This window comes from Phascolarctos cinereus, unplaced genomic scaffold (assembly GCF_003287225.1).
Source record: "Phascolarctos cinereus isolate Bilbo 61053 unplaced genomic scaffold, phaCin_HiC Scaffold_1;HRSCAF=81, whole genome shotgun sequence".
Taxonomy (NCBI): domain Eukaryota; kingdom Metazoa; phylum Chordata; class Mammalia; order Diprotodontia; family Phascolarctidae; genus Phascolarctos; species Phascolarctos cinereus.
The window spans coordinates 231,054,964-231,186,246 of NW_027555514.1; the positions used below are offsets into that span (position 1 = coordinate 231,054,964).

Genomic DNA, 131,283 nt, shown 5'->3' on the forward strand with positions numbered 1-131,283 from the left:
CCTGTTATCTCTTTCATTTGCATGAGTTTCCTTGAGCATAGGGTGTTTGTCTCCGCTTTTCTCTGTGTATGGGTTTCTTTTAACCAAGAAATCAATCAACAAGTGTAGTTAGATCTATTTTGGCCTTGTTTTGAAAACGTGAATTTGTTCCAAGGAGATGTATATATAACAGAACAATCTAAGCATAACAGTCATAATTTCCATTTGAGATTTGAGATTTCCTCCAGGGATACAGGAGGACAATGAGCTACATCCTATTTTCACAAGCAACTTAAGGTCTTTCTTAAAGTGCCACATTTATTCTATAGCTTCTTGTACAATAAGAGCCATGAGCAGAGGAGGGCTACTCTGCACTCATATAGCCTGCTACCTTCCATCAAGGCTATAAGTCATCAACTTTGCCAGCCAGGACCCAGTGAAAACCATGGTACTGGCCCAAGAAGTCTGAGGCCAGGGTCACCACCACTCTATGTATTGCATAAGTATTCAATGGGTATAAAACTCTGCTACTTTTTTTAGTTTGGTTCCTGTCTTTTTTTTTTAATGTGGCACTAATGTAGTCTTTGAATGGTATCTCCTTAACTTCATTTTCCCCATAAGCATTGTGATTTTTATTCCTCAATAGCTCAGTACTTTTGAGGAGCATATTATAGCAACTGTCCATATTTATTAAGTACCTACTGTGTGCCGAAGATGGTGCTAAGTATCCTCAAAGATACAAGTACAAAGATTGAAACAATCTTTACTTATAATGAGTTTAGATTCTAGCAGGGAAGACAAGTATGGGGGGGGGAGAGAGAGAGAGGAGAGAGCACGCGCGCAAGCATTGTGAAAGCTCAATAAATACATCTTTTTCTTTCATTCATTCATTTTTGCTGACAGGGTTTTGTGTTTTGTTTTCTCTGGGGGGGTTTTTTGTGTTTTTTTTCTTGTTTTTGCCCTTTCTTCAAAAGGGATCATTGTTGAATTTGAGTTTGTATGTCTCATTATAATCATAGTCTAAGTTTGAGCCCACTATTCTCATGTTTGATGTGTATATTTGTAGGAGAGTGAGCCCCACATTATGAAATGTTTTGTACTATTCATTCTGACTATAGTGTGTTAGATTAGTGCTTACTGTGTGCCAGATACTGTGCAAAGCTCTGGGAACATGAAAACGAAGAAAAAGCAAAAAAAAAAAAAGATCTCTGCCCTCAAAGAGTTTATATTCTGATAGAGAAGACAACTCATAAAATGGAGCTGACAAGTGGGAGTTGAGCGAACTTACCTCAAGCAGGCAAAGTTGAGACATACTCTGAGGAATGATGGGCTGAGCTAGGTTTGGAGTAAGTATGGCTATCATGGGTGCCTCCTCAAATGGAGGTTTTGGAGATAAGCTAATCAATCAGAGAAGATTGTAGAGACTGAGGTGTTGCTATCATGAGAAGACAACCAGGTGAAGGTCAAGAAGTTGTTTTTGCCAAGTGCTACCTATGTACTGACTGCTAATGGGAAGCATTCTTATGGGGGCTCATGAGCTATATTATTAGAAGTGCACCTTTATAGAGTCACTCATATAATGCAAAATGGCAATTCCCCTCTGGAGTGCTACTCCCCACATTTTCAATAGTGCTAACAAGTTCACTCCCTAGAGGGAGGCTGCTACCTGCTACTTCAGATTTGTCATGTTTATAATAATAAAATAATAATAAATAAATAATAGCAAAATATAATAAGGGTGTGATGAATGAGTGTGATGTATAAACAAAAGCCACAGTAATTTTAAAAATCAGTAAGATAAGCTAAGGTTAATAAAATAAGCTTTTGGGAACTGAGATTCTAGCAGCTGCATTATAGCTGAAGACCAGCAGATGGTAGCAGAGATCAGCTTGTTCATTCATTTGTTAAATAAACGTTTATTAAATAATCATCTAAGTAAAGGGCAGTGTTAGGATACAAAGACAAAGAGAAAATCCTTATTGTCAAGGTGCTTCCATTGCATTTGGTGGAAGCAACATGGATACCGAGAAGTAAAAATAAAATATGTACAAAGTGTGGAAGCATATTAAAAAACCTCCTTTTTAGTTTCTTTAGAAATATTAAGAAATATTTTCTCCAGCTTAAAACTCTTACCAGACTTTTCCCTTTAGAGAAGTACATAGAAAAAAAAGCTAAGACTTTTCTTAGAAAAATGGATTAATGGATATAACCCAACTTAACTCTAGACTAGATGAGATTATTTCTTCCCCTCTGCCAGAAGTGATTTGGATTGCTACAAACCTGAGGGCTGGGCAGTGGTGTCCTTTTATGAATCCAACATTGTAATGGAAAGGAACTCCTTTTAATCCTAAAGAGGAGAAATCTAGGAAGGAACTGAGTGGTGATTATTCTGGAAAGTTAACCCAAAATTTTAATATATTGTACACTTTTCCTTTTTTAATATTCCTGTAAGTATTACCTGAAAGCCTCTTGGGGCAGAAAGTCAGGTGAGAGAACATGGGAAACCTTTCGAATGTGGATCTTTCCTTCCAAGCCAGTAATGGCTTGGATACAGGTTAACATTAAATAAAATTGTTTCTGGCAAACTCTAGCCTAAATCGCATAGTACAGTATTGGTATTTTTTTTTCTTGACAAAGTAAATAAGAAGCAGTTTTTTGGGGAGAGGGCACTATAAAGATGTAGGACATGCACATGAGCTTAAGGCTTGAAGAAAGGTAGGAGTTTGTGTGGTGGAGGCGAAGAAGCAATTCATTCCAAGAAGAGGGGAGAGTTTGTAGGAGGACACAGAGACAGGAGGTAGAAGTTCATATTTAGGGAAGAGAGAAGTAAGCTAGCTTCTCTAGAACATAGAGTACATGAAGGAAAGTTATGAGTAACAGGCAAAAACTTTAAATACAAAACAGAAGGGTTTGTATTTTATCCCAAAGTGGGTGGGGAAGCCATTGATCTTGAAGCTGCAGGGTTAGACCTGTTCTCTAAGAATTTCAATTTGCCAACAGATAGATATCTTCCATATTCAAATATCTCATAGACCTTTGTCTACATCTCTCCTTTTCATTTATCTTTCTTTTGAATATATGTCATAGTTGTGTCTTATCATCTTCAACCCATCCCACCATATTGGATTGTAAGCTCCTTGAGAGCAGGGTCTATGGTATATCTATTCTTGTATTCCCAGCATACTTAGTACAGGATGGAACAGGCACCACTCATTGTTGGGACCATTTCCCTAGGCTAAGTCTGCAATGTCTAAGAAACAGACTTAGTGTAAAGAGACTGGGAAAGTAGGTGAATGATTTTCTCAGCCAAGTTCACTTCCCTCATTGTCCCTTTTCTTTTGAAGTTAGTGTATCCAAAGTGAGGTGAGAAAAGGAGTTCTTGACTAAGCCAGCTAAGGGGAAAAGCTGGAGAAAGAATAAACATTCCTGCATTCCAAAAGTGGGAGCCATTAAGAGAAGTCATTCATCTATACAGACAAATGTGTCTGAGGACATCATCTACTGGCCACAAGTTGGGACTTGTCTGGGATATACATGCTTACATAATACATAATACATACATATATATACATACACACAAGGGTGGATAGGGTGTTCAGGGAGGACTAACACCAATGATTTGAAAACTTGCTGAACCCTTTTCAGGGCTGCTTATCCACCTTTGGTGGTTACCTGTCACTCAACCCTCACCTGTAGCCCCAGGAAGCTATAGCATGACCAGTGGCTACACCCTAGTAAAACCATCTCAGTAGATGGAGGTAACTGACAGGTCTCAAACCCAGTGGTGAGGTAGGGGGATGTCTACCCAAAGTATGTGAAGATTTCCCCCACTGGAATGGGTGGAAAGAACAATTTGTTTCAATGGTCATAGAGGCAGTTAAAGCAGGAACTGTGGAGTGCTTAGAGCTTGGTTAGACATCCAAAACACCAAGGTCGTCCACTATATCCAAGGCCAATGACAGGCTTCTTGACTTACAACTTTGATGACTCTGGAAGAGAGTGAGGCTGATGACTTTGTGTAACTCTGCCTCACTTAAATCCAATTCACAAGAAAGTCAAGACATCACCCTCATGACATCCTTCGTTATCTTCCAAAATGAAAGACAAACAAGAACAACATACATACATGTGTGTGCACACACATACATACCTATATATATGGAGAGATATATGGAGAGAGATATAGATACAGATATAATTTTTTCTGCTTTGGAAATTTAGATTCAATTTTAATTCCTTTTCTGCTTCCACTTAAATACAATTTCCTGCATGCATTACTGTTACAAAATTTTGAGAGCAGGGACTATTTTTACCTTTGTTTGTATCACCAGCACTTAGCAAGGTACCTGGCACATAGTAAACCAATAAATGCTTGCTGACTTGACTAAATGAATGAATGAAAAGCATTTATTAAGCTTTTATTGTGTGCCAGGTACACAGTTAAGGATGATTCGTTTTTTTTTCTTTAAAGTTGAATTTAACCCCACATTGACTACTTTTGAGGAAAACTAATGAATTTTAAATTTTTTAACTTTAATTTTGCATTTGTTAGATTTTATAATATTAATAACTAGCATTTTTATTGTTTTGAGGGCTTTACTTCCTTGTTTGATTGGTTACTAAATGGCCATTTGATGATTAGTGTGATGTTTGAAAAGTTTGAGAGACATAATTTATGGGTAATTTAATAATTCTATTAATAAGGCTAGCATGTTATTAATAAAAGAGGTCAGTGGTACACTGGAATGCCAAAGACCCCTGATGGTGGTGGGCTTACAGTTTATATGTACTTGGAAGAGCAGGTGCTTTTAAGGATGGCACTCAACTCTGATTGGTTAACAATTAATGAGAGAATGAATATTATAATGAGAGGTGGGTTATATTCCAATGAGGGTCTTGAGATACATAACTTGGATGGCTCAAGTCTTGGTCAAAGAGACTTAGCAATTTCCATATCACCTGTCTGACAAAAGAGAGAATCTACATTTTCCCAGGTCTGTCTGAGTAAACACAATGAGTAAGAATCCACCTATTAGCCTAAACTTAGAATTTCTTTTACTGTCTTTAATTAGAGCTTTAGCCTGGGTAAGTCTTTGAGAAAGATTTGCTACACTGATTGATTTCTGGATGAGGAAGTAGAAAAGGGGAAAAACCTTAGTCCTAATTCAATAATTAATTATTAATGCAAGAGAGAAATAATCACTTCTTTCATTTGTCAAATATTGAAAGTATGGATCAATATTGTGAAAATATGAGTGTCCTACTTGGAAAGTATTTCCACCTCTAGAATGATATTTGGTCACTTGCTCAGGAACAGAAATATAAAGCAGAAAAGATATCCAACATTGCCATGCAGCTTGGGTGAGGAGAAATACCTTCACCCATCCTCCCATTTCCTCCGCAGCATGTGAAGTCTAGAGAAAGATAGATACATTTGCCACCATAGGAGAATCAAAGAAAGAGAGCACCAAGGATAGAGTACATTTTAAAGATTTACTGACTCATTAGTTCTTCATGCTCAGTGGCCAATAAGGGAATACTTTCATCATCTCAAAGCAGCGAGATTATCGGGTCACACATGGTCAGCAAGAAGCAATCAGGGAGTTTATCATCCACAAAGCATGGCCTGAATGAGGAATCATGCCCTGTTCTAGCCTCCGTTATGGATAGATTAGATAAATATCCATTTTCCTAGGAATCTGGAGCACAGCACCTCTCACAAATTCCGAGTGGGTCTCTATCCCCAGTATCAGTTTGGGTCAAAGTGAATTTGCAGGCTGATATACTTCCCCACCTGGAGGCAGGTAGTACATTTCCAACTCTAGACAGCTGGAATTTTATAAGCCCCTCTAAGGGTAGAAACTTAAAAGAACACATCGATTTCCACTCAATTTTTTTTTCCCTTTGGCCTTTTGGAATCCCCCTAGCAATAGCTGGACGGGATTATTTAAATCACTGCTTCTTAGACCATAGAGGGCTTCCTGCTGCTTCCCACTTGTGCCCTGAATTGGCCATCCTTGCTTCACTTGTTTTATCAAATCGATCTCTGATTGCTCCAGCAATGTAGATCACAACCCACCCTTGTCTGTACATCCCATGAGACATTTGTCCTTGTTCCTCCCAGGGAGTTTACCCATCTTGTTGTAGGCCTTCCTTGCTTTCCTCTGACATTTGCTGGATGCCAGCGGAACACTTTGGCCATCCCTTATGCCATGTGATCAGCCCATTTTCCCTTCCTTCCACACAATTCTCTGATAATTAGTCTCTTACGTCTGTTCCTTAGGGTTCTTCACTGGTTATATGTCACAGCCTGCACAAACCCACTGACTGTCTCTCCACTGCCCTCTGTGTGAGGCTCATTCTTAATTCTTTAGAGACAATTATATGTCTCTCTGCCATATTTCAATGCTGGTAGAATGTTTGCTTTTTTAAAAAATGGTCCTTTGCTTTCATTTTAGCAGCTCTCAGCTAGGACCAGTAAAGCTTTGTCATTTCTGGAAGGCAGTTCAGTTCACTAATCTCATTCTGTTCCACTCTGGGCCCACCTTATTGTGCATGTGATCATCTGACTGAATATAAATAGTGATGGTTGTGGTTATGTTTGTCCTTCGTTCTCAAAGAGGACCATGATATCAGGGAGATGATAACATAACTTGTAATTGCATTTGATTTAAGTGAGGGAGGGCTGTGCAAAGTCACCAGCTTCACTTTGTCCTCCAGAGCCATCTAGGTCCAGGATGCAGTGGGAGACCTTGGCCTTTTAAAGCTAAGGTCTTTTCAAGTACTTACTTTGAGGCAAAACCCATTCAGTGAATAGACCTCTTTAAGAAGTGAGTCAAGGGATGACCCCTTTAATTAAAAAAAAAAAACTGGGAGGGGAAGACCCTCAAGGTTGCTGGCCAAAAGAGAAACAGTTACTATTTATGGACAGGCTCTGTAACATATCCTGCCAATGCATATCAAATTCTGGTCAAGAGATATCATTTATGCACTTCATCATTCCAGTGTGGATGGACAAGTCAGACTCCTAAGACGGCTTATAGATAGATGTCTTCCAGGAGGCTTGGCAATGTTCTAGGGCTTTTTGTAATTATATAATGTCATTTGCAGATAGGAGCATCTGAAGAACCCACTTCACTGTCCACAGGGAATCCCTGTTATATCTGGATCCTGTACGGGACCTACTTCCTACATTTCCCTCTTTTGTGCCTTGCTTGGTGTATCCAATAGGGTTCTAAAGTTTTCAAGCTGCTTTTACTTCCATTTTTTCATCTCCTCCTCACAAAGGCATATGTGAAACAGAGGGTACAGGTGTTGTTATCTCCATGTTACAGATGAAATGGAGACTCAGAGAGGTTAAATTATTTGGCCAAAGTCACAAAGCTAGTTGCTAGCATATCTGGTATTAGAATCCACATTGTCTTGAATTCTTTCCACAACATCATCTACAGTATGCATTTTGCTGTGCTAAATCAATCAATATTAAAGCCTGCTGCTATTAAATGTCATGAAAAATAGATTCAAAGACAAAAACAGGAGTTCCTGCATTCAAATACTTGTATTGAATAACAACAACACCAATGAACCCTGTGGGGCTAAAGCACTAGCCAGCTCCTTCACAAAACTGGCCCCTCTCATCTCAACCCATGGATGCAGATTGAAGGACACGGGATCCTTTCTCCTCTCTCTCTCTCTCTCTCTCTCTCTCTCTCTCTCTATCTATCTATATATATATCTTTCTCCATCTGTCCCGCCCCCGTCTTTTTCTCTTTGTTCTCCCCTCCCTCTTCCTCTCCCTCTCCTTGCATTGGCTCTTTCTACCCCAACTGAGAGACTTGGGAGAAAATTATCTAGAGCAGGGGTAGGGAATCTGCCACCTCGAGGCCACATGTGGCCCTCTAGGTCCTCAAGTGTGGCCTCAAGATTGCAGGCTCCCCACTCCTGATAGAGCTTAGGATTTCATGTCTCCCTAAAAGAAGGAGTAGAAAAACAGTAAAGGTGCAATGCATTTTTTTCACACACAAAAGAAATGCTAAGCACAGAAGACTCCTAAGTGTGCATTAACAGAAAATCTTAAACAAGCAGCAGTGATTTATGACTGCTTTCCTGGGAGGTTCAGACTTAAACATTAGAAGATCATGTATTTTGTGGGACTACTGAATCAGCATTTCACATTTCACCTCAGTTCTGAACTATCCAGACAGTTCTTTCCAGGACTGTGTCTTCTAATAAGCTGAGATGGGTTGGGCCCATCCTCTTGGCCAGTTGTTGTCCTCTCTGATGTGGAAACTCTGCCTGCTTCCAGTCATCTCTGACTGAGAGACTGTTAAAGGGAGACTGAAACCTGTTAAAGACCTTAGCTTGCAAAAGCCAGGCTTTGCCATCAAATCCAGGGACATCTGCAGTCATCCAGATCTATATCTGGCCACTGGATCCAGATGGCTCCGGGGAAGAAAGTGAGGCTGGTGACTTTGCACAGCCTTCTCTCACTTAAATCCAATTCACTTGCATGTCGTGGCATCACCTCCCTGATATCATAGTCCTCTTTGAGAGCAAAGGACAAACAGTAACAGCAATGACTGAGAGACCCAGGAATTCCGGTCCCTCAGAATCACGAGACCTTCAAGACCTCAGGATCATCATTCAGTCACCTATGTGGTGTGGGGGGGGGAGTAGAAAAGGTAGCCAGCAGTTCAAGACCCATGCTTAGCTCATCTCCCCTCAGCCTATGAGATGCCACAAACAGCAGTGTGCTGGTAGATGTTTAACAGCCAGCTCTCTGTGGGGAAAGATGTCTGCAAGACACACTTTTAAATTTAATCTCTATCATAAATATTTTCTCCATCTCTTAAGTCTAAAAAACTCAAGTCAGGCCCCAGTTCATCCTCTTTGCAAATTTCTAAGGTATAAATGCTCACACTGAAATTTTAAGTTGTTTCTCCCAGCTCCAGCACACCCCTGCTCATGGCCGTCATGCTACTGGAATGTGGGAAGAGGCACTTTCTTCCCTCTCAGGAAGTTTAGTGAGAGACAGTTTCTTGCCACATAAATAGAAGTAAACAAAAGGCAAAGTTACAGTCTTTAAGGACCAAGAACATTTCTGGTCAGTGCCCAACAGAGGGATGTCGTCATCTCAAAGTGCAAGTCCTTCATGACTCATCCAAAAGGGTCCCCAGCAGTTCCTGGGGCATTCAGCACATACTCTGTGCAGTGCTTCTTTAACTGTGGGAATAGACCCCATGTGGTGTAAAAGGTTTCTGAATGCTCAATGACCAAAAGTTAATTAAAAATCAATCGTGTAATGAACCTGAGGTGTTTCTGGCAGTGTTTGGCCATGTTGCATCGTGCAACTTCACTGCAGCCTTGGTTCTGAACACAAAGCATGTGCACTTTGTACTGTGCATGTCTTCAGGCCATGCAATGCCAGCTAATGCTGCCAGAATTGGAAAAAGTTAAAGAAGTTCTGCTCTATGGAAAGAAAGAAAGAAAGAAAGAAAGAAAGAAAGAAAGAAAGAAAAAGAAAGAAAGAAAGAAAGAAAGAAAGAAAGAAAGAAAGAAAGAAAGAAAGAAAAAAAGAAAGAAAGGAAAAAAGAGAAAGAAAGAAAGGAAGAAAGGAAGAAAGGAAGAAAGGAAGAAAGGAAGAAAGGAAGAAAGAAAGAGGAAGGAGGGAGGGAAGGAAGGGAGGAAGGAAGGAAGAAAGGAAGGAAAAAAGGAAGGAACTGCTTTCCTGGGAGATTTACGTGTGAGGAACAATAAGTGAGAAAGTATGGCTAGACCAGAGAGTGGAAGGAAGTATTATGTAGTAAGTTTGGAAAAATAAGTTGGATCCAGATTGCAAAGATTTTTAATATCAAATGGAAGACCTTCTATTTGATCCTAAAGACAACAAGGATTCACAGGACAGCTAGGTGGCTCAATGGATAGAGTCCTGGGATTGGAATCACAGAAAGACTCATCTTCCTGAGTTCAAATCTGAACTCAGACACTTACTAGCTGTGTGACCCTGGGCAAGTCACTTAATCCCATTTGCCTTAATTTCCTCATCTGTTGCTTGCTTGCTTGCTTGCTTGCTGCTGCTGCTGCTGCTGCTGTTTGTCCTTTGTTCTTGAAGAGGATCGTAACATCAGGGAAGTGATGCCATGAAACGCAAGTGAACTGGATTGAAATGAGAGAGGGTTGTGCAAAGTCACCAGACTCACTGTCTCCTCCAGAGCCATCTGGGTCCAGTGGCCAGATATAGATCAGGACAACTGGAGATAGCCCAGGATGCAGTGGGAGACCTTGGCCTTTTCAAGCTAAGATCTTTAATGGGTCTCAGTTTGACTGAGGCAGCCCTCAGTCAGACCAAACCCTAATTGATCACTGTTTGGGCCCTGATTGGCTCAGAATGAAAGTAAATAACAATTGTTTCTGTTTTGGCCAGAAACTCTGAGGGTCTCCCCATCCCAGATCTATTTTTTTTAAGAGGCCATTCTTTGCCTCATTTTTTAAAATTAAATCCTAATCACTGAATGATCACTGCCTCAGTCAAACTGAGACCCATTAAAGACCTTAGCCTGAAAAAGCCAAGGTCCTCCACTGCATCCTGGGCCATCTCCAGTTGTCCTGATCCATGTCTGGCCACTAGACCCAGATGGCTCTGGAGGAGAAAGTGAGGCTGGTGACTTTGCATAGCCCTCCCTCACTTCAATCCAATTCACTTGCATGTCATGGCATCACCTTCCTAATGTCATGGTCCTCTCTGAGAATAAAGGACAAACAGCTACCTCTGTAAGTAGAGAAGGAGCTGCCCACTAGGGACCAAACTTCCAGTTGAGCAACACAACTAACTTTCTTTCTCTCATTCTTTCTTTCTTTCTTTTCTTTCTTTCTTTCTTTCTTTTTCTTTCTCTTTCTTTCTTTCCCTTTTTTTCTTCTCTTTCCACATGGGGTATCACTCCCTTATCTGCTGGTGCTCTACCCAAATGTAAATTTTTAATTTTTAATCTCTGAAACTTTTTTTTGGTCCTCATCTGTACAGTGAGCTGGAGGAGGAAATGGCAAACCACTCCAGTAATTTTACCAAGAAAACTCCAAATGGGATCATTAAGTGTCAGACATGGAAACAACTGAATAACAAACAGTAGGGATTCACTAGAATTTTTTTAGCAGAAAAGTAACATGGTCATATGCTGATAGAGGAGACAAAAGCAATCCAATAGATGGTCCCAGAGTAGAGAATCAAAGACTGTTTCCAGCCTCTATAATTGAGAAAATGAAATAGTGAATTAGGGATGATCGTGTCTAATTAAAGACATGTTGAGCTTGAAGCAGAGGCAGTACAAGTGAATGGAGATGGAGATTTGTTACTAGAGTTGGGGGGAGATGTCAGGATTCAAATATTTTGTTGTTTATCCTTCATTCTTGAAGAGGACATGTTGAGGTCTAGGGGTGCTAGGAACCATATGTTGAGGTCTAGGGGTGGTAGGAACCCCAAAATTCAAGGGCAACAGCCATGGGTTCTGCCTTGAAAGAACTCGATCCATGCCTTCTTTCAGTCAGAGACAGGGTTTATTAAAACACTGGTTGAGGTGGGTGAGATTTTAAGAATCTGAGCATTGCTTGTATTGACAATCAGGCCAGCACTTTAATGGAGGCAAGATGTGCCTTTTATACAGAAGACTGTGGGAAGATCTGGATGTGATCTAAGAGGGCCAAGTAGTCTGGGGTGACTGGAAGGTAACAGAAGGGGGTCTAGATGGAATTAAGGAGTGGAAGTCTGGGGTGGGGCCACCATGAAAGGGCAGTTGAAAGGATTATTAACTGGGAAGGGCTGGGTGCCCCAGGCAAATGCCAGGGACCAGGGCCATGTGGGAAAGTTTAGGGCCTTTTAGGGGTCTATCATTAGTGCCCCATCAGACCATGACAACAGGAAGGTGATGCCATGGCTTGCAAGTCAATCCAAGAATTGGATTTAAGTGAGAGAGGACTGTGCAGAGTCACCAACCTCCTCCCCAGGATTGAAATATGAATTTAGTAATCATCCAAGGAGAGGTAATAGTTAAAACCATGAAAGTAGATGAAATTCTCCTAGGGAAATGAGTATAAGGAGAAGAAAATAGAGATCCTAAAATGAAGTCTTGGAGAGTGCCTACAGTTAGGGGGCTACATGAAGAAGATCCAGCACAGGAAACAGAAGATGGGTGGTCGAAGAGGTAGGAAAAAAGAAACAAAATATTGCATTATTACAGAGGTCAAGACAGAGGAGAATTTCAGGGGAAAAGAGGTAGTCAGTGGTGTCAAATGTTACAGTAAAGAGACTGAGCACTGGAAACAGCCCATCAGGTTTTGCAATTCGATCATTTCCTCAATTAAAAAAAAAACAACTTTTTTTTTCCTCACAGGGTTTTTGTTGTTGTTCTCTACTATGTAGGATCCAAGGTCAAATTAACAAGAATTATTAAGTGCCTACTATGTGCTAAGTGCTGGTGATTTTTAAAAAAGCAAAGAATTTATCATCTAATGGAGGAGACAACAGATAAACAACTATGTCAAACAAGAAATGTGTAGGATAAACTGGAGATAATCTCAAAAAGAAGGCACTAGCATTAAGGAGGATGGAGAAAAGCTTCTTGCAAAATTGTGATTCTAGTTGAGATCTAAAGGAAGTCAGGGAAGCCAGGAGAAGAAGGGGATATAAGGAAAGAGGGAATTCTGGGCAGAGGGAGAATGCAAGTGAAAATGCACGGAATCAGGGATGGGGCATCTGGTGAGAAAAAAGTAGGGAGGTCAGTTTCAGGAGGGGGGGTGAAGCAAGAAGGAAGAGAGGCAGGGAAGGAGGAAGTGGGGAGAGGTGAAGGAAGGGAGGGAGAAAGGAGAGAGGAGAGAAGGAAAGATAGAAGGAGGGAGAAAGAGAGAGGGAGAGGAAAAAACAGAGAGGGAAACAGAGAGAGAGAGAAAGGGAGGGAGAGGAAGGAAAGAGAGAGAGAGAGAGAGGTTGTGGGGGGATAGATTCAGGATTGTTTTAAGAGCACAGAACAACAGCAATATGCAGTTTCTTATCCCTTCCCAAGAAGAAAAACCCAACATACCAGGAAACTACCACACATATATAACTATTTACTACATAATTGTCAACAGTTGTGTATACAGTACGCTTATGCTGTGAAATGTGACAGGCCTACCTGCATTCCAAGGCCTGGCTGACCTTATTCACATCTTGAAGTAATGGTTTCTTTGGGGGGATTTGCCCACTTTGCAGGGGAAACAATTTCTAAATCCATGAGAAGAAGAAAGCTGAGTGGTTTTTTTTTTTAATTTAAAGATTTATGCTTATAGCTTGCCAAAAGGCAAAGAGCTCCTATAGAAAAAGAAAAGTAAGCATTTTTCAAACATTATTGAAACCAGAGCTCCTGCCAGAAAGAGTCAATAATAGGAACCAAGGGACAGTGACCAACATTTCCTGAAGCAAAACAGGTCCTTGACCCAGGAACTGTTGGCAAATAAAATGAGCTGCACTTTTCTGGTAAGAAATTTCTCCACCTCAGATTCAAATTTCTTAACAAGCACCATCACAAAGCTAGACTTCTTCTACGGGAAAGTAACTATATACTTTAAAAATTAAAATTTAAGTGTGTGTGTGTGTGTGTGTGTGTGTGTATATTTCTAAGTGGGTGCAGAAATAATCCTTCCCATGGATTTGGTGTTGAAGCCAAATTGTTTTCAAACAAGGTTTGAATTTTGAAATGTGTGTATATAAGTATATATCTATATCTACATGTGTGTGTATGGGCATACATACACACATAAATATACATACAATTGCTCATCTCATGCCATTTCCCTTCTCAGTCAGTCAATAAACATGTATTAAGTACCTACTATGTGCCAGGCACTGTGCTAAGAGCCTTGTAGCAAAGAAAAACCAATTTACTGACCAAACCAGTACATCAGTTCAGAGGATACAAAAGGGCAGTGTGGTTCAGTGGGCAAAATACTGTCTCTGTAGCCAAAGGACCGGGATTTACATCCCAGCTTGGCTATTTACTACCTTTGTGACCTTGGGCAAATTACTGCAATTTTCTTGGCTCAGTTTCTTTCTCAGTAAAATAAGTGGGCTGGATCAAAATGACCTCTATGCCTCCTTCTAGCTTTGTACCTATGAAGCTTTAATCTTAGGTCAGCTGCCTGTTAGTGTTATCATTTCCATTATTGTAGTCATTGTGTATAGTGTTCTGGGGTCTACTTTCTTCACTTTATTCTAGTTCATAAAAAGTCTTTCTATGCTTCTCTTAATTCCTCATGTTTTTCATTTCTTACTGCATTTGAATCCACCCTATTCTATGAGGCAATATGTACAACCATTCTCCAGTTGATGGGCATCCACTTTGCTTCTAGTTTTTGTTATTGTTTTTGCTACCACAGAAAAGGCTGCTATGAATATATCAAGGATTTTTCTCCATCTTTGATCTCCTTGGGATAAATACTCCTTAGTGGTATTGATGGGTCAAAGGGTATAAACATTTTAGTGACTTCCTTCCCCCCCTCCCCATATTTCTAGAAAGGTTGGACCAATTCACTGCTCTACCAACACTGTATTAATATATCTGTCTTCTCACTTCCCCTGCTAACATTGCTAATTTGTCCTTTGTTATCTCTGACATTTTGCTGAGATTGAGGTGAAATCTTAGAATAGTTTTCCTTATTGGTGATTTGGAGCATTTTTATATGGCTGTTAATCATCTGCATTTTTTTTTTGTTTTGGAAGCAATCAGGATTAAGTGACTTGCCCAAAGTCACACAGCTGGTAAGCATCTGGAGTCTGCATTTGAACTCAGGTCCTTCTGACTCCAGAGTAGGTACTTTATCCACTGCACCACTGAGCTGCCCCAGTCATCTGAATTTCTTCTAGAAAAATGCTCATATCAAATTGTTTGATCACTGATCTATATGAAAGACTCAGATTTTTGAGGAAGTGACAAAATAAGTAGGGAAGCATAATGTAAAGTTCCTGAATAATGCAGAGAATGAGAGGATTTTAAGATTGAGAGCTAAAAAGGACCCAACCGATTTCTGAATATCTTTTTTTGAATTTATTTTTTTGCCAGAAATCATTCCAAAAACAGGATTTAAACCCATCTCCTCGGAACTGAGGTAATTATAACTACGTGGGCCTTTGTAATTGCCTGAGGGCAGGGGGCTAGACCTGGTTAATATCTTGTGGTCCCTTCTAGCGCTGAGATCTGGTAAGATCTTCTAAGATCTATGATTTTTCATAAATTCAAAGGGCATACCCAACGCCATCTATCTGATGGCAGGTCAAATCTAATCAGTATTGCCCCACTCTCCAATTATTTTTTGGTCCGTTTTTAGCTAAGATCTTCCTGCTTTTTCCTTTCTCCCCCCCCAATACAAAATCACTAACTCAGAGGCTGGAGATGAATGAAAGACAGGGGAGGGATGGGAGGGAAGATTTGTTCCTTCCTCAGAAGTTCAGAGGCGGGGCGGGTTTCTTCAGCTGGGAATCTCTTCTTAAATGGAGTAATAATTCCATTTTGCGTCATGGAACGGACGCCTGTCCAACTTCTGGCCTTGGCAAAGGTACACTGCTCTTCCGACGGGAGTAATGGTGGCAGGGAGGATTTCCGCAGTTGTGAAAGAGTACGCCTAGGAAGAAGGGTGGAGGAAGCCCTTGCCTCCCCACCCCATTTCCCCTAGTGAACCAAGCACCAGCAGGCAGCGGTTAGTAGGGACTCGCAGGCACCAGGGAGCGATGGCTTGGGCGCCCGTGGACGGGAGGAGAAGGCGCTGGGAGCCCGCAGCCTTCCCCGAGAGCCTGCCTCTGTTTGATCTGCCCCCATCCTTCCTGGGCAACTTCTGCTCGATCCTGGACTCCTGCGATGGGGCGCTGGGCTGGCGGGGACTCGGTGAGTGCGGGCGCTGTCCCGCGAGTGGGCAGCTGGGGCCCGCGAGCGGAGGCGGCTAGAAGGCATTTGGGGGAGTAAGTGGCTTGCCCAGGGCTGAGATATTTCTCCAGCCTGCGCTATGAGCCTCAGAAGAGGGTGCAAGTGATGTGGAAGGGCCGTTTCATTTATACCAAAATCACATCCTTTTCTTTCTATTGAAAAAGTTTTTAAGGCACATCCCTTTATCTTGGGTCAGAATAACCTTGGGGTATCTCTGAGAACTAAGTAGGCCGAAGGCACACTTTTTAACTCTCTTGCCTTGCCCTACCCTATCAAAACAAACAAACAAAAAGTTAAGTGGCATTTTAAATCGGAAGCGACAATTTCCTCAAAATATTATTTTCATTTTTTCCCCCATTACCAGCAGTCTTATTTTTAAGAGGTTCACAGATAATTCTAACTTGCATTACTGTTCCCAAATTCCTTTATCCTTTAAAGTTTCCAATGCTATCTCACTCATACAAGCTAAGTTCCCTTTGGCAAGTTTAAAATGTTTAAACTTTATAATTGTCCATTTGTGTACATAATTTATATATGTATATATAATTATATATTTCATAGTGTGCTTTATAATTGTATATTTCTGCATACTTTATAATTGTAAGTATATAGGCTTTAACGTTTCTTAAATTTATTTTCCTTCAGCTACTAAATGCTTAACTCGCCTTGCTGTAGTGGACAGAGCACGGTCAGGGGACATAGGATCAAAATCCTACTCTGCTACTTATTACTTGTGTGACTGTGGTCAAATCATTGCAACTCTCTGGGCCTCACTTTCTCAATCTGGAAGATAAAGGGGTTGTGCTCCATCGCCTTTGGGTGTCTTCTACCTTGGAACCTGTGATCCCAGGATAGAATAAAGGTTTCAGTTCAAAGAAAGGCTCTTAACTTTTCCATCTTATTAATTCATCTTTTTATCCTTTGCTTTAAAGAAAATGTGAAAAGTTGAGTAATTATCTGAATGTGTAGATTCATGTGGGTAAGATAGGTCAAAAATCTTTTTTTTTCCTTAGTAGAATTTTTTTTGGCCACATAAATGTTTCTGCTTTGTGTAGACAGTCATTGTGTCCTCAGTTAATATAGTTTAAATGTATGTATAGATATGTGCATATATTTTAATTATCTGAGATAATATCTATTAAATTTATACATAGATGGGTATGAGTTGTGGTCGGAGAAGCTGCCTATTTGGTGAATAGGAGCATAAATTCTGGGTCCCCTAGTAAAAATCTCAGACCAAGATCTTTTGTTATTTACAAAGAAGACAGATTTTCAGTGAAAATGGGGACTTTCATTTCCTTTCCTGGTCTACCATCTCCTTCCTGTAGTGTACAGTGGCTTAGACAATATTTCTACCTAAGGATTTCAGTAGTAATACTTCAAAGGATCCGTGCTTTCATCTGTAGCTGGAACACCATTATAAATACAAGTTGAAGCCAGGCCTGTCCACACCTTAACAGTTGATCTTTGTGGATTGATGGGTCCAAAATTATTTTGTTTGTTATAGCCAAATTTCTGACTACAAGACTAGTTTTGAGGTAACAGACATCCTGGCCTGTATTCAAAACTTAGACTTCCCATGTTATAGCCTTCCAGAACCTGTGATCACCACGATGCTACCATGAGGTAGTGGAGTGGAACTTTTGTAGGGATCTACTTGAGCCAGCCTGTAGTGGCTCTTAAGAGCCAATAATAAAATTTTCAGCATGAACATTTATGTCTTAGAAGTCAGTACACCTACAAACCAGGGCTTGATTTATTCTTTTATTGATTGTCTAGTCTTAAGAAAATAATGGAGAAAATGTTAATAATGCAGATTAAACTTTAAAGTGTGTCATGCTTGTATTCCCATACCCACCTCCCACCCCTGCACCCCTGCTCTGGAGAGCCAGTTGTTAAATATTTACCAGCACAGCTTTGGATTTTGTGAAGCATAACTCTCAAAAATCACAAAGTTTGAGAGCTGCAAGGAATTGTAAAGCTTGTTCAACCTTTTGTCTGTCACTTTAAGGACAAACTGAAGACCTTAGAAGTAAAGTGTCTTGCCCACTTTAAAACTTAGGCTTCTTTATTCTTTGTCCTATGTTCTCTGCTCTACCACCACTCATTATTCTACCTTTCTTAGGTATAATCATCTTTTATCTTAATGAGTAGTTTAATATGTAGCACTTTTTCTGGAACTACCCTTCCATGTACTCTTGGATGTTGGGTGTCCAAGGGAGTCACTATTCTCAAGGTATTCTGTGGATCTTTACTTTTAAAACTATTGTTCATGAGCCCCCACCAGTGTAGTTACCTCTAATAGATAGCCAGTAGCTCAAAGCAAAAGCATTCACTGAGTTGGCATCAGAAGAGCAATACTGATAAAACATTCTTCTACAAGCCTGGGGTATGCTCTCCCACAAGTGCACATGGAGTCAGCACAAAGAGCAGAGACACATTTAAACTATGCTAATAAAGAGACACACAGAGAACACAAGTAGCCAAGGCGACTCGAGACTCTGGCACTGCAAGGTCCTAGGATCCTTTCTTTTCTTGTGGTATCCTCCCATTGCTTTCTTTGGACAGAGCAACTCTGCTGGGTAGTTTACTCAGCTGCAGCTCTACTTGCAGCTGCCAAGATTAATTCATTCTTGAATCCATGACGGGCTATCTTCTTTGCTACTGAAGGTGGAGGTGGGGAATCAGTTCTCAAGTGAATGAGGAGTGATTTTTTTTTCCTTCCTTGATTCTTTTCTTAGTGAGTTTGTTTTTATTTAATAAAAAAACCAAACAAACACTAAAGATACCCTCTAATTCTGTCCTCTACCTGCTGCCTCCTTGGCTTCATTTAAGTCCCAACTATGATTTCATCCTTTATAGGAAGCTTTTCCCAACCCCTCTTACTTCTAGTGGCTTTCCTTTCTTAATTATTTCTTGTTTATCCTGTATGTAGCTTATTCTTGTTTATACATACATACATACACACACATATATATATATGTATATATGTGTGTGCATATGTATGTATGTGTATATATGTATATATATGTGTGTGTGTATATATATATTTGTTTACTTGTCTTTGCTATTAGATTGTGAGCTCCTTGAAGGCTGTGTGTGGCCTCTTTTTGTATTCCCAGCATTTTGCAAAGTCCTTGGTGTGTAGTAGGCACTAAATAAATGTTTACTAACCAATTCCTTCAACTTGCCTGAGCAACTTCTTCACATTTCACTTATGATTTTAACATCTCTTTGTCTCTGTTACTTGCCCCTTCACATTCTGTGATTTCACCAAGTGGACTGGGGGATGGGGGAAGTCAAGTGATCAGTAATCCCCTATCCAACTTCCCCAGTACAATGTAGTTTCATCCAGTGATTCATTTCATACATATGAATTCATTCTCCTAATTTGGGCAATTGGAGCTCTGAGGAGAAATGCTTTCAAGTGTCTGAAGAGCAATTAGTCTTATTCTGCTTGGGCCCAAAAGGCATAGCAGAAGATCAATGGTAGAGGTTTCAAAGACGGAAGTTCAGGCTTAATGAGAAGGCAGTTTTCCTAACAAGTAGAGTTGTTCAAAAGTAGAATGAGTTGCCTAAGCATGTAGTTGTCTAAGCATTGGAGGTGTTCAAGCAATGATTGAATACCACTTGTCTGGTATGTCATAAGAAGCTATTTTTGTTCAGTTACAGTTTGTACCTCTGAGTATTCTTCCAAATCTGAGATTCTCTGATTCTATACTCTGCCCATCCCCATTCAATTTACAGCAGAGAAGTGATAGCCTATGGGAGTCTGGCTATACGATTTCTTTGGAACATAATGCCTTGAAATCATACCTCTAAAAGTTATAAGCACACCTGTGCTTTAGAAACAATGTTATCTAAAATAAAAACTACTAGAATTTTTATTAGCATCACCATTGGAGATCTAGCAAAACATGGATAACCATTTGTTTTAAATGTGGTAAAAGCATATTATTGTAGAGTTGGGTAGGATTAGGTAGCTTCTGAGGTCTTCTCTGCCTTTGAAATTGTGTAATTTTGTATAGATAGAGGAGATTGGAGATGATGCATTTTGAAGATAAGCTGAAGAACATTTCCTGCTAAGTAGCCTGATGAATGGAAGTTTTAGTGTAGATATCATAGTTAAGGGGCCCCCTGAACTTGTCTTCTTGAGTTGCCATATTTTCCAGATACACTGGACCCAGAGCATGCATGGTCAGTATCATATTGTAGAATTAGAGGTAAAAGAGGCCTTGGAGGTAAGTTAAGTTCAACACCCTTATTTTACAGATAAAGAAACTGAAGACCAGAGAAATCCAGTGATTTCTAAGTCACTAAAGTAGCAAGTGGTAGTAGAGGTGAGATTGGAACTTGGAGCCTCTCACCCCAAATCCGGTAGACTTGCCACTACACCCACCATATTGTTGTCTTCAAATTTTGGAAGCACCATCACATAAAAGAGGAACTAGGCTTGTTCTGCTTTGCGCCAGTGGAAAGAAATAGGTAGATTTCCTCTTAACATCATGAAAAAAATTTCTCACATAAAAAAAATGCTATGGGTTGGCTCAGGAGAATGTAAGTTCCTTATCTGTTATAGTCTAAAGTGTCCTATGTTTCTAGTTGAGATTTAGTTAACTCTCTGAGGGTTAGAGCATGATAGTCCAAAAAAAATCTCTCTGGCTTGGGGGAGGGTCTTCTCTGAGCAGCCTGACTCTTCTCTTTCCCTTTTCTGGAAACAAACATGCCTCATGTTGGAAATTCTGTGTTTTGTGTTTATATAGATAGAACCTTGACGAACATTTCCTAGAGTTTCCCTGCCTAGGATGTCAGGAATGAGAAACTAATAATGTGTTCCTGAGCAAGAACCAGTCCCCTTTTGATAAAACACAAGACCTTGCCTACCTCAGTGAATTTCCCTGACTTAGAGGCAAGAAATTGCCCAGGCACCCATATACATTGACTAAGAGAAGACATGAGAACATAGCAGAAACTGAGTATGCCAGTTCTGAGGGCAGCCTATCAGAGGACTGTTGCTGATTCCCTGCCTCCACATACTGACATCCTATATTCTAGCAACTTTTTTTTGTCAAGTGTCTGAGGCCAAATTTGAACTCAGGTCCTCCTGACTCCAGGGCCAGTGCTCTATCCACTGCGCCACTTAGCTGCCCCTAGTATGTTTCTTTCCATGTATTGTATAACAATTTGTATTTGATTTTTTTTCTTCAATACAAATAGAGTGATTGTGTTTTTATCAATACCATGAAACTGGGGCCTCAGACATTTATTAGCTGTGAGTCCCTAGACAAGTCATTTAACCTCAGTTTCCTATTCTGTAAAATGGGGCTAATAATAATAGGACCCACCTTGTAGGGTTGTTATGAGGATCAAATGCGATAATATTTGTAAATCACTTAGCATAGTGATGACTTGTAGAAAGCACTTAATCAGTGCTTGTCTCTACCACCACCCCTTAAGAATTTCTACTTCAGTTACCCATAAAGATAAAAAACAAAGAGTTTCCTTGAATATTTTGGCCTATATGTAAGGAAGGAAATCCCTGCCCACCAGATGATGTAGTTGATGTAGTCACCTAGCTTAGGAAGTAATCACAATGTATTAAGGAGATGTTAAGGAGTTTTCCTATAACCTACAATAATGAGTGAACAAGTATTTAAGCCACCTGAGAGGATTATAGAGCCTTGGCCGTTGTATAAAGGCAACTGATGGCACCCAGAAAATATCTTAGAGAATTAGCAAATACTTAGAGAATCAGTGATGTCCATTGGAGATTATATATATGTGTGTATGTATATATGTATGTATGTACATGTATGTGTGTATACATACACATGTACATGCACACATGTATTTGAATATATATAATATAAACTTATATATACATATATTCAGCATTTGGGGAGACTAGACTGGGATGTGCTTTGTGGAGAAGATACTTGAGACTTTATCTCCTCCCTACCTTTTCCAATTGATCATGTCATCTAAGCTCCTGGACTAGTAAGAGACAATGCCTCCAGCCAAGAGTAGAGACAGACATTCAAGAATAGACCCTCACATAGAGAGGCAGTGATCCAAGGGAAGAAGCAGATTTATGGAGCATGGTCCCTTGTGGCAGAGTGTGGCCAGCTATGGGCTCAAGAAAGAAGCCAACCCATGAACCCAAGAGAGATGTTCTACCCAAGAGGCTGTGTGAGTACTCAGTGAAGACAGAAAAGTATTTCCAGGATCTCTGAGAATAGCTTTGTGGTTTGTCCTTTGTTCTCAAAGAAGACCATGACATCAGGGAGATAATACCGTCACATGCAGGTGAATTGGATTTAAGTGAGGGAGAACTGGGCAAAGTCACCAGCCTCTCTTTCTCCTCCGGAGCCATCTGGATCCAATGGTCAGATATAGATCAGGACAACTGGAGATGGCTCCATAGAATGGCTAGTATTCTATAGGAATAGAAGTTGTAAGTTAACCTCTGTAGATATGTTTCCTACAAATGTACCTTACTGCTGTAGTACTTTAACTTTGAGCCCATTTTTTTCCATGGATGTTCTTGGTATTTGTGAGAGAGTAAGCCCCAGATTTATGGCAGAAATATGTATGTGTGTGTATATATACACATATACATATATATATATATATATACATACATATATACATCTACATATATACACATACACATATACATACACATATAATACACACACACATATATGTATACTACTGTTCTTATTTTTGCCTTTGCTAAGAGCTAATGAAGCCCACTCACTGATTGTAAATGGAAAACACATTAATGGGGGCTTAGAAGTTATGGTGTTAGAAGTACTTCCTTAAAGGATTACCTCTAGAATGCAATATAACAATATAGACCTACCCCTCAAGTGGGAGTGAAAGTTGTGAAAGTCTCTGAAAGGATGACACATTGTATACTTATGTATCATTTCAATAGAACAAAAATATCGTTACTTGGTTTTGTTGTTATTGATTGGTATAAGAAACGTAGCTGAGTTGTGATTTTGAATTTTTCTGCTTTTTCTGTAATTAAAAACTTTAATTTTAAGGGAAGATTCAATTGTTGGTTTTTTTGTTTTGTTTTTTCTCTTTGTATGCTTTGGAGGAAAAAAAAGAGAAATCATTAGCTTATCATAAGACAAACAGTAAAAATATTATCTTAACTTTGTAGGGAATTTTGCCTGGGGTTGTATGCAAAAACACACATACCAAATAAGGTTGTATTGCATTATTCTAAAAAACCCCTTGAGACATTTATTTGCATACATGGGCATGTGATTTATTGAACTTATGTCCCCAGTGGTTAACACTACCTAGGAAAGTATACAGTGTAAATATGATAGCTTTGATTTCCTTCCTGAATACTGAATGATTTTGAACCATTTGGGATCATTAGATGAAATATTTCTAAGCTAGTTCTAACTTCTAAGCTAGCTCAACACAGTTTGTTGAGAGGGGATAAATATCCTTGTATTTCTAGCAAAAACCTTCTCTTTCCAGGAAATGCTATGAATGTTATCTTTACCTCTTCCCTAACTTTGACTCCCACCCCCAAGAGAAGTGTTCAGTTTTCCCAGAAGGCATCCTGTCCTTAATTTGCCCTTTAAACATTATGACCTTCATAATTTATTTTTATTTGTTTTGTATTAAGAACATACCCAATCAATCATATGCAAGCCCAGGCTGAAACATTTGTAGAGAAAGTTATAAATGTCAAAGAACATACCCTCAGGGTTATCTTGGTCAAGAGGTTATAACATAAATCATTCTGTTGAATGGTTTATTCTCAGTATTGAAATACATTTTAAAAAATAACAATATGACATATTGGGGGGAAGCATATAGCTAAGAATCAGGAGACCTGGATTTTAGTTCTGAGTTTGCCTTTAACTTCTTTTGTGACTATGAATAACTTACTTAAACCGCCCTGTGCCTCAGCTTCCTTAACTGGAAAATGAGACAGTTGGACTAGATAGTCTCTAAGCCCATTTGAACTCCTTCATTCTGCGATGATTCTAAGTGAATTGGGCACTTTCAACATACTAATTATATCTCCTAGAGTCTTTTACCATTTGGGAATGAATTATTTCTGTGAATGACACAATAGACCTTAATTGTTATTTGAGGGGCAGCTAGGTGATATAATAGCTAGATTGCTGGCCTGAAGTCAGAAAGACTCATCTTCCTGAGTTCAAATCTGTCCTCAGACACTTCCTAGCTGCGTGACCTTGGACAGGTCACTTAACCCTATTTGCCTCAGTTCCTCATCTGTAAAATGAGCTGGAAAAGGAAATGGCAAACCACTCTAGTATCTTTGCCAAGAAAACCCCAAATAAGGTCACAAAAAGTCAGATACCACTGAAATGACTGAAGAATAACCATCATTAGGGAAAAGAGAAAACCTGTTAGAATATTGGAGGGTGAGCCATCAGAGAAAGGGAGCACAAAATCTCAGTTCTGGAGTGGTGCCTTTTAAATCGAACTTATTTCATGGAATCATAGATTTAGAAATGAAAGAGACCTTTGGGGTTATCTAACACCCCCCACCCCTTAAGGATATGAAGACCGGGAGAGATTAAGTGACTTGTCAATGTCCCACATGTCATAAACAGATGGCAGAGCCATGATTTTCTGGCTCCAATGCTGTTTGCACATTCTCTTCTTTAAAAGTAGTTCAACCCAGAGACTTTTGTGAATATTGTGCAACACACAATTTCACTTCTCAGTGAGAGAGTTAGTTAATACATGCAAGTGGTGCAGTAGAAAAAGCACTGGGTTTAATCAGAGGACCTAGGTTCAAATTCTGGCCCTGCCATTTACTATCTGGGTGACCTTGGGCAATTGACTTGACATCTCTCGGACCTCAGTTTCCTCATCTAAAAATGAGCTTGATTTGATGACTTCTGAGGTCCCTCCAGCTCTAAATCTATAAGCCCCATGACACATGCTAGGTTTGGGGATGTGTATATAGTTAATAAAAGAATCCCTATTTATAAGGAGCCAACATTCCATTAGAAGAGACAAGGACATTGGGGACAGCTAGGTGGTGCAGTGAAAATAGCACCGGCCCTGGAGTCAGGAGGACCTGAGTTCAAATCCAGCCTCAGACTTCCTAGCTGTGTGACCCTGGGCAAGTCACTTAACCTCAATTGCCTCACCAAAAAAAAAAAAAAGAAGAAACAAGGATATATAGAAGTATATACAGAACAAATATAGGGTACAAATGCAGAATGGTTAAATACATGGTAGTTTCAGAAGGAGGGCCTTAGCAGTTGAGGAGGTCAGGAAAGGCTTCACGTAGAAGATGGTACTTGAGCTGAATCACAAAGGAGGAGAGAGAATCAATGAGGCAGAGGTAAAGAGGAGCTTAGGTATCAATGATAGAGCAGGTGGCCTCTGAATGAGAAGACAGTAGGTCAAAGGGTCAGAATAGAATAGAGTTTGGAATACCTGCAGCAAAGGTAGTGATGTGGGGGTCAACATCCAGCTGATAGTGGACATCCTCCATGTGGTGGGAACCAGGCAGTGGGGCTATGCAGTTGGTTTGGGGAAAGGAAAAATCCACGACTCCCTTCAGTGGTGGCTAGTGGTGCTGGTCTATCTTCTGGCCACCTCTGGTAGGCTGGGATGGGGGCTAGGAATGACCCTAATGACCACTTTAGCAGCACTATTGGAGAGTAAACCAGTATCAATCAGTTTGCAGGTCCATTGACCTGTGTATATTGTGAAAGGTTCTACACATCACCAGAATTTTTCTGAAATAGAGCTTTCCTGATGCCATTCTTCTACTCAAAAACCTTTAATGGCTCCCTGTTGCTTATGGAATAAACCAAATTCATTAAACCAACATTCAAAGCTCTCCACATTCTGGCCTTACATTAAATTTCCTTTTTTTAATTTAAAATTTTGTTTTTCCTCAATTACAAGTAAAAACAATTTTTAATATTTTTAAAAATTTTTTGAGTACCAAATTCTTTCCCTTCCTCCCTTGCCACCCTCTGCCCCTCATTGAGAAGGCAAGCAATTTGACATAGGTTATAAATATGCAGTCATGCAAAACATTTCCATGTTGGTCACCTTACATTACATTTCTAATCCTATCTACTAAGATTAATTTATATGAATTCTTTTCTCTAAACAAATTTTCCTAATCCTTGGTCCCTTGAACACACCATGCTCATTGCTACCTTTCTTATTCACATCATATCCTCCCTTCTCACTCCAATCCCTCTTTCCTCCCATGGAATGTTAGCTTCTTCCCTTTCCATTGTTCCAGACTTCATCTTTTCTTCAAGACCAGCATGAAGGCTATTCTGCCTCTACTCTCTCTCTCTCTCTGTCTCTCTCTCTGTCTCTCTCTCTCTCTCTCTGTTTCTCTCTCTCTCTCTCTCTCTCTCTCAATTCATTCTAATTCATTCATTCAAGTGTGAGGGTTGATTGAGTCAATCATCTCATCCAAATTATAAAAACCTCCATTGAATCAGTCAATCAAAGGCAATTCAACAAAACAGAACAAGAAGCCTGTTTTGAGCAACTTGGTAATGCTCCATGAGGCTTTTATAAAAGTGGAAAGCTAGTTTAGAATTTGGATTCAAATTTCTGGTAGCTTAGTGGGTAGAAACTTCCAGCCAAGGCTTTGAAAAGAAATCACTTGGGGGAAGGGAAGGAGAAAACCTTCAGCCTCATCCCCAGCCCACCCTGGCCTTACTTGACCAGAGGAAGACCTTGGGATCTTTGGAAGACCAGAAGAATTGGATTTATTTTTTTTTAGGCAGATCTCTAAGACAGAAGCAGCTGGTGATAGTGTCTGCATTGGAAGCCAAGCACAACCTAGAAACACCAAGGAAAAGCAGTTTCAAAACTCTGCAAAGAGAGATGCCTAAAGATAACTTGATGAGAAAATAAGAGAAAAGGACTTCCAGCAACTAGGAGCTATGAATTCTTCTTTTGCCGTATTTCCTTTCTAACCTTGAGCCAGCTTTCCAATGGACTCTGTATGCCCTTATGGGAGGGTATGTTATAGACTTTTGGAGGGTGGTATGGAGGAAGTTTTGTTCTGTTGTTACTATCTACCTTACTAAACCCATTCCTAGAGGCTATCTGGGTGGCTAATTGATATTAAATCCTAATCCATTGAAATTAAGTCACAATCAGTTGGGGAAGCAGACCAGGGAGGGCTTATGAGCTATAGCATTAGAAAACCACTTCAAACTCCTCAGGGTCCCTGAGGGGATAAGTAGCCAGCTGCCCCCAGAGAGACAATCCTTTCAGTGCTAGGAGGGGATAAGAGAAAAATCTCAGAGCATGTGCTATACATTGTTCATACTACTGCCAGAATAAAATTCCCTATATGTCAATTGAGTCACCTCGCTCCTCTCCTCAAAAATCTTTAGTGGTTCCCCTTTGCCTTCTTACTGAGTACATTCAGACTCTTCTGCCTGGCTTTCAAGGCCTTCTGCAATCTTGTGCTGAGGTTTGTCTTTGCTTATTTGTGCTCTACCTTGAACAACTAACTCCCTGTACCCATAGTAAACTGAACTCTTCTGCTTCTGGACCTTTGTTCATATCATTCCCTGTGCCTAGAATGTTTCCTTCTTCCTTTTTTTTATGTTTTTATTTTTGTTTTTGGTGAGGCAATAGGGGTTAAGTGACTTGCCTAGGGTCACACAATCCTTCTTCTTGAAATCCTATCAATTCTTTAAATTTTACTCAACTATCATTGTCTCCCTGGCATGGGACTGTAATTGGCTAAGATTGCACAGGAAGCAAGAATGTACGGTTGCAACTCACTCTTCTAATGTCATGGTGTGCCTGGATAATCAGAAGCATGTACGTTCTGCCCCCTTCAGCTCTGTGTAAGCCAAAGGCAAATACCTCATTTGCTTCACCCTTTTGGGGGTTTATTGTATCTCCCATCCTTATCCTCCTGGTTAATAATAGCTTCCTCTGTGGCAGCTAAGTGGCACAGTGGATAGAACACTGGCCCTGGAGTCAGGAGGACCTGAGTTCAAATTCGGCCTGAGACACATAACACTCACAGCTGTGTGACTCGGGGCAAGTCACTTAACCCCTATTGCCCTCACCAAAAAAAAAAAAGCTTCCTCTTTGGACCTTGCATGTATAATATTGTGTTATTGTGTATATTTTAATTTAGTTTATTTTTATTATTTATTTAGGTTTGTTTATATATTTTACTTATTTTTATATTTATTTTTATTCTTAGTATATTTTGATTTAATTTAGTACTTTAATTATTTGTGTTTGCATATTTTCCTTCTCTTAAAATGTGTCATGAGCTCAGGGACTATGTCTTATCTAAATTTTATATCTCCCCTAGTGCCTAACATGATGCTCTTCAAAAAGTGGACATTTTATAAATATTCGTTGAATGAATAGACTTTGTAATTCAAATTTACTCTAAATCAAAATATGGAGTCTGCCTTGCTTTCATTGATATTTTAATATATGGCCCAAGAAATCTAGATATTGTTGAATATGTGTATGTGCCACATAGTGAAGCCCTCATCTGTCCATTGACTGGAGATGGTGGACACAAATTTAGCATTTTGTTTCAGAAGATACATGCTGTTCAAGTCTTTAACCTTGTCTTCTCTAACATAGCCTTTATTAGATGAAGACACTGAGACTGTTAAGGTTTGGTGTCTTGTTCACACTTCTGCTATAACATCTGGAACAGAGCTGCATTAAGCTTCTTAGTGTATGTATGTGTATGTGTATATTTATCTATGTATATATATATATGTATATATATATAATATACATATATAGATACTGTTTGCCTCAGTTTCCTCATCTGCAAAATGAGCTAGAGAAGGAAGTGGTAAACCGCTCTAGTATCTTTGCCAAGAAAACCCCAAATGGGGTCATGAAAGAGTCTGAACAACAAATATATATACTATACTATATTCACATATATGTACCATACTATACTATACTATACTATACTATACTATACTATACTATACTATACTATACTGTACTATATTATACACGCATATACTATATTATGCACATACACATATACTATACTATACCAATAAATATATATTATACACATATATATATACTGTACTATACTATATACAAACATATATGTTGTATTATACTGTGCATATACGTTATACACACATATACTATGCTATGCTTTACTATACTATGCACATGTACTATACTATATATCTATATACACAATATATACATATATTCTATACTATATACATATACTATACATACACATATATGCTATACCACAGTACAATACCCTACAATATACTACATATATATACTATACACACACATATTATGCTATACTTCACTATACATACACATATATATTATATATTATACTCATATACTATATACAATACATATATATACTATGCAATACACACATATACTATACTATGCAATATGCACATATATAATATACTATACATAAACATATATACTATATTATACACATACATATATACTATACTAAACACCCATATACTATGTTATACTTTACTATACACACATATACTATACTATACATATATACTATACTGTACTATACGTGTGTGTGTGTGTGTGTGTGTGTGTATATGTGTGTGTATGTGTGTGTGTTCTTTAATTCTGACAGTTCTCTCGAGAAGATGCTATGGTCGAAGGGCTAATTGTTTACTGCATATTCTTTTTCTCAGACCAAGACTTTTCACTGAGTCATGCTAGGTCCACTAAACGCAGTGTGCTGTAGTGCACAGACAGTGGACCTAGGAGCCAGAAAGTCCCAGATTCAAGTTCTTCCTTTGACAATATTAATTGTGTTGAATTAACCTCTCAGTGCCCCAGGCAATTCTCTAAGACTGTAAGTTGTTGATCTGCATTCTTTGAGGGAGCTAACTCATCTGGGAGTCCCCTAGACCAATGAGATCACTGGCCAATCCCTTATTACTACCCTATATTTAGGATAACTTCTGCCCCAAAACTAATCTGTCTCCTGCAATGTTAGCCTTATCCACAGATAGAAAAGATTTAGCCCAAGTGGTTAATGTTGCTTTGTAATATGAATCTTAACCAAACAGGCCAATCAATGGGTCAGAAAGAAATCTATTTGGAAGAAGAGCCATATCGGGGGCAGCTAAGTGGCACAGTGGATAGAACTCTAGCCTTGGAGTCGGGAGGACCTGAGTTCAAATGTGGCCTCAGACCAAACACTTGACACTAACTAGCTGTGTGACCCTGGGCAAGTCACTTAACCCTGATTGCCTCACAAAAAAAAATTGCTGGGAAGAAGAGCCATATCTCCAACCCACTTCAAGTGCCATTTGTTCAATACACATAGAAATGTGTAAGCATTCATCAGTGACGTGTGATTTCATAAGTGCTAATCACCAATTCTTGACATATTTCCTCTAGGACTTAGAAAGTCTTCTGGTACTATTTTGGCCAAAAAAAAAAATTGGCCGTGTGGACAATTTGGTGCTCAAAGCTTTTCGTCATTGGTAGGGCCTAACAGAGGCAAGGCTCCAATCAATGGCTTAATCTTCAAGAAATCAGGATGACCTCCAGATCGGGAGGAGGTTAGGAAGCAGGACTTCTGTGGAGCACTGTATTGGTAGGCATTCTAAAAGTCTCTGGATGTTTCATATGCTTTACCTATTGCCTCCTAGGTTGAAACAGGAGATGAATACAAAGGTGATTCAGGGAGATAGAAGAAAACATACATTCTTATCAGTCAATCCTTATAATCAATGAATGAGCATTTTTTTCCTTTTTTATAATTTAATATTTTCCCAATTACATATAAAAACCATTTTTAGCATTTGTTTATTAAATATTTTTGAGTTCCAAATTCTCTCCTTTGCTTCTTTCCCTCCTCCCTCTCATTGAGAAGGCAAGCAATCTGATATAGGTTATACTCGTGTAGTCATGCAAAACATATTTTCATGTTAGTCATGTTGTGAAGGAAGATACGGATAAACCCCCCCCCAAGAAAAATAAACAAAAGGTATATATCTATCTGCATTCAGACTCCATCCATTCTTTCTCTGGAGATATGTAGCATTTTTCATCATAAGTCTTTTAGAATTGTCTTGAATCATTGTATTGCTGAGAACAACTAGGTCTGAATAAACATTTATTAAGTGCTTACTACTAGCCTGGCACAATGCTAAGCCAGAAAAGAGGGGAGGAGGAGAAAAATAGTCCCTGTCCTCAAGGAGCTTCCATTCTAGTGTGGGAGACTTGAACATAGATACAGGATGTATATGGAGTAGATATGATCTAATGTCACTTTAGAAGGGAAGGCGCTCTGCAGAAGGTGACTTTTGAGCTGAGTTGGCAAGGAAGCCAGAGATTCTAAGAGGCGGAGGTGAGAAGGGAGGGCATTCCTGGAATGAGGGACAGCCAGTACAAAGGTACCAAAGTAGGAGATGGAATATTGTCTATAAGGAATGGGAAGTAGACCAGTATTCTTGAACTGTTGAGTTTGTGAAGGAGAGTAATATGTAAGAAAACAAGAAGGAAGAAGACGACGACGAAGAAGAAGAAGAAGAAGAAGAAGAAGAAGAAGAAGAAGAAGAAGAAGAAGAAGAAGAAGAGGAAGAGGAGAGAGAGAGAGAGAGAGAGAGAGAGAGAGAGAGAGAGAGAGAGAGAGAGAGAGAATGAGAATACAAGAAAAACAGAAGGAGCCAGGTTGTGAAGGGTTTTACAGGATGAATGGATATTCACATTTGATCCTAGAGGTAACAAATAGGGAGCTAAATAGGGAATTTACTGAGAGAGAGAGAGAGAGAGAGAGAGAGAGAGAGAGAGAGAGAGAGAGAGAGAGAGAGTATGTGTCAGGGGATGTTATAGTTAAATCTCCACACTATGAAAAATACTTTGGCAATAATTTGAAGAATGTTTTGGAGTGACTCGAGGCAAGGTGACCAGGTAGAAGGTTATTGCAATAGCCCAGGTAATTCAGGTGATGGAGGGCCTGAATTAGGATGATGATAGTGGTAGAGGGAGGCCTCCAAGGTAGAGAGAAAGAGATGATGTAGAAGTAAAAACAAGATTGGCAGCTGATTATATAGATCTGTGGGGGGAGTGAAGGATGACACTGAGGTAGTTAATGACCCAAGGATGGTGGTGCCTTGACAGTAACAGAGTTCAAAAGAAGGATGACTTTTAGGGGAAAGATCATGAGTTCTGTTTTAGACTTACTGAATTTGAGGTGCTTGTGGGGTCTCCAGGCAGTCGGTGGTGTGGCATTGGAGCTCAAGAGACAAGGGCTGGATATATTGCTCTGACAGTAGTCTGCATAAAGATGATGTTGAAGGGCCAGAATGGGGCCTTGAGATACAAAATTACTAGGGATGACTTGGATAAAAATAAAGCAAAGGAAACTGAGAAGGAGTACTCAGGCAAGTAGGAGAAAAATCTAGAGAGCAATGTCACCAAAGCCCCAAGAGAAGACAGTTTTCAGGGGGAGAAGTTCGTCAACACTCATTGGTCAAATACTGCAGGGAGAGCAAGAAAGATAAAGATTGAGAAAAAAAAAACTAGCCGTAGCAATTGAGAGATTATCTAAAACTTTGGAGAGAATAGAATTGAATGATGGAATCAGAAGCCAATTTATAGAGGGTTTGGAAGGGAATGAATGGAGAGGAGGTAAAATTACTGAGTGTAGTTGGCTAGATGAAAAAGGGAGAAGAAATATACAGGACCTAGCAGAGGTGGTAGAATTTAGTGATTTTTTTTTAAGGATTGAGGAAATTTGAGGGTTCTTGTAGGCTTCCGGAAAGACACCAATAGATAAGGAAGGATTAAAGAATAGAAAAAAGGAGGAATAGTAGTAGAGGAAATTTGCTGGAGATGATCAGAGGAAGTGGCATCCAGAGTCTGGAGAGAAGGACTGGCCTTGGCAAGGAGAAGGGCCACCTCTTTATCACTTTTGAAAAGCCAGGGAAGGATAGAGACATTCCAATTCACTGATATGAAATACTTAGTTGAAGCTGTTCTTTTGCAGCCCAACCATGCATTTGAAACGAATCCATCATCCTCACTTAATGTGTGTATATGTTTCATTTTTAATAAAGAGAGCTGCCACTCAAAGTTAGATTAGTCATTGGTTCCCAATTTTTTTTCTGCCCAGCACCCACTTTCTGCACGACTACATTTTTCATTTCCACCTTTCAGTTGTGTTTGCACGATATTTGGCAGCAATCACAATGAAAACATGTAAAGCATAATATGTTTTTTTCAGTTTACAAGGAAAAGCAGGCCAGGACTGTTTTGTAATGGAAAATTACTTTAAAGTAAGGGAATTTGCCTGTTGCAATCTATGTATCGCTTGCTTGGAGTTTAAGCTAATCAAATTACTCACAAGTAGAATTGATAATGTGAAGATGCTATACCAATTCAATTTAAGTCTACAAAATTTATTCAGGGCCTACTGTGTGCAAGGCATGGCTTTTCCCAGGGCATTTCATTTCAGATAGTACACCTGATGAGGGTCAGGTTGCGATGTGGTGGGATGTCTCAAAGAATTTCAGAGTCAGGCTGACTCCAAGCCAGTTAGAGAGATGTATTGTAGATTTGTGGTTTCACGCTCTGGTGAGTAGCTAAGTTTCTTAGAGGAACTTGCAATTTCAGTAAGCAATTTTATAGAATATATGATGCTGATTACACAATCAAAATTTGTATAGAATATAGGAATATGATCAATATTAGAAAAACAGGAGGGGCTTGTTAAGGGATTAGGTAATAGGGGAGAGGGTCCATTCTGTGGTTCAGTGGTCAGACATCTTAGCCGTACTGCTTTCTGGTTGGCTAGCTATTGTGGTCCTGTCTGGTGAAGATGAATTATTAGGTATTGGGATCCTGTCTTGGGCTAAATGGATGACATGATTGATTGTGACTGCTTACAAGAACGCACCTATTCAAATATGTGGATTGGATCTGAGGACAGTGGCTAGCTGGGGCAGTGGGCATGCTGTTCAGTGTGGCCCATATGGAAGTTAGCATATTGGGGTTGGAGGCAGCTTTAGGATTCCATCATACTTAATCAAGCCATCAATCAATAAACATTTATTAAACACCTACTATATGCCAGATATTCTGCTAAGCTCAGTGTAGACATATCTCTAGAGACCCATAAAACTGAAGGCTCAGATCTCTGAAAGCCCATTCATGGCTGGGGAAGGCATAGAGATGAGATAGATGCTGAGAAGACTGGGGAACCCACAAGAGGTAGAGGAAGATCCTGATGTTCATTCCTTTCTAGGCCACATTCTAGATTTTGTCTACCATGCTTCAGAAACTTCATCACCCTGGAAACTCACTGCAGCCCTGGAATTCACACATGAGAAGTCTAATCTGAGAATATGACCTTTGATTGGAGGGCTTCTCCCAGGACCAATATTTAGCCACATCTCATCCCTTTTCCTACAGAACTCTAGGCTGCTGCCCTTTCCCATTCTTCCTTTCCCTCCTTTTTCAGCTTCCTTTTATGGATTACCTTTCCCATTAGAATGTAAGCTCTTTATGGATAGGGACTGTCTTTGTTCCCCTTGTATTTATATTCCCAGAACTTAGCACAGTAAAGTAAGTGCTTAACAAATATTTATTGATTGATTGCTTTGGGCCTGGAGGTAGTTTCCCCAAAGAACTTTTCTCATTTTGTCTGGGACAGAGATTTCCAAGTGTTTATCATCAGTCCTACCACGAAGGACTGTGGAATTTAGGAATTTCCCATCTCTTACTGTGACTTTTAGCAGTGGTGGTTCCTAGGGCCCTCCTGGTTGTGGGTTTGAGAATACAACAATTGCGTAGTGGTTAAGGAACAAACCTTTCCTTCAAAGTAAAGTTGGTTTCAGTATCTAATCACGGAACTTACTTCTTGTTCTAAGGCCTTATTGACAGTCCTGTAACTCTGATACAAGACAGAAGACTGACTCTCTGTAGTACATAGGAGAGGGGGAGGGCTGATGATATCTAGTATTAACCAGCATAAATTCTTTTCTGAAATCATGCTGAATTCCATGAATATATTTAAGGATTTGGATGTTATCTTCTTTGTCATCCCCACTCTCCTTTAAAATACACTTAACATTTCAAATTCATGCTGGGAAGCTATAAAATATCTATAAATATCTATTAAAAAAATGGCAGCTAGGTGGTGGAGTGGACAGCAAGCTGGACTTGAGTGTGAATCCTGCTTCAGACACTTACTAGCTGTGTGACCCTGGAAAATTCCCTTCATCTGCTGTTGTTGGTGTTATTGTTGTTATTGAGTTGTTTCAGTCATGTCTGACTCTTCGTGACCCCATTTGGGGTTTTCTTAGTGGAGATACTGGAGTGGTTTGCCATTTCCTTCTTCAGCTCATTTTATAGATGAGGAAACTGAGGCAAACAAGGCTAAGTGGCTTGCCCAGGGTCACACTGCTAGTAAGTGGCTGAGGCTGGATTTGAATTCAGGTCCTCCTGACTCTAGGGACTACCACTTTCCACTATGCCACCTAGCTACCCTTCATTTCTATCAGCCTCAATTTCCTCATCTCTAAAATGGTGAAAATAATAACAACGTACCTCAAAGGATTTGTGTGTTGTTTTTGTTTCTCCATCAGAGTTTGTTTGTTTGTTTTTTCTGGTTTTTCTTTTCTTTTTTTTTTTGCTAGGCAATGAGGTTAAGGGAATTGCCCTGGGTCATGCAACTAGTAAGTGCCAAGTGTCTGAGGCCAAATTTGAACTCAGGTCCTCCTGACTCCAGGGCTGGTGCTCTGGACTTCACCACTTGGCTGCCCCTGTTGTTTTTTTTTTTCCTACACTCAACAAACACTAAATACAGTGAGCATTTCCATACACAAAGTAAGCTGTGAATCTATTACTTATAGCATATTTTTCTTTTCAAGTAATTCAGAATGCTATTTTCAAAGTTGTCCTGCTTGCCTTTTCTATTGGTTTTCCTTCTGTTCTTTTCTGTGCATTTAAAAAAAAAAGTGCTTCAATGGCGCTTTTATTTTTCTTAATTTTTTTTCCTATTTTGGTAGTTTCCATCTTCTTTGTTTCCCCCCAAACCCTTTCCCAAACTGAAAAGAAAGAAAAAATAAACCCTTTGTATCAGATGTTCACAGTCAAGTAACACAAGCCCTCCCCCATTGACCATGCCTAAAGACAAATAGTCCATTCTGGGCCATAAGCTCATTCACCTCTCTGTCAGGGGATAAGTGTGATGTCCTCTGAAACCATGGTTGGAATTGCTTTGATCATTTTTCTTAAATTGGCTGTTTTTCCTTTACAATGCTGTCGTATAAATTGTTCACCTTGAACACACCACTCCATCTCTCAGCATTTTCACTGGCTGTTACTCCACAGCAGCAATGCTTTCCCTCCTCATTGCTATATCCTGTCTTCTCTGGCTCCCTTTAGTTCCTAGCCAAAAAAACCAAACCAAAACAAAACAACAAAAAAAAACCCCCAAACTTCTACAGGAAGCCTTTCCCAATCCTTCCTAATTCCATAGGCCTTCCCTCTGGTGGTCATTTTAAATTTTTTCTTGTGTATAGCTTGTTTGTACCTAGCGTTTTACATGTTGTCTCCTGCACGTTCCTTGAGCATTAGGACTGTCTCTTGCCTTTCTTTGTATCCCAAGTACTTAGCCTGGCACATCATAGACGTTTAGTAAATGCATATTGATTGACTGACTGGTTCTGATCACTTCACTCTGAATCAATTCATATAAAGTTTGCCTGAAGTTATCTCATAGGGTAGTTGTGAGAATCAAATGAGATAATATATTAATATATTATTGTTTTATATTATATTAACTACTGTATCTTTTTAAAAATTTTAATTACTTTATTTTGAATTATCAACAATCACTACATAAGCTTTTGAGTTTTAAATTTTTCTCCCCCTCCTTCCCCACCTCCCTTCCCAAGATAGCAATCTGATATAGGCTATACATATATATTCCTATTAAACATATTTTCACATTAGTGATGTTGTGGGTAAGAATTAGGACCAATAGGAGGAACCACCAGAAAGAGAACAAAAGACAACAGAAGAGAAAAAGTAGCAAATAGTATGCTTCAATCTGTATTCAAGCTCTGTAGTTCTTTCTTTGGATGTGGATAGCATTTTCCATCATGAGGCCTTTGGGATGTCTGACATCCTTGTATTGCTGAAAAGGGTTAAGTCTATCAATATTAGTCATCGCACAACGTGGCTGTTACTGTGTACAGCGTTCTCCTGGTTCTGCTCATTTCACTCAGCATCAGACCATACAAGTCTTTCCAGGTTTTTCTGAAGTCAGCCTGTTCATCATTTCTTATAGCACAATAGTATTCCATTATGTTCATATACCACAACTTGTTCAGCCATTCCCCAATTGATGGGCATCCCCTCAACTTCCAATTCTTTGCCACCACAAAAAGAGCTGCTATGAATATTTTTGTACATGTGGGTCCTTTTCCCATTTGTATGATCTCTCTGGGATATAGCCCTAGAAGTGCTATTGCTGGGTCAAAGGGTATGCACATTTTTATAGCCCTTTGGGCATACTATTGTATCTTTTAATTCATAATAGTGCATGAACTCATCACCTTTCAATTCAGCATTAGAATTTTAAACATGAATTTTAGTCCAATTGAAGAAACACTTATTAAGCATCTACTATTTTAAACACATCATGAATAGATATTTAAGTTCTGCTCTCGAGATTATAATTAAATGAGTGGAAATGACAACTACCCAAATAACTATGATACAAGGAAAATGATACTAGGGGATCTCCAAAGTGCCATCTAACTTTCTAAATCCTGTAATCTTTTGGTCCTAAGGATGAGGAAAGGTTCAGGATAAGTATCTTGAGATATTTAGGAAGGAAAGGACCAGATAAGGCTTCATAGAGAAAGCCCCACATGAGATGGGCCTTGAAGGACAAGGAGGACTTACTGAGATGAAAGGGTTTGGCCATTTCATTCCAGCCATGGAGGAGCTTTAGCAAAGATGTGGAGATGGAAAATGTCTCCACAAGAACGGAAGATTCATAGTAGACCAGTTTAGCTAAAGTATAGAAGAAACAGAGTATCATGAAATAAAGCTGGACAGGTTGGTTGGAGGCCAATTGAAGAGGCTATTTTTTAAGTAGTTAGAGCTATCAAAAATTGTCACTGATTCTCCATTGCCTCCTTACTGATTAAGGTCCTCCATAACTTGATGCCATCCTACCTACTGGAGAATAAACTATGACCTTAATTTACATTTTCTTCAGTAGATAATAGAGGAGCCACAGTGTTTGAGGAGAAGTAATGATTGGGGCAGCATGGCGGTGCAGTGCATAGAGCACCAGACCTGAAGTCAGGAAGACTTAACTTCCTGAGTTCAAAGCTGGCCTCAGACACTTACTAGTTTTGTGACCCTGGGCAAATCACTTAGCTCTGTTTGCCTTAGTTTCCTCATATGTAAAATGACCTGGAGAAGGAAATGGCAAACCACTGCAGTATTTTTGCCAAGAAAACCGCCAATGGAGTCATGAAAAGTTGGACATGACTGAAAATGACTGAACAACAACGATGTGGTCAGAGCAGAGTGCTAAGAAGATTACTTAGTAGTATGGAGAGGATTTTTGTAGCTCTAAAATAAAATTATCTATCTATTTATCTGTGAATTGTTTTCCATGTACATATTTATACAGATACCACCTATTCGGTTGAACATTTCCCTCTTTTCCCTCCAATATTATTTTTCACTTCCTCAAGGGTTTTTATGGACAGCCACTCAGTGACTTTTCCTCTCAGTCTGATATGAAAATGATATGTTGTCTTCTCTTTGTTTTCTCCTCCTCTCCCTCCCCCACCCAATTCCGCAGCTGAACGACTTTCCGACACTTGGCTAGAAGTTCGACACATCGAAAAGTATGTTGAGCAAGGTAAAAGTGGAACAAGGGAATTACTCTGGTCGTGGGCACAGAAAAACAAGACTATCGGTGACCTTTTGCAAGTACTAGAGGAAATGGGCCATGAGCGAGCAATTAATTTAATTGTGAATCATGGTAAGTCCTTATTATTTTGATGTCATTGATGTTAAATGTTGCTCTATTTGTGACCAGTTGGGGGAGGCAATGTGGCATAGTTGAGGGTGGTCTTGGTATTGGGAAGACCTACGTTTAAATTCTGTGTGACTCTGGGTAGATCATTTCACCTCTCAGTGCCCCAAGGAAACTCTCTGAAACTATACTTTATAAATGAGTTGCCTAGCTGCAGGCATGGAATACAGGGCCTGGAACTGTGAAGACCTGAGTTCAAATGTGGCTTCAGACACTCACTACCTGGGTGACCCTGGGTGAGTCACTTAACCTCTGCCTCAGTTTCTTTATCTTTAAAATAAGGATAATAGTAATATCTAGATAGTACCAAGGTAGTTGTGGGGATAAAATGAGGTAATTTTTATACAGCACCTTGCAAACTTTAAAACTGTATGTGTGTGTGTGTGTGTGTGTGTGTGTGTGTGTGTATGTACATATATGAGCTAGCTGTTGTTATTGTAGTTGTTGTTGTTTGTAGTTCACCAGGGGAGTTCCATGCTCTGATGAAGTCATGTTGAGGCCAACAAAAACACAAACAAATAAGTTGATGGGAATTATTCACTTACTCCTTTTGAAAAATGTAACATTTCCTCAAACGACATTGACATATTCTTTTGTGTCAGGGTCCACTCTTCACCCAGTAATCCTATTCAGAGAGGACAAAAACTGTCTTCTTTGACCGTATTCCTCCTTCCTCAGTCCACAATGACACGGTCTCTGTTCTTTCCCTGACTTCATTTCTCTCTGATAAACATAATACAAGTCTGATTTTTAGCAAAACAATTCAGTTATCTGCCTAATGAGCATCTGAGAATACTTTTGAGGTATACACATAAGATGAAATGAAACACATGGTTAATTTCTAGATAATTTTATGCCATGATTTATCATGTAATTAAATGTTAAGAATGTAATGAGATTTCTTCCTGCAATCCAAATGAGACTTCTAGAACAATTCACTGATTTTTCTTTCATCTTTACTCTTTGGATTCTTCTGCACCCCAAGCTCTACCTTTCTCTGTAACGGTCATTCTGGTAGGTTTCTTTCTAATTTCCTTTTTCTCCCCTACTTCTGATAGCATATAATCTGGAATGACAGAATAATAAATGCACATATTTCCTCAGTCCCTTCAAAGCCTGTGGGCCACAGAGGTGGATTCTCCCACTGAGGGGCCCCAGCTCTGGACTCGTGCTGGCTTGGGGTAGGCCTGGAGGAGCCTGATTCCAAAGCGTGGAAATATTCTTGCATCCTCATTGCTTGTTATACCCCACCCAAGACCAGAAGGGAAAAGTTGTAAAGCTGAATCTTAGCTCATGTCTAGGGTCTTCGCCAAAGCGATTAACCAGGTCCCTGCTAGAAAAGCATTTCTGGTCAAGAAGTTGATTTGCATTTTTTTTTAAGAAATTGGGGTTAAGTGACTTGCCCAGGGTCACACAGCTAGTAAATGTCAAGTGTTTGGTCTGAGGCCAGATTTGAACTCAGGTCTTCTTGACTTCAGGGCTGGCGCTGTATCCACTGTACCACCTAGCTGCCCCTCAAGAAGTTGATTTGAAGGGTCATGGAGGGAAGCAACTCCCCCAGAGACACTCCAGCAACTCAAAAAGAGATGAGATCAGGAAGGCTAAGGATCCAGAAAACCAAAGAGAAACAGCAATGCACTTCTCCATCTAGTTCAGGGCATTTACAAGCAGATGGCTAGGAGCTGGTGGGTACTCAGACAGGAATTCGACACGGAAGGCAGAAACTCCAGGAAATAGCATCAACATGCAGAGTGCTCGGAGCAGGGGTGGAATGGGGAATGATGCTGACGCCAGTTAAGTGGTATGAGCAGGCGTATGCCTGATGACTCAGGAGCCAGAGGGAGAGCTGATAATAGGGATGTGTTGGAGCAGCAGCAGAGGGACAGAGAACAAGCTCCTCTTGGTCACTGAGCCATGACCAATCACCATTCCAGAAGACTGATGAAGGATTCTTCCCACCTCTTGGCATAGAGATGAGGGAATAGAGGTGAAGAATGAAACATACAGAGACAGCTAGGGTGGTGCAGTGGATAGTACACTGGGCCTGGAATCAGGAAGACCTGAGTTCAAATGTGGCCTCAGATACTTACTAGATATGTGACTTTGGGCAAATCACTTAATCTCCGTTTGCCTTAGTTTCTTTCTCTGCTAATTGAGGAAATAATATGGGGATGAAAATAATAAATAAGGTTCTTGTGAGGATCAAGTGAGATAATATTTGTAAAGTGCTTAGTACAGTACTTTGCACATAGTAGGTGCTATATAAATATTAGCTATTATTGTTTAACCCCAGTTTGCCTCGGTTTCCTCATCTATAAAATGAGAATAATAATAATAATAAAATAGCATAAATACATCACAGAGTTGTTGTGAGACCAAATGAGATAATATTTATAAAGTGCTTTGCACATAGTAGGCACTATATAAATACTAGCTATTATTATTTAACCCCGGTTTGCCTCGGTTTCCTCATCTATAAAATGAGAATAATAATTTTAAAAATAGCATAAATACCTCCCAGAGTTGTTGTGAGGACCAAATGAGATAATATTTATAAAGTGCTTTGCACATAGTAGGTGCTATATAAATATTAGCTATTGTTATTTAACCCCGGTTTGCCTCGGTTTCCTCATTATAAAATGAGAATAATAATTTAAAAAATAGCATAAATACCTCCCAGAGTTGTTGTGAGGACCAAATGAGATAATATTTATAAAGTGCTTTGCACATAGTAGGTGCTATATAAATATTAGTTATTATTATTTAACCCTGGTTTGCCTCGGTTTCCTCATCAGTAAAATATAGATAATAATAAATAGCATAGATACCTCCCAGAGTTGTTGTGAGGATCAAATGAGATAATATTTGTAAAGCATTTAGGACAGTTCCTAGAACATAGTGGGCTCTATATAAATGTCAGCTACTATTATTACACATTTTCAGACACAGGCACTTTGTAAATTTGTTTTGCATAGCTATATTTGCTGTCAGACAGAGCTTTTTTTTTGGGGAGGATTTAAGGAATGGTGGGGCATTGTTTTCAGTTTAATGGGGGCCTGGCACATGCACAGACCCTATCAATTTACTTTGCTGGTGTAACCTCTCTGTGTAGAGGATTCTAGGGAGCTTGTTTTTGGGAGAACCATTATGATGTGCAAGGGAAGTATCTTGGAGAGATTGTGAAGCATAGAAATTCTGTAGCTGTTTCTGATCAGCTAACTGAGTAGTGAAGGGAGAGCTCTCTGGTGGGCTTTGAATTAATTCACAAAGGCCTGTCGGCGTCAGCAGTGGTCTCTTTTGCTTCATTCTTGTGGGGGTTTTCAGAGATTCTGTCATTCAAGGTGTCTAGTGAAAGATGGTGCTGGAAGGGAAGAAAACGTAGAGTATTCTCCTCTCTCATGCCATATGGTCCCAAGAAAGAGGCTTGGTCCTTGGCCTTTTTATTTGTTCTTTTCCATTCTAGGTGAAGGGAATGAGCCTCCATGACCTTGTGAATTCAAAGGGTCTGGAGGTGGCTACAACACCCCAAGTTCTAGATTGGGTTTTGCAGCCTTCGTAGCATTGATGCCCTAAAGAACAAAGAGCAGTCTTCTAGACAGACTCATGTTTGTTGAAATGACAATTCATTTGGCAGAAATGCCACCTTTGGATGTGAACTTGGTGAAACCAATGCCATGAGAAACTGAACTAAGTTGTAAGCCACTCTCCCAGACTCTGAGCTGGTGTAGGGGAGTGTATGCCCCTTGACATGTTGAGGGGAGACAATGTTAATTTATTTGTTATTGCTGTTTCTTTAAAGTAAGTATCCTTTTGTAAAAGCTAATCAATGTCAAGTGGTTCAATGGAACAGAGGCACTAGTTAGTTACTGTCCCCTAACAATGGGAGGAACATAGCTGGTGGGAGCTCAAGTTGATAGTGACAGAAAAAAGAGATACCTTGGTCCCTTGGAGTTATCTTTTAGAACCCTGAAGAGCAAATGCAGCACCCTGGCTCTGGAAGAAAGAGCCAGGGCATACTAGTTCACTAAAAAGACAAGAGTTAAAAGAGTCGGTGAATAATTAAAAAAACAAAAACAAAAGCCAGAAGAGAACAGAAGGAAGTTCAGAAGGGGACACAGATGAAGAGGAAAGTGTGGGATCTGCCATTTTAAATGTGAATTTATGCGAAAAGATCCAACATTTTTGTAATGAACAACAACAAAAAAAAACTGTCTGTAATAACAGAGGTTTACAGTTTCATAAACAATCCCCTTCTTCATTTTTCTTTGCACATTTGAATGTTCACATTGGAGTTTATTAAGTTCATAAAAAAAGAGAATTTTAAAAAAACGAAATGCTCAAGAGCAACACTGATGATTGAAACACTAGGGAAAAAGTAGTATTAAGAACCAGTGACCTGGATCTGGATTAGAAGAAAGAGGAGTGATTGAGGAATGGGAGAAGAGAAGACAATGATTATATTATTGCGAAGGAAAAGAATTTTGAAAGCTTTAAAGACTCTGAACAATGCAAAGCCCATCAAGACTCCAAAATAAATTAATATAAATTTATATATATGAATTTATATATATGTGAATATAAAATTTACTGAAAATAAATCCTACTTCATACTTTTTGACAGAGATGTGATGAATTAGTGGTACAGAATGAGGAATCCATTTTCAAATACTGATAAGGCATGGACTCCTTTTCCTTGACTGTATTTATTTGTTACTGGGGAGGGCTTTTTTTGGGGGGTGGAGGTGGAAGGGAAACTAGTTATTGGAAAGAACAAAGCAGGTAGTGATAGGGATACCAAAACAAAGAAGAAAGGGGAAAAGGAAATAATTTTTGAAATACACAGAAGAGAATAGAAGAAGCAAAAGAAGTAGAAAAGCAGAGCAGTATTAGTACTACTACTTTAAATTTAACATGTACACAATACTCAGCACACCAGGATGGCGGAGTACAAGCGGCAACCTAGCTGAACTCTCAACATTCCACTCCAAACAACTTTAAAGTAATGCCTCAAATCAAGTTTTGGAGCGGCACAGCCAACAAAAGGTCAGGGTGAGACATTTTTCTGGCCTGAGAAAACTTAGAAGGTGAGGAGGAAAATTTTGTGACACAGAGTGGTAGCCTGTCCAGAGTGTACCTGCAAGGCAGCGGTAAAAGTGCTTGTAGCAGCAGCAGCAGCTTTGGGAACTTTCAGTTCAGAGACCACAAGGGAATTGGACAAGTGGTCAGAAAGAGATTACAGGGGACCCTTTACAGCTGGCACTGATTGGCAACTTTTTTGCCCTTACACAGTTCTGGGTTGCAGGTCCAGGGCAAAGAGAAGCACTGGGAGTTGGTCATAAGGGGCCCTGGTTACAGTTCCAAGGCAAGGAGATTATTAGTACTTGTGGCTGCAGGGAACCAGGGGCCCTTCGTGGGTAAAGACTAGACCAAGACCAGGAGAAAATCAGCCCACCTCTCCCAGGATCACACCACCTTGGAAGCACCAAAAAGTGACAGATCCCCAGAACTAGCTCTAAAAAGAAGAGAAGAATTTGGAGCTATGCCCAAAGAGCTATAAAATGCATAGTCTTTGACCCAGCAATACTACTTACTAGATCTGTATCCCAAGGAGATCAAAGAAGAAGGAAAAGCACCTATATGTATGTACAAAAATACTTACAGTAGCTCTTCTTGTGGTGGCAAAGAATAGGAAAATGAGAGGATGCTCATCAATTGGGAAATGATTGAACAAAGTTGTGGCATATGATTGTGATGGAGTGCTATTTTGTTGTGGGAAATGACTAGGGAGATGTTTTCAGAAAGACTTGGCAAGATCTGCATGAACTGATGTAGAGAGAAGAGCTGGGAGAGCATTGTACATCACCAGAGCAATATTTCTATGATGGTCAATTGTGAAAGACATGGCTACAGTGGTCCAAGACAATTCCAAAGGATTCATGATGAAAAAAAATGGTATTCACTTCCAGAGAAATAACTGATGAACTCTGAGTGCAAATCGAAGTATAATTTTTCGCTTTCTTTACTTTTCTTGTCTTTTTCGAAATATGGCTAATATGGAAATATGTTTTGCATGATATCACACGTATACTTGACATCATATTGTTTGTCTTCTCAGTGGGTGGGGGAGAGGTAGAGGGAAGAAGAGAATTTAGAACTCAAAATTTAAAAAGAAAAGAATATTTTTAAAAAATTTTTTAAATTTCATATGTTCTGAGAAAACCAAGCCATAGGTAATAGAGATTCATGATTTCTTGTGTAATTCTCCTCTGTTCTTTTCTGTATATTAAAATGTTCATTTTGTTGGTATCTATCAAGTTTATAACAAAAAATCTTTTAAAAAAGTATTCTGTGGGACAGCTAGGTGGTACAGTGGACAGAGCTGAGGCCTTGGAGTCGGGAGGACCTGAGTTCAAATGTGACCTCAGACACTTGACACTTACTAGCTGTGTGACCCTGGGCAAGTCACATAACCCCAACTGGCTCACCAAAAGCAAAGCCAAAATAATGAAAAGTATTCTGTATAAAGCAGATCAGGCAACTATTGACTGTATCTACCAAAAAAGAAATGTTTCAAACATTAAAACATGAAACCCATAAGTGCATTGACAAATTACTGAAAATATGAAACAGTAACTCATCACTCCTATTATATTCTCTAAGGAGGTTGAAATTGTAAACATTAGGACATGTTGTGGGATTGCTGAACAGACATTTCACTTTAACCACAGCTTTGAAATATCAAGCAACCTACTCAAGGTCCATATCTTTGATCAAGCCAGGGGTGTGGGCCCTTCTTCCTGGCACTGATCATCTCCTCTGAGAAGTTGCTACTAGGGACACCTGCCACTGCACACCCAGCACCTGGACCCGGGAGTTTCCTGACATCTTAAACTAATGTGGTTATCACCACAGGTGGAAAATGTCCATCTCAGCATTATTGTTTGGTCACTTTGATCAGAGAAAGAAACACAAAGCAGAGACAGCCAGCGATTTGAGGTCCAGTGTTAGGCTAGCACATACTTCCAACAGCTAACCATAGCTACTAGGGTGAAGGGAGAAAAGTCCCCTTGCTTCCTTGATAGAAGTCCGAGAGGGATGTTCTAAGAATCTCAACATGCTTAGCAGACAAGAAAAGAAATTGAAAATGTGATAGTGAAGTCATTCCTTTTAAAGTCTACTGAGGGGCATCTAGATGGTGCAGTGGATAGAGCACCAGTCCTAGAGTCAAGAGGACCTGAATTCAAATCCAGCCTCAGACACTTGACACTAGCTGTGTGACCCTGGGCAAGTCACTTAACCTTGATTGCCTCCTAAAAAAAGACAAAAAAAATAAAGTCTACTGAGTGGACCATCCTTCCTGGCTCAGTGGACAGTTCTCTTTGATGTAACCACACTACATTCCCATCATGGAGAGCAAGGGAAATAAGTGTATGGCTTCATAACACCAAAGTACAAGTCTATGAGGACCGGTCAGGTGTCAATGATTCATCCCAAACTTTAAGTTCTTCAGCACTGAGCCATAATATATGTTTTCCCAGAAGTGACTTGGCATCCAGCAGAGCAGGGACTAGGGAATATGGTACTCCATGCCAATTTTAATCCTATTCTGTTTTCTCATCCTTTGTAGTTGGAAACACACCAACAGTACTGATCTCTTGTCACCTTGTGTGTTATGTTATGGTACTTAGAGCTCTTAGGTTAACAGCCCTTCAAATTCAACATCTTTTCTGTGTTTGGTTACTTTCATCTGTGTGTATTTTTATCTCTGCTTCATACCACTCTTCTTCTGTGATAAAACAAGATGTGCAAACAATTCCAGCTTGTTACCTAAAGAAGCTTTGAATGCACAGAGATTTAGACCTTGGGAGCTGAACCTGAAAATAATAGCTTCAGAATGACTTTGGTTGTTGTAGGTTATTCTCTTAATGGGATATCAGACTTAATTCCCATGGGGTTCCTGCCGTGATATCATCTGCATTCCTCAGCTCTGTGCTTCCCTACCCCTGTCTCTTTGCTTAGCCAGCACATTGTTGCTCTGTGAAGTTGACTGATCAAGTTAAATTCAGTGGGTCCCCTGGAACTGTAAACACAATGCCGTTTCATTATCTGAACCCTTTTGGGCCTCTAAAGCTTCCCACATGACTTGATATTCATGATATAAACACACAGAGATTTGACTGGACACAGTGGTATATTTTATGCTTTGCTTTCCTCAGACAGATTTTGGCATGCCTTTTCACCCTCTGGGTTATTTTGTCAATGCAGAAGAGGCTGATTTGGCTTAGAAAAGGTATCCATTCTATCCTCTCACTTGGCTCCATTATTATGCAGTCCATGTAACAAGAATTTTTTTTTAAAGAAAAACAGTTTCCCTTGTTAGTGAATTCATATAAACCCCTTTTATTCATTTATGTGCCTAATACAAGGTGACAAATAAAGCCTGAGATAGAAAGGAATAGAGATTTTGAAACTGCATCCTTCATTAAGGAAGATAGAATTGTGTAACTGTAACTATTGGAATTTCTTTTATAATGCAAAATTAAATCTGTTTGAACACAGAGTTCACTAGAAACAGAGACTTGATTCACTGGGGAGAAAAATACAGTCTGCTGGATGAGTATTCTACATGACTGGTTATATATCATTAGGAGTTAGGGCTGGCTAAGTAAGTATAAGAAGGAACTGTCTTACTTGGTTAAAATCATGGTCAGGTTTACCAAAAAAAAAAAAAAGCATAGTATAGTGAATACAGTACTGAGTTTAGAACTGAAACCTAGATTTGAATCCTGCTTCTAACACTTACTAACCGTATGACCGTGGGCAAGCCGACCTAACAAATAATGAGCAATTTGAAAGTACCTACTATGTGCTAGGCTCTGTACTAGAAACTGAGGGCATAAAGACAAAAAATGAAACCAAAATGAAGGTGTTGCTCCTATCTGAGGCTCAATTTCCCTATCTATAAAATGAGGATAATTATATTTATCTATCCTTGCTACTAGAGTCATTGTGAGAAAAGTATTTTGCAAATCTTAAAATATATGAATACTGTAAAATATAAGAGCTGTAACAGCATAGTATCCTGAAGATAGTGCTGGACTTTGAGTTAGGAAATAAGGGTTTGATTCCTGTTTCTGGTACTTACTTGCTGTGTGGCCCTAAGCAAACTCTTTAAACTCCCACTGGCTTAATTTTGTCACCTGTAAAATGGGGAGAATAATGCTTCATTACCGACCTCATAGAGTCATTGTGAGTACAGCATAGCAGGGATCATCCCCATCTATGAGAACACAGATGCATTTCAGCATTTAAATGTTGAGTGATGGAATTCTGCAGTACACAAAGGTATCATCTTTCTTTCTTAACAATCTTGGCTGCTCTCTGAGCATTTCGACACTGACTACTGATACTAACAATGTCTTCTGTCTTTGATCCCTGATTTCAGTGTCAGACAAGTTTTCGTCTCATCCCTTACACATTGAGTTTACTGGGTAGTTTGAGAGCAATCTAGTTCCCTGCTCCCATTATAAAATTCCCAGAAGATATCTTTTCCTTGTATTCTTTTTTTTTGGGGGGGGAGTTAGGCAGTGGGATTAAGTGACTTGACCAGGGTCACACAGCTAGTAAGTGTCAAGTGTTTGGTCTAAGAATGGATTTGAACTCAGGTCCTCCTGACTTCAGGGCCGGTGCTCTATCCATTGTGCCACCTAGCTGCCCCCAAAATTAGATCTCCAGCCCTGACCTTTTATTTTTTTTTGGTTAGGCAATAGGGTTAAGTGACTTGCCCAGGGTCACACAGCTAGTAAGTGTTATGTGTCTGAGGCCAGATTTGAACTCAGGTCTTCCTGACTTCAGGGCCAGTGCTCTATCCACTGTGCCATTTAGCTGCCCCTTTTCCTTGCACTCTTCGTAGTTCCTCAATGGTTATATGTCAAAGCAGACACCATGCGTCCTTCCGTTGCCTTCTGTGTAATACTCATTTTTAATTTTTTGAAGACAGTGGTATTCCACACCTTTACTATCATGTAGCAACATGAGCAGAATGTTGGTATTGAAAAGATGGATCTTTGCTTTTATGGGAAGCCTAAAGTCAGCAAAGGACTTTTTGCTATTTCCTGAAAGCAATCCAATCTGCTCTCTTTCTCCGATTCAACTCTGATGCCTATTCGTTTTCTGTCTATACTGTCTGTCCCAGATGTACATACGTATAGACAAGCTCTATAGGGTGCCCATCCAAAGGTATGCTGAAATCTGCAATTAACATTCTTCATACAGTTGGTCATTCCTGTGTAGATGGTTAGGTTAAACTCCTTTGAGTGATAACAGATCTTTTCTACAAGTCTCTGCAGTGTTCTGGGGCTTGAGGCAAATTAGTACAATGTCATTCACCAATAGGAGCATCTGATGGACCTCACTATCCGCAAGGAATCCCTTTTCCGCCTGAATTTTGCACTGGATCTCCTCCATAACAATAATGAACACCTTTGGCAAATGAAGAACTCCCTGTTTTATGCTTTGCCTGATGCATATTCACAATGAGTCATTGAAAAGGAATCTTAAATAATATTAATATATGAATGGAAGACACTTTGTAAAATAGGATACAAGGTGGATTTTATTCTATAGAATCAAATATGTAATGAGGGACAGTGCATGCCCTGCCTGCTTCAATCCAACCACATGTGGTTCAGGGCTAAAAGAACTTGGCCCGTTGATAAAATACAGCAAATCTTGAGTGGTCTCTTGTTTCTTCCCTAACTGACAGTGGAATTGTGCAGGGTGTTACCTTAGTTCAAAAAGAGAGACAACTTCCAGTTTGATATTTTCCTCATTTTTCCAAATCAAGGCAAGTAATTTGCCCATGGCTTGGAGGGGGGCAAGAGGAGCCACTGTTCCTCCAACCCTGTCAGCATAGCAAGTGCTTTCACATGGCAGCCAGAGTAGAGGGGCAAGCCTTGGACTCTGGCTGCCTATTCTGCTTTGTCTTCCTTTCCCTTTATTCTGTGGTAGTATAAGATCATTCCAACCTTAAAGTCTATCCGGGCTTCAGTATCTTCCCCGTGTTTTTTTTTTCTCTCATTGTATTCTCACAATATGGCCCCGAAGTCCATCTCCTGCAGCTATTAATTCATCCTCCTTTATTTTATCTCTGTTACTCCCCACTCCGGTCCTTCTCTGGTCCCTCCCTAATACATTGCTTCAGAATATAACTCAAGCCAACTGCTTTCAAGGCAGTTCCTCTCCCTGCTAATACCTACCACAACTAGCCCAAAGCATATCCCAAGACTCACATAACCTGAAATTGGCTGAAATTCAAAACTTTGGATCTAATAATGCATGAAAATCACTCATTTGGGGCTATGCTTCCTCCCCACCCCCCATCCCTGTAGGGTGTTCATTATTAACCTGTTTGATAATTGGTTGATTGTCTTCTGGGAATGAGAGAAAGGAAGGTAAATTACAAGTTTAAAAAGGTTAATGGGTTTCTTAACTCATGGTGAATTAAAATGACAGAAGCGAGTTAATGCAGGACATTTTCTATATCCTCTTTAAAGGAAACTACTCAGATGATTAGGAAGAAGAGAAAAGAAACTATGTGTTCTAAAATGTTCATAGCAGCTCTCTGTGTGGTGGCAAAGAACTAGAAATTGCAGGGATGCCCATCCACTGGGGAATGGCTGAACAAGTTGTGGTATATGATTGTGATGGAATACTACTGTGCTAAAAGAAATGATGAGCTCAATGATCAAAGGAAAACATGGAAAGACTTGCATGAAATAATGAAGAGTGAAATGAGCAGAACCAAGAGAATACACACACACACACACACACACAAAGATACACACTTATTTGTGTCTGATGGTAGCCCTTTCTAGGGTGGGGAGAAAAAAAAAGAAATTTACATGATAACTTTATTATATATTTAAAAGAAATAGCAAGTTGTATATAATAGATTTGTGGTTTTCTATATGAAAAATAAATAAAGGAAACTACTCAGACTGTCAGGTTAGGTAGAAAATGAAACCTCCCAACTTGTATGATTAATGATGCAGAGTGAAGTTGAGGCATGTTGGGGAATACCTGTGACTGTTTTTATTTTATTTTGTTTTATTGTTTTTAAATTTTAATTTATTTATTTTTAGTTTTTAACATTCACTTCCATAAGATTTTGAGTTTTAAATTTTTTCCTCCTTCCTCTCCTCTCCCCTCCCTAAGACGTCATGCAATCTGATATAGGGTCTAGTTACACATTCATATTAAGAATATTTTCACATTAGTCATGATGTAAAGAAGAATTAGAACTAATGGGAGGAAACACGAGAAAGAAGAAACAAAACAATAAAAGGAGAGCAAGTAGTATGCTTCCATCTGTATTCAGACTCCATAGTTCTTTCTCTGGTTACCATTTTCCATCGTGAGTCTTTTGGAGTTGTCTTAGATCCTCGCATTTCTGAGAAGAGCTAAGTCTATCAAAGTCAGTTATCACACAATGTGGCTGTTACTGTGTATAGTGTTCTCCTGGTTCTGCTCATTTCACTCAGCATTAGTTCATATAAGTCTTTCCAGGTTTTTCTGAAGTCTGCCTGCTCATCATTTCTAATAGCACCATAGTATTCCATTACATTTATATACCACAACTTATTCAGCCATTCCCCAATTGATGGGCATCCCCTCAATTTCCAATTCTTTGCTACCATAAAAAGGGCTGCTATAAATATTTTTGTACATGTGGGTCCTTTTCCCATTTTTATGATCTCTTTGGGATATAGGCCTACAAGTGGTATTGCTGGGTCAAAGCATAGTTCCAAATTGTTCTCCAGAATGGTTGTATCAGTTCACAACTCCAACAACAATGCATTAGTGTTCTAATTTTCCCACATCTTCTCCAACATTTATCATTTTCCTGTTTTGTCCTATTAGCCAACCTGACAGGTGTGATGTGGTACCTCAGAGTCATTTTGATTTGCATTTCTCTAATCAGTAGTGATTTAGAGTATTTTTTCATATGACTATAGATAGCTTTAATTTCTTCCTCTGAAAACTATCTATTCATAACCTTTGACCACTTATCAATTGGGGAATGACTTGTATTCTTATAAATTCTACTGAGTTCTCTATATATTTTAGAAATGAGGCCTTTATCAGAGAAACTGGCTGTAAAAATTGTTTTCCAACTTTCTGCTTCCCTTCTAATCTTGGTTGCATTGGCTTTGTTTGCAAAGACTTTTCAATTTAATGTAGTCAAAGTCATCCATTTTGCATTTCATAATATTCTTTATCTCTTGTTTGGTACCTGTGACTGTTAAACCGCTACTTGTAGTCTAAAATTTGCCAAGCATCAAAATGTAAGTACAAGTACCCAATGGAAAAGCTGATTTGTTTCTTCTTTGGTGTTTTGTTTTCTTCCTTAGCCTAATAAATGATAAATGCTTGGTAATTATTTTCAGACACATATTTATCTTGTAAATCAGCAACAATTCCATGGGTACTAATGATATCATTGATCTTATGATTAAATACTACCACTATAGAATTTTTAGTTCATAAAAAGCAGTATGGCATTATGGGTTGAGAACTGGTTGAGTCAGGAAGACCAGGGTTCAAATTTCACCTCAGACACATACAGTCTCTGTGACCCAGGGCAAGTCACTTAAGTTCTCAATGCCTCAGTCAACTCCCCAAGACTGTGATTTGTAGAACAGTTGTAGATAAGGGTTGGTAGAAGGTGCAAAATAGTTATTACTGGAGAGTTCCCTTCACTGATGAAACCATGGGTTTGGACAAAACTAAAGCAAAACAAAAAGCCCTAGGAATGATCATATCACAAAAACTCGCTTATTTGTTTCAGTCTCATTTTCTCATATCTGGCCTCTCTTACTTCTGTTCCAGGAAGGACCTTATGTGTCTCATCTAAGCAGAGTCAGCAGACAGCTGGATTTCCAAATATTTCTTCCCAGGTATAGTACAGGATGCCTTAGTAAAAGCAATTCAACCTAGAATTTAAAAGTGAAGCATAAAGAAAGAAACTGGTTGGTAGATGTCAAAGAAAAAATTGTTGGCTTGATATAACTTTTTATTTTTTTGAGGAAAATCTTAATGTTGTATCTTATTTCACTTCCACTTGAGAACTTAAGAATTCAAAGGATTTTAAATATGAAGGGTAGAGAGGACTTGAGAACTTCCTCCTCTTGATAATTTAATTCAGTTTACCCAAAATTTGTTAAACACCATTGGTCTTAAGATTAATCACTACCATTCCAGAGTTTTGAGTTCATAAAAGGCAGTATGGCATGATGGATGGAAAACTGCCCTTGGGGTCAGGAAGACCTAAATTCAAATCCTGACTCTGACAAACTTACTGTTCAGAACGTTGTGGTAAATACTGGGGGACATAACAGAGATAAGGAAGTCAGTTGCATCATCATAACAGTAGCCTAGGAGTGATATATACAGGATATGACATATAGCAATAGAAAATGGAACATGATAAAATACTTTGGAGAAGTCTAAAATATTACATTAAGTCAGGGCGGGGGGAAGATAATTTCTGCTTGGGGTATCAGACAAGGCTACCCAGAGGAAGAATCATTCAAGATTTGTCTCAAAAGCTCAGTAAGATTTAAACAAGTGGAAAGTGGAGATATGGAAGAAATGAGGTATGAAGACCAGTATTCCAAGTGTCAAGAACCATGTAAGCAAAGACACAGAAGTAAGAAGGTATGAAGTATGTATTAGGTACAGTCTTTCAGAGTTGAGGTTTGAAGTTATTAAAATTATTACCATGAAATTTCCATTTTTCCCCCCTCAGTTTTCCTATATATTTGTTTCTTTCGACTGTACCTCCTGGGGTTTCCTCCCATTTGTAATCTCTGCTAGGCACCCTTAGCTGTGGTCTCTACCACTTCTAGCTTTTGACTCAACTAAAATCCTTGGCTATCTCTTCCTCAGGGAAGAATGGGAGCTTCCATGCTTTTAAAACTTCAAGCCTATAGACTTTCCCCAGATCTTTCAGGAAAAAAAAGCAAAAACCCCTTGCTCTAGGATTGGTAAAAAGCCTTACCTGTCTTGTTCCATCAAAGTCATTGCCACCAAGGTCTCTAATATTTTCAACAGATGTTTCCACCTTACATACCACACTCTTTAGAGTGAAGAAACAGTACCCCCCCCCCCCAACCACCTAGTACCCTTATCCTTAGTCTTTGAATGAATGAAGAGCATTTATTAAGCAGCTTACTAACATGCCAGGCACTGTGCTAGGCTTTGGGGACAGAAATACAAAAGTAGCTGTTTCTGTCCTCAGGGAGCTTCTATTTTAATAGGAGAAGGCTAAACACATAGGGATTTTATAGTTAGGGCTAGGTGTTTAGGTCCAGAGACTCACAGGGATTAGGGAATGCCACAAGAAGAGAGTTGATGGACATGCGTTTTCCAGAGGCAGTGGTAACATTGATTTCATGACTGTCCTCAGAGCAAAAGGGGGGAAAAATTGGCCTGAGGTGGTATCCACCTTCTGAAGGTATTCTTCTATGAAGAGGTTCTTCTTTTAGTGGGACTTCTGATGTTCATAATGAGGTTTTCTCTCCAGGGTTAGAAGACTGAATTATTGTAATATATTTTCTTTCAGGTCACAACTGACAACACAGTTGATAACGTAGGACGTATGCCTGAATATCAGAAAGGTGAAAAAGAATTTTTTTTTAAAAGTCAGTTGGGGTTAAGTGACTTGCCCAGGGTCACACAGCTAGTAAGTGTCCGAGGCCACATTTGAACTCAGGTCCACCTGAGTCCAGAGCTGGTGAAAAGGAACTTTTTGAAGTGGTGTATCTACCTTTTTTTTTTTTCAGAGGCCTTGGGGAGGGGGGGGATAACATTTTCCTTTTTTAAAAGTCCAATTAGTACAGTAAATTTATGTAAGTTCATTAACATGTTGATTCCTTGTGCAAATAGGAAAGACAAAGTAAAGTGCCTGAAAATTTGACTGACACTTAAGATGATGATAAGAAATTATTCAGCTAATATTAATGTCTCACTGGCCTTTGTACAGTCCAAACATATTTAGCTAGGAGGATTTTCTGTTATTTTTGGCTTTGAAATCTGCTATTTTTTTTTTTATAGTGGGGGAAACACTTTTGAAATAACACCTGGGAATTATTTCACGTTTTTGGTCCTTACGGTTCCCTTGAATGATGGTAGAATAGTTTGGGGGCCAATGTGTACATACAATTGTTCTCCATATCAGTCTTCACTTTATAGTTTCATTAACAAGGAGAATAATTTACCACCACTGGAATCCATTGCATGGTACAGTAGATAGAGCATTGGATTTGGAGCTGAGCAAGACCAGCGTTCAGATCTCATCTTATATAGTTACTAAGTGATGATGGGTGAAGAACCTATCTTCTCCAAGCCTCAGCTTCTTTATTTGCAGAACGGAGATAATAATAATACTTACTCCACAGAGTTCATGAGGACCAAATGAGAAAATCTTTATAGCACGTGGCAAAACTTAAAGGGCTGTTGAACTATCAGTTATGAATGACCTTAAAAAGATTATTACAGTTTCATACCATACCTGTCTTCTATTATCCTGTGCATTTCACTCTTGCTTTTATTTTATTTTTCCTCTAAAGCTTAATTAGAAAAATTATGAAAGAAAAATTCCTGTATTTTCAATAAGGAGCTCTATTGATACATGAAATATTCAGAGCCAAACAAGTCTCCTTTTTGCTTGAATTGTGGTGACAGAAATTTGATTGTGAAGAACTTCAGATGTACCTGGAAGATTGTTTTCTAACTAGTGGACTCAGAGAGTTTAATTTGGGTTTTTCAAGATTTCAGTTTATATGCTTTACTGCTTAGTTTCGGTGTTAGTTTTACGTTCTGTATGAATCAGCAAATAAATCAGTTGTTTCAATGTCAGGAAAACAGAAATTGAATAATCTCAACGTAGAATCTTTGTAAATTCCCTTCGGTAGGGCTAATTAATTTCTTTCCTTTAAAAAAAATTGATTTCTTTTTTTTTTTAGGAACAAGATCAATTCTGAGCAAACATCCAAACAAAACCCCCTATAAGTACATTCCTCAAAAACCAGTTTCTCCGTTGTTAAAAGAGATGAAGCTCTGTATACCCATTCGCTTCAGCAATATGTACTTAACTCCATACAAAAGCTGTTGTATTTGGTCTGAGTTTTGTTGTTTTGCCATTTTGGCTTCATTTGAGCAGTCATAGCCATCGTGAATGTTGTCCTTTTGATTCTGTTTTCTTTCCCCTGCATCACTTCATACTCATATTTCCCTGCATTCTTCACATTTGTCATCCCTATAGCACAGTAATATCCCATTAGATTCATATGCTGTATTATGTTTACCCATTCTCTAAGTATTGGGTACACACTTTCTTCCCAGTTTTTTCTTATCACAAATAGTGCTGCAATGAATAATTTTGCATATGGAAGCCTTTCCTTGCTGTCAGTCACCTCCTTGGGTGTAGCTCCAATAATGGAATCTCTGGACCAAAGGGTCTGAATGATTTAGTAACTCTTCTTGCATAATTCTAAATTATTTTCAAGAGTAGTCAAACCGATGCCAGCCCTATCAGCAATGAATTACCGTTCTGGTGTTTCCACAGTCTCTCCACTAATAATTTTTCTCATTGTTTGCCATCTTTGTTAATCTGATAGGTGTCAGGTAATCCATCAGAGTTACCTTAATTTGCACGTTCTGATTGTTAATTATTTTTTAATATTAGGTAGTTATTGATAATTTATATTTCTTCTTTTGAAAACAGTTTATGTCCTTTGACCATTTGTCAGTTGGGAAATGACTCTTGATTATAGTGATTTGCATGAATCCTTATAGATTTCTATATGTCAGACTTTTATCAGTGTTCTTAATGAAAAAATTTCCCCCTTGATATCTCATCTTCTGACTCGAACTGTGTTGACTTTGTCTGTACAAAAATCCTTTAACTTTCTATAATCAAGACTCTCTTTGTTTTGTGATCTTTTTCATCTTGAGTCTTGGTTGTAAATTCTCCTTTCTATATAATTGTTATTGATAATCTTCTATGTGTTTCTCATCTTTTTATGGTGCAATTTTCATACTTTAATTATTTATTCATTTGGAATTTTTTTGTGGCATATGGTAGATCTTTATCTATTAAAAAAAATCCTTTCCAGTTTTCCTAGCAGTTTTTGTCAAATAAAGAGCTCCTTCCTCAACAATTGGTTGATTTCTTTTTGAATGACGAGGATTCATCATTCTACTTGCCGTAATTAGCAGATTACTTTTTTTGCTTTATGCTATATTGGAAATCAAAAACCCATTATGTATTTAGAGAATACATGTCTGGATTTTGCCCTCCAGGTATGACTTTCCTGAACTGAGTTCAGATCTAATATATTAATGTAGATTGTAATAGTGGTATCAGTCATCTCATAGAGAAAAAGTGACTTAACTTTTCCTCCCTCCACCTTAAGGACTAAACCTAAAACCTTCCTTCACCTTTAAAAACATCATAGAAGGAACCAAAAACTTCCATAAAGACTTGCTGATTGGAGAAGGGGAACTCTTCAAAGTATTCAAAGTGGAACTTCAAAATGGAACATATGCCGTTAAGTTATTTAAACAGGTACGGAATATAATTATCATAAGAATCATATAGCTTTTGTAATTGTTACATGGAATTGGTTCAATTTACATGCACGTGTTTCATGCTACAAGGCCACATTTTTCTTCTGTTGCTCAAATTTTAAAAAATGTAATGTTTTTTATTAATTTATTTTGAATTATCAACAATCACTTCCTTAAGCTTTTGAGTTTTAATTTTTTCTAAAAAAACAAAAAACAAAAAAATTTAAAAAACAAAGGTATATTTTAGCACATGCTTCGTCTGCCAACCCCACCTCCTCCTGTAAGTCAGGTCCCTAAAATGAAGCTATTATTTGTCCATTCAGGGCTCTAGGGTTAGCCTTGAAGGATTGGAGGATCTTTTCTCATGCTGTAGGTTATGAGCCTCCCCTGTTGTGCTTCCCTCCATCTTTATTAGTTGATATCAATCGATCAGCCACACTAAATTACTTTTAGAAAAGGGTATTTACTAAGGTGGGCAGCTGGGTGGCGCAGTGTATATAGCGCCAAAGCATGGAATCAGGAGGACACATCTGCCTGAGTACAAATCTGGCCTCAGACACCTCTTTAGCTGTGTGTGTGACCCTGGGCAAGTCACTTAACCCTGCTTGCCTCAGTTTCCTCATCTGTAAAATGATCTGGAGGAGGAAATGGCAAACCACTACAGTATCTTTGTCAAGAAAACCACAAATGGGTTCACTACTGAGATGACTCAACAACAAAATTTCCTAAAGTGGTATAATTAAAGAGTTGGTACAAAACATCCTCCCACACAATTCTGTAACACGCTTCTACTAGTATTCCAAGGGAAAGTGGGGGTCAATCTTAGAGCAAAAATGGCAACGGGGGCTACTTACAGTTCCTGGAAGTTGTCCTCAAGATTTTCTCCATAAATATGGCATAGCTTTTCTGCTGGCTCCTTCTAGGGCCCCAGATCTGCTTTTTCTCATCATAGCCAGACTATCATTGCCTCTTGAGCACTGTCCTGGGGACACTGCTTGGATGCTGACGCAAAAGTTCAGATCCTTTGGCCTTCCAGAGTTCATGAGGAAGGACCAGATGACTTGGACCAGAGGATCCTCCTCTAGGAGGAAGGAGGAGGGAGGAAGAGACCAAGACACAGGTGCTTGCATCTCTCCCAAGTGTTTTTTTTTTCCCCTCAAGAATTGCTCTTTCTCAGCTCGCCACTCACTCCAATTTTTGAAACCAGCTAGCTCACTGACAGATTTCTTATTCAACTTCACTCCAGTTCTTTCAGTAGCTTTCAAAAGACGCCTGCATTGATAAAGGACCTTTCACACTTGTCTGAGGTCCATGATCGATCGATTCAGTTGAAGTTCCAAGCCTGGTTCATACCTAGTAAACCAGCTGTGTTCTTACATGGTTAAGGTATCAGCAGCATCTTGTCACTTGGCTTTAAGTTGGATGGGGGCAATTGTCTAAGCTTACCCCTTCCCTTCCATTTGAATATGCCAAAAGTATTCATAGATATCATAATACCCCATTTCTTCCCCATTGTTGAGGGGGCTTAAACTGAGTGGGATCTTATGAGACCTTGGGTGAAGTGGATGTCTTAACTGGCAGGAAATGTGAGATGGCCTCAATAGCTTTATTTTTGCTTAAATCTGCGGCAATAATAATGCTAATGATAATAATAGCTTATATTCTTACTGTGCTTTATAATTTATCAAGTTGTAACACACATTATCTCATTTGAGCTTTCTGACTACCCTGATGAAGACTTTCTTCTAACAGCAGCAGGACTTTTGTAGTCCTTTCTTTGACAGTTTTACTTAAGGCAAGCTGTTGGATTTGATAACTACTGGTTTTCAAGAAGCTGTTTCAATGGGCAGTGTGATTCTGTCTAGGCATCTTTGTTGGGATAAATCATAGAGGAATTTCTTATTAACATCAATAATGGTAGAGTGGATCCAGTAGATGCCATTAGGATCCAAGTGAGGAGAAAGAGGTTTCAGAAAGGAGTAGGCACCCATTTTTGTCTTTTGCCCATTTATAGGACACATCAGAGAGCAGCAGAGCAGACCTGTGTTCTGGACAGGAAGAAAGAGGAGGGACTTTTATGGAATCTCTTCCACTTGAAAACCATTAATGGCGGTGTCAGGGCAGAAAACGGGAATTAATATGTTCCTCCTTAGCATTCTGAGTCCAGGTCATAGGATTGTTGTTTGTACTTCGTTCTTGAAGAAGACCATGACATCAGGAAGGTGATGCCATGACATGCAAGTGAATCGGATTTAAGTGAGGGAGGGCTGTGCAAAGTCACCGGCCTCACTTTCTCCTCTGGAGCCATCGGGATCTAGTGGCCAGATACACATCAGGATGACTGATGATGGCCCCCAGGTCGTAGACTGGAGGCCTGATAGTGGATTCTAACACGCCAAAAGATGTCAGAAGCCAGGGTAATGATAGAGTTCCTGTAGAAGCCCATGGTAGAAGCAGATGTGCATACACACCCAGCCTGAGAGGAAAGTTTGTGGACAATCCTCTTAAACACTAACCTCCTGTATAGAGGAGGGGAATTTCTGTTTCCTAGGTGATGTGATACTAAAATCTAGCCTTCTAGTCAGTGAAGGGAGATTTCCTGGGCTGTACCAACCTTGGGGATTACTTAGTGAGTCATTCCAAATTTGAGATGTTCAGGTATTGAACTTAGAAAGAGGAAGATTTCAGGAACATCATGCATTCTGGGGAGGGGGGGGGAGAGAGAGAGAGGGAGAGAGAGAGAGAGAGAGGGAGAGAGAGAGAAAGAGAGAGAGAGAGAAAGAGAGAGAGAGAGAGAGAGAGAGAGAGAGAGAGAGAGAGAGAGAGAGGGAGAGAGAGAGGGAGAGAGAGAGAGGGAGAGAGAGAGAGGGAGAGAGAGAGAGAGAGGAGAGAGAGAGAGAGAGAGAGAGAGAGAGAGAGAGAGAGAGAGAGAGAGAGGAAGGAAGGAGAGGAGGAGAGGAGGAGGGGGAGAGAGAGAGAGAGAGAGAGAGAGAGAGAGAGAGAGAGAGATCACCTGTATGTCTCCTGCAGCTAGAGAACAGAGCCATGACATGAAGGTAGAGAGTAGGACAACAAATTTGGATCATGTCATCCCCAGCTATTAAAAGAATTATTCAGAAAATGTAGATCAGATAGGAAAGAAGTTGCCTGTCTAATAACCCCAAAGTGTGTTTGCCTTCTGGTAGAGGTTTCCCTCTACCAGAGGAGTGTTGAAGTGACTTTATAGGATCCTGTGGAGGAAGCTAGAGATTCACCAGAATATTTGTGTGTTATGTAGATGTCAACCCTACTTTCAGTTCCTTTTGAGGGAAACTAGTAAGAATGCTTTATGTATCTATTCATAAGCTCTTGTAAATCTTTTACATCTCTTGTTTCTGGTAGGGTGAAATAAAGGATGTTCTCTATTCATAAATAAAAAGGAACAGACAGTCAAAGAACAAAGTAAAGTACTACTAGAAGACACCTAAGTGGGGGAAGGAGCCCCATAAATTTTTATCATGACACAGAAACAGGGAAATCAAAATCTGGAAATTAGTGAGAGATATTAAATTAGGAGCACCAAGACAATTACCCTGTTTATTGTGTGTATACTCATTTCCCCAAACAGAATTTTGTAGTCAGGTTTGCACAAATACAGTGGGTTCAGGAAGCTGTCATCCTAAGCTTTCTGATACAAACAGTTTAAGGAAGTAATAGCAAAGCTTTTTCTTAGAGGATGCTAGGTGGTGCAGGAGGTAGGGCATATGGCCTGGAATCAAGAAGACTTGAGTTCAAATCTAGCTTCAGATACTTAACTAGCTGTGTGACCCTGGGCAAGTCACCTCAATCTGTCTGCCTTAGCTTCCTCATCTAAACAATGGGGATAATAATACTACTTGAGGATCAAGTAAGATAATATTTGTAAAGTGCACAGTCCTTGACATATGATAACCACTTGATAAATACTTGTTTGCTTCCTTCCTTTATAAAGAGAGGAAATTTCTTCCCCCTCGAATGAATGGGTAAGTCCAGTCCTGAGATAGATAGATAGATAGATAGATAGATAGATAGATAGATAGATAGATAGATAGATAGATAGATAGATATGCACACATTATATATATACACATACACATACACACATATATATGTGTGTATACTTCTGTCTATCTATCTACCTATCTATATCTATACACTCTTGTGTGTATTTATCTCTCTCTCTCTCTACCTACCAACAACCAAAATATCCATAGCTCATCATTAAAGATGTATGTATGTGTATGGTATAATAAGGGGAGAAGGGAATTTAAGAATCTTTTTTTTTAAAGTAAGCTTTATTGATGACTTTTGTCATTACATCACAGTTATTCTGGAGAAAAAAAAAACCCTGTCTCTGCCCACATTTGACCCCCTCCGTTGTAATACAAGGGAAAACAGTTAAACAAAATCATAAGACATACTTGACAATGTATGTAACCTTGTGCCATAGTTGCATTCTCCTTCTCTGTGACAAATATATATTTTATATGTGTGTGTATGAATATGTTATATGTGCTAATGTCAAATATATAATAAATGTTAAATATGTACACACATATGTTAAATTTAGCAAAGTGGCAACAGAATTGCTCTGTTTCTCTGCATTTTTTTTTCTGTGCATTAAAATAAAGTGCTTGGGGTTGGGGGGGAGCATACCTACATTATATATTATTGTTGTTTTTTAGTCATTTTCAGTCATGTCCAACTCTTCGTGATCTCATTTGGGCTTTTCTTGGCAAAGATCCTAAAGTGGTTTGCCATTTCCTTCTCTAGCACGTTTTTACAGATGAGGAACTGAGACCAACAGGGTTAAGTGACTTGCATAGGGTCACACAGTTAGTAACTATGTAATCTGAATAGATTAGAATTTAGGAGTTTTTTTGACTCCAGGTCCAGCACTCTATCCACTATGCCACCTAGCTACCATTATGCACTTTGTATTTATTCTTTTTATGTTTATTCTATATATACTTACATATGCGTTTACTGTCTTTTCCTTTAGAACGTATACACCTTACAAGTAGGTATTATTAATTCTTTTATTTGCATACCCCACACCTAGCAGAGTACCAGGCATATAGTAGGCACTTAATAAATACTTACTGATTGCTTATGAGGTAGTATTTGAATCCAGGTCGTCCTGACTTTAATGCTGACTTCTAACCACTCCTTTTGTACATATCACTGTATGAGGTGAGTCAAATTACTTGATATTTGCCAAGCCAAGAACAAGTTATCTGTACTGCTGGAGTGGTTAGCTCCCAATTCTGGAGAGCTCAGAACCTGACCCTCTATTATTCCCTAGAGTCAGTGTGTCATATGGTCAACGTATTGTTTTTACTCACATGAAGGAACTCAATCAATGAAATCTTACAAGCCAGGCAAGCCCCAAAATGGTGGTCGCTGCTGTAAGCCACTGAGGCCCAAGCTCACGTTACATGCATCCCACCAAGGAGTGACCCAGAAGAGTTTTGTCATTACAACTGAAATCAACACGTGATTTTGTTCTAATCAGGGTGGGACTTTTGATATTTGAAGCATTATTCTAATTTGCATAATGAAGCAGTTTGAATGGGTTAATAACATTGAAACATTTTCAGATTTGTACTTTTTCTTTATAATTATATCCAGTTTTTTGTTTTGTTTTTTTGTTATAATATTTAGGAGAAGACTATACAGGATAACAAAAATTGGAAGATGTTTTTCTCAGAACTTAGAGTTTTGAATTTGTGAGTATATTTTCTATTTTTAATTTCTCTAATTTCTGTTCCCTTGCTGTTATGATATCTAAAATATTGGTTAGTATTTGGTAGAGTATGCTCCACAAGTTAATTTTAAAAATAGACCATTTATATTACTAATGTAAATATACTTTAACTAGGGCATTAAATCTCCATCATAGGGCAGGCAGCTAGGTGGTACCAATAGTGCACAGAGTGCTGGGCCTGAAGTCAGAAAGACCTGAATTCAAATCCAGCCTCAGACATTTACTAGCTGTGTGCCCTGGGCAAATCAGTTAACCTCTGCTTGTCTCAGTTTCCCCATCTTTAAAATGGAGATGATAATAGCACCTACCTCCCCAGGTTGTTGTAAGGATCAAATAAGATAATAGTTGGAAGGCACTGAAGACCATGCCTCGCACATAGTAAGTGCTATATAAATGCCATATAAATAAAATTTATATAAATAAAAATAACATTATTGTAGGATGTCAAATATTTTACAAAATACTGTATTGTGATATATTTTATATAGTATTGGGGTTTCTTTTTCTTCTTCTTATACACATGCCAGTATGGACTATTACATATTTTTTAACCCCAACATTACTTTAAAAATTGAATTTTAGACAAAGGGATCACGTGCAATTGAAGTCTATGGTATTTTCTGTACATTCATTCCCAAGTCTGAATGTCGTTGGAAACAAATTCCAGTGACTTCATTTTTACATAAAAGCAATTATGTAGCCTGTGTTGAAAAGGGACTACTCATCGCCTTTTATGTATAGACAATATTTTTCTCAGATGTTATCAGAACCAACCAGTAGTAGGAACAAAAACCTCAGGCTTACTTCCCTCTTACCTTTAGCCCCATGACCAACAATCAAAATACCATAAGTTCATATTAAAGATTCATGTGTATGGTATAATAAGGGAGGAAAAAATTTAAGAATCATTTTTTAAAAATAAGTTTTATTGTTGCCTTTTGTCATACATCACAGTTATTTTGGAGAAAAAAAAATCCTATCCCTGACCACACTGACCCCTTCCCTTTGTAATATCAAAAAACAAATGAAACAAAATCACACAATAAAATGATCACATCAGACAATGCATATAACCTTATGTTCTAGTTGTAGTCTGCTTTTCTGTGGTAAAAAGGAAGGAATTTTTCATTATCTGTTCTCTAAGACCACAGCATCAATTTTAAGTTTTTTTAAAATTCTGTTTTTATAATGTTCTGGCCCATTATATTTCTTTTTTCTCCACTTAATAGTATTTTATTTTTTTTCCAATTACATGTTAAGACAGTTTTCAACATTCACTTTCATAAGATTTTGAGTTCCAAATTTTTTTTTCTCCCTCCCTCCTTCCCTTCCCCGCTCCCCAAGATGGCAAGCAATCTGATATGGGCTATACATGTACAATTATATTAAATACATTTCCCCATTAGTCATATTGTGAAAGAAAAATCAGAACAGAAGGGGAAAACCACAACAAAGAAAAAAAAGAGAGAGAGAAAATTGTATGCTTTGATCTGCATTCAAACTCCATAGTTCTTTCTCTGGATGTGGATAGCATTTTCTTTTCTTTTCTTTTCTTTTTTTTTTTTAGTTTTTTTTTTCAATTTTGGAAGTAATGGGGGTTGAGTGATTTTCCCAGACTCATACAGCTAGCTAATAAGTGTCTGAGGCTGGATTTGAACTCAGGTCTTCCTGACTCTAGGGCCAGTGCTCTATCCACTGTGCCACCTACCTGCCCTCATGCATTTTCCAACATGAGTCATTCGGAATTGCCTTAAGTCATTGTATTGCTGAGAAGAGCCAAATCTATCTAAGTTGCTCATCCCACAATATTGCTGTTAGTGCGTACAATATTCTTTTGGTTCTGCTCACTTCAATCAACATCAGTTCATGTAAGTCTTCCAGGTTTTTCTGACGTCTGCCTGCTCATCATTTCTTATAGCACAATAGTATTCCATTACATTCATACACCACAACTTGCTCAGCCATTCCCCAGTTGATGGGCATCTCCTCAATTTCCAATTCTTTGCCACTGCAAAAAGAGCTGCTATAAACGTTTTTGTACATGTGGGTTCTTTTCCCTCTTTTAACGATCTCTTTGGGATACAGACCTAGTAGTACCATTGCTGGATCAAAGTATCCCATTATATTTCAGTTCCTTCCTCTTGCGCCCTTTCCCTCTTACCTACATAAATACTACTTGTCCTTCAAAATCTAACTGCAATCCTAGTTCCTCATTTATTCCTTTATTTGTAGCAGGGTTTTAGGGTTATCCTTCACATAAAGCTTAGGTGGGGTGGTTACCTTTCTCTCTACTTGCTACTTTCCCCTTAGTTCTGGAAGCACAGCTCAACCATTCAGTTCTCTCAGTATGGGAGCCAAAAGAACCTTTTTTTAAAGAATTCTCTTTATAGTGTCTCTTCACAAGATATAAAAGTTTCCTTAGGAAAGAAGTTCTCTTTAACCTCCCTATCTTTGTGCTTTGTATCAGTCTCCTTTCAGTCATGCCCCCTAGTGGTAGAGCATGAATTTCAACGTACATCAGAATAAAGATTCTTTCTGCTATACCCTATTGCCTCTCCACAGATAGGTACTTAATATTTATTCCATGTCCTCATTTTTCATATCTTTTTCTGAAAGCCTCACAGGAACCTGGATTGTTACATTTCTGAGTAGGCACAAGGATGAGATTGCTGCAAAATATAATCGACACCAGATAGCAACATTAATTCTGTGATTTACATTGATAGAAAACTTTTTTTAGCATCAAACTTTACTAGTCGTGTGCATATTCTCCTATATTTTAAATATCTCTCCAGTTTGATAAATCTTCTCACATATGGAGTTCTGAACCACTCCAATGAAATTAAGAGGGGAAATATGCTGATTTAAACTGCATTGTCTTTGAATTATATCTTATATAAGAGAATTCATAATATAGTTATGATGTATCCCGAACTACTGAGAGAGAGAGATGTGTAATCTGCTCATTGATTCATAAAAAGTTCTCTAGAGAGAATCATAAGCCTGAAGAAACCATTAATTTCTTAACTTTTTTTACACTTAGGATATCTTATTTACTTGAAAAATGTCTGCTATCGTGATCATCAGAAATCTCCCAACTGAATCTGTAACATTTGATGGAAGATTGCCTAGTATGTATTTTTAAAAGTGGTTAGCTCAGTAAATGGGCACTGTTTCCACATGGTATATCTGTCTGAATGTAAAACCATATTCTGTTGGTGAAGCAATAAATGCTGTATTAAGAAAGAATGCGAGGTCATTCCCCAGTAGTAAGTGGTCAACATATGTGGTCAAATAGTTCTCAAAAAAATTGAAACCTATTAACAATTTTGTGGAAGAGTGCTTCAGATCATTAAAAATAAGAGAAAAACAAATCAAACCAACTTTGAAGTTTTATGTCACTTTCTGAAAGCTGACAAAGATGAAAAAAGGTGGAGTAGTTCATGTTGGAGGGGTTGTAGAAGATGGGAACACTAATACATTGTTGGTGGAATTGTGAATTGGTCCAACCATTCTGGGAAGCAGTTTGGATTTATACAAAGAAAAGTGACTAAAATTTAGATACCCATGGTTAAATGAATTGTGGACCATGAATATAATGAAATATTACGGTGCTATAAGAAAATGATATATGTGATAAGTACACAGAATAATGGTAAGACATGTGAACTGATACGAAGTAAAGCAGAACCAGGAAAACAATATACAAAATGATTAAAACAATATATACAGATATAGGAGGACAAAAACTGAATGCAATGAAATCATAATGACTAACCTTGGCTTCAAAAAGAGATATAAGAAGATATCTCTATTCTCTTTGCAGAGATGGGAGTCTATAGGTTTAGAACACTGAACATAATATTGGACTTTTTAAATGTGTTTGTTAGTTTTGCTGAACTGAGTTTTCCCCTCTCTTTTAAAAAAATTCTTTGTTATAGGGGAAGCTTCTCCAAGTGGGAAGAGGAATACATTGGAAAATATAAGTAATATAAAAAAACAATCAAATTTTATTTAAAAATGCAAGACCATAGGATTTAGAGTTAGGGGAATTAGGTTTTAAATCTGCTTCTACTATTTGCTTCCTGTGTAAACCTTGGTGCCTCAGTTTCTTCATCTGTAAAATAAGAGGGTTATACTAATTCAATACTATCCCATGGCTCTAAATATTTGATCCTAATATATCCCTCCCATTTTCTCCATCAAATTATCCCTCCAATTGTTCTCCTCTACTGTGATCTTCAATGTCTTCTTATCCCTCTCTGCAACTTACAAACACATCTAGTCTTCCCTATCCTTAAACAACTTTCACTAGATCCTGCCATCTTTGATTATCATCTTCAGTCTCTTCTTACTTTCTTAGTGAACCTCATCGAGAAAGCCATCAATATTCAGTGCTTCATCATCCTCCCTCTTATTCTCTTCTGTACAAAGTTCTTCCTCATGACAACCAAGTATCATCATTAGTTCACATATCATTATCTATATTTTACAAAGAAAGAAACTGAATGCCACGATGTCAAAATAACTTTTCCAAGGTCACATGGCAAGTAAATAACAGAATCTTCTGACTCCTAGACCAGTGCCTCTTCTACTACACCATCTTCTGGTTGTTAATTCCTTTTTAGTCTTCTGGAAACGTGATGAATCATAGCTGCACACCATTACACATTATTGTTCAGTTGTGCAATCATGTCCGACTCTATGTGACCACATGGATATTGTCTGTGGGGTTTTCTTGGCAGAGATACTGAAGTGGTTTGCCATTTCCTTCTCCAGCTCATTTTACAGATGAGAAAACTGAGGCAAACAGGGCTAAGTGACTTGCCCAGGGTCACACAACTAGTAAGTCTTTGAGGCTGGATTTGAACTCAGGAAGCAGAGTCTTTCTGACTTCAGGCCTAGTACTCTATGTACTGCCCCACCTGGCTACCCTGGCCAACAAGACTGGAAACTGAAGCACAGAGAGATTGAATTCATCACACAAATAGTGTCAAGCCATAACCCTGGTCCTCTGGTTCTAAGTCCTGCAGTCTCCCTAATGCTATGAAGCCACCTTTCCATTTATTTCTTGCTTTCAGATTGCTTTTTGCCTTGAGATTAAAGCAGTATTTGTTTCTTCAAAAATCATACTTCGTGGATTGAATAAATTCTATGGGTTTACATCTCTTTTCTTTCAAGGGTTCACCATCCAAACATCCTGGAACTGGTTGCGTATTTTATGGAGGCTGAGAAGTTCTGCCTTGTTTATCCATATATGAGCAATGGATCACTTTGTGATAGGTTGCAGTGTGTAGTAAGTCCTTTTAATTATTCTGCCCAGTTTTCTGACCTACAGGATTTCAAGAAGCTGTTGTCATCCTTCTAAGACAAGTAGGAAGCCCTCTCCAGATTTACATGAGAGGCATCAGAGAATTTGTTTCTTTCTGCATGGAAGCAGAGCAGTTCTTTAGACATTTGTGTCTCTCTGGACAGTCAATGAACATTTATTAAGTGCCTACTATCTACCAATCATTCTTCTATGCACAGTGGATACAAGAAAGGCAAAAACATGGTTCCTGACCTCAAGGAGGTCACATTCTCACGGGGGAGATAACCATACATATAATAACATAGGGCAAGTAAATACGTGTGCCAGACCTAAGTGTTGTCAGTTTCAACAAGCATTTATTAAATACCCACTATGTGTCAGTTGCTATCCTAAGTACTGAGAATATAAAGAAAGGTAAAAGATAGCCCTTGCCCTCAAGGAGCTTACAGTCTAATAAGGGAGACAACATGCAAACAACTTTGGACAAAGAAGATATATGTGGGATAAATAATCAGTAGAGGAAGAACAACACTTAGCATTAAGGGAAATCAAGAGAGGCTTCTTTCTTGTAAAAGGTGGGATTTTAGCTGGGACTTGAAGGAACCCAAGGAAATCAAGAGACATAGATGAAGATAGAGAGAATCCTAAGACAAAATTGTCAAAAAGAAACATTCAAGTTAGTCCTCATTATTTATTCCTGACCCCAAATTATTGATATAAATGATAGAGGTAAGGACTTGATTTGTGACTTCATGGGTATAGGAGACTCCCAGGTGTGGAAACTCTCTCTACCAATGCAGGTTGGCAACTTCTCTGCAACATTTCATCTTATTGAGCTGCCTAGAGCTCTGGAAGGTTAAATTATTTGCCCAGTGTTTTTTTTTTTTTAACTAGATCTTTCCTAGACTCATGGAATGACAAGTCTAATAAAAAAAAATAGTTCTATACTAGACAATGTAGCAATTAGAGAGAGAAATAAAACACAGTCCCTGACTTCAAGGAACTTACCATATAGAAGGGGTGATATGACAAGACTTTCTTCAGTATTTCATGGATTTTGTTGACTAACACATCTATATCACAGACCGTGCCTGAGCAGACAGTTTTTCAAAGCTGTTGTGGCTCTCTCCATGATAAGCCTCTCTGCAGTCAAATAGACGGGTCCGGAAACAATAAGTACGCTATTTGTTGCCAGACCCACTCTCCTACCCTTCCCACCTTGGTAGTACACAGAGCTTCTTCCTTCCTGGCAGAGCTTTTGAGAGGGCAAGTTCATCTCCATGCCAAAATGCTGCAGTGGCCTGCTCATGAGCATTTATTAAGCACCTACTATGTGCCAAGCACTATGCTAAGCACTAGGGATACAAAGGCAAAAAGGAGTCCATGTTCTCAAAGAGCTCCATCTAATGAGAGAGACAAAATGCAGACAAGATAATATACAGGATAAAACGTGGGTCATCTCAAAGGGAAGACATGAAGATTAAGGAAGACTGGGAAAGGTTTCTTAAAGAAGGTGGGACTTTAGCTGAGACTTCAAAGAAACCAGGGAAACGAGAAGGCAACTATGAAGAGGAAGAACATAGGCTTGGAGTGTCTGTGGGAAGAACAGCAAGGAGGCTAGTGTTCCTGGATCACGTTGTTTGTGAAGGGGAGTAAGATGTAAGAAGACTGGAAAGGTAGGAAGGGGCCACGTTATGAAAGACTTTAAAAGTCAAACAGAAGGTCTTGTGTTGGATCCTGGACTTAGCAAGGAGCCTCTGGAGCTGATCGAATAGAGGAGTGGCGCAATCCAACCAGCATTTTAGGGAGATAGTTAAGAAAATATTAAGTATGTTATAAATCACTTTAATATATGATATAATTATTACATAATTATGTGATTTTGCAATCTCATAATTATACAATTGTACTGTAAATTATAATATGGAAATAAAATATATAAAACATAAGAATATATAAATAAAAATTAACATATACAAATAATGTGTAATGAATATTAACAATAAATAAAATTTATAAATATAATGAATAATATGATATAATCGTATTATTTTACAGCTTAATTATATAATTACACTATGAATTATAATATATAAATAAAAAGCTATAAACATAAATAAAATATATAAAAATATAATGTATAGCATAATAAATATAATATAAAACATAATGTATAACATAATATTATGTATTATAGATAGGTGGCACTAGGTCTAGAGTCAGGAAGACATGAGTTCAAATCCGGCCTCAGACATTCACTAGCTGTGTTAACCTGGGCAAGTCACTTAACCTTTGTTTGTCTCAGTTTCCTCAACTGTAAAATGGAGATTATAATAGCACCTGCCTCCCAGGGTTATTGTGAGGATCAGATGAGATAGTCATTGTAAAGTACTTAGCACAATGACTTGCACATAGTGGACGCTATATAAATGCTGTTACTACTAATATAAAAATATGATATAGAATATGTCATATATTTGTAGAGAGATTACTTATATATAGGAATAAGCACAACACATCAGAAAATAAATGCTTCAGAGGAATCCAAAGTGCAATGAGATCGAATGAGGGAGAAATTTATTTCAGTTTAAGCTAGAATGAAAGCTCCCTGAGGACAGGAACTATTTCACTTTTGGCCTAATATCCTTAATGGCACATAGTAGGCACTTAATAAAGTCTTGTTGAATTTAATTTCTGGATCTTCCTTATTTAAGACCTCAATAAAGGAAAGCCAAACTGAAGATGAGCAGTTGTTGAATTTTTCAGTTGTGTCTGACTCTTTGTGACTCTATTTGGGGTTTTCATGGCAGATAATGCAGTGGTTTGCCATTTCTTTCTCCAGTTCATTTTAAAGATGAGGAAACTGAGGCAAATAGGGTTAAGTGACTTGCCCAGGGTCACACAGCTAGTAAATTTTTGAGATCAGATTTGAACTCAGATCTTCGTGACTCCAGGCATAGCAGTCTATCCACTGCACCACCTAGCTGCGCAAAGAACCCTGAGTCCATGTTACATGAGAGTACATTGAAGGAACTAAGGATGTTGGAGTAGAGATGACTCAGGGAGCACACATAGTAGCTATCTTCATGTATTTGCCAGGTCTAGAGTCAGGAAGACTCATTTTCCTGAGTTCAAATGTAGCCTAGCTACATTTGCTAGCTGTGTGACCCTGGGTATATCACTTAACCCTGTTTGCCTCAGTTTTCTTATCTGTAAAATGAGCTTGAGAAGGAAATAACAAACCACTCTAGTATCTTTGCCAAGAAAACCCCAAATGGGGTCACAAAGAGTTGGACACGACTGAAACAAATCAACAACAAATATACTAGATGTTGTTTGCCCTTAACACTGCATTTCAAGCAAACTAACTACAGTTCTCATTTTAGGATAATACTTTTCCACTTTCTTGGCAACTTCGACTCAGTATATTGATAGGAGTAGCCAGAGCCATTCAATATTTGCACAGTGCGAACCATGCTCTGTCATCTGTGGCAACATAACAAGGTAAATTTCACAAAAATCCATGGTCAATCACTTGTAGAGTACAGAGATGCCCGCTTACTTTCATTATCAAAGGTAAGTAGATACTATGAGCTATTTAATGGGAGGAACATGGATGGACTGCAATCTGCATCACTGGAGGGAGTACCTATTACCAGTGAGATCCGTGGTCCATCAAAAAAGTTTTCATGGCATAAATGACAAAAACAAAAATAATCTAATGTGATGAGACTGTCTGGTACAGTGCAAGCATGTTTGATTAAGAGTCAGAAGACCTGGGTTTAATTCTATATTCTTCTACTTACTGCTGTTGCAATCACAAGCAAGTGACTTCACCTCTGAGCCTCAGTTTCCCCATCTGTAAAATGAGAACCTTGGACTAGTTGACCTCAAAGGTCCTTTGTAGCTCTTGACCTATGCGCTAATCAAAATCTGCTCCACTCTTTTATTCTGTAACTTTTCCGAGTTAAAATGCTTCTCTCAAATTTTGTTGTTCCCTTCTTTCAGTTATATCTGACTCTTTGTGACTCCGTTTGGGGTTTTGTTGGCAAAATAGTGTATGGTTTGCCATTTCCTTCTCCAGGTTATTTTTCAGATAAGGAACTGGAGCAAACACAAGTAAGTGATTGCCCAGGGTTACATAATAAGTGTCTGAGGCCAGATTTGAACTCAGAAAGGTAAGTCTTCCTGACTCTAGGCCTGGCACTCTATCCACTGTGCCACCTAGCTGCTCTTATATAATTATAACATTCATATAGAACATTTTTTAGCTCTTAAGAGGTATTAAATCTCCAATGAGAATTTTTATTACTCTCTTTTAGTATTATCATAAAACCCTTTTTCTATTTATCCTGCTACATGTGCATTATCTTCCCTGGGCTACCCCCCAAACTCACCCATACTCCAAGGTTTGGTCCCCAGAGAACAGCCACTGCCTTGAGTTCTCAGGGTAATCTTATGTGGCTATACTGCTACTACTGTCATTACCATATATACATCATGAGCCCCTACTGATATTCTCATTAACAATCAGCCCTGTGATGCAATTTGCTCTTAGTAAAAGTGGTTACTAAGATGGCATAGTAAATAATAGTCAAAATGGTGATAATAGCTATAAATCTTTCTTCCCATATAGCTAGGACACACATTCCCACAAATCCACACAGTATCTATGAGAAGAGTGGGCTGAAACTTAGAGTAAGGTGGTAGCAAGGCACACATTTAGGATACATGTGTGGCAAAGACAACTTACAGTCTTTGGTACTGTATTGCCTGGAAGTCCTTTCTCCAGAGTCCAATAGCATCTTTGCTGGGTATATTACTCAGCTGGATTCCCAAAGTTTTCTCCTTTCCACAGTTTGACTCATGGTTGCCAGGGACTCTCTTTTAAGCCCATAGCCCACTCTCCCCCCCCCCAATTTTGTTACCAGGGATCTAGTCCCTTAAAGCTGCTACCTCCCTCAAATAGCTGTTTCTGCATTGGCATATGTCAGGAATGTGTGTCTCTGCTCTCTTGCCAGGTATAGCTCCACTATGCTTTCTCTGTCCTCTCTACAAATCATGCATTTTCAGACTTTTGGATGAGGTATCTTCTACTGGTTGAGTAGCCTTATTTCAAATCCATGGGGCCAATGGGAGGAAGGGGAGGAGGAGAGAAACACCCCTATCTCCCTTTGCTGCCCTCTGATATAAGCACAAGGGTTTCCTCCACAGCTGTGCTAACTCTCTAACCCTTTCCAAAGCTTAGCTATTTAAGGCCCTCCAAAGCCATGTCCAATTTTTATTTGTGTAAGGAGGTTGCTTCCTTTAATTCAATCAAAGAAAAAGGTTCACACTTCATAAAGAGATTACCCAGATACATTAGAAATTTTATAGTAGTTTAACATCCTGTTACCACATAAAACCTTATTCGTAATTACTGAATGCTGTGGTGGGGGTAGGACAAGTATATTTCTTACTTCCCTAAAATTCTTCTCCCAGTTAAACATTTTCTATCCCTAGAAAATCCACCATGGTGCTTTTTGGCAAGGCTCACGTTTATAGAAAATCCAGAAATTAACATTCTTCCCCAGAAGAATTCAGGCCTACTATAGCTGATGGGCCCGGATATCACATTTACTTTTCAAAGTCATGATTACACAATTTTAACAAACTGACATCATTTTAAAAGTGCTCTTTGTTAGTTGGACCTGGTAGCAGTCCTATGAAATAAATTAGTATTCATTTCTCCTTTTTTTGCTGAGGATTAAGGAAAGGTTAAGCGATTAACTCCAGGGCATCACAGCAAGACAGAAGCAAAGCTGGAATTTAAATTCATAGACCCTGTGTCTGCAGTCTCTTGCTGATCTCACTTAACATGCTGCTCTGAGAATTTTCATATTAAGCTGTTCAAACCTCACAGCATCCCTGGCAATTCATTTAATGAGATATCAAAAGGGGAGACAGAAAGTCTTCCTCCTTTCTTCTCTTGCACTGTGCGTTCAGGTAGATGGTTGATCTGCTATAGTAAGTCTGTACCAAGTGAATGAATCCTATCCTGATAGTGGATCTTTTATCAGTCCCACAGTAGGTAACTGTGCCTTTGATGAACAGTCGGGGAGACTGCAGGAAATGGTTGCCGCTTCTTCCGAGTAATCTCCCCGAGGACTTGTGAAAGTCTTTTGATGTATTTTTGCCATAAGGACTGGAGCTTTTGTTTGCTCTTGCTAGTGATTTAAAAAAAAAAAAGCCACCAGAATCCTGCTTAGTCCTGGAAGGCATCCACATAGTATCTGGTCACGTGGTGGCTGTGGTAAGCCTTTAATTTTCTTCTTTTTTTATCTTAATCTTTTTTATTCTGGACTTAACAAACACCAAATAAAAAGGAAATTTTCATGTACATAGTAGAACAGGAAAAAAATTGTATTAAATTACAGATCCCTGTTGTTTATAACTTACTTTTCTTTTTAAATTATAATAAATTCAACACATAACTTTCAAAGGAGGGAAGGGAGAAAACAAACATTTATTAAGTACCTACTAGGTGCCAGGCGCTATGTCTTATAAGCACTTTACAAATATTATCTCTTTTGATCCTTACAACAACCCTGAAAGGCAGACAGAGCTGAAGTGACTTGTTACAGGCGTAGTGTCAGAAGCACGATTTGAACTCAAGTCTTCCTGAGTCCAGACCCAGTATTCTACTGTGACACCTAGCTGCCTCAACTTTTAAAGCTGTCCTATGCATTTTTTTTTTTGAGGCAGTCAGGGTAAAGTGACTTGCCCAGGAAGGGTCACACAGTTACTAAGCATATGGGGATGGATTGGAACTCAGGTCTTCCTTGGAGCCAGTGCTCTATCTACTGTGCCACCTTGCTGTCCCCTATCCTATGCATTTGTGATTATTTTTGGCTTTCCCTCTGTTTTCCTCTGTGCATTACAAAAGTGCTTCAATGACCCTCTTTTTCCTCTTCTTTATCTTTTTTTTTCCTTTTTATTACTCTACCTCTATTGCCCCCTTAACCCTTTCATATCCACCTAACAATTAGAAAAAAAAAAGAAAGCCCTTGTAACAAATATGTATCAAGTAAAACAAATTTTTACAATAAGCATTTCTCAAAAAAAAAAAAACCATGCAATTCCTTCCCCCCTTCCCAGTACTTTGCACAATACAGTTGAACAACCTACCTGAGTGTGATTGTGACTGATAGTACAAATCACTTCCTACTTTTGTAGTTCACCTCTTGTTAACAGGTAGGAAGACGCTTTACCTTTGATAAGTTGGCACCATTATCATCAGCTGTGTCTGATCTGAGTTTTGTTGACTTTTACCAGTTTTCATTTAAATTGTGTATATATTGTGTATCTTTTACCTCTGCTTTCTTCTTTCTGAAATTCTTCATCTCGTATTTTCCTACGTTTTTTATATTTGCTATTCCTTGTGACATGATTATAGAAAACCCCTCTGGGCTTCCTCCTCAATTTGACACTCACAGGTTGAAGGTTGGATTGGGGTCTATATCACTGTTACCCTACAATGGAAGTATTCTGGGCCCACACTCCTAAAATTATCATTCACCTGCTCTCGAAAGGGGATTGCTTTTTGCCTTTCTCCTTGTGTCTCCACCAGAGGGCGGTGAGGGAAGATGATTCTGTCTTCTACCTTTCTTGCCACAGGCCTTGGGGTTCTTGCAAGCAAGTCCCTCAGGGGAAAAGGCAAAGAGCAATCCTCTCTCAGCTCTGAGCCCTCCTTTAATTGTTTAGGCCATGGATGATCAAGGCCTACCTGAGGCCATGTTTCAGAAGTCAAGGCCTAGGCTATCCAGTGGTGATGGCAGCATTGCTCTATCTGGATAGGAGATCTGAGCAATGCACCTCCGTAGGCTTAGAAGGGAGTATCAAAGAGCCTAATGATTCCAACATAGCACTAGCCATTTGATTATAGATAACTATTACTTTAAAAATAGCTTAAACTATTACTTTAAAAAGCAGGTAGGTGGCGCAATGGATAGAGCTCTAAAATCCTGTGATCTTAAGTACTCATTTTAATGTAAGAGCAGAGCTTGTGAGCCTTGGGCACCATGTTGGTTCCCTCACATATCTTTCTCTTATATGTTCATTGTGTGTGCAGTAAGCACAGGGGTGGGGCTTACTATGCAGTATACTCTCACTCCTCAGTGTCTATTGCTATCAGATGAGCAATGAGGAAGGCTGTCCGGTCAAATTCTGTCTAGTACAACTCACCTGAATTATGAGCCTAACCAAGTTCACTTGTGCTGTAAGTTTCTGTTTCTAAAGGAGGGTGCCTGGGGGAGAGGTGGTCAATCAATAGTCAATAAATATTCATTAATCACCTGTTGGATGCCAGGCACTAGACAGTTTTTGTCCTCCCCCTTATAATCTAATATGGGAAGATAACATACAAAAGGAAGCTGAAAAACTGAGGGTAGGGGAAGGAATCTGGCTCAGGGGTATGAGGACAAGTCCAAAGAAGTCCAAAAGCAATGTAGCTGGTGGGAAGTGGGGAGAAGACCATGCTGGGCCCCCTCCTTCAATGGAGGCTCTGTAGCCCGTAGCTTTACCCTCCAGCCAGAAGGCATAGAGATGGTGTGTCCACCAGGAACTTCACAGAAATGCTTCATCAGTGAGGTGCAGCTTGGATTAGAAATGTGGCTATTGATATATAGCATTTGAATTTTTGTGGAAGGAAGGAATTGCTATTAATTGTTCTCCAGTTCTTCCCTTTCCCTTTCTCCTTCCTCCTTCTCTTCCATCTCCCTCCTTCCTCCTCTTCCCCTTCCCCCTCTTCCTTTCCTCCTTCCCCCTCTTCCTCTCTCCTCCTCTTCCCTCCTTCCCCCTCCTCTTCTCCCCTTCCCTCCTTCCCCCTCCTCTTCTCTCTTCCCTTTCCCTCTTTTCTTGTCCCCCTTCTCTTCCTTCCTTTCCCTTCCTCCCTTTTCTTCTACTCCTCCCCTTCTTTTCTCCTTCTCCCCTTTCCTCCCCTTCTTTTTTCCCCCCTTCCCCAATCCCTCTGTTTCACCCAGTGGCACAAGCCCTACCCCACAACTCACTGACACAGAGACTTTGAGCTACTCCATTTCTAACCTGAATCAGTTTGCCCCTCCTTAGGCAACCTATTGGTCCTTCCCTCCACCCTTACTCATGAGGGCTCACCATTATTGGTGCTGGGCTTAGTGTAGACTCCCAATCAGCCTTTAGCTTTGTGGCAGCTCAGAATCTCCAAGCTCAAGACATCTTCTACCCTGAGCCTCCCTAGCAATATAGAATACAGGCATGTGTCACTGCACCTGGCTGCCCCAATTTCATTTTCCCAGGAGTGAAGACTCAAAAACAAAGAAGTCAGCTACCTATAGTCAGAGGGATCCTTATGCATGAATCTAAGTTTATCTGGAACAGAATCATGATTTCATCCAGCAGCCCTCAAAGTACAGGCTGACATTTCCCTGTCTACTTCTCTATCAGTGTGAAGCACCCCTGTTCCACAGAGTAACTCCTCCCTAAAGAGTAAGAGATGATTCCCCTTCTAAAGCCCCTTCAACTCTTGGCCTTTCCGCTGAGCTTGCCAGAGAGCATGCTAATTAGTGTCAGCTGTGACAGTGGGTTTGGTGATGTGAACACCTGTTCACTGGGTCCTGGAATGAAACCATCTTATTTTGTTCGGGCCACTAAACATCCGTTAGACGGTAATGACTTTAAATCATCAGCAGTCTCAGATGAGCTGGAGTTGGGTATCCTAGATTAGCCTCCTGAATCTGTTTTAAATGATTCCTTCATTTTGCTCTAACCCTGCCTCTTAGGCATCTCCATGTGCCACGTAACACCTTGGGAAGTATTTAAATTGCCTGTATTATCTTTCCTGTCAAGGATAGTGATTGTGTAGGAGAGAACAGTTTTGGAGACAAATTGTTGTTCTTCAGCAGTTTCAGTAGTGTCTGACTCTTTGTTATCCCATTTTGGGGTTTTCTTGGCAGAGATACTAGAGTGGTTTTCCATTTCTTTCTCCAGCTCATTTTACAGATGGAGAAACTGAGGCAAACAGAGTTTAAGAGATTTGCTCAGGGTCACATAGCTAGTAAGTGTCTGAGGCCAGATATGAACTCAAGAAGGTGAGTCTTCTTGACTCCAGGTCTACCACTTTATGCATGATGGTGCTACCTAGCTGCCCTTTGGGGACAGATATAGCCACAGTAATCATTTCTAAGAGAAAAAGAACAGTGCTAATCATATGCTATGAAGTGAGTGAGCCTAGGTCTTCTTGTAGAGGGTCAGGGCTTGCATTATTTTTGTTGAGCAAGCAAGCAATATGAAAGAGGCAGTGGAAATAATCCTGGCCCTGTAGTCGGAGGACTTGTATTCAAATTCTACCTCTACTGTTTGCTACCAATGAGGTGTTGGGCAAGTCACTTAACCAGTTTGTGACTCAGTTTCCTAAAATGAAGGAATTGGTCTAGATGGCTTCTGAGGTATCTTCCAATGCTACTGATAGCATTATTTACATTTTTAAAATAGATTATTCAATTAAATCCATAGATTAAGCTGTGTTATGGAAACCTTTAGGAGATCATTCAGAAGGAAACTTTCCCTATCATATTGAAAAACATGTAGTCACTCTAGAGAAAAGGAAAGGCAGTGAGTATCCCAAGTTGGTGAATGAAACCCTCAAATTTTATCATTTGCAATACATATACTCTACTTTGATATATGATGACTTTTTTAATTGGCTAATTTATGATTTAAGTACTTTTGAAAAAAAGTTTATTGTTTAACAAAGTTAAGGTTATGTTCACCATAAAAGTTCCAAAATTGGGATGAAGACACCTTGGCTGGGGCTACACAGGTGGGCACCAGGGGGAAGAGTCAACCCAGGATAGTAGAGAGAGGACTGGTTTGGGATTCAGAAAACATTGTATGACAATTAAAAAGGTTGAGAGACATAGTTTCTGGGTAACTTAATCATTTTATTAATAAGGCCAGCATATTATTAATAAAAGAATGGTCATTTGGCCTTCTCTCTTAGATCAAAGACAATCATGGCAGCCAGCTCAGTTTATATACCCTTCAAAGAGTAGGTTTTCCTGTAGGGTGGCAAACAACTCTGATTAGGCAACACAGTGGAAGACGAGCCGAAAGTGACATCATATCACCCTTCGACTATCTCTATACCAGACCACCCACAACCTTGGACTATCTCTTCAAAGAAAGTACACCCCACCTAAGCCTGAGCAGAACGCTATAGCTTCTACCAGGGTGGGGTCTTGAACAAGAAAGTTAGTCCAATCTCATTATCGGCAATGTCCTTCAAGAGACTGAACTTTTAAAATAAGGACTTTGGAAGAAGGAGAGAGCTCTGAATCTCCCCAAATTATTGGTTATTAATAATCATTTCTCTCATTCCCTCATTTGATTCTATTGAGAGGTGCAGCTTCCTCAATGAATCACTAACTGATATGACAAATGCTTCATCAAGGGTTTCTAACTGTGAGATTTATGAGAGGAGACAATGTGATGGGGAAAAGGGAGAGATGGACAGCCTTTGGCAAAATCAAAGGAAGCAATCCCCTTGAATAAGATTTTGACAAAGTAGTTCCTCTTATTGGTTCTAGTTCTTTTCAACATGACTAATGTGAAAATATGTTTAATAAGAATGTACATGTAGAGCCTATATCAGATTGCATGCCATCTTGGGGAGAGAGGCGGAGAAAATTTACAACTCAAAAGCTTATGGAAGTGAATGTTGAAAACTAAAAATTAATTAATTAATTAATTAAAGAGATTTTGACAAAATAAAAGAGGGCAATCCCCTTTGGTAAGTAGACCTTACAGGTAAAAGACACAAAGGGAAAAAGTAAACAGCAAAATAAAAATGTTCATTCAAGGCTGTGAAGTCTCATCTCATACAGCTGTCTGGTTCTCCTGACACCATCTGATGCAGTCCTGTGATTTGGCTGTGGTCTCAGAGCAGTTTTTCTCCATCTCAGGTCACTTGTAGAAATTCTCTTCCTACTAAAAATTTCCTACAAAATTGGTCTTAACACTGTTTTAAATTTACTTTGTCAATAACCAGGTCAAATAATGGAAGTTAGTTCAAACTTTATGTCTATTACTAGAAAGTCAAATTTGGACCAGGGATTTTACAATTTTAGGTTAGCCAATTGTCATATTGATATGTCTAAGAAACTCAAATACAAACAGAAAAATTAGAACCCTATTTTTATACTTGGCATTATTCAATTGATTCTAGTCCTGAATCTATTACTAGCTAATTAGGTGACTCTGAGAAAGTCATTTAACCTGTCTAGCTCTCAGGTTTCACATCTTTACAATTAGGGGAAAGGAGAAAGGAGGACTGAGTGAACTCAAAGGTCCCTGTCAGCTCTAAAATACATTCAACAACTACACAGTCATTTGCTTCACCACACATGAGGTGTAGTCAGAAGAAAGTGATTTAGCCCACCTGGAGGGCTCACCCTAAGCCATACTGTTAGATTCAAAGGGGAACTTACTCCTGATGAGAAAAGTAGAAAATGCAGAGGGCTGGAACAGTGAAGGCCATGAGAAGTCCCATGGAAATGGGAAGGTAGAAGTGAAGCTGCCATAAAGAAAGGGGCTAGGTGATAGAGCTCCAGTCTTGGAGTCAGGAAGACTTGAGTTCAAATCCAACCTCAAACACGTGACACTTACTAGCTGTGTGACCCTCGGCAAGTCACTTAACCGCAATTGCCTCCCAGGAAAAAAGAAAAGGGACCAGACTCAAGTGAAACTGTCTTGGTAGATTAGACAAAGGAAAGGCTGGAGCTAATGCTGCGGTGCTGAACTCTGTGTCCCTGCCCATCCCTACACACCCCAACATGGTAATCCTACCTTGCCTTTCTCTCCTCAGACTCCCTTTTGGAATCCTGAAACCATTTTCTCTGGGTATGGGAAAAATCTGTTCACCTGTCTATTTTTTGTCAACATTTACTTTGTCTTTATAAACGGTGTTTATTTCAGACATTTGCTAGCCTGGGCATGCTTGTTGGAAATGCATTTGGAAGAAAGCATTTGAGAAAGGAGAACAACCCCAGAGAATATATAGGAAGATCTAGCACTAAGGTGTTTTGTGAGACTGCGGCCTTTTATCAGGAGACTTCATGCTAAAAAAAAAAATAGAGAGAGAATTAGATCCTTTAATACAACTCCAATCTTGGCATTGAGTCAGTAATAGTGAGGGGGGTCCAACAGAAATGACTGAGCAAGCATTCTCAATATACCTTGACTGTACATGGTCATGTGAATAAGTCTGAGTTATCAATGATCGATAAATAGATACGATGCAATAAATAGATATCTTGGAAACACATGATAAATCCCGAAAGTCAGAACTAGAACCAAGTGAGTAGAAGTTACTGAAATTGTTTCATTCTTAACATTTTAATATTATTTTTTGTATTTTTATTATATTTGTTAATTTTTAATTTCAATTTTATTAATAAATTAATATAACAAAATATTGATATTTTATTATCAAATTGATAGTTTAATTTCTTTAATAACTATTAAAATTATTGTTGCTTTTAATATTTTTAATAAAATTATTTATAAATTGATTTATTCTTCCCAGGCCTTGGCCTTTAGCAAGTGACTAGCCTCCCTGACAATGATTTAAAAACTACCTTTGTAGCCCTTCGTCATGGAGACCTAGAAAGAGAATAGTTTAAATGCAATTTAGTCTAAATGCCCAATTATTGGGAAGTCCCAATCATTAATTAATTAATTAATTAATTAGTTCCCACTTATTGGGAAATCCTATATAGACTAATATTAAGAGGTTGCCACTGGTCGGATTAGATCGCCTTTTTGGTGTCTGTGAGGTTGTTGGTGTTATTGACCCAAGGGTGTCCCAAGGGACACCAAGGGAACATGAAGAGTAGCATCAGACTTTGCTCCTTAGAAAGCTGCCTGTGGCGATGCTCTGGCCAAGTTTTTCCCTTTAGTAAAAGGTTATTCAATATTGTTATTGTTTGTTGCTGTTATCTATCGTGTAGGCTTGATCATTTCAACAAATTTCCATTTGTCTGTATGTGGCTTATTTGTAAATAGTTTGCATGTCATCTCTCCCATTAGACCGTGAGCTCCTTTGTTGGCAAGAACTGTTTTTCCCTTTTCTTTGTATCCACTGTGTCTGGCACAGTCAATGCCTTGCATATAGTAGGAGTTTAATATAGTTTCGTTGATGGACTGATTGCACATCCTGAACTTGCATTTAGGCCCTACCTAAAACAGGGAGAAAATCTTAGTTCTTTGACATTTTGGTTCATATGAAGATGGTAGAAACTTACAGGGTTTTTGTCTCCCAGCTAATTTCTTTTAAAATTTGCATTTGGAAAGAATCTGGTAGGATGTCGATGCTTAAGCAGAAGGAATGAATCTAATGGTCGAATTTCTGGTATATGTGAGGATGGTGTTGTGATGGCCTGACCCTTCCAGTAATCCTAGAATCCCATCACATAGACAGTTTACTATCCTGTTTATAGACAAGACCAGTTCTGCCCATACTTTCCTGATTTCCCTAAATTTTTTTTACCCTTTGCTCATAAAACAAATACCTACCCCCCTCAACCTAGTATTATAGTGGGAGAACACTCCACCTAAAGCCAAGTTTCCTTTTAGCCGATTAAAAGAAAATGGGAAGAGGATAAGACTATAGTGTTTATAATAGTTTGTTGGTCTTCCAGTGAGGTTATAAAGAAGAAAAAAATCCCATTACTCAAGCCAAATGTAGGACAAAGAACATCCATGAAAAAGGAGCCTGGGATGTTTTCCTCATCTATGAGAAAAAGGTGGTCTCTGTGATCCTCTCTTACTCTAAATTTGTGTATCCTGTGAATCAATGGCAAAGTCTTTTTTTTTTCAGTTTTTTTCAATGCATAAACATAAATTTTTCTCTCCATCCCACATTCCTCCCTACATTTGCTGGGGAAAAAGAAAGAGAAACAAAGCTTTTGCAATAATTATGCATAGTCAAGCAAAATAAATTCTGCATTGGCCATTTCTAAAAATCTGTCTCATTCTGCCCCCTGAGTCTGTTTTGGAATTGTCGCTAATCATTGCATTGATCAATTGAGAAATTGAGAAAAAAAACTAAGAAAAAAATCTTCTTTACAAATTTCTTATGGGCTCAGCACTGCATCAGATGCTATGATAGGCTTTTAAAAATTTATAAGGTATGGTTTTTACGCATAAGGAATTAATAATTTAGTTGAAGAGACAAAGCTGATATACATCAAATGGTAAATAGGTAATTATAAAACAGTATGGGATTAGGTACTAACTTGTATGGTACAGACTTGTACTGTAGGATTTTATTCAGGGGGTCTCAATGGTGGTTATTGTCCTTTGTTCTCGAAGAGGACCAAAATGACATCACTCAACCGGAGTAGGAAAGAAAGGTTTTATAGAATTGGTATATGTCCAGCCAGGCCTTGATTAAAAGGGGATTTGGATGCTGGAATGGAGAGGCATTCCAGTTGAGGGAAAAAACATGTCCTTTAAAAGCTTGTTTCTATACTTATGAAATAAATTTGTCATTGGACTAATATCTTATTTATTGAATTTTAGCCAAGGCTAAAAGTACTGGTTTTTAATTCATTACAGTTTCTACCATTTTTGTCATTCCTGATAATGTCTTAAAATAGAGAGATCAGTTTAAATGTGGAAATTTCGTTCTTCCTGATATCATCCCCTGACAGGTTCCAATAGCACAATTCAGGCAGGGATACATCTGTAAAAGAATACATCTGATATGTTCCCAGAGTAGGGAGACTTGGGTTAGTAGGTAAAGAACAAAGCATTCTATAATTCCTACCAAAGCAATGAAAGCCCAGTTAATATCACTCTTTCTCTATACCCAGATGAATGAGGCTGTTGATAATCATTTGCTGAACAAAATGAGAGAATGTTATAGAAAGGTATATACTGCAAGGGAAGAGAGAAACAAGTTGTTTTGGGATGAGTAACAAACTGATAAGTGGTTTGAGAGATATACTGAGCAAATATATGGAATTTGTTTTTGGGTTTTGTCTTTTTTTTTCTTTTTTTTAGCTTTTTGAAAGATTGAGATATTGGTAATGGTTGATAAGAAACTAACAAACCAGCATCTGCCAGATGGTCCTTAACGACTTGCTATGGGATTGATGTAGTGTCAGTCCCAGTGAGATGCAGCTGGACCATTAAGCAAAGCTGAAGCCCTCTGCAGTAATCATTGATAGCTGTTGCCAGCCTTCTTGGGTACTCCCCATTTGCACCCCTTAACCCCAGGCCTACTTCTGATTTGGGAGTGTATTGTTAAATCTTAGGCCAGTCAGTATTAGGGAGGGCCTATGGGAAAACGATGACATCTTTTTTATGAAGACATTTATTCAACAAATATGAGTGACTGCTGTGTGCAAGGTGCCTTGTCTATTGCAGCTTCTTGTTAAATATTTGTTCAATGAATGAATGATTTTAAAAAATGAATAAATAGCTAACATTTATATAGTAACTTAAGGTTTGCAAAGGGCTTTGTATGTTATTTCATTTTATCCTCACAACAACCTTGGGGGTAGGTATTACTATTATTCTAATTTTTAGAGATGAGGAAATTGAGGCAAAGAGAAGTGACTTGCCCCAGGTCACTTACAGCTCTTAAGTGGCTGGAGCAGAATTGAACTCAGGTCTTCTTGGCTTAAGTCTGGTACCACACACTTGCCTCTTCTATCAAGAAGCTTACCTTATAGATGGGGCAAATGAGATAAATACACAAATAACTGTCATACAAAAAAAGAACTTAAGTCCCTATTAACCTTGATGGATGAGATCAATGTCACACCTCTAGGTTATAAGGTGATACAGAGATAAGAAAATCAATTAATCAAACATTTATTAAGCACCTACTATGTGCCAGGCACTGTGCTAAGTGCATTTTCTAAATATTATTTCATTTGATCGACACAGCAACCTTTCAAGGGAGGTGCTATTATTATTCTCATTTTACAGTTGAGAAAACTGAGGCAAACAGAGACCACATATTTCATAAGTGCTGAGGTCAGATTTGAACTCAGGTCTTCCTGACTCCAGGCCCAGTACTCTAACCACTGTGCCACCAGGTGCTTGTGAAAGACCTTAAAGAAATAAACATGTAGAATTTGATTAAATACTGAGAGCTTTTGCTGAGCTACATAAAGAATTGTTTAGAGTTAGGGTCCAGGGATGCATGAACCAATTCTGGCCATCCTAAGGGATCCCATCTACTTATCTGTTCCAATCCCTTGTGAGCCACACGCAAGGATGATTTGAGCTTGCCTTCCCAATGTGAAAGAGTATCGTGGGCTAACTTGCCTTTTCCTCTTAAGTATTATAGTTGAATAATTATGGTTTGGGGGCTATGGGTGTCTGCTCAGATCTGATGCCATCTACTGTTGATTTCACATGGGTATGTTCTATTGTATTCAGGTTGGGTGACAAGTACATTGATATACTTTCTGTTGTTACACAGCTCCACATTGGGTTTGGCTATTAAGATCAAAATCTCATTACCTTTTTCCATCAGAGATCTGGGAAGGGGAACCACCTTTGTTTGTTTCATTTATCAGTTTGATTCTCCTCAAATCTGCACTACTCCTTCATACTCCTAAAATATGATAGTCCTAGTCTGTGACTAAAGCTGAGACACTTCTGTGATAAAACTAGCAATGTCAATGGTCCATCTTGGTCTGGGTGTAGCAGTCCTTAAAAGTAATGCCTCAGGTAGTGAGTGGCCAAAAGCTTGAGGTAGGCAAATGGGTCAATTATCAAGAGCAGCTCATAAGCAAGTATGAGCCAGAGGCAATCAGCATTTACACAGGTCATTAGTGTTGGGGTCCAGGATATTCAGAGAGGGAAGGTATCAGATGTAGGGTCATGATGGATGGTGGGAAATAAAGAGATGTTTGGCTTGGGTACCCTCCTTAAGTGGAGGTTCTAGGAGGAACTCTCCATGTCCACCCTCTCTAATCAGAGAGAGAGAGGCCCCCAGAGCAGGAGATACTGATGAATTGCCAGAAGGTTCATCACTGACCATTGGTGAATCCAACCTATCACAGTCATGATACAAGCAGTTGAGAATCAAACATGCAATACCTGTCTCCTTTGGGTCTATAAAAGCCAGCAAGCTGTCCTTTTATACCATATTGTTATTTCTTTAATTATTTAAGTTGTCTAGATTTTTCCAGGGCACTTTCCCATAGGATAAACTTTTTTAATTAACTGCATGGCCAAGGAAAGCTGTGGTCACCATACCTTTGAACACTGTTTAAGCTTTAAGCAAGGGAACAAATTGGTGTGGAATTGATGGTCAAAAGGCTTCTGCAATTCCCATATTGCTGTAATGAAACATCTTTCTTCCTTAAGATGCCAAGGCCCTTATTTATTACCGTGTAAATCACAAGACCCGAAATTTATGTTGTTCAGTGCAGTCTACTTAGGGCCAACTTATCTTTTTCACCAAACATCATCTCTCTAAGTAGAAATACAATGCCCTGGAACAATTTTGGAATCTCAGTCTGCACTTCTAAGAGTAGTATTTCACAGGATCTGTTTGCTCTGAGTTTTACTACATAAAATTTTATGTCTGTTCTGTTTGGGAACTGAAAACCTCAATGAGTATTTATAGGAGTATCATGCTCAAATTTCTGGGAAAGCCTCCTATAAACTTATTTTAAAATGAATTTGAATGGATGCCTTTTGTTTTACATTACTAATCATTTCTGCATACAGCAGATGCAGATCTCCCTCCCAGAAAAACAAATTCAGCAAAAACATTTAAGAGAACAACCATGCCTGGTAGTCTCTGCAACATTCTATCTGCGTCGTTCCTCACCTCATTGCTGAGAGGAGAGAGAGAGAGAGAGATATGTGTCATTATTGTCTAGGACAAGGGTGGGTAACCTATGACCTCCAGGCCACGTTTGGCCCTCTAGGTCCTCACGTGCAGCCCTTTGACTGAATCCAGTAAAAGGATTTGTTCTGTAACACTTCTGTAGCAGTCAGAAAGCCACACCTGAGGTCTTAGAAGGCCACATGTGGCCTCGAGGCCGTAGGTTCCCCACCCCAGGTCTAGGATCATTATAATTACCCAGAGCTTGGCATTCTTTTTAGTGTTCTTTTCATTTGTGTTCATTGTATTCATTGTGAACATGGTTCTCTATATTCTGCTTATGTATCAGTTTATACAAGTCTTCCCATGTTTCTCTGAATTCCTCATATAAATGAATATAATTTCTTAATGCACAATATCATTACATTTATATACAATAATTAGTCCCATCATTTCCCTATCCATGGACACCTACTTTGTTTCTAGTTGTTTGCTACCACAAAAATAAATTCAATAATATTTTGGCATGTATGATGCCTTTCTTTATGTCTTTGATCTTTTTTTAGGCTGTATGCCATATAGTGGAATTTCTGGATCCAAGCATATGAACAGTTTAGTCAATTTTCTTGCATTATTGTTCAGTTATTTAGTTGTCTCTGACTCTTGGCGATTCCGTGGACCATATTGTCCGTAGGGTTTTCTTGGCAAAGATACTGGAGTGGTTTGCCATTTCCTTCTTTAGTGGATTAAGGCAAACAAAGTTAATTTTGACTTGTCCAGGACCACACAGCTAGTAAGTGTCTGAGGCCAGATTTGACCTCAGGTCTCCCTGACTCCAGGCCCAGCACCCTATCCACTAAACCACCAAGATGTCTCCTTTTTCTTGCATGATCCCAAGTTATTTTCAGAATGGTTGGACCAGTGTCACAGCTCTATTAACTCTAAAAACAATTATTCCCCTGCTCCCCCTTTTAAAAATCATTTTTGCCAATATTCTGGGTGTGAAGAGAAACTTTATAATTATTTTAATTTGATTTTTCTATAGAATAATTTTCATTTTGGTCATTGACAGATTACAAATTTGGATGAAAGACTTTTTTTTTGGGGGGGGAGTTATGACCTTCAGGGTCATAGCTTACTGACAATTGTATACAGTAAGGGCTTCTAATGATTACAGGACCCAGAATTTTTAGAAGTTGTCCAGGAGTCAATTCATCATTTTAAATTATTGGGTGGTATTATAAATCTCACTCTCTACATTTTATGAATGCAAACCAAGAAATTGGTGGGGGGGGGGGTTTGGGGGAAGTGCCTAAATAGTAAAGCGGTGTTTATTAAAGGATCCCACACAAAAACAAAACCTTTAAATAGAATTCAAATTCTTTTTATTATTTTAATATTGCTAGAGCAGAACAGAGGAGATTCTGTTAAAAGTGTGACCAGGAAAAAGGACTAGCCTGAGGCAAAATTGTGAATTGAAGTTTGTCTTTGGTTTAGTTTGGTGTTCATTTTGTCTTCCCATCTTCAGTGCCTAGCATGGTTCACATAGTAGCTGCTTCAGACAATACAAGTTGAATTGTTTTTGGTGCCTTCTCAATTTTCCTGCAACCTTTTTTTCCTCTCCCAAAGGCATACACTCTTGTACTAAGTACCCAGTAAAATAGCAGCTGATAATTAAAATAGAAGTGAATGACTTAAGACTGACCTCTCCTAGGGGTTTTAACTTTAAAGATGGTCCAAAGGACTATAACTGTAAGGGTGGAATGACAGGTATGGGGTTGGTATTTTGTTGCCAGGGGACTTGCTAATGGCTGCTCAATGCACACCAAGTAAATAGAGGCCTACTGCATTCGGTTTAGGTCAAGTCCTATAATTAAGTTCTGGGTACACATGGGAGATCCACAAATAAATTCAAATAATAGATTAAACAGAAATGAAGGAATGGTCAGTCAAGGAGAGGGGACATGGAAAATTACTTGGACTAAATTTTAACTTTTCCCTTTCTTCCTGTTGACAAATAGTCAGCTCCTTTTACCAGCAGGCTTTGTTATAATCGTAAACTGACCAATTGAAAAAAGACACAAAGTATGTCCTAGGGGTCCCTAAGCACAATGGAGCATTTGGGACATGCCCAGTCTCAGATGAAAGAGTATTCTCTTCTTGTTTTTATATCATTATGTGTGACAACCATAACGTATTTCTAAGGATAGGTACTGAACCCATAATTTCATTGGTATAAGGAGTTCCCAGATTAAGAAATTCATGTTCATAATTACCAATTTTTACTGTACAATAATATTTCATTACATTCATATACCATAATTTCTTCAACCCTTCCTCCATGGATGGGTGTCCACTTTTGTTTCCAGGTTTTTGTACCACAAAGAGTGCCTTTTCTTTCCACCTTTGGCTTCCTCAGTCAGTAGTGAGATAATTGATTCAAAGGTTATTGATAAATGGGTGGTAGAGGCAATAGAGTGCTAGATTTAGAGTCAGTTCAAATTCTGCCTCAATCATGTGAATTTAGGCTTAACTTCTCTCAATTTCTGTTGGGGAAGGTACCTTTCTCAGATGATGGTTATGATGATCAAATGAAATGCCATGAAATGCATTTTACAAACCTTAAAGTACTATATAAATGCTAGTTATTATTACTACTATAGAGAGTCAAGCCCCCCCCTTTTTTGCATAATTCCAAACTGATATCCAAAATGGTTAGACCACTTCACAGTTCCACCAAGTGCATCTGCATGCCTGTTTTGCCACATCTTCTCCAACACGAACTACTTCCATTTTTGTTCCCTTTTTCCAGTTTGCATGAAGAAAAATGAAACCTCAGGGTTGTTTTAATTTGCATTTTTCTTACCATCAGTGATGTGGAGCATATATATTCACGTGATCATTTATAGTTTTCAAATCTTTTGAAATCTATTTTTTCATATTCTCTGAGCACTCATCTACCAGGGAAAGACCCTTTTATAACTAACATGGCTTTGCTTACATTTGGTGAGCTATTTATTGTTTTACAAGTCACTAAATATATTTTCTGAAATTTTTAGATTAATTTGTTCCTTCGTTATAATTTCAGTTCAAACATACTTTTGGACAGCCAGTTTCAACCCAAACTAAAAAGTTTTGTTACAGCCCACCTCCGACCTCACCTGGAAAAACAGAGTTCCACTATACATATGGAAAGCAGTAGGAATAAATACCTTTGGTACATGCCAGAAGAATATATAAGACAAAGAAGACTGTCCACTAAAACTGATGTCTACAGTTTTGGAATTGTGAGTGTCCACTGTCACAGGGGGTCTTAGTTTGAGGGTCTGTGAATTCATTTTTAAAATATATTTTGATACTCATATTTCATTTTGCTAGCTTCCAGAAAAGGGGGAGAGATATCAATAATTTTATCACCTCTTGGGAAAAACAAAAGGGACTTTTACTCGAGGCTAATTGCTTTTATTATGCACAGTGCTTCTTGTAATAATGCACCTGAATTATAAAGCATGTACTGCTTTATTAAGAATGGATTCTCTTCCTTACAACATGACTAATGTGAAAATATGTTTAATAGGAATGTATATGTAGAGCCTATGTCAGATTGCACACTGCCTTGGGGAGGGAGGGGAAAAATTTAAAACTCAAAAGCATACGGAAGTGATTGTTAAAAACTAAAAATAAATTAATAACAAAAATGCTTATTGAAAAAAAAAGAACGGATTCATGGTCATAGTTAATGACAGATTATAATTTGTGGGGCATTAGAACCTAGACTGATTTAAATTTGTCCTCCTCCAGGTCATAATGGAAGTTCTGACAGGTTATAAAGTGGTGCTAGATGGTCCAAAATATGTTCGACTGGTAAGAATAATATCTACCCGTATATCTCTCTCTTGGTCATATTCCTAAGGGAGTCTTGCAAAATATCTTTGTGTCCTTTTTCTCCCCAGAGGGACCTCCTTGTGGAACTGATGGAGAAGAGAGGCATTGAGTCATGTCTCTCCTTATTAGATAAAAAAATTAATCCATGTCCTAAGAATTTCTCCTGGAAATTACTTACTTTAGCAAACCAATGTGCAGCTTCCCGGGCAAAGTTAAGGCCAGCAATGGATGAAGTGAGTATTCTCAGGTTGCTTTGATTCAAAATAGAGCATAGAACTGTTGAAAATAACAATAACTCCCATCTTTAGACCACTATAAGATTTACAGTGTTGTTCTCAGGACAATCCTATTGAATTAGGGCACATATTATTAGAATGGTTATTGATGAGAAAGTCAGTCAGTGAGCATTTATTAAGTGCTTATTGTGTGCCAGGCATGGTGCCAAGCTCTGGGGATGCAAAGAAAGGCAAAAACTTGGTTCTTGTCCTCAGGGAGCTGCCATTCTAATAAGGGAGACAACATGTAAACAATGATGTACATATAAGATGTATGCAGAGTAGATAGAAGGTTATTTCAGAGGGCCTCCAAGATGATAGTTTTATCCACTATACTATACTACCTCTCCCTGAAAGAAAAAAACTCAAATGGAGGAAATAGGTATCCAAATTGAAGTTTTTATTAGTGAGAGGAAGTCAGTTAAATATTCTCTAGACAGACGGTGCTCACTTAAGAAAGGTAAATACATCTCTTTCAGGTAAAAAAAAATTATTAATTTTATCATAGTAGCAGCATTTTGTCAAATAGCAACAGAATATGGTATTTGGGCATTGGTAGAACTGGAAAGAGTCTTGGGGCTGGAGAGAATCTTTAATCTAATTCTGGTACAACTAATATTCTGGTAGAACTAATAATTTTGGTAGAATCTAATCTAGTAGAACTAGAAAGAATCTTGAATCTAATTCCATTTACTTCATTTCATAGATGAAAATGAAGCCAAGTTTGGATAAATAACTTACCTAAGGCCACAAGGATATAATTATTCATTGCATTGCATGAAACAATCAATTAATAAGCATTTGTTAAGTATCTCATGTGAGTCAGGGAAGCCAGGTGGTACAGTGCATACAGCACTGGGCCTGGAGTCAGGAAGACTCATCTTCCTCAGTTCGAATCTGGTCTCAGCCACTTACTAGCTATGTGACCCTGGGCAAGTCACTTAACCCTGTTTGCCTCAGTTTCCTCATTTATAAAATGAGCCAGAAAAGGAAATAGCAAACCACTGTAGTATCTTTGCTGAGAAAACCCTAAATGGGGTCATGAAGAGTTAGACATGACTGAAATTACTGAACAACCACTACTTATGAGTTAAGCACTGTGCTAGGTACTGGGTTTACTGAAACAAAAATTATATAATCCCTGCTCTTAAGAAACTAATATTCTATTGAGGGAGACAACATGTATATATATATATATATCAGTATTCACAAAATTATTACAAGGTTGGAAGAGAGGAAAATTTTTATATAGAATGTGGCATTTGAGTTGAACTTAGAAGCAGTCTGGAATTCTAAGAGGTGGAGGTGAGCGGAGAGCACACAGAGACATCCAGATATCTGGCACCCTAAAAAAAAGTGGCAGAAGATGGAAGAGACTATATGGTATAGAGGAAGGACCAGGAATTAGAAGAGATGGGATTTTCCACTGTTTGAATTTGGGCAAGGCATTTCCCTGCCTCAGTTTCCTTATCTGTGAAATTGGGGGTTTGGATGAGTTCTAGCTCTAAAATTCTTTGAGTAAGCATATTTTGTGAAGTTTAATAAAAATGTTTTTACTTAAGGAATATCAGTTCTTAAACTCTTGGTTGTTTTTTTTTTAAATTAGGTCCTGATTGCTCTCGAAAGTACTTGCCCTATCTTACATTTTGCTGAGGATCCTCCTAAATCACTGAAGTCCTTCAGGTCTCCTTCTCCTCTTTTCCTTGATTACTTACCCAGTGTTCCCATGGAAAATGATGAAAGTCAGGATTTTTGCTTACCTCCTAATGAAAAATTGAACAAAGATGGATTTGCTCAGAAAACTCCATTAGAGTGCAGCCAATCTGAAGTCACCTTTCTGGGCCTTGGCAGAAAGGCCTTGGGTAAAGAAAAGGCCCATGTTTCCAAAGTGCCTGTGAGTTCCTGTGAAGACAACTTCTCATCAAGCCATACACTTCCATCCCAGGACTCAAGCGTGTGTGTTATGAGTATGGACCTTTCCTCAGAGTCTAGAAGTCCTTCTGTTTTGAGCAGGCTAGTAGAACCTAGCTGCTCCTCAGACTTATATAGGAATAAAGATGAAAAGTTGGAAAAAGATGACTTTTAAAAATATTTCACCATCAGATTAAAAAAAGAGGCAACTCTTGCATAGTTTCAACTATAAACCATTGTTTTGGAAAGAACCGGTGATGTCTACAAGTGGTGAGACCAAGAGAAGAGTTGAATCTGGTGAATGGAACCATTTATATCAACTGTGGATTTTTCAAGGTCCTGCCTTTTTCAGTATGGTGTATGTTTTGGGAGTGTTGTTGTTTTGCTTTGTTTTTGCTTTTTTTTTTTAAACATGAGTTGCAAAAATTGCCTCAATTTTTGCCAGCCTAAAAGAGAAGACAGATATATTTAGGGTCATATGAAGTCATTCAGGAGGGCAGCTAGGTGGCACAGTGGATAGAGTGCCTAGCCTGGAGTCAGAAAGACTCATCTCCTGAGTTCAAATGTGGCCTCAGACACTTAACTAGCTATGTGACCTTGGGCAAGTCACTTAACTCTGTTTGCCTCAGTTTCCTTACCTGTGAAATGAACTGGAGAGGGAAATGGCAAACCACTCCAATATCTTTGCCAAGAAAACCCCAAATGGTGTCACAAAGAGTTGGACATGACTGAAAAATGACTGAACAACAAACTCATTGAGATTGGGGAATTCTAGCTTAAATAGAGCATAAGTAAACCACTCTGAGGATGGAAACTAGTTCTTCTCCCTTCCTCTTGAAACTTTTAAGGCCAAGTTATCTCAAAGCCTCAGTTGTCTTATACCTTTCTCTCTGTTTCACTATTTTGTTTGATGTGTTTGTTAAAATGTTGTGCAATGCCCAAAGGGCTATAAAATTGGCCCTACTGTTTGTTCCAGTAATACCACTACTAGGTCTGTATCCCAAAGAGATCTTTAAAAAGGGGAAAGGACCTATTTGTATGGAAATATTTATAGGAGCTCTTTTTGTGGTGGCAAAGAATTGGAAATTGAGGGGATGCCCATCAATTGGGAAATGGTTGAACAAGTTGTAGTATACAAATGTAATAGCATACTATTGTGCTAGGAGAAATGATGAGCAGGCACATTTCAAAAAAATCTGGAAAGATTTACATGAACCAGGAGAACATTGTACACAGTAACAGCAATATTGTGTGATGAACAATTGTGAATGACTTAGCTCTTCTCAGCAACACAATAATCCAAGGCAATTCCAAAAGACTCACGATGAAAAAATGCTATCTACATCCAGAGAAAGAATTGATGATGGAGTCTGAATGCAGAGTGAAGAATACTCTTTTTTACTTTCTTCATTTTTTGTTTTGTTGTTGTTTTTTAAATTTCTGTCTTCTTTTACAACATGAATAATATGGAAATATGTTTTGCATGATTGCACATGTATGACCTATATCAAATTGCTTGCCTTCTCAGGGAGGGGGGAAGAGGGAGAGGGAGGGAGAGAATTTAGAGCTCAATATTTTTAAAAATGAATGTTAAAAATTGTCCTTACATGTAATTGGGAAAAAATAAAATATTATTTAAAAAAATAAAATGTTGTATCCCAAGTGCAGGTAATTTCACACTTAAATTGTTAACTGTCATAAGATGGTAGATTAGAGTTGGGAGGGGCTTTTGAAGTCAATTAGTCTAATCCTCTCATTTTACAGATGAGGAAACTGAAACACAGAGAGGTGACTTCTGTAGGGTCACACAATTTGTAAGTATTTTAAGTAGGATTTGTATCTAGGTCTTCCTGATTTCAAGTGTAGTACTCTGTCTACTAGTTCATGCTGCTCCCAACTGATATCCTTTAAAATGAGCATACATTTTATCCAATACCTTTTTTTTCTCCTCCTTTTTGGTAAGGCTGTTGGGGTTAAGTGACTTGCCCAGGGTCACACAGCTAGTAAGTGTCAAGTGTTCTGTCTGAGGCCAGATTTTACTGGCCTCCTCCTGACTTCGGGGCTGGTGCTCTATCCACTGTGCCCCTTAGCTGCCCCAGAACACTTTTTTAGTTTAAAAAAAAAACCTGGATCTTTATCTGTCAGTAGTTTTTCTATTAATATTTAATAAGCAAATATATGATGACAAAAAAGTACTCCGAATCAGCAACTTTTAAATGCATTTGTACTTGATTAATCACATTAACATCTACACATATTTTTAAAATAATGCTACATATATGTGTGAAATGTTATTGACTCAGTCTTCAAAAAGCCTGCTTAGTGACTAATGTAGGAAGACCAGCAGGGGTGTTCTGGCAAATGTTTAACAAATGTTCATAGTGATTCGGTTTAGGGGCGCTGGGACCCCAAAATCACAACATGCAGGTCCTGTCAGAAAGAATTCAACCCCAGTCTTTCAGCCAAAGACAAAGTTTATTAGAACATCCATCATATTGTGCAGACTTTTAAGGAGTCTGAACACTAGTAAGCTATTGGCTTATTGGTGAGATGATAAGAATCTAAGCAATGGCTAGATTATAAGAATCTAAGCATCTTAATGGAGACAAGGTAGACCTTATATACAGAAAGACTGTGGAAGGGACCTAGGAGTGGCCAGTAAACTGGGGTGAACAGAACTCCTGGGACCTGGACCTCATGGCCAAGGGAGAATGGAGCCTAGCTAGGATTAAGGGTGGGAAATGGCCAGGGGCCATACATAGGGAGATAAAACAAAGGAAGACCAGGCTAGGTTAAAGGTAACAGAATTGGGAGATTGGGTGTAGCTGCAATGAAAGTCCAGTTGACGGGATTATAGCCTCAGGCAAATGCCAGAGATTTGGCCAAGTGGGAAAGTCCAGGGTTTTTCCTTTCTGGGGTCTAGATCCCAACCCCATCATTAAGACACACTTTAAAGTTTAACCTACATTATTAGCATTTTCTCCATCATTTTCTTGAGTCTAGAGAATCAACAAAACAATAAATCAGGCCCTGATTTGTAATATTTACCAATTTCCAAAGCAAAAATGCACACTGAAAATTTCCATCTGTAGCACACCCCAGATGACCAGTGATTTTATAGCTATTAGGAATGCATAACAAAGTCAGGAACATAGAAGAAAAGAACTAGGGTACAAGTCTTGGTCCTGCCTGTTTTGCCTCAAGTTGATTTGAAAAGAACAAGTCATCCCAGCTCCTCATAGTGCTTTTACATTTTTGCTAAATGGAATCCCTAGGATGTTTGAAGGGATATAGTTTTAATACACAGAAGACTATGACATAGCTTGAAGAATTTTCTACTCTCATCAGAAAGGAGACTGGGATCAAGGAACCAGATCTCAGGGGCAGCTAGGTGGCACGGTGGATAGAGCACCAACCGTGGAGTCAGGAGGACCTGAGTTCAAATCCAGTCACTGTCACTTACTAGCTGTGTGACCTCAGGCCTTTAAATTGCCAAATTCAGAGCCCTTCTTACTATACACCAGGCTTCCACCCCACCCTATCCCACATACCACTTGATATCTTGTCATGGTTTATTCAAGTGCTTTCTCAGTCTGATCACATAAGCAAGTCACTTAACCATGTTTGCCTCCAAAATAAAAGGAAACAGACCTCAACAAAGGGAAAAATAGTTCAAAGAATAGACTTGAAGATACCCAAGGGAGGGCTTCATTGGCTGATTGACTAGGTGAACTTGGGTGGGGTTTAGTATCATAAGAAAAACTAAATATGGCCTCTTGGGCTGTCAAGCTAAGGACCCGGCATACCTTGTCTTTTACATGGGAAGAATGTGAGCTGATGACTGACTAATAGAAGAGAGCAACAGCAGCCGTGGAGACATGCATTAGAAAGCTCCAGCAGCAGATCTATCCAGAAACAGAGCTGCCCAGTACAGAGCAGCACAGCAGAGAAATCAGAGAAAGTAACTCTCAGACAATCTAAGCAAAAGACATCCAAGTGTCAGAGGTATAAGTTGGTCTGGCCTTACATAGAAGTATAAGTTGCCCTAGACATATATATTCCCTACATATGTGTCCAGTCAAGCAGATTTCCCCGGTCATATGTGCTTGCATTTATTTCCTCACCCTATTGGTAGTATTAGAGGTAGGACATTATGCCCCTATGTGAATGAGGGGAAACCTTTTGTGTCTCCTGCTATTTCATTTAATTAAATGTCTTTGTTTTGAGCAACTATGTCATCTGGATGGCTAGTGTTTTTTGAAGCTTGGATGATGTATATTTGAGTGGATGCCAATCCATACCTCAGTGAACCTTGACCCTGGGTAAAAGGCCCAAGCACTGCAATTATTATATGTAATCACAATTCCTATGTTATTGAATCTGAATAAAGACGACAGGGATTTAAATATAGATTCTAGCACCATTTGCAATATTTTTGTAGCTTCCCCCCATGACTTTTGGGCCAATAGACTGAGAATCACTAGACTAGGTAAATATCTTCCAGTTCCAAATTCTATTCTTAATGACCACATATAATTAATATTGACCCTATTACATTATTTTTTTAAAATAATCAATAAAGATTTATTAAATGCCTACTATGTACCAGGCAATTGTGCTAAGTGCTGGGAATACAAAAAGAGGGAAAAGATAGTCCCTGATCTCAAGGAACTCACAATCTAATGGATTAAACAAAACAGGAGTACTTGCCATCTTTCCAAAGATTACTGAGATTAAGATACTAGAATACAGTTCCAAGATATCTGTGTTCAATAATTTTTTCCCTAGAAATTTATAAGAAAAGGCTCAATTCTGGTAAGAAGATCTGGGTTCAGCCTGTTATTTTATATTGACTTTAAAATCTAGTTGAAAAGATGACTTACACAAAATTACCATAGAGCAGAAATCACAGAAAATCCTCTCATATAATTGTACATCTGTCCTCAGGGCCATAAATAGGAATGTTTTCGCCCAAGGCAAAAAACAGATTTGTTGTTATATTAGGAGAGGAGGTGGTCTGACTCTTCCCTGAATAGGTGTTAGAGAGGAAGTTGGACCCTCAGAGTGGCGCCTGAGGCTGGTTGTACCTCATGGGAAAGAGACCAGTAGAAGGAGAGGTGAGGGACAGAGACATTGGTTGCCACAGGGAGAGCTGCTCCTGGGACATTCTTCTACATCTCCATCCTTCTAGGAAAGCAGAAGACTCACTCCTGTCCTTCAGAGGGAAACAATAGCAGCACATGTCAGGGAGGAGCTTTGCATTCTCCAAAGCACCAGCATTCCAAATTCTATTTTGAATTCTGGAGCATGTTAACTCTTTAAATCCTATGCAGATTAAGTTCTGCCAAAGGAGCATGTCATAACGTGTTTACCTTCCATTTTAATTGCTACCCAATCCTGTACAAATACTCTCACGTGCAAGCAGCATGCAAAAGCTATTTATATTGCTTTGTTTTCACCAAAGCCTGTTTTCTCCCCAACAGTTCCTTGCAACAGTTTCTAGGAAAGCCTTCAACCACACCTTCTTCCATCAATGAAATTCTGTTTTAGAGAATTGCCTGGGACACTGGAAGTTAAGTAATTTACCTATCACCCTGTAGCTAGTATGTTAGAAACAAAGTTTGAACCTGAATATTCCAGACTCCAAGATGGGGCCTCTTCCCACTCTACTATTTTTGAACCTAAGCATGACTTTACATTTATCACTATTAAATTTCATCTTGAGAGATGGATTCAGCATAATCCTCCAGTAATCTGTCAAAATCTTTTTGAATCTTAACTTTGCCATCTAGTGTATTGGCTCTCTCTCCCAACATTATGTCATTTACAAATCTGATACACATACTTTCTGTGCCTTTATCCAAGTCATTTATATGTGTTAAATGTGGACAGAACTCCAGCCTTCAAGTCAGGAGGACCTGAGTTCAAATGCGGCTCAGATATTTAACACTTATTAGCTGTGTAACCTTGGGCAAGTCACTTAACCCCATTGCCTAGCTCCCCCCCCCCGCCAAAAAAAATAGAATAAACAGTCACTGCTTGACCTCTTGGGGACATAGATTTCCTCAGCTCTTCTAGAGTAATAAGAAATTAGTAGCAGCAAAGATAGAGGCCACCACTCCCAGTAAATCTAGGGTATCAATCTAAGAGAAGAATATATAAAACTTTACATGAGTGTTCCATGAGTTTTAGTTAGAGGGTTGCTATGCTTCTTCTAGTTTCTTTACATAGAATAAAAGGGAGAGAAGAGTCCAACTCAGCATGGAATACTTAGTAGCAGGGTGTTGTCATTGAAGGCAGGAACTGTTTCATTTCTGTCTTTATAGCCCCAGAGCTTCATTCAATATCTGGCACATAGTAGGATTATCAAGTATAGTAGGATTAACACATGGAACCATTATCAAGTGATAATGCTTATTGATTGATTGATAAATAGTAATGAGGATGTTGGGAATGGGAATGAGTATAGTAGGGTCCATTCAGAAGACATGGCCTTTTCCTGGGTTTTTGTAAATAATCAGTCACCTTTTTGCAGTCTTCAATATGGTTATAAAAAACATGCTTTACATTGAGGTGACAGAGAGGACCTTGGGATTATGTAGTCCAATCCCCTATTTTATAGATTAGGAAACAAAGGCACAACGAGTTTAAGTGATTTGCCCAAGGTCCATGATCTTTTTTTTAACTAGGTAAAGATTTTATTAACCTTTAAAACAAGCAAACAAACTTTAATTCCAGGCTTGTTCAGCAAGACTGCAAAGAATAAATTGTGTGTAACCAGTAAATGAAAAGAGCTGCAATGTTCAATTAGCTTCAAAATATTAGAGATCATATTCCCTAGATCTGTAAACAAAAACAAAAAGAGAGAAAAAAGAGGAAAAAAGAGGGGGAAAGCAGTCACACTATGTAAAACAGGAGCTCCATATAACTTTCCATATAATTTTGATGCACTGGGTTTGTTGAACCTTCCTTTTTACCTTATTTGATGGTGTGCATTTCTTCTTAATGAGGCAATCAGGGCTAAGTGACTTGCCCAAGGTGACACAGCTTGTGTCAAGTGTCTGAGTCCAGATTTGAACTCAAATCCTCCTGACCCAGGGCTGGTGCTTTAATCCATGACCTGCCCCTAACAGTGCATATTTTAAACTAAAGATTGTATGAAATAAAGTGTCAACATTTTTCATTCTGTACCCTGTTTCATAGCATCAAATCTAGAGCTGGAAACCATCTTGTCTAATTTCCTTGTAATAATGATAACAATAATTATTATAACAAATAACTAACATTTATACAGCAGGTACCATGTACTGTACTCTACTAGGTGTACTCTGCTAGATGCTTTACAATTATTATTTAATTTGATCCTTACAACAACCTTAGGTAGGTGCTATTATTTTCCCAATTTTACAGATGAGGAAACAAAGGCAGAAAGAGGTACAGTGACTTGCCCAACATCACAAACTATTGATTGAGGTAACATCTTCCTGAGTTACGCAGATTTTTGTCAAGAAAGTCTTGCCCCCATACTACACTGCTTCTTGAGTTCTGCATTTCCTATTGTGATAATCTAATAGAGTGACTATTTAGCTTTGTGGTACTCCTTGTGACTTCCCATATAAACACAAGTTGGTTCCTTTTTGTTTTTCTGGGAGAAATGTAAGTGGATAGATTGAAGGTAATGATCTCCCAAGCAAGGACATAATAATAACAGTAGATAGCTAGATAGATAGAGTGTGTGTACACTATATATAGTGTGTGTGTGTGTGTGTGTGTGTGTGTATATATATATATATATACATATACACACACACATATATAATATGTGTGTATACTATATAGTGTGTATATACATATATAGTATATATATATATATATCATTTTAAAATTTGCGAAGCATTTTTGCATACATTATTGTCTCATTTGAACTTCTTAACACTTCTTAACAATATTAAACTTCTTAATATTGGTACTTTTAAAAAATTGTTCCGGGTCTGTAATTCCATAGAAACTCCCTTTACTGACATAGATCAGCATGTGTTCTGCAACTTGTTCTTAGAGCATTGCCTGGGGCACAAAAATGTTAAATGACTTGACCAGGTCCTCATGTGCCAGTAGGTGTCAGAGGTCGACCTTAAACCTACAATTTCCTGACTTTCAAGTCAGCTCTCTATACTCCTCTAGGACAGGACTACAGGTGGTACTATACCCCCTTTACACTATACCACGCTATCATTTTCCACATTCTAAGTTCATTGGTTGCAATGTTGTAGTGATGAGCCCCTTCTAGGCCTCAGTTTCCTCATCTGAAAAATGGTATTCAAAATCCTTTCTAACTCTAAATCTGTGATCCTATGATTTTGATCTACTGTAGCCCTATTTTTTTGTGCGTGTGACCACAGACTGCATCCTAGTCTAGTTTGCCCTCTCGTTAAAATTTGCCATTGGTCAGAAGGAAGGCCAATGAAAGAATGTCGATTGTTGTTTGCTGTTGCTGGTCATTCTTCTCAAAGAGGACCAATGACATGATGAGGGTGATGTCCCAAATTGGGCAAGAATTGGATTTAAGTGAGGCAGAGCTACAAAAAGTCATCAGTCTCACTCTCTCCTCCAGAGTCATCCTAAAAAAAGAATGTTGGTAGGTTTATCATGAATCTTGATAGATTTATCATGAACCTATCACTGCTCCAAGAAATAGAACTTATTTGGCATGTCCTACTAATAATAGTGGCTGCACAGTATCATCTTTCTACATAAGAAATATCATTGTTATTAAAATGGGACGTTTAAAATCCAATCACGACTCTAGAGAAATGCTTTATAAGAATACCAGTAGGGGTCGCTTTCCCTATGTCCTAGTGAGAGATGGTTTAGACTCATTTAGTAAATTGATTCTCCATGAAATATTCAGCGTTATGTTTAATTTTTAAAAGCCATTTTGCTGTTTATTTAATGCAAACTGAAATTCTTCCCTGTCTTACAAGTCTGGAAGCCCTGTACTGTTGCCAGATCTTTCTGGCTTTATGAATAATGGCAATATTCGTGTTTGCATAAAAGAAGGGGGAAAAAAACAAAATTGAACATGGCATTTAATTCTTCACATTAAGAATTTAGCTCACTGAACTCACATGAAAGGTTGCTCTATATTTAGATGGCTTAGAGTCTTAGATAAGGTTAATATTTAATTAGCACATTTCAAATATATTTAGAGACTGTATCTCAAGAATATGTGGTTCTAAATCTTCACTTCCTACTTCTCATCAGCAACTAGTACACATTCTATTCAGATTATTATAATAATTATAGCTAAAATTTATGTGGTGCTTTACCTATATTACTTCATTTAATAGCCATTGACTTACTTAAGGAGGTCATAGGAACATAGCTTTAGAGTTGGAAGGGACCACTAAGGACTTAGTTAACATTTATAAGAGCATCATATGTCTGTGCATACATATGTATGTATACATATAGACTTATGTGTATATTATTAGGTCATTTTTCAGTCATGTCCTGCTTGTTGACCCCATTTAGGGTTTTCATGGCAGAGATACTAGAGTGGTTTTGCCATTTCTTCCTCCAGCTCATTTTACAGATGAGGAAATTGGGGCTAACAGGGTTAAGTGACTTACCCAGGGTCATACAACTAGCAAGTGTCTGAAGCCAGATTTGAACTCAGGAAGCTGAGTGTTCCTGATTCCAGGCTCAACGCTCTATCTATTGTGCCACCTAGCTGCCCCATACTCCTTCTATGTGTGTATATGTTTATACAAAATATGATTTGAAAGCCATTGCTTTAAGGATGTCATAGGAACATAGATTTAGCGCTAGAAGGGATCTCCAAGGACTTAGTTAACATTTGTATATAGCACTATATATGTGCATCATTTTGTATTTTATAGTATTACATATATAAATATCATTTGAAAGCCATTGATTTACTTAGGATGTCATAGGCTCATAGATTTAGAGTTACAAGAAACTTTAAAGGCCATCTGATCTAACCTCTTCATTTTACAATAGAGAAAGCTGAGGCCAAGAGAGGTTAAATTATTTGCCCAACATCACTTTGGGTAGTATATGTCAAAGACAGGATATGAAACTGGATCTTTTGATAACAGGGCTAGTGTTCTTTCCACTTTCCTATTCTATCTCTCGTGTATGACAAATAGAGATTAGACATAAACAAGGGAAATTGGAAGGTAAATAGTGTGGACTTATAAGCAATGGATATGAATGAATTAGTAATGAACTGGTATAAATATACTCAGTGAAGTTAGTTTTGTGATTAGGCATTTTGGTTACCCCGACCAGTACTCTCTTCATGACTGGCAGCTAGTGCAATAGCACTACCATGATCCCTACTGTGTCTACTTAACCTACAGTAGAGCATGAATATGACACTTTTTTTTGGTCGGTGACATGTAACTAGATTATGAGTGCCTGAAGGGCAGAGGGAACTCCTCTTTTTAAATATCCTCACTAGCACCTAGTTACTATAATTAGTTAATGCTTAAATAAATGAATTCATTTGTAATGAATGAATGATGCAAGTCTGTGTAAATAATTGTTGCAGCTAACAAAATAACAGCTTTGATCTTGGCTGACAAAACAGTACCTCATTCCTTAACGGGGAAATGAGACAGGTTGACAGAAACAACTAGAATTATTGATAGAGCCATCAGCACTGCCTTTCCCTAAAGCAAAGGTTTTTAACATGGGGTCCAGAGATAGGTAACATGGAGCTTATGGATAGATTTCAAGGGATCCATGAACTTATGTTTCAAAATATTTTGATAACTTTCAATATGATTGATTTTCTTGTGATCCTATATGTATATATATTTTTTCTGCATTCCAAAATATTCTGACAAGGCATTCATAGCCCTCAATAGACTGCCAGAGGGGTATGTGACACAAGAAATATCAGGAACTTCTATCCTGAATAGTTATGTTAGTATTTTAAAATAATAATGATAATAATTCGTCATAATGAATACAGATAAAATAGCTCACATTTGCATAGCTCTTTAAAGTTGATAAGGCACTTTCCTCACAAATTAATAATAAGATGCAGAAAGCTTACTATTAAACCAAAGAACAAGGATTTCTTTTTTTTTTACCAGAAATTCCACCCCACCCCGAATACATTACTTCTTGCTGTTTTGATTTTGTTTAAAAGTGATGTGCAACTTAATAAACTAAAGAATGTAAGGAACAAAGACATTTTCTAAAGAAAGATGGCAAAGTTACAAAATTAATATTGTATTACTACTCATCTATAAATTTTTCATTTAAAGTACTCACATGAAATCCATGTGTTGTATATGTAGTACATTCAGTAAGGAATTATAAAAAATGAATAAACACTTTAAAATTTTAATACTGTTCTGTATGTTAGGGATATTGATTTCACTATCTATCTACATTAAGTAAAGCATATTACATAGTTATTTTGAAGAATCATTCACTTGAGATATGTCCATGATGCAATTCTACCATCAACTGTTTACTTTAATCATTAAAAATCAATATAGTCTGGGGGCCAGAGAGAGCTGACTCCCATAATATTGTACAAAAGAATCACTGCAACACAGTTTAGTCTTATTCTCTTACCCCACATGTAGACAGGAAGACTTGGGTTAGAGATCCACCATTCTGACACATACTGGGCAAGTCACTTAGCTTCTCAATGCTTTCTCTAGGCAACTCTCTAAGACTAAAATTTGAAGGGAAGGTGTCTACCTCCATTGGTGGGAGAAGTCTCTTGATCGAGGAGTTCCCTAAACCAGTGAAATCATAAATCCAGTCCCTACCCCTCCATGCTCTTCAAAGAAGTCTCTTAATATCCTTGAACCTGGAAATGGTTCAAGAAAAAAAATCCTAATTAAAATGCAACAGATAATGATTTTTAAACAGTTCTCCCCCTTCTGTGATTCATTATAGGGGAATATAGGATCATAGCTCACCAATTTTGAACCGAAATTTGGAAGTAATCTGGCCCCATCCCCTTATTCTACGGATCAAAGAATCCAAGACTCATTCTGCATTTTCTTTGTGCATCTAGTGATAGAAGGCAGAAGAAGTCACAGATTTTGCTCCCCCACAGAAGACAAGTGGAATTATTATTATCTCACCATTCTCAGAAGCTATACTTTGGTGTGGCCAGCCTCACAGGTTAAATGTTAGAACTAAACGATGCAAAGGACTTTCAGGTGCTTCCTGTCAACTAATGGGATAAACTAAATGTTTAGGGATTGGGGGAAATCTACCATAGCTACTCCCCCAATCCCCTGTCACAAACAGTCAGCCACATCAGAGTGATTTATCTGGCTGATAAAAACTGTACCTTGTGGCCTGCTATCGAAATCCTAACTCTGTGTCTGTCCGTCTGTCTGTCTGCATGTACATAGACCGGGCTTCTTGTTGTTCATTATTCATTTTTGAAGAGGACCATAACATCACAAGAGTGAGATCTTGATTTGTGTGTGAATTGGATTTAAGTGAGGTAAAGTTACACAGAGTCATCAGCCTGGATGGCTGGTGGCATGGATAGATGTGATCTGAAGTCATATGACTATGTATGCATATACACATATGCATCGTCATACAAACGTACAGACATGGTTCACAGGTGACATGAATTAATATGATGTGAGGTCTTGGCCATCCTAATATGCTAGCTGGGTGGGGAGGAGTAGACAAGATCCAGGACCACCGAGACCGGACAATCTCTCCTCCCTTCTCAAGAGGAATATTGAGCTAGATTTAACCTTGCCTATCACCCATCAATATTTCTAGTCTATGGGTACAATAGTTAGGAGTTCAGAAGGAAAGCTGTTAAGAGGGGAAAGTAGTCTTTAGCTTACGCTTGCTAGCTTAGCCTCTTGCCACCAAACACAAAAAAGAATAATCTGAACAACAATAGTGAATGAATCCATTTTTCCCAAAGAAAATGGCAAAATGAAATCAGAGATGTTTTACAGATTAGAATAAACCAAAGAATACACAAGAGTAAATGAGTTTATTCTTGCAATGTAACAATCAAGACAGAAGACTAGATATTTTCTCTAATTTTCAAAATCTCTCAAAACTATCCAACATCAGAATTATGTGTAAGAGGGAAATTAATTACAGCTGTTTCCACAGACTAAAACACCAAGAGCCCTAACAAGGTAAAAATCTGTTGAATGGATTGCAGAGAAGGCTTGTCCCTAATCTCCAGTCTGCTCATTCATAAGGGGGTCTTCCTTATCCACCACTCCCTACATTTTGGTAGAGCAGCCTAATAGGATTTGTGTTCTGTGATCCACTCAGCAATGCCCTTGCTGCTGCTGCAGCTTTTGCCCGCACAACATTCTGCCTCTGTCCCTCTTCTCTCCCCCCCCCCACCATTCTGTGGCAACACCCACCAGAGCTCAGCTCCACCACTCCCACTCTGTATAGAGGAGGTGAAGGTACAGGAAAGCAGAAGATTGCTTTCCTTGGGTGTTGCAATGCATGTGTTATATTGCAACAGTACCCATCCAGAGAACTAAGGAACAGAGGGAACCAGGGCAAAGAGCCAGCATGTGTGCATGGAGCAGACAGAAGCTAATAAAAAGTGAATTCCCCAGAATGGGAGGAGACTGAGAGCACTTCAGGAGAAGAGTGAAAAAAAGATGGAAAAAAAAGACAGCATAAGGAAAAAAGACAGAAATTATCAAAGCTCTTCAGATAAAGATGAATTAATACATGTAAAGTGCTTTGCAAACCTAAAGTGATATATAAAAGCTAGCTATTACTATTGTAAGAGACCTCAATTTTAAAAACCCTGAGCACAAGCAGAAAAGTCAACAGGGAAGATATTAATAACAAATGGAAAGATTGCATCCAGGACATTTAAATGAAGCCAAATATCTCTGAATAAATATTGCAAGAAAAATAAAAAAGAATCAATCTGATGATCAGAGCATCCTGTGAATTCCCAAGAGAGCTTGGAATCAAAGCAGGGAGTTTCCAAATGGTTCAAGCAAGAAATAAAAATTGTGAATGCAGAATTTATGGCCTACACACCAGAAATAATGGACAGAAAAGAACTGTTTGAATATACAGTGGTGAATTTTTTTCACCAAAGAAATGAAAGAAAGAAAGCTGATTGAGAATGAAAATACAATTGGGAATGAAAATTAAGGATAATCTGGAAGAAGGGAAGCAAAAAGGCAATAAAGAACAGAGGGGAGGACAAAGATGGAGGAGAATGTGTGATATAATCTAATCAAGTCAATGGTAAACAATGAAGGGAGATTTATTATTCCTCCTTCTCTTCTTGATGTTCTTCCTCCTCCTCCTTTCCCTCCTCCTACCGCCACTGCCACCACCACCACCACCACTACTATCACTACTACTACTACCACCACCACCACCACCACCACCACCACCACTACTACCACCACTACCACTACCATTACTACCATTACTACTACTACTACCACCATCACCACTACTACTACTACCACTACCACCATTACTAGTATAACTAGCATTTATATAGTGCTTTATTTGAAGAATGCTATATATATGTTATCTCCATTGATCTATATTCTCAGGAAGAAGGATCATGGGAGAATGAATGAAGCTGCAAAGAAAGGAGTTGAAATGTGAAAAGGAGGAAATCTCAATTCAGTGGTGGTAAGCATAGCAGCCTTAGTGCTTAAATAGATCACTACCTCTTAAGAGAGTGTCATACCTCCATGAACACATTTTATGTCTCCTGCCTCAGGAGAAGGGGAATTAGAGCTTCTGCAGGACAGCTAATATTCAGAAAGACGAGAGGAGATTTCTTACATATTTTTTCCTCCAGTGAGGACAGTTCACAGCAAATGGGAAAAAAATAATTATCACAGGAAGAACATGACCTGGTAGTAATGAACAACACAACCAGGGACACAGCTAAATTTCTATCATGGAGCAATACTTCTATCTTCTCTATGTACTGTAGGAATTAATTGTGCTAAGAGTGAAGAACAACAGAAAAAAAAGAGGGAACAGGGCAAAATCTACAAGGCAATAACTAACATAGAAACTGTTTAGAAGAGGGGATTCAAAATAGGTGCCATAGAAATATTAATTCCAAGAGAAATACAGAGACTAAGGAAGGAATTAATAAGTATAAAGACACTAAATCAAAGCATAAAACTTTAGAATAGAAAGAAAGGGAAGTGAATTAGTGAAGAACATGAGGGAAAGAAATCCTTTTTAGGAAAAGGAACAGAAAATGAAATTTTTACAGCAAACAAAGAAAAGAAGTTGAAGGGAAGAAGGAGGAGGCTTTACTTAATGATCTAAATGTGGAAAAAAGAGATGATTAGAGAGCTCAATAAAAGGAAAAAAAAGGAATTAATAAGTAAAACCTCAAAACTAGGGAAAGGGGTGAAAAAAGGAACAGGATTTGAAGATGGGGAAAAGAGAGTATACAGGAAAGGATTGCCTTAAAGTAGACTAAGAAATAAAGAACAAAAAAAATCATCTTTATGGAGGAAGAGGAATCCCTAATTCCATAAATAGAAAAAAATAGAAACTTAACTCTCATAACCTGAAATATGAATGAATTAAATAAACTAATAAAATAAAAGAAAATGACAGATTGGACAAATAAAATCCAGCCTCAGACACTTACTAGTCATTTAACCCCTATTTGCTTCCCTGGAGAAGGAAACGGCAAACAACTCTGGTATTTTTGCTAAAAAAAAAAAGGGGGGGAGGGGAAGCTAGGTGGCATAGTAGATAGAGCTCCTACCTTGGAGTCAGGAGGACCTGAGTTGAAATGCAGCCTCGGACACTTGACACTTACTAGCTGTGTGACCCTGGGCAAGTCACTTAACCCCAATTGCCTCATTAAAAACAACAACAACAATAAAAACAACAACAATAGCTCATGGACAAAAGTCCATGGGATCATGTAGAGTCAGACTTGACTGAATGATTCAACAACAACAAAACGACTGCATGAAAGAATTCTCCAAATCACTAATAATCTGAGAAAAGTAAATCACAACAACCTCATGATTTTACCTTATACCCAGAAAACTGGCGAAGATGACAAAAGGTGGGAATAGTGAATATTGGAAGACTTGTGGGAAAATTGACACAATAATGCTTTGTTGGTAGATTTGTGAATCTGTACAATCATTTTGGAAAGCAATTTAGAATCATGCAAATAAATTCACTGGAATGTTCATAGCATTTGACCCAGAGATTCTGCTACTAGCATTATATCCCTAGGAGGCTACTGATAAATAGAAAGTCCCTGTATACAACAGAATATTTATAGCAGTACTTTTTGTGATAACAAACAATCAGAAACAAAGTACATCCCCACTGACTGAGAAGTGGCTGAATACATTGTGGTACATGATTGTCATGGAATATTACTATGCTGTAAGAAACAGTAAATATGATGACTACCAGAAAGTATGGAAAGATTTACACATTCTGATATAGAGTGAAATAAGGAGAAAACAATATATACCTGACTATGAGAAAGCAAATGGAAAGTAAACAATATATACACAACTATAACAAAGTAAACAAAAAATACAAAAAAAAAGCAAAAGTAAATGTTGCAACCTTATAAAGAACAAACAGGACTTCATTGTGAGAAGACATCCCCACCCCATTCCTTCGAATAAGTGCTGCTTTGTTTATATTTTCAGACTTTTTTGGTGTGTTAATTAGTTTTGCTTACTTTTTCTCTTCTTTCTCTTTTTCATCTTTAAAAAAGATTATTATTTGAAATGGCCTTGTCTGGGAAAGAGGGTAGGATATCAGGAAAAATTTTGTTGATCAAAAACCAGAAGATATCAACAAAATTTTATTTTAGAAAAATAAAAGCAGTTTGGAGAAATTGATTTTTGACCAGGCCAGAAAGCCTAGACTATAATCTCAAGCTGCTGGTGAGGTATTAAACTGTGACAAATATATGTTAGGCTTTCTTTATGGATCATGAAAAACTTTATCGGAGTGAATCTAAAGATACAATATCATTTCCTTATGGAAGATAGGCATGCTCTCAGTAACCTTAAAAGAAAATCAATTTATGAGCTTGTAGGAATATAGGCTTAGAAATACTTTATAGAGAATAGTGGGTTGAGGTGGTTTCTCTCTCCCACCTTCACCACTGTTGACTGTGACTAGCGGCAGATTTCCTGGAGAGAAGCACCCCTTCTAGCACTGAGTTTGTAGGTTTGAGAACATTCAAGGCATAATTTAGGAACCAGAATTGCACATTCCAGATAGACATAGATATAAGAAGTCACTCATAGAAGGGAACAGCTTTGAGGAACAAGACCCCTAGCAGCAGAGAACAGAGTTGTCTATGGATTAAAGATAGAATGAGCCTTGACAATTTAGACTTGAAAGCTATTTAAAGGAACAGAACTTAGAAAACCAGCTGAGCAATCGTCCCAACATTGAAGCTAAGCGGAATTGCCTGAGAACTGTTATGAAAAAAAAAAATAGAGACTTCCAGTCCCTGCAGGACCAGTAGTTGTGAGTTATCATTTTCACATTTGTACCCTATATCTCTGCCTCACTACAATTGCATTCTAAATTTGGGACCACTCTTCCCATGGACTCTGTATTTGTGGGAGAATGTATCTCAGGTTTATGGGAGGTAATACTTTATAGCTGTTGTTCTCACTATGCCATCTTGTTAAATGTCTTTGCTGCTCTTTTTTTTTTTTTAATGCTCATTAGCTAAGAATGAGATAAGATCATACTTCAAGCCAGGAAAGAGACAATGATCTCATCTGGCAGAGATCTAGTCTCAGCAGTCTCTAGAAGTACAGGTCCTACAGGTCAAGAAACATGATGGGGTTGGATCCTCATATTGTCCATGGCTCCAAGGGGCTCCAATGTACAATTCAAGAGTCTCTCTCTTGCCTCTCACTCCAAGGACTTTCTTTCTCCATTCATATTTCCAATAAAACTATAGTACATCTCTTTTGCAGGTCATGCTCAGCATTCTCTCAATCTGGACTTATATCTGCAAAACAGCCTGAGGGTTGGGCAAAGGAGAAATATCAGGTTAGATACACACACACACACACACACACACACGCATTATAGTTGATAGCGTACTGGTCTTAGGATCAAGAAGACAGGAGTGCAAATCTCCCCAATCCTTATTAGCTGGGAGACTCTGAGTAAGGCAAGACATCTATTTGTGCCTCAGGCAATTCCCTAGTATTTATTGATTAAGTCATTTATGGAAATGATCTGCTCATTGGAAAGAATTCTCCAAGCTGAAGAACTCATAGGTCATTCATGAATTCACATATTATTAATAATAATAACTGCAAGGAAAATAAGAGTGTGTCTCAGCATGATGAATAAAAGTGAATGAGTTTCAGTTTTCACTTTGCTTTTTGACCTCTGGAATTGGGAATGGTTGTTTCTGCCTAATCAGAAAACATTATGTAGAGGAAGTTGTATTTTAAAAGCTCCATCAAAAGAGGAAGGAAAGAGACTTTTTTGGCACTGGTAGATATAGAGAGAAGAGGGTGTTCCCATGTGGTGAGAAATAGTGCGGGGAGGAAGCAAGGAGTCTGAAAGCAAAACAATCAGGGATTGTTCTGAGCAGAGGTTGTGGCCAAGGGACAGACAATGAGTAAATGAGTTATATTAAGCTAAGTGAATTTGGTGAAGGGACTTAAAATGGAGTATGAGATACATAATCTTAATGGAAATCCAGTGGTTGACTAGAGAGATACAGATAAATAATATATATAGTACATATATACACATGTATTAAAATATGTATGTAGAAATTTTATTGAAGTGTATATAGAATATATTAAAATAGAATATATATATATATATATATATATATATATATATATATATATACAGAAAAAGAGAGGTTTTTTATTGAAATAGCCAGCAAGAAAGATGGTAAGTGTATCACAAAAGAGTCACAGAAATCAGAATTTTAAAGTTGGGGTTCCCTGAGACAAAATGCATTTTACAAATGAGGAACCTGAAACCAAGTGAAATTAAATGACTTATCCACAGTTAAATAGTCAGTGTCAGAGCCAGGCCTAAAGCTGAATGTTGCAGCTTCTAGCCTCATCAGAATATGAAGAAATTCTTGACTGTGGTGACTTTTTTTTTTTTTGAGACAAGGCTTTTTCATCTCACCCAGACTGGAAGTGCAGTAGTCACTCATGGGCCTGATCCCACTACTGATCAGCCCAGATATTTGACCTGCTTTATTCTGTTTCCAGTCTGGTTCTGTTTGCTGATAGAATCTAAGGTGCTTTATAGCTGAAAGTCCTATTTTTGCTATATTATACGGTTTATCCTGGGGTGAAGTATGATTACCTTAATAAGTCCCATTGCTCAAACATTTGTCCCAGAAACTGCTCAAATTTTGATTTGGGTTAATGAGTAAACATGATTAAACTAGTTGAGAGTCCTTCACACTTAAGGCTCAGGTGGGAGGTGCTGAAGGAAGGGTAATTTTGATTGGACAAAGGGGAAGGGGTAAATGACAGGTGATTTTGAAGTTCGGGCACTGCAGGAGAGGGCAGCACTTGGTACTGGGGGGTAGAGGAAAAAGGAAGACTAGGAGAGAACAAAGGTAAAGCTCGAAGGTAAGGCACCAAGGAAGAGAAGTCTGAAGGGATTTAAGAAATAATTGTAGCAGCGAGTCACAAAAAAGGAGTTGCTAAAACGGAGGCCCCTGAGATTGTTTGAATTGAGCAAAAGGTTGGCTAGAAATGGGAAATGTGGTGCAGTGACAAAGTTGGCCATGCTTTGTAGCATTCAAGGCCACAAATATGCATGATTTAACAAGAATTATGTTGAAAAATGTATAATTGATATAGCCAACTGTCATGAACTAGGAAATAATAACAGCAACCTGTTTGGTTGGAATTACATTGATCACTGTGGAAAATATGCCAGATTGAAGAAAAATGACAGGTAGCAAACCCAGGTAGGTCAAAGTGGTATATAGTTGGTATTTCCTCCAACAGAATATAAAAACACACTCCTTGAGGGCAGGGATTTCTTTTTTTTATTATTATTTTTATACCCAGAACCTTGCACAGTGCCTTGCTCTGTTGGTCCTTAATAAATGTTTGTTACATTGGATTGGTAGGAGAGAAATGGAGCCTCAAATGGGAAGTGGGGAGGAAAAGGGGGTTCCTGTGACAAGGAAGACAAAGCCTTCAAGTCTGAGAAACACTGAAGAGAAAAGTAGGTATTCTTTGGTGACTGAGTAGATTGATTTCTAAAGTCTAAGCTTCTATAGGCAAGTTCAGTCCTACAGAAATGCTCTGCATATCCCTTCCACCTGGCACTGATAAGCTGGGGTATAGTCCCAGGTGATTTTTTAAAATCAGACCTGGACCTAGTAGTTTAGGAAGGCTCCTGGTAAAGACCTCCTTCTACTGAGATAGTAAATCAATGCCTTTTCTGCAATTTGTAGTCTTAGAGGCAGGTGTCTTATCCTATGATTTGTGACCTTTTTTTTTTTTTTACATCTTGGTAACTGAATTTCAACATAATTGTTTTTCTTATTAAAGGCCTATGTAGCTTAGTGGACAGAGTGCTGGGCCTAGAGCCAGGAAAACCAAAGGTCTGCTTGTTGTCTAGTCAGAGAGCTAATAGCTGTATGACCTTGGGTGAGTCACTTAACCTCTGTCTGCCTCAGTTTCCTCAACTATAAAATGGGGATAATAATAGCATCTACCTCCCAGGGTTGGTGTGAGGATCAAATGAGATAATATGAGTAAATTGCTTAGCACAATGTCAGGTGCATAAGTGCTTAATAAATATTTCTTTCCTTCCTACCTCCTAGGGTTGTTGGGAGGATCAAGTAAGAAAAGACTTGTAAAATACTTAGTACAGTACCTGGCACATTACTATTATTATTATTATTATTTCATTTAATGAATTTTATAAAACAATATTCTGAGAAGGGGTCCATGGATATCACCAGACTTCCCAAAGGGTCAAAAAGGTTAAGAACACCTGTCTTAGTGAGTTGTCTGGGACACTCAGAAGTTAATTGACTTGTTCTGAGTCAAACAAGCAGTGCATGCCAATGGCAGCAGAGCTGACCCCAAGCCTTCCTGAATCCAAAGTCAGGTCATCGTGTACAATGCCAAGTTCCTTTCCAGGTTACTCATTACAATAATTCTAACAGTAGTAAACGATGTGTATCTAGAGCTGTCTAAGTTTTTGCTGTGTTTTACACATATTATCTCATTTGCCGATGCCATGTGTTTGAGGAACAGCAGGGAAATGGTGTACAAAATAGGGAGTCATGTCAAAGACTACAGGAGAAATGGGAATGTGGTGCAGTGATAAAGAGTGTTGGGTTCAGAGTCAGAGAACCTGGGTTCAAACCTTTACCAATGACTAGTTTTGTGACCTCATATAACCCACATAATCCCTCTGAGTCTCAGTTTTCCCATCTATAAAATGGAGGCATTGTCCTAGATGGTCTCTGAAGTCCAGCCCAGCTCTAAATGTATGATTTTATGGCAAAATGTCTAGGTCAGAACCTCTAATGGCAGAATACAATTGGAGAAGGACACACACTTGAGCTAACTAGAAATTTATCTGACCTCCACTGGCCTGTCACTATTAGGCAATGTATTTAATTCTCCCTAACTCATTCTCTATCCCTCTCCCCACAGAAGCTTATTCAAACCTCTTCTCAAACCTCTCATGGTTAGCCCTTTCCCAAAATTCTTAGCTAAGGGCCCCATCTTATGTTACTGAGAAAATTTGCCATGAACAAATCTCTGTCTCCCTATCTCAAAACTTGTTGATATCATCTCCTCCTTTACAGTGGTCTCTAATGAAGAAGTTATCCTTCCCACTAGGGCCAACCCCTCCCAGTGTTTCCTTAATCCCCACTGTATCTGGGGCCATCTCCAGGTATCCTGATCTATATCTTGCCACTGGACCCAGATGGCTCCAGAGGAAAAAGTGAGACTGGTGCCTTTGCACTGTCCTGCCTCACTTAAATCCAATTCACTTGCAAGTCAAGACATCATCTTCTTGATGTCATTGATCATCTTTGAAAATGAAGAACAAACAACAATCTGTGAGTAGTGGTAGCTGCCCCCCAGGGGACCCAACTGGCCAATTCAATTGGACAATACTGCTCCCTCCTTCCTTCCTTTTTTCCTTCCTTTTTTGCTTGCTTGCTTCCGTTGTCTCCCTCCTCTCCCTCTGTCCACATAGGGAATCATACCTGTGGGTGTTCTGCCCAAAGGAATATAAATTTTGATCACTGAAACCTTGCAAGATATCTTGGGGTTTATGGGACAGATTTCTTTTCTTTTTTTTTCTTCTTTTTCTTCCCTATTTATTCTATCATTTAAAAAAAAACATGCCTTAAACCCAATCACTCTGGTTCTCACTGATTGGCCAACAGGCCCCAGCCCCAGCCTCACTTGGTCATTGTTTGGGTTTTGATGGTTTTTGGAGTGACTGTAAATAGCAATTGTTTCTATTTTGGCCCAAAACCCTGAGGGTCTTCCCCTCCCAGACTGTTTGTTTGTTTGTTTGTTTTTTAACTAGGTAAAAGAGGCCATTTTTTGCCTTATTTCTTACCTAGCCTTCACCATTCAATGGGTATTGCCTCAGACAAACTGAGACCTGGGAAAGACCTTAGCTTAAAAAGGCCAAGGTCTCCCAATGCACCTGGGGCCATCTCTAGGCATCCTGATCTATATGTTGCCACTGGACCCAGATGACTCTGAGGAGTGAGGCTAGTGACTGCACAGCCCTGCCTCACTTAAATCCAATTCACTGCAAGTCAAGACATCACCTTTCTGATGTCATTGATCCTCTTTGAGAACAAAAGACAAACAACCTCAATTCTTCACCAGATTGCTTCCTCAACCATCTCCTCTCACACTCTAATCTTCAGTCTCTTCCTATCCACTTAGAAAAAGCTGTCTATATTTACTGTTTTTGTATTCTCCTGTCTCATTCAATTTTCCATTCCCTCAACTTCATTTTGTCTGTCTTTATTTTTTAAATGTATTTTATGTAAACAACAGATAGCAGGATTTTGTTTTCTTATCCAATCTGTTATTCTTTTTCTTTTTATTGGATTGTTTAATCCACTCACGTTTAAAGTCATGAAAGGCAGGTTTATATTTACCTTCAGCTGTCTCTGATGGGTTTTTTTTAAGTTATGATTTTTTCTCCTCTTCTGGTGTAAATATAGTATGATGTTTGTTCAGTTACTTTATCTTTATCTCCCACTGACTCTCTCTTCCCCTCATCCTTGATTCTGTCCTCTCATTTGTTACCTCTTTCCCTTTAAAGTTTTTCTTATTAGTTCTTTTCTCTTTCCTGCTTTCATCTGGTTATATAATTCTTACTCCCCTTTTTTTTCCTTCTCAGTCAGATGTCATTAATCCTATTCATTAGCTTTTTACATTTCATTTTTTTGGAGCCCCTTTCCATAAAGATTTCTCTCACTCTCTTTGTTATCGATCCTCTATTTTTGTTTACTCTAGACTAGGACTTCTTAAACTTTTTCTACTTGCAATCCCTTTTTTGCCTGAGAAATTTGTACTCAACCCCAAGTGCATTGGTATACAAATCAAACATTTACTGATAATAAATCATAAAGAAATTTATTTAAAATAATTTTTTGATACACATATAATTTTACCATTTATTAAAGATGAAAGCAAATTTGCATACTAATGAGATGGATGTTATTGTTTATTTTTATATAAAGAATTAAATCTTTGTGGAATATTTGATATTGCAGAGCATCTTCAATGTTTCTCAGAGTTGATCAATATTTTGATTTTATAATTGTCAATGCTAAGAACATGCTTTGCATAAATACATTGTACAAAATGGCAGAAATATGTTTAGGGCCATTTCAGAAACTGTTGGAACTTCTACCCTAATCCCAAGTCAAAATTCATTTAATGATTTTTTTTTAGGAAACTCAAGTGTTAAACCTGCAACATTTGACAACTCAGCAAATTCTTCTTGAACTTTTAATGGCAGATGACTGACTTTTTATTTCAATTGAGTATGGTTTATGAACCCAAATAATTTTTTTACAATGAAAATTTGAAGGGCAGTATTTTTGAAACTATGTCTTTAGGTGCTTCAGATGATCAATTATAACTCTTACAATTAAATTTTTGGGAAGGTTATTTTCAATTATAAAATCATCTGTAGCTCTAAACATTTCTAAAAAAACATTTGCCCCCCTATTCTTCCATATTAACTTTTTTTAGTAAAACTTTCAATTTTATTATTTAACATAAATATGTTGTAATTTTTTCCTTGAAGAAACGTGTTTAAATCATTGAGTTTTTTGAAAATATCCAACAAATAACACAGTTTGGAAAGCCATAAGTCATTACGAAAAAAATTAACAAAATTAGATTTCTGCTCAGTCAAAAATATAACGACTTTATCTTTCAATTTCAATAATCTATTTAAACTTCACCCTCTTGAGAGCCACCTTACCTGTGCATGTGGTAATAAGCTTTCGTAATCAGAGTCCAAGTCTTTGCAAAGGTTGGAAGACAAATGATTGCTAAGGGCACTGCTTTTAATGATGTTAATAATTTTAATGGTATCATGAAACACAACATTTAACTCTAGTGATATATTTTTTTGACTACAAGTGCCTCCCGATGGATCCGTAGAGTGAGGAAAAGTGATATGTTCATTGCCACCAGCTTTAACTTTTGCTATAAATCCAACATTCTCACCCATCATTGCTCCAGCACTGTTTGTACAGACACCAATGCAATTTTTCCATTGTAAACCTTCATTTGTGAAAAATTAATCTACTTTAGGATATGTATTTCCCCTTGTATAGGATGCCACTCAAATTAAAAAAACACAGAGGTATCCAAGGAGAAACAGAAAGTTAATTTATTATTATTTCAAATCTCGAGATTTGGGTGTCCCTCCACCAGTATACTCTGATGAGGGAGACAGAGTACAGGAGCTAAGAACCAAATTAAATAGCCCTTACAGGCAAATCCTCCCTCCCACCAACAAACCAATGTTTTGGCTCACAATCTATGGAAACAAAAAACAAAACAAAGAAATCTGTGTTTAGCTCCTTAGTTTGCTGAAGTAATACCAAAGAAGCAATTAAAGATGTGCGGTCAAGCTAGACACTGTACTGTATAGCCAGGTCACCATGACCAAAATATAGCAACAGGTGTATCAACAAAATACAGAGGGGGTTTCAAGGGTTTAACAATGACATGGGGCATCGGAGGCATCTGGGGCTGGATTCCTGTAAATCAGGTGATTTCTAATAAACCGAAACTTAGGCCTGTCAGGCTGCTATGCCTGCCTTGAGTCTAATGCAATTTCTATTTATTCTTCTAAGAAGTTTTCATGGGACCACTCATCCCACTCAGCCTTATCCCAAACCTTAATTACACTGAGGAGTCTTCACTGGGACATCCCCTTCACCCTTATTATATGCCCTTTCAAAGAGCAGCAAAACAATAATTCCTCATGTGTGCTTCTTTCATAAACATATCTTATATAAAGTAGCAACTGTGCCATGTTAGAAATATCAGGTGTTTCATCTAAATGAATTGCAAACGTTGGGCTGTCCATAAGCCTAGTAATAAGCTGCTGGAATTGGTCATTACTAATTTCAGAAATTCTTTTGGAAACAGTATCATTTGATCAAGGAATTTTACAAATTTCATCCCCATACTTTTTTCATAAACTGTTTTTGACATTTTAATAGAAGCAGGTAACACAAGATCTTTTCTTATCACATAAGGCTTTTTAGTTTATGCAATTAAATAAGAAGTTTTGTAAAATGCAAGTAATTACTTTTTGTTGACAGTAACAAATTTCTCAAAACATTGTTTTTCTTTATTTGAAGATTTTAAAAGTCATTCAAAATATTCCTTTCATTTATTGCAGTACACTGCAATAGTTATTGCTTGGTATGAATATATGCTTAGTATTCAGATGTCATTTTACTTTGTCTGGTTTCATGCTGTGCACAGCCAAAACTTTGCTATAGATTAAGCAAAGAGGTTTTTCCTCACCATAATCATTATTAGAAGTAAATCCATATTGCAAAAATGATTTGACATATTTTCTTTTTCTTGTCAATTTAGTGTACTACAGCCTGGTAACAAGGACTCTGCCACATTGTTATCAGTATTTTTACTCTTCTGTCTAAATGTAATCACTTATCTATAACTGAAAAATATTTTTGTCCTAAAATATAAATAAATATTGCTAATCATTTATCAAATAAATAATAGATTTAGTGTATAAAATTACATTTGTGCTTAATTTAAAAATTGACATTCACACATATACACATATAGCAGTGATGGTGGAGAACTATTACTAAAGGGCTTTTGTCTTTACTTGCTGCAATTAAATGTATGTTTCTGTAAAAGGAGATAGCAATTTTAAAAATCAAACATTCTAATACAATACAGTCCAAAGATGTACTAATTTTATACTTACATGCTGAGGAATGATGGTAGGAAAATATTAAAAGCCTTTATTTTCCATAATAATTATTATGTATCTGTGAGAGCAGAAAACATTGTATGTACAGTAAAAACACTGTAATTCATAACATATAATAGTCTCAAATCTGAGGTGAGGTGTTTTGGCAGTGTTCGTTAACGTTGCATGGTGTGACAGCATGCTCAGTGCAAAGTACACATGCTGTGCATTCAGAACCAAGGCTGCAGTGAAGTTGTGCGATGCAACACAGGCAGGTGCTGCCAGAAGCACCTCAGATTTGTTACTCGTTTGATTTTGAATTAATTTGTGGTTGTTGAGCATTCAGATATCTTTTACTGTTGCCAAATCTTTCTGCAACCCCCACATTCAGTTACAACCCGCGGTTTAAGAAGCACTGCTCTACATCCTCAATCTGTTTCACAATCCCTATAATTATCTGCATTCTCTCTTTTCTCCATATCCCTCATGCAATCAAAACTTCCAAGATATCCATTCTAGGCTCTCCTCTCTAGGTGGTTTTTGCTACTACCTTGTAGAGCTTGTCTCTTGGATTCTCCTTTTCCATATTTCCTTGCTCCCAGAGCAATGCCAATTATTGCAGGTGTTGCCCCATGGTAGGGTTCCTGCCCTATCACATCCTTGATTCGGCAACTCACCAGTTTTCTGTACCCTTCCCTGACCACAAAATCTACTTTCTGGGTCTGCACTCTCCCATTTCCCCAGGTGCCAGTTTCCCCCAGGAGTTCCAATTCATTCCCTCCATGGTAGGATATTGTTTGTCCTTTGTTCTCAAAGAGGACCATGACATCAGGAAGGTGATACCATGACTTGCAAATGAGTTGGACTTAAGTGAGAGAGGGCTGTGCAAAGTCACTAGCCTCACTTTCTCCTCTGGAGCCATCTGGGTCCAGTGGCAAGATATAGATCAGGATGACTAGAGATGGCTTCTAACACAGTGGGAGGCTTTGATCTTTTTAAGTTAAGGTCTGTCCCAGGTCTCAGCTTGTCTGAGGCAATACCCATTCAGTGAAAGAAATGAAAGCAAAGAATGGCCTCTTCTACCTACTTTTAAAAAAATCAATCTGGGGGGAAGACCCTCAGAGTTTCTGATCAAAACAGAAACAATTGCTATTTACATTCATTCTGAGCCATCAGGGCCCACATAATGACCAACTGAGGCTTGGGTTGGGACTACTGTTGGCCAATCAGTGAGAGCCAGAGTGATTTGGGTTTAAGGCATGGTTCTTAAGAAAGAAATTTAGCATTTAAATCCTAAGATGTCTCCCAAGGTTTCAGGGATCAAAATTTACATTCCTTTGGGCAGAGCACCTGTAAGTAAGGGTATTATACCCTATGTGGACAGAGGGAGAAGAGAAAGAAGAGAAGGAAGAAAAGAAGGAAGAAAGGGAAGGAGGGAGCTGCGTTGCCCAACTGGAACTAGCCAGTTGGGTCCCCATTGGGACAGCTCTGACTACTTGCACACCAAATCTCTCAGGCCAGACCCAGAGCAAGGTCTTTATCTCCCTTCACAGACTCTCTTGACTTGCAGGAGCATTCATCAGTAGAACCCTCCCCCATGACCAAAGCAAGGCCTCCTTCCTTCCACTACCCCCACTACGCCTTTTCAATCCTTTTACCCTTCTCCCCACTCTACTCTACTCAACTATAGGTGCTTCTCTTTGTGAGACCACAGGGGTCATCTTCCCTTCATAATCAGTCCTAGATATGATGACAGCACATTGCACATTCTCCTCTATCTCCCTGCTGCTTTACCCTGCTTTCATGTACCCTTTCATGTTACGATGCACAACAATTTTACAGTTTTTTTCTTGATATGTTGAAGCATTTTTTCTTTTGTAACATTTAAAGAGGCTGTTTTAAAACAAATTTGGGAGCGAACCAAAAAGACATTTACATGCTTAATAAATTGGCTTCATATGAATATAAACTGATATAAAAGTAAAAATAGCATTACACAAGCTGATATTTGTTAAATGGGCTTTGGAAATAACACTTTTGTTTTTTTAAATCACATAAGAGAATATGTGTGTATTAGTGGTAAATAATATAAATACATATGGCTAGATGTATATAGCATTGACTTGTGAAAAAAGGAACTGGTCAGACAAACCATGTGAATGATTGTACATAATATCTTCCAGGATTGTGTAGAGACTAGAGATTTTCCACCGGAATGTTGAACTCTACATGGTTCATGCCTTCCTTAGAATGCTAAGGATATAACATTCCATATCCTTATTTTTTAAAAAATGTCCCACAATATTATAATGTAGTCCCACAAAAAACATTGATTCACCTGTAGACAGGGTGTCACCAGGTTCTGTCCATAATGCCCTATGTCCACTTCTTTACTGTTAGGTCCACTCAACTTCTGCCTTCACCCTTATCTCATGTATATTTAGAAAGAAGTTTCTTAATGGTTTCTCTACTGTCACTCTGTTGCTAGCTGCTGCATGTTTTCATTCCTGCATTTCTGTTGTTCAGGGCATTTGAAAAGCAAATAATCTCTTCAGTTCTGGTTTTCTTTCTAAAAATATTTCAGGAGCAGCTAGGTGGTGCGGTGGATATAGCAGTAGCCCCTGCGGTCAGGAGGACATGAGTTCAAATTCAACCTCAGACACATAACACTCACTAGCTGTGTGACTCTGGGCAAGTCACTTAACCCCAATTGCCTGAGCCAAAAAAATGTTTCAAATACCTCTTTGTTATTTAATGTCTATCTTTTTTTTTTCTTGCATGGTTAAGCTCAGATTTTCAGAATAGGTCACTCTGGGCTGCATTGTGAGCTTCATTGCTCTTTAGAGCCCATTATTCCATTCTCTTCTACATTTTCTTGCCAGTACAGAATAGTCTTGTGTTATTCATAGTTCCTTTTCTTTGTATTTTGAAAGTCTTTCTCCTCATGGCTTGCAGAACTTGTTGTTTCTGAAATGAATTGTTAAATTTATCTACCTCATGTCTTGGAGTTGCAGACTTTTTTTTTTTCCTGGAGGTGATCTGTAAATTCTTTCAATTGGTATTTAATTTCTGTGTTCAGAAGTTCTGGGCAGTTTTCTTCTAATATATCCTGCATTGTGGTATTAAGATTTTTTTGTCCTGTCATATTTCTTTGGAAGACCTATATCATCCTTAAATTGTTACTGTGCATCCTGTCTTTGAGGGCAGAATGTTTTGCTTTCATAGTGAATATATTTTCTATAATGTTATTGACTTTCTGTTTCTAGTCTTCTAGATTGTCCTTCATTTCTGTATATTTTCATTCTCATTCTACTGTTTTCTCTTATTTCATGAGACTTAACATTGCAGATTCTAGTTTTTCTATTCTGACCATTATTTTTGCTATGCAGGACATAAATTCTACTCTCATAATTCTTATTTCTCTTTTGAAGTACTCAGAAACAATGTATTGTGGTTCCATGTTCTCCTTGAATTTCACAGAGTCCCCTGTCTGAAGTTGTATCAGGGCTCTCTGTCTCAAGTTGGAGTATTTTTCTTTGCTTTGTGATATTTATTCATAGATGGATGAATTAGTTTACTAGATCTGGAGGCAACATTTCCTTCTACTATTACTGTTTCCCCTGTTGATTTATCTGCTTATTTTCAAGACCTTTGAGTTTTATTCTTATCTTTGGTAATTATTGGTTGTTTTTTTTTCCTCTCCTGATTTTCCTCTATTCGTATTCTGATTATCCTGTCTTCTAGTGGTTTTCTTGGGAGCTGGATTTCAAAGTGTCTCAACTTCCTCCCACACTGAACAATCCACTAGCTTCTTCCAGTGCTGGGCAACTCACCAATCTTGGGTCTCTGCCCTGAGTGACATTTGGGTGGTTAGAACTGACCCTAGGTGGACACTGTGCTTAATAGAGTTATGTAAGCTTAGTAGAGCGATATAAGCAAACTGCCGTCCCCCCACCACATACACATACAAACACACTATATCTTTTCTTGGTATCTTGTCCCACCCACTCTGGGCAGTTCAGAGAGCCGTTGAGTTGCTGCTGGGGAGTTGTCTGCCCTGCCGCCGGGAATTCAGAGCTTTACCATTTTGATATAAAGGGGTTGTGACTCCCAGCAGGCTTTTGCTCTGAAGGGCTGCTGCCTGCTGCGCTGGAAGTCTGTTACTGCCTAGAACTTTTCTTTCTGGCACTGGAAAGAGGGACGAAGGATCAGGGTGTGTGATTGGGTTTTGTTGCAAGCCTCAACCTCTATGTCGGATCCTTGGGTCTGCTAGTGAAGCTTTGGGGCCTGTTGGTTGTGTGGGAGGTGGGGGCAGGGTACCGAGCTCATTCAGGGTCAGTGAGCATCAGTTCATGCCTTTTTTTTTTAAGCTTCTTTCAGATTTTAGGTGTCTTAGACTATGGAGACAGCTAAAGTTGCTTTATCTTTGGTGTACAAGTTTCTGTTTTGAAGAGATTTGAGAGGTCTTGGGGATCAGATAATATACCTGATCCTCCATCTGTTATTTACATGACTCTTACTTCTCAACCCTTCCTAGTCTGGCTTCTGACCTCATTACTCAAATGAAGCTACTATCTCCAAAGTAACTAATGATCTTTTAACTGATGAATCGAATGGCCTTTTCTCAATCCTCATTTAACTTAACTTGTCTGCAACATTTGACATTTTTACTACCTCCTACTCCTGGATACTCTCTCCTCTCTGATTTGTTGCACTGTTCTCTTCTGGTTCTCCTCCTACCTGTCTGACCAATCCTTAATCTCCTTTCCTGGATTATCTTCCACATGCTCCACCTACTGACCTCTCTGGCTTCCTTTAAATTCCAACTAAATTTTTTTTCTTTTATTGGAAGCCTTCCCCAATCTCTCTTAATTCTAGTGCCTTCCTTTTGTTAATTACTTCCTATGTATCCTGTATATAACTTACTTTATGTATATTCATTTGCATGTTGTCTCTCCCATTAGAGTACTTGAAGGCAAGGACTGTTTTTGCATCTTTTTGTATCCCCGGTGCTTAGTACAGTGCCTGGCACATAATAGCCTCTTAATAAATATCTATCGATTTATTGATTGATATCGGAGGTGTCAAACATGAGACCCATGGGCCACCTGCAGCCCACAATACTCCTGAGTATAGCCTGAACCAGATTAAAATGTAATTGAGAAATAGTTAACAAAATAAATAAAAATATAATAAAACATAGATAACATGAATATGTGGTTTTCTTAATGAATATCCAGCCCACAGGGATCCTTATGTAGTTATGTGGCTTGAAGGAAGGCATTGATAGATATCAATTCAATCTTGTCTACCCACCTTTCAGGGAGACTGCATTTCCTGCCCTAAGTGGAGCAGGAAAAATTACTACCAGGCTGGCCACTCTGTTTTCCCTCTGAGAGAAGGGACATTGGATTAGAATTGCAGTTATTTACTTCCCTAAATCTTTCTCTCTCTCTCTTCTCTCTTTTTTTTTTTTGCTAGGCAATGGGTTTAAGTGACTTGCCCAGGGTCACACAGCTAGTAAGTGTTATATGTCTGAGGCCAGATTTGAACTCAGGTCCTTCTGACTTCAGGGCTGGTGCTCTATCCACTGAGCCACCTAGCTGCCCCCCTAAATCTTTCAAAGTTGGTTATCTTTACAATGTTGCTGTTACTGTGTAAAATTCTTCTACTCATTCTACTCACTTCACTTTGCATCAGTTCATATGTCTTTCTAGGTTATTTTGAACCATCATGTTCATCATATCTTACAACACAGTAGTATTCCATTACATTGTTCAGTTCTTCCCCAATTGATGGGCATCCCCTTAGCTTCCAATCCTTTGCCAAAAAAGTAGTTTTGGGAGTCAGGATACTAGCAGTTAAGGAGATCAGGAAAAGCTGATGAACTAAATTTTAGATTGAAGCATATTTTTTTCTCTCTCTTTTCTTTTCCTGTTGTTTTGCACATGGGTAATGTGGACATTTGTTTTCCATATTTATACATATTTGTGATGGGTTTTGTTTTTCTTGACTTCTCAATGGGTGGGAGAGGGGGGAGGGGCTAGAGAGAATTTGGAACTGAAAATAAAATTGAACTTAAAAAATATACAACCCCCCACTACCTTATAATAATTTTGTTTACTCTGAATATACCTATTATATATATAATACAAATACAGGTATATGTATACATATATAACTTATAAAGGCATATAATATGTACATGTGTATATATACACTAAATGCACATGATAGATATTTTCTATATAATTTTAATAGCTTAAAACTGCATTAAGACTTTTGTCTTATGTTACATGTTATACATGTATACACACCCACACACATATACATGTTACATGTTATACACACATCCATACACATGTATATACCACACATGTATGTTTTCTCTCCTGATCAAATGTAATAAACTTCTTCAGGTCAGGGACTGTTTCATTTATGTCTGTGTATCCTCATCATCTAATGCATAGACTTTTGTGCCTGAGCTGTGGTAGAGCCTTCTGAGCTCATATTGTTTTGATCAGTCGTAGTTAGGCATCTTGTACCTTGATTCTGACATAATGATGGTGCCTTGGTCCTCTTTGAGAACAAAGGACAGCAACCAATCAACTTGTCACATAATATATGCTTCATGAATCCTTGTTGATTAATTGATTCTAAGGTCACTTCCAACTCTAAATGAATCTGTGATCTTAGGTAAGCCTAAAACAATCTCTTTTAAGTTTGAGTAGAAAGTAAAGGAAAAAAACCCCATAAATCTTCCTCCCCTTGTTCCTGACCAGGAAGTCATATGAAAGCAAGTAATTTAATTTATCAACTACTGATATTGCTCTTTTCTTTCCTTTTTTTTTTAGGCAATTGAGGTTAAGTGACTTGCCCAGGGTCACACAGCTAGTAAGTATCAGAGGCCAGATTTGAATTCAGGTCTTCCCAAGCCAGGGCTGGTACTCTATCCACTCTGCCACCTAGCTGCCCCTCAAAACTGCTCTTTTGTGGAAATAAGTGTATGGTATTGTTATACCGAGAAATGAGCGAGTTGACGACCCAAGCTAATTTTAAATTGTGTACTTTATTAGCACGTGGCTGCCAGGGATATTCACATCCAAATCAAGCAGCCCCCATCAGGGGTTGAGCTAGGGTTTATATAGGGAGTATACAGGACAGGGAGGGGGATGGATCTTTGAAGTCTGGCAAGAGGAAGAGGTTTTTTTGGGGGGGCTGGTCAAGGACACCCTTCTCCCTCTGTGTAGATATGATAATGCTCTGTAAACTTTCTCACAATGGAGGCTTCCAGAGATATGATCTGAGGGCTGTGGCCTGAGCAGCCAGATAAGGGTCTTGCTAAGGAATTTGGAGGTTTCCAGAGACATGATCTGAGGGCTGGAGCCTGAGCAGCCAGATAAGGGTCTTGCTAAGGAATTTGGAGTTTCCATGGCCTAAAGGGTTCTACTACCCAAATGGTAAAATGATGTTCTGCATTACAGTATGTGTGCTGCTCATTTAAGATGTGTATATCCACATAGATTGTATGAATATACAGATATATGGCTTGAAGGAAGGCACTGATGTATATGTCTAGAGTCTTTTCCACTCATATCCAAGGGAGCACACAATTCCTGCCCTGAGTGGAGCAGGAGAAAGTCCTACCAGGTTGGCCACTCTCTTTTCCTCTGAGAGCAGAGACACTGGATTAGAATTGTATAAGATGGAGGGGAGTCAGAGATGAGGTGAGGTTGGATAGAAGCCATGGCCTGGCTTATGGCCTCTCTCCAAGGTCAAAGTTCCCTACCCTGAACTGGGAGGAAAGGCAACCTCTTCTAGATAGTTCACAAACTCCTTCCACTGGATATTGTAACCTAGAGGAGTCTGGGGCACTGAGGTTGCTCATCACAGAGCTATTATCTATGGGTCAATAGTAGGACTTGAATCCAGGTCTTGCTGATTCCAAGGCAAGTTCCCCATCCATTATACCATATTGCCTTTCACACTAGATTAACTTTTTCCTCCTCTCCCTGGCCAGCAGCAAATGTGTCTTTACTTTTTTCAATTATGCTATAACCTGGCATAGCAGCTTTTAGGAAAGCAATGCTGTGTCACAGGGGGCTGGCACAGTGCAAAGAATCCCTAAAGCTACAAACTAGAAGTTATAAAAAATAGCACAAGGAAGCAATTTTCCCCTTCAGTAGCTTTTAAGAATATCCTATATTCCGTGAAACTAGCAAAACTCTGAAATAAAGTGTGGCTTAATGGAAGTGGAGGCCATTCCTCCTAGAAGATTTTTTTTTAATTGGTATTAGTTTAGTGTTCATGAGATCTCCACTAGCACTTAACAATGTTCAAAGTGTTATAGTGTACATAAATAACCCTTGAAAGATATGGTCCCTGCCTTCTAGACATAAAGCAGGAGTATTTTTCCAAACAAGAAAGTGAGAAAGGAGGTCTGTGTCCTTCCCACCCACTCCTTCGTTGGTTCAGTGGTCAGCTTCTCATTCTTATGATCAATCGATAAATCCATCAACAAACATTAAGTGCTTACTATATGCTGGGCACTGTGCCTTAAGCACTAGGGATACAAAAGGGGAAAAGACTGTCCTTGAGGAGCTTACAATCTAATGAGGGAGACAATAAGCAAAGAAATATATACAAACAAGCTACATGTAGCCCAAATAGAAAACAATTAACACTGCAAAGGCACTTGAATTAGGAGGGGTTAGAGAGGGCTTCCTGTAGAAGATGGGATTTTTATTAGGATGTAAAGGAAATCAGAATGCTTGAAAGTCAGAAGGCTTACTTAAAACTTCATCTGAGTCGTTGTTGTTTTTTTCAAATAATTCTAATGTGAATTACAACTTTCATTTGGGTGAACTAGGTGTTCTTTTTCTAAGGAGAGGTGGATTAATTCCAAGGACAGCAACATAATAATTTAAAAGCTTAATCAGAGCACTATTTCAGCCTGCATCTGCACGAAATGCATCTGCTCTTGCACAGAAAAGGCTGGTAAAGGTGCGGTTAGGGAGAGAAGAAACACAAACAACGATATATGATTCAATCTTCTTCCCTCACCTTTACTCCCATTTAAGATTATTATTTCTAGATTTGAGTTGGATAAGGTTTTGAACTGGCCAGGGGTAGATTATTTTTTTCTGTTATTGACAGATAATAAAGGCAGAAAGTAGGAGGGCCAGGAGAGTGGAGAGCAATGATGGTTTTTTCCCTCTTAACTTTTGTTCTTGCTCAGTTTCATTTGTATGCCAAGGAAAATTGGGGGGGGGCAGAATCAGGCTCCATTGTCTTAGCCTCTCTATAATTCAAGTATTGTTGTTTTTCCTTCATTCCGGAAGCGTACCATGACATCAGGAAGGTGATGCCATGATATGCAAGTGAATTGGATTTAAGTGAGGCAGTGATGTGCAAAGTCACCAGCTTCACTCTCCTTCAGAGCCATCTGGGTCCAGTGGCAAGATATAAATCAGGATGATGAGAGATGGCTTCTAATGCGATGGCAGGCCTTGGCCTTTTTAAATTAAGATCTTTCCCATGTCTCAGTTTGTCTGAAGCAATGTCCATTCAGTGATTAAGGCTAAGTAAGAAATGAAGCAAAGAATGACCTTTTCTGCCTAGTTAAAAAAAAAAAATCAATCTGGGTGAGGAAGATCCTCAGGGTTTCTGACCAAAACAGAAACAATTGCTATTTACATTCACTCAGAGACAATCAGGGCCTGAACAATGACCAAGTGGGATGTTGGCCAATAAATGAGAGCCAGAGTGATTTGGGTTTAAGGCAAGGTCTTTAAGAAAGAATTCTAGCCCATAAGTCACAAGGTATTTTGCAAGGTTTCAAGGATCAAAATTTACATTCCTTTGGGCAGAGTACCCACAGGTAAAGGTATAATACCCTATGTGGACAGAGGGAAAGAAAGAAAACTAAGAAAGAAAAAGATAGAAATGAAGGAAGAAGGGAAGGAAGTATAGTTTTTTAGGTGGCCCCAACCCCAAAATAGACTTTGAAAACACAGGATCAACATCTGGCTTAAATGGGAGGTATAAGGAATTTCTAACCCTGACTCAGATTGTTATCTGGGGCAATGGAGCAATCAACATCAGACCTATCAGAAGAACAGACTGTATCTTAGCCTGCAGTGAGTTTTTGTGGCCCAGCATTTAGTAAGGTATGATAACTCAGAGCCTTGGCTATGAATTCAATAGCTGCCTTCATGCTCTTTTCAGGGAAAGGATTTCTAGTCACCGTGTCTAAATGGATGGAAGCAGAGAGCTTATTAGATGGCCTTGAAGATCTGAAGCCCAGTAGATTGTGGTGAAGGGGAGTTCAGCAACCAGATACCCAGTAAAGACCACGCAGTGTAGAGGAGAGAGTAGAGACGTGACATAATGAAGACAACAACAACAAAAAACTCAACAAAACACACACACACACACACACACACACACACACACGAGAAAGCAAAGGTTTCACATCCAGCAAAGAGCCAATAGATGATGACCAGCAGAGAGTAGTGCGATGACATCACAGTGTTGGAATTGACTTGACTTGACTAAAGGCAGCTAGGTGGCACAGGGGATAGAGTGCTAGGTGTGGAGTCAGGAAAACTTGAGTTCAAACACAGCCTCAGACACTTACTAGCTGAGTGACTCTGAATCAGTTTGCCTCAGTTTCCTCAATTATAAAATGGGGATAATAACAACACTTACCTCGTTGTAAGAATCAAAAGAGATAATATTTGTAAAGCACTTAGCACAGTACCTGTCACATAGTAGGTGCTACTTTCCATTCCCTGACCATGTTGTTGTTGATGATGTTGTTTGTCCTTCATTCTTTTTTTTTTTTTTTAGACAGAGGAAAAGTTTGTTAGTGGTAAAACATATAGTCCGGGTCACACCCTCTCAGCCTTGTGGGCCTGAGATTCTCAGCATCTGAATGAGGGCCAAGGTGGATCTTAAATACTAAAGTAACTTTGGGTGGCCAGAGAAGGGGGTTGGGAAAAGGGTCTAGGTAACAATTCTAATTGGGGAGGTCTGAGAGATTGAATAGACAGTGGGAATAGATAATGGAGGGAACAGGAAGGCAGAAGTTTGAAAGGCATCT

General features: G+C 38.6%; 1 protein-coding gene across 1 annotated transcript; it reads left to right on the forward strand.

The window, feature by feature from the left end:
* Nucleotides 1-15,479: 15,479 nt before the first annotated feature.
* IRAK3 (interleukin 1 receptor associated kinase 3) lies at nucleotides 15,480-95,323 on the forward strand. Its single transcript, XM_020990205.2, is given in 13 exon segments — nucleotides 15,480-15,884; nucleotides 38,785-38,967; nucleotides 52,912-52,979; nucleotides 54,647-54,701; nucleotides 57,501-57,652; nucleotides 63,337-63,401; nucleotides 68,621-68,735; nucleotides 72,137-72,215; nucleotides 72,218-72,254; nucleotides 90,707-90,905; nucleotides 91,420-91,482; nucleotides 91,572-91,736; nucleotides 93,385-95,323. Coding segments are annotated over 13 exon segments (1,815 nt in total). The 5' UTR covers nucleotides 15,480-15,730; the 3' UTR covers nucleotides 93,865-95,323.
* The last annotated feature ends 35,960 nt before the right edge of the window (nucleotides 95,324-131,283 follow it).